The sequence below is a fragment of the Anas acuta genome, chromosome 9 (assembly GCF_963932015.1).
Source record: "Anas acuta chromosome 9, bAnaAcu1.1, whole genome shotgun sequence".
Classification (NCBI taxonomy): Eukaryota; Metazoa; Chordata; class Aves; order Anseriformes; family Anatidae; genus Anas; species Anas acuta.
This window is the reverse complement of record NC_088987.1, coordinates 18,486,011-18,628,416: the sequence shown is the minus strand read 5'-3', so window position 1 is coordinate 18,628,416 and position 142,406 is coordinate 18,486,011. Positions and strand designations below refer to the sequence as shown.

General features: G+C 42.0%; 3 protein-coding genes and 2 long non-coding RNA genes across 16 annotated transcripts; 4 read left to right on the top strand and 1 right to left on the bottom strand.

The window, feature by feature from the left end:
• Positions 1 to 7,911: 7,911 nt before the first annotated feature.
• LOC137861026 (vesicle-associated membrane protein 2-like) lies at positions 7,912 to 55,366 on the top strand. 4 transcript variants are annotated; one of them, XM_068691992.1, is made up of 5 exons: positions 7,912 to 8,109; positions 39,587 to 39,701; positions 42,899 to 43,057; positions 44,235 to 44,286; positions 53,057 to 55,366. In XM_068691992.1, the coding sequence occupies exons 1-5, from the start codon at positions 7,991 to 7,993 to the stop codon at positions 53,107 to 53,109; spliced, it is 498 nt and encodes a 165-aa protein (XP_068548093.1). In that variant the 5' UTR covers positions 7,912 to 7,990; the 3' UTR covers positions 53,110 to 55,366. The 4 variants fall into 4 exon arrangements, with proteins under 4 accessions (XP_068548093.1, XP_068548094.1, XP_068548095.1 ...); XM_068691993.1 differs by having other exon boundaries at positions 7,913 to 8,109; positions 51,827 to 55,366; XM_068691994.1 differs by having other exon boundaries at positions 7,917 to 8,109; positions 46,697 to 55,366.
• Positions 55,367 to 55,734: 368 nt separating this feature from the next.
• LOC137861027 (uncharacterized) lies at positions 55,735 to 61,110 on the top strand. Its single transcript, XR_011099326.1, has 2 exons — positions 55,735 to 56,138; positions 58,730 to 61,110. It is a non-coding gene; the product is annotated as an uncharacterized lncRNA (long non-coding RNA).
• A 7,957-nt stretch (positions 61,111 to 69,067) lies between these two features.
• PER2 (period circadian regulator 2) lies at positions 69,068 to 113,141 on the top strand. 8 transcript variants are annotated; one of them, XM_068692840.1, is made up of 27 exons: positions 69,068 to 69,191; positions 76,073 to 76,124; positions 76,964 to 77,017; positions 78,888 to 78,951; positions 79,484 to 79,575; positions 84,849 to 85,116; positions 85,658 to 85,726; positions 88,722 to 88,876; positions 89,288 to 89,409; positions 91,029 to 91,230; positions 92,711 to 92,762; positions 94,026 to 94,168; positions 94,509 to 94,587; positions 97,182 to 97,288; positions 97,787 to 97,940; positions 98,329 to 98,437; positions 98,822 to 98,953; positions 100,214 to 100,307; positions 100,515 to 100,671; positions 100,754 to 100,872; positions 102,446 to 102,619; positions 102,873 to 103,133; positions 104,561 to 105,411; positions 107,849 to 108,035; positions 108,553 to 108,745; positions 109,590 to 109,740; positions 110,704 to 113,141. In XM_068692840.1, the coding sequence occupies exons 6-27, from the start codon at positions 84,860 to 84,862 to the stop codon at positions 110,851 to 110,853; spliced, it is 3,918 nt and encodes a 1,305-aa protein (XP_068548941.1). In that variant the 5' UTR covers positions 69,068 to 69,191; positions 76,073 to 76,124; positions 76,964 to 77,017; positions 78,888 to 78,951; positions 79,484 to 79,575; positions 84,849 to 84,859; the 3' UTR covers positions 110,854 to 113,141. The 8 variants fall into 8 exon arrangements, with proteins under 8 accessions (XP_068548941.1, XP_068548939.1, XP_068548938.1 ...); XM_068692838.1 differs by having other exon boundaries at positions 78,888 to 79,141; XM_068692837.1 differs by having other exon boundaries at positions 78,888 to 79,141; positions 84,648 to 85,116.
• Positions 113,142 to 119,941: 6,800 nt separating this feature from the next.
• On the top strand, positions 119,942 to 126,064 carry LOC137861428 (uncharacterized). The gene is made up of 4 exons (XR_011099595.1): positions 119,942 to 120,655; positions 122,508 to 122,668; positions 123,186 to 124,081; positions 124,610 to 126,064. It is a non-coding gene; the product is annotated as an uncharacterized lncRNA (long non-coding RNA).
• Positions 126,065 to 126,586: 522 nt separating this feature from the next.
• On the bottom strand, positions 126,587 to 128,368 carry HES6 (hes family bHLH transcription factor 6). Of its 2 annotated transcripts, none has more exons than XM_068692846.1 (4): positions 128,209 to 128,368; positions 128,044 to 128,130; positions 127,868 to 127,943; positions 126,587 to 127,760 (listed from the first exon to the last, which is right to left on the bottom strand). In XM_068692846.1, exons 1-4 carry the CDS (start codon positions 128,302 to 128,304, stop codon positions 127,327 to 127,329), a joined length of 693 nt encoding a protein of 230 aa, XP_068548947.1. In that variant the 5' UTR covers positions 128,305 to 128,368; the 3' UTR covers positions 126,587 to 127,326. The 2 variants fall into 2 exon arrangements, with proteins under 2 accessions (XP_068548947.1, XP_068548946.1); XM_068692845.1 differs by having other exon boundaries at positions 127,868 to 127,949; positions 128,209 to 128,367.
• Between the last annotated feature and the right edge of the window lie 14,038 nt (positions 128,369 to 142,406).

Genomic DNA, 142,406 nt, shown 5'->3' with positions numbered 1-142,406 from the left:
CATAAGCTAGGTGTTGAATGTCTGTAAAAGCTCGGAAATTCTAGAAGGGTGTTTGAACGTGATCTGCAATTTTCTGTGGCCAGGATAGCCTTTAGAAGTCCTCTCCCTGCCCCATCCCCCCCCCCCCCCCCCCATCAAATTATACACTAATGCCAGTTACTTTAAAATAAGTTTAATATTTCAGACTATAAGCAACACTGAAACATACCTGTGCATTACAAACAAACGTAATGCACTCGGTGGTTCTGCATTTAATATTGACTTTCTCTTTTGCAGCTCAATGTGATAATTTTTTTTTTGAAATAAAAAAAAAAGAGAAAGCTCTTTGAAATTGTTCGAAACTGTTCCCTGTTCTTAATAGCTGAGACACTTTTAGCTCCTACTTACAAATCTTTGTTTGCAGAGTTTGTACTAGTTAACTGAGTGAATGACATCTGCTACATATGATAAGTATGAACAAAGTATGGCTGCAGTTGCTGATGCTGCATACAGATTGCGCAGACAGATGGCTCAGCCTGAATGGATCCAAGCTTCAGCGTTTTGGATGTAGTCAGGTATCAACAAGGCACCCCCACCAAGTCTTTAATCAACTCTGTGTATTTGCTCGCCTTTTGCAATCAATGTGTTAGAGCTGTTACGTCCTCCTCTGTCGTAGTGATCGAGCAGGCTGTGGGCAATGAAGCTGCTTTCTGAATGCAGTGTCTCACATTTTCGGCAGACAAGGATTTCACACTTCGGACACATTTTCCCAGAGTGTGGCTGCCTTAAAGAGCATATTTCCTCTCGTGCTGGCTTCGGCTTTTTGGAACCTTTCCTGTGCAAACATCTCCTCTTGTCTTCAAAAATCTGATTCCTTCCCTGAGGGCTAGAACAGTCAGAGGAAAGAAGGGTGGCAAGTTTAACTGATACATTTCCTAGATGAATGAGATCATCAGAAGCAATTAGTGTTGATTTATGAACCCTTCCCGAGGTTCGACAGCATTCAACAAGCAGGTGCAATGTGCGGTCTCCTGCAGAAAACAGGAGTGGGCAGAAAAATAAGCCTGGCTCTGTTGTTGTGATGGTAGTTACAAGCCATTAGTTTTAAAAACAAAAATGCAAAAATGTTAATAATAATAATAATAATAATAATTAAAGCCATAAGTCAACAAGCTAGATAAGACCTTTCTCCACGTTTTTTTAATATGTACCTTTTCTGTGGGTAATCATGACATAAACCTCATGTATTTGCATGAAGATAATTTTTATGCAACTGTGTGCATCTAAACTACAGGCTTCTGGCCCAACAGACTTCATCTGTACTATCATAAAGGTTATTTTTCCATTTGCATGCACAAATAATTACGCTGGCTAGTAAAACAAGCCCTATTTTGTACTGGCTTTGAATAGAGGTGGAGAGGCTGGGGAAAAAAAAAAAAGAAGGCACTCTCAATGTTTTTTTTATATAAAATAGGACTTATAAATCAAGACTAAGCATGTTCCCTTATAAGAGCTCACAAAGCACTACTGAGCCATAGAAATCTGATTTGGCTATACCACTGTGAAAGTTCTGTAGACCCCAATGGCCAGACTCTTCGTAACAGCACTGCCATGTAATGTGTCTGTCTGAACACTTCCCATTAATGTGAGAGTCCAGTGGAAGAAGGATGTTACATTACTGCTTTTTGTAGATCAAACTGGGAAAACCTCTATTTGTCACTTTCAAATAAGGATTGAGGTTTGGACAGCATTGTTTTACTGCTTCAACTGTACTTATCTGCTTGCTTTAGTGAAATTATAGACAACAAAGAAAAGTCACAACTGTAATTCACTAACTTCTTGGATGTTCTTTGTTTCCACTCCAGTTCCCCATGACTGCAGCAAGATAAATTCCAAAGCAGAGCCCTTGTTTTGTATTAGTTGTTCAGCAATTGGATCAATCTGAGAGAAGAATCTGGCTCTCAGGATCATTTCTGGCTACTGTATTTTAATCTTATGTCAAGCTTGTAACCAGCTGCCGTGGCTATCAAGCTTAATGTAGTTAGCTGAGTAATTGCTGAGACTTGCATGCACTTCCTGCTAAGACGGTAATTTCATGATCATTATCAAAGACAGACTCTTTTTAGGAGATCTGTATAGAAAGCAGCTTTTGTAATGGATGAGGAAAGACACATTTTTAGATTTTAGCATGATACATACACTATGTTTACCTTATGTTAAAGAGGAGTGATGTCAATTACAAGTACACAAGAAGAGAATTTCAAATACTATAAGAATGATGAAACAACCTTAAAGCTACCTGATGCACCAAACAGTGAGCTAAAAGTCATTTTTGCCTCTGCTGAATTTGGTGATAAAAGGAATAGTTTTTCATTGCTTGTCTTTTTTTTTCTTTTTTGGTTTCCCTCTGAAAAGTAGCAAGCATAAAGGCACTACTGTAGGGAAAATAAGCAATACGACTCGCTAGCACTAACTTTGTTGAACAGTGAGTTTGGGTGCTGCTATATTGCCACTGTTGCACCCTGGAGCTGGGGATATTGGTGCAACAAAAATCTGGTACTCTCAGAAATGGGGCCCTGGGTTATCCCAAGTGGCAGCTCTCTGAAGTGTGTGGAAAAATAGGGATGCTGCCCCTCCACATTTTTTGTGATGGACGGAAGGATGCTTAAGAAATGATTGCAAGAAAAACATGCAGACACCCAAGGTTGGAGACCTTACTTCTGCCAGTGACTTGCTACTTTTGAGGTCAAATTGTTTAATTAGCCCATAACAGTTACCTTGTTTGTGAAGTTAATGCGGCAGATGTTACAAAGGTGTTCATGGCTTTTTGAGAGGTGCTCTGGAAATGTGTATGAATAAATTGGTTTAAAAATGTATACAAAATATAATCTCATATGTACTTACAGTTTATTCTTAGGAGATCCAGAGAAGAGGCTCAATCCAGAAAATCTTTTCTTAAATAGTCGCTCTCGTTTTTTTCGGCTGTGCTTCCCATCTCCTATGCTTTCTTCTGTAAATTCCTTCTTTCCCTTCTGCCAGCTCATTTTATCTGTTGCAACAACTGCACCTGCTCAGCTGAAAGCAGAAGTCTGAGTAGCTTTTTGAAACAGTCTCTCCCTTACTGTGTTGCACCTGGCAAAGTCTCGATCTGTTTCTCTACAAACCTGTAAGAGTCCTGGTTACGCAGAAGGTTTAGCAGAGATCAGCAAGCAGGTGCTTTCTATCAGATGGAACAAATCTGTGCTTTGAAAAACTCTGCAGACACAGGCGACTCTAAATATTCTTACTCAACCAGTATTCCACCTAATTACGGAAAGTAGGCTTGGACATTAAATATAATACATACTTTCCTCTATGTGCTCTCCTTCATGATTAGGCTCATTGCTGAGAAGCAAGAAAGAAGGAGGCTCATTTGACAGAAGCAAAGAACCAGGAGCCAATGAAACAGTTTTGCGCAGAGAACAGGAGCAAACAAACGAATGTTGCGAGATGGAACAAACGCTGCAAAGCAAAAACCAGAAGCCTGAAAAGATGAAGAACCAACTGGGGATTTTAGTTAAGGCTTGGAAATTGTTTCCTTTTTCTTCTGATGAAGCAGTTGATTAGTCTGCATTTCCGCATTGCATTGCTTTGTCTCCAAGAATTATCCCTTTAGCCTCACTGATCGAATTAGTCTCTCTGCTCTACATTTGATACTTAGTAATTGCATTAACTTTTGGTTGCTTGGCTTGGAGGGTAGTGTACACCCCCTCCTAATGACTAGAAGCTCTTGTCTGTTTCTACCTGTTGTTCAAGATATTTTTAATGAATCATCTTCTAAAACAAGTCACACAAAGTTTGTAGGATCAAAATCTCTGTTTTATAAAAAATAAAAATTGACAGCCAGTTTGAACTTCTCACTTTTCTGACTTAACCCTTTATCTTTCACCCACATTCCCCACTACCCACTGAAAGCAGCCTTTAAAATACAATTCTCCCATAACTAGTCCTTACAATTGGATATACACAGAAAATAAGGTCTTACCATGCCAGTGTTTTACATGATGAGAACCTAAAAGTTTTTCAGTGTTGTATATAGCAAGAATCTATGCTGACATTAACAAGAAAGTATAAATTCCTAGAAGGAACAGAGCAACTCATCTTGCTACCATGCTTGGTAGATAGCCCCAGAGGTTTTTAGCAGTAAGTTGGAATTGTTCCTCCCCCACAAATGGGAGAAAATATTTTTATAAAAAATTAAAAACAGCTTATTTACCTGTACAAGGAAACTATAACAGATTTCTATACTATTGAGGAATGAATAAAAGTTGTGAATGAAAGAAAACGACCCACCTCATGATTAAAAGACTTCAGTTTTTAATATGTGACAAAATAATCTGTGACTTCAAGACCTGTATTAAGCATACCATGGTGTTGAGGTGAAGCCTTGCAGAACAGAGCAATCTTTTGCTAATAAAAAGCAGCAACCAGGGAGGCAGGAATCTATCTTACCTTTAAGAAGTGAGCTTCAAAGGCTTCTCACTGCTGGATCTTTCAGTACTAATTCCTCTTGTCTAAAAGATCAAGAGAAGAAAATGCAACATTGAGAGTACAGATGTAAGTATTTGAAAAGTGGTGACAAAGAATAAAAGATACACAGAAGGGGTCTTTTCTAAAGCCTTTTAGTCAATAATAATAACAAAAAAGGTACTTTGGAACATATATTGTATTTAATTTTACTCCTTTTCAAGATGCAGTTGTTTGGCTGTGTGCCCAGTGCAAGTCTAATGATGTAGGGGAAATTCCTCCTATGCTTCATTTAAATGCGTTGCTGTATCAGAAGATACCCAGAATTTGAATGAATGATTGATTGATTTCATTGTTTTTCCCCCTTGTGAAACTTGACTACCTTTGTTTTCAATATACTGATTAATTGCCCCCAACTTTTATAAGTAGCAACAGCAATTTATATGGCCAATCCTTAAGCAACTTGTTCAGTGGCTCTTTAAAATAGGAATCCTATTTAAATATCTGGGAGAAAATAAGTTTCCTTTGGATGAAATAATTGAAGATCACGAGAGTGGACTGTGTTTTAGGAGCCTCAGTGTTGCATGTGTATGTTGTCTCTTAAAAGCAAGGTCCAGTACCCGCAAGACTTCAGATGTCGAAACTCCCTTGCAGTGATGTTTGCTGTTGACTGCTTTCATTCCTGGACTACTTGCACAGCATGGTGGTACCTCTGTAACTCCTGTAATATAAATAACATTTCATGACCAAATATAAATTCTGGAATTTGTATTTTTCAAAGCAACTTACAAATGAGATTGACAATTTTCCCTTCTCAGGTACGGTAGGCTTAAGATACAGGAAACTATTTCCCAGAAGCGGAACATCTCTGCAGCCATGCCTCCAGTTGCAGCAGCACACAGCAGCTCTGACCCAGCTGATACCCCCTGGGTTAAAAGAACAGAACAAGAGGTAAACTTTGTGGCAGAGACTGTCATGTAAACACACAGGGCAAAGGATTCCAGACAGGAAGAGGGAGGTCAGGAGAGAGGCAGTGATATGATTAGCAGCTTGGGAAAGTCTTCTGTGTCCTCAGGATGCAGCTTCTCTGATCCAGTTCTGTGTCAAGTTAAATTTGCTTGAATTATGATCATGTTCTTTTTGCCACCACAGGGTGTCTCTGCATCTCTTCATACACTAAATGTGTTGGTAGCCTTCAACAGCAACCTGCATTATCTTTCAAGAGAAACGTAGGGCTAAAGGAAAAGTCCCCCAGCTCAGCTGTGGGTTTTCTTCATGATCATGAAGATGCTTGGACTGGAATGGTGATGCCTTCACTAGTCAGTGGGAATTTCTTCTCTGGCAAGTAAAGCCACAGTCCAATGATATAGTTAATTTGTTTTTTTTTTTTGAGGGCTCTCCCCTACTAGATCAAAGCAAGCTGCGGCTGTATGATGGTACACTAATCTAGCCTAAGCTCATTCTCCTGCAGTGTTCATGAAATTTGAGGCATTCTCCCTGTACTCACACGCTTCCTGCTAAAGCAGGCAATCTCTCAGTACTGTTTTATGTTTACTGTTTATGTTACTGTTTTATGTGGGTATTTTCTATCCTCCCTCCATTGGGATAAAGCTGGCATGAAGTCAGCATAAACACTGTACCACGTGCGCTGGATAACTTGACAGAAGTACAATTGTGTCCTCGTACCAGATGTGGATCAACTTCCTTCTAGTATTGAGGCCAGATCAGTAGAAAAATTGAAAAGCACTTGGAATACATGAGCTTGACTACCAACGGTTCACAAATGGCATGATTAAATTTTGCTTACCTAATAGTGTTTTTTTTTTTTCCTGTGGCCTAATTCTCTTTTCCTGGCAAGAAACATCTAAAATCTGAGAATGAAGTAGTCATTTGCATGGTTATTGAGGTGATGATTGTGTATTAGTGTTCCTCACAAATGCATGAACGTCTTTGCTGTCCTAGCAGATGGAAGCGTTGCTCTTTGGGTTTTAGCTGACCTTTCTGACTGCCTCTGGTATATTATTCAAACTGTCTTGGAAGTGATCTTGCACAGCAACCCCTGACCTGAGCACTACTCTGCTGCTGCAACCCTTTTCACATAAAACTACTTGGGGAAGAAGGAATAAGTAGTCCAGGTGAGAGTTTTCTTTGCATTAAAAATGTAAGAGAAGGAATTCCAGAGTTGGAGTGAAACAATTCACCCAGACTTCCAGCCAGCCTGCAAGCCTGAGACTGCTGAAGTTTTAGGAATAAGATATTTGTGTATTTGCAAGGTTTTTGTTTTGTTTTGTTTTTGTTTCCAAGCTTTGGTCTAACATCAATAGTTGCTTGTTCCACTCTCCGTAGATTAGAGACATGAAGTGGTATCGTAGGCCAGGCTGTTGTAAGGGTGAATGCAACAGTGAGCAGAGCAAACCCCCAGTGATGAGGTCAGATGTAGAAAACAAAGGCTCGCAGTGCTGCCCTCAGTGATCCTTATTCACGCCAATAACCTCCGGTACAAGAGGCAGAATCACCCCCAGTGGTGGTAGAAGTGAGGAGTCCTTAATGCCAGGGGAGGGAGGGAGAGGTTCCTGTGCCTGGCTCGCTGAGGTGTGTTCTGCCAACGGGCCCTGAACCGGGGCCTGCGTGGGAGCCGGGCTGTGTTAGCATCTCAGCGTGGACTTAGGAAACAGCCGTGTGTCCTAGTGTCTGGGCTGTTCCTGCTGCTGTAGGTGCTCTCCTATTTCCTCGTTACTTTCCTTCTCTCCTTGAAAACCTTCAGCTGGTTGAGAGCAAGTTCAGGAACTGGGTCTGATGCTTTGCTCCCCACACCAGTGGAGAGCTCTACCTTTGTCTGTTGCCTTGACAAGCAGTCTTTGATTTCCTGCCTACAGAAAACATGGATTTAATTTCACGATGCTGATGTACTTCATCCCCTACAGACACCCCAAGATCTGGGGTCTCGAGTCCTACAGAAGCCCCTCAGAGCGCTAGGAAAGCCCTGCCTGGGCACAGAGCTGTTTTTAAAGGCCTGTGCTGGGTGCCCCAGGCAGCACAGGGCAGTGACTGGAGGAGTCCCCTTCTGAGGGGATGGAGCGAGCCGTCAGTGGGGGCAGCAGGGCGAGGCTCCCCCTAACAACCCAGGTGAACTTTCATCTTTGGGCTCTCTGTCGAGCACGGCGGTGGTTCACGCACCCGGGTCCTGGAGCCAGGCTGGGAGCTGGACAGGGGTTGTGTGGGGCGTGAGGGCCTGGCAGCCGCTCTGCCTGTTCCTGGAGGCGGTCAGTGAGGAAGCACCGAGCTGACACCTCTCCACCAGCAGCCTCTGCTCGTGCCGTGTGTCAGGGGCAGCGGCCACAGCCCTGCCCGCCCCTGCTTGTTCTCAGGCACTGCCCCGTGACGGTGCAGGCGCCACCTCTTTGCTCGCCCTTTCCCCTTTTTCCCCCTTCCCCAGCGAGCTGCGGGGGCCCGGGGCTGCCAGGAGGCGGCGGGGCGGCTCCGTGAGGCGAGGCGCGGCGCGGGCATGCCCAGTAGCGGCGCCTCCCCCGCCCCGCAGCAGCCGCCCCGCGCTGCGAGGAGCCGCCGGCAGCGGGAGCGGAGCCGCGAGGAGCCGGGAGGCAGCGGGGAGGCAGCGGCGGCCATGTGAGTGCGGGACGGGACGGGGCGGGACGAGCGCTCGGTGCCCTCCCGGCTGGTGTCCGCAGCGCCGGGCCGAGCCCCGCAACAGGTGCAGCGCCCGCGGGCAGCGCCCGGCCGGTCCCCGCTGGGGGCTGGGGCAGCCGCCGCCGTTGCTGCCTGATGCCGGCCGCGCCCCGGCTCTGCCCCCTCGGAGGCGCCGCTCCCCACCCGATGGGGCCGGAGCCGCCGAAGTCGGTCGTGCAGGCGGCGAGAAGCGAGCTCGGCTCGGGGAGAGCACGGAGGCGTCGGGCAGCGACGAGCCCGATGTTACCGTGGGCTCGGCTCGACCCCAGCTGCTGCCTTTGTCCGCCGCGGTGCTGCCCGCCCCAGGTCTCGGGCACGGAGCGTTTTTATCCGCCCGGTCTGCAGCGTGCTGGCGGCGGGGAGCTCCTCGGGAGCCCGACGGCAGCGCTCCGGCAGCGCTTTCTGTGTGCCGGCACAACTTGGTGCGGCCGCAGCTGGCTGGCGGCGAGCAGCGGCTGCCGGCACCAGACGCTTTTGTTGGGGTGTGTGAGCTGCTCCCCGGTGATTATTCCGGAGTTCGCTGCTGCAGCGTTACACAAGTGAAGCAGCTTTAAGCCCAGCTGCAGCTCAGGTAACGTTTAGCAGAACCTGCGTGTGGTCCTGCCCTGGCGTGCTGGGGTGGTGGTGAGAGAATTTGTAAGTGGGAGAGGAGGTGCGGTGCCAGGAGGACTTGGCTGTCCTGCGGCAGGGGCCTCGCATCAGGCTGCTGACAAGGGTTAGATGCGAAAGAGAAAGCAGTTCTTGTTTGTTTTGGCAGTACGGGCTTTCAGTTTGATAATTGAGACAAAGCCAAGACAAATAAGCTGCTTGTCATTGGCAGTGTCAGTTGGCTTCTGTTGCATTGCCAGGCATTGTAACGAAAACTTTTTTTGGACATCTGCACAAATATTACGTCCCAATAGCTTCTGAGTTGCTGATGGACAGGAGATAAACGTGTGTTAGCTATGGACTTGTTAGCAGCAGCTACAGATGGAGTTCACTGGACTACAGATGCTAATTGCCCATGGCCACCAAATGCTCTGTAGGGTTATGTCTGCTGCTACACCTGGAGTATTGCACACACGGACACCTTTCTTGCATGTCTGCACAGGCACACACGTGGGCACAATGCCGTGCCTTTGGCTGCTGTGAAGCGGCATCGATACAGAACTCCTCGCTGGGTCCAGCCTGGCGTACTGCGCCCTGAGGCAGCTGGCAGGGAGGAGCACGGGGAACAGGGGCTGTGCAGTGGATCCCAGAGTGCAATCCCGGTTTGTACTGATGTGAGGCTCAGAGCATCTGAACCAGAGGAAGGTTCTTTGTATTTCATGGCTCCCTGTAGGTTTTATTGGTGCTCTTTCATGCAGGTGCTCTGTTGCTCCTTCTGTGGCGTCCTGTAGCAAAGAGCTTCACAAGGAGCTGTGCGGGGTGTGAGAACTGCTGCCTGATGGGTTTGAGCTAGCAGACACCAGACTCGCTCTGACCTCTTACATTGGAAATCAGTGATCAGTGTTCCTTACTCACCACCCTCTCAGTGACTCCTGGCAGTCACTATCACTCCAGCAGGCCTGTGCTGATTTACGCCAGGTGGGAATCTGCCCCTGTGGCCTCTACAGCGAGTACCGGCAGGGCAGGGACACTCAGCTGATGGACATCTCACCTTGATGTGGGCAGAGGGGAAGTTGGGGCATATGAAGGTTTAACAAAAGATGAGAGAGATTAAAGGAATCTAATGCAAGAACAGATAAGAGCTGGACCTTACCAGTGCAGCTGGCTGTTCCTGATGTAAGGGAGAGGACAAAAACTTACTTGGAGGAGATACGAGGAGCAGCAAAGGGAGATGAGGAGGAGAAAATGGAGCCCAGAGCGAAGGTGTGTATAGGCACTGTTTATCTCTGGGAAATAGACTAACAGCAGCAGGTGAAGTACGTGGTTTTATTTCTTTTACAATGGTCACATCTCAATAGGTAATTATATATAATAGAAGCTCATGGCATCGTGTCGTCTGCTGTTTACAGATAGGTCAGTGACCAGACAGCAGGGTGCCTTTGATTACATTAATCCAATATAAATGTGCTCTATTGCAGGGTACAACTTTTGTGAGACACGCAGCAAAGCCAAGCACCTGGCTCTCCCTTGGGGCAGAATTGCGTCACTGTATCTCCTTCCTAGGGCAGCAGTCAGGGCTTTCTAAAATAAAATAAAAAATCCTTCTGGCTGCTTTAGAGCAGCAAGGAGAATATCCTGGAGGGGACAGATGGGATTAAAATGGTTCCACCAATTGTAATGAATATGTTCAGGTTGGATTTCTATTCAGCTTCTCTGAAGGAGTAGCATGGCGAAGGTCTCCTGCTGTTAGGAGAGCAGGACTTAGCCCTCCTTTTGTGGATGTAATTTTATGGAACTCGGCAAAATCGCCCTAGGCTGCCCCTCCTTGGTGCTGATCCACAAAGCCAAACTGATTTAGTACAGTTCTTGTCACAGTCCTCATCCATTCCTTAGGGAGTTCAGTGGCTTGCAAAAGTGGGTACATCAGAGTGTGTCCTAAGAAAGTACAAACAGCATGAAACGGAGGGATGAATTTTGTAAGTGGTGCGGCTGTTCCGTGCTGGTGTTCCCTTAGAAATACTTTCCAAAAGTGCTCCGGAAATCCATGGTGGCAGGAAGGTTTGAGTCCCCTGTGCTCTCAGGGTGTTGCGTCTCGTGGTCGGCTGCCTCGGACTCAGAGAGGCTAGGTTCAGCCTTGGTATGTTGTGGTACTGATTCTTCTGCAGTAAGCCAAAGGGGCTGATGGTTTGAGGGTCTTTTAGTATTGGTTCCTGCAAGTGTAACTACGAAGGAGTGAGTTGTTTTTCTCACTGATAAGGGATGTAATGGAGGCTGTAATGAAGATAGCCGGGCCATGCTCAGTGCGGTGGGGATACTGAGAAGGTCAGAGGATCCCACCTTCAGCATGATTTTATTCTGACCCGTGTTTGCTGGCTCTAAGGCTCACATCTCTGAATGGGAGCCCAGAAATAGGGGCATCGGCAACTGGGGCTGTGACTTTGAGACGTCAACAAAAGTGTGTACCTGCTTTGCCCATTGCTTGCTTCCCTTGACTTCAGCGGCACCATGCAGTCAGGGATCTTCTTCACATGATGCATTAGAAATAAATGCTTCCAGCTCCTGTTAAGCGTTATTCATGGTACACACGCTTGTGCTTTGAAACACGGATGGCCCAAGTAGGTCACAAATCTTCTGGATATTTGGGTGATGAGTGTTTGAAAGGGTGGAGATCAACTCGAATGCTCTCTTGAGGGCCTCAGCAAAGAAAATAATCTCAGGATGGGAGCAATTGGAAACTATCTGTGGCAAGTACAGACAAAGTGAGTGTGTTTCATGGTAAACGTTCTTGAAAAGAGGCTAATGCGGAGCAGGCAAAACCCAAATATATTTAATTCAGTGGTCCATTTCCTGGAGATTTAGCTCTGTCATTCTGCTCTGCGTTGGCCATAGCTTGTCCATGTTGACCTCCAGGAGGTCTGTGTGGATGGTTCCAGCTGTACAGTGACTTGTAGGATACTTGCAGTGGCTGTATTGGAAGCTGATTTGGTCTGCCAAGGGAGAATTTCTCCTTTTTAGATGCAATTTGCGCAATTAAGACCTCAGTGAAAAATGCCCATCTAGGCTGTAGAGCACCAGGCAACTCCCCGTTCATGTGCACACGTACGTACAGGATGCTCCCAGGAGGAACTGGCACAGGTCAGGAAAAGGCAGCGAGGTATTAACTGTGTTTTTTTTTTTCCTTCCTTTCTACTGCCCCTCTGGAAGAACACAGGATGCATTGAGGATTCTCACCGACAGCTTTAGCCAAATGTTTCTGGTGCCCTGGAAGGGGCAGAACAGACTGTCCCAAATAAGTATAAATTGACTGACCTGCTCATCTTAGGCAATTACAACTTTCGGAGAGAATATCCTCTCTCCTACGTCATTCAGTGCTGTCTGCTGTCATTATTCATAGCCATTACCAGCAATTAACTAGGCTGGCATTTTTTAATGATGCAATTGCTTTTTCCCTGTCTGTACTTGAACCCTCTAAACTCTCCTCCATAATTCATTGAGCAACCACCAAGTGATTGCAAGGTGGTGGTGTTTTTTTTTTCTAACCGTTCAGTTATGAAAACCTCGTTTTTTTCTGTGTAAAGTAGTAACTCATCAAAATCGATGTCTGTACATTGGCAAGTGTTTTGTCAGCTGCAATTATATTGTTGCTTCTGTACTAGGTGAAATAATTAAAATGGAAGTTCCTGACCAAATGATCTGAGATAGCTAATCAAGTTTCTTGATGTCTTCAGATGCAAAATTTAATGAGAAATGTGCAGAAAAAGTACAGGTCTTTTATTTCAGACTGAACAAGAAAGAAATTTAATTTACCAAGTGGCAACTCGCATCTGCTGGGCTCAGTATCACAGGGTCAGAAGTGAAGTCTTCTAGAAAAGAGCCTGCTCGGTGCCCGAGCCCCTCTGGGTGCAGACCCTTTCCCTGACCCCCATCCTGGCCGTCCCCTGTCCCAGCCCCAGGCTGTGCAGGAGCTCCGCAGGCAGCACTCCTCACGGCTGTGCAGGCAGCAGGCACCTCTTCTGGGGCTGTCAGCAGCAGGACAGGTGCTCAGCCCAGCATCTCCCCTGTGTCCTCCTTCAGTCCAGATTCCCTGTACCTCTGTTGATAAGGAGTGGGTTTTCCCCATGAGCCCTGTGAGCGGCAGTTGTGAGGCTTCCCCTCCACGCAGGGAGGCTGCCCCTGGGCAGGGGGTTGTCACGGGCCAGTTTCCCTCTTAGACACCGAGGTCCTGAGTCAGGCAACGTGCCACTGTGCTAGACATAATTCCTGGTCCTAGGAAAACTTTCCTAGAAACTATGAAAATCGTTCATTGCCCCTAAGCCCGCTTGTTATCTACTCCTGGAGGCTAATGGTTAGAAATTACATTTGTTCATTTGAATTTGCATGTAAAAATAGCTCCTCCTTATCGTGCTGGGGAGTCTGCCCCGCTCAGGGCCTTCCTTGCAGCATGCAGCTGTAAGACAAAGGGCACTGCTGCTTGAAAGCACAAAGCGTGTCTGCTGTCAGGCACAGACTGTCACCTGCAAGGGTTCCTATCCCATGGGGTAGTGTTTTGCCCATGTTTTGGGGAGTTCAGAGGGAAATTCTGAGACTCATCATTTCTTACAGCTATCTATGATCCTGGAAAACACTGAAAAAATGACAAAACTTCTTTCCCTCTCTCCTCACCTGCTTTACACTGATCTGTGGGAAAGCTTCCTGAGTTTGCCAGTAGCTGCAGGATGGTTCCTCTTCTGTCTGCTTCGTGTGCCTCCAGCAGGATCCATTTCCAGTGTGTACAGAGGGGAGCTGCACCCAGCCACTGTCACCCATGGTGACAACTCGGATTTGGAAAGGGAAAGGGAGGCAAAGAAACAACAAGCTTTGATCAACAGCAGCAGAAGCGAAGTTGTCAGCTACCCATGGAAGGTGTGGGGCACGCTGTGCCATCACTGAGCAGATGAAACGTTTGGCACTTTGAGCAGCTGAACGTCCTCAGTGGGACCAAACCTTCCAAAACAGTGTTTACAAGATATTTAACTTGCCTGTTTGTAAACACGCAGAGATGCCTAAAGAGCCCTTTTACAGGGGGGACTGGTGGATGCTGCTGGCCTCGTTTGCCAGGCCTGGTCCTGGCTGAGTCCTCGTGCTGCAGGGGACAGAGCCAGGTACGAGTGTGGCTTTGTTTGCCTTCCGCCACGAGCACACGGCGTGACAGCAATCCTTCAGAAGACTCTGGGTTTCTGGTTGTCTCCCGTGCTTGTAAAGCAGGCAGAGCTTCGGCGATTGCTCCCAGCCCCTCAGAGCACCTGCAGATCTGAAGGCAGAGCCCCCTGAGCTGGGGGCAGTGCTGTGGATGTGAGCCTTCTGCTGGCTGGGATGCGGGAGAGCTCAGCTCAGAGCGGGCCCTGGCAGGGTGAGTCAGCAGATATCTTCCTGCAAGCACTGACAGGCTGGATATCCCAAGTGCTTAGCAGAGATCCCACCGGTTTAGGAAAGTCTGCTTCTGAAAGGTTTGATTTCTCTCCAGCAAGGAGCGGTACAGTCGTTCCCTGACAGCTTTGATTTTCTCTCCCACACATACATGAAGATCACACGGTGACATTTTTTCAGCAGCTCTGTTTACTAGCTGATATACATACAGAAATATTCCAAGTCACTTAACATTTTGATGCTTTTTTCTTTGTGTTGAACAAATTCTCCTAGGGAGACTTGGAGAAGGGAATGGAGAGGCAGAATATGTCCCACGTCGTGGCATCGTGACACGGAGCTGCACAATTGTCATGTCATTTCCCAGTTGCTTAGTGCACGTTAAACAATATGCCCTGCTGTATTGCATCTCCAGAACAAACACGTGGCTATAGCAGCACAGCTAAAGCGAAGGCCCTTGCAGTAACATGTTGATTGCCCTTGTTCTGCCAACCAGTTTTGGCCAGTTACTTCCACTGGAGAGCGAGTGGATTTCCTTTTAAGTTCTGTGCAGACCGAAACATTTTAGCAGTACGATATGCCCCCAGCAGGAACCGGGGCTGAGAGGTGCTTTTCTTGCTCAACCCCAGCTGGCAGAGCCAGCTATGAACTTTGCAAGGTGATGTTGTTCTTGCTGCTGGCTCCCAAAAAGCTGCTCACTGAGGACCTCCTTCACCGTGGGTTTAGAAGTGAAGCTTCTCCTCAGGCCTGAGCCTCCTCTCCCCACCGTTCTTGTCTCACGAGCAGGCTGGGAGGTGGCACTGGTCGTGCAGAAAGGAGGGGCTTTGGCTCAGGGCGGAACAGAGCAATTACAGCATCAAACAGCATGGGGAGGTGAGGAGGGGCAGGGAAGGAGGAATATTTGTTTAACAGGACAGATGGTGAGTGTGGATGAATCAAGAGGTGGCCTGCATGCTGGGGAAGGGAATGCTGTTCCCAGGGAGAAGAGCAGAGCTCCTCTCTCTCAAACACCCTCAATCCTGTCCATGTACACCAGGTACCAAGATTTTAGAGTAACTTGCTGTAGCCTTGGAGGAATCTCAGTTCTCGCAGCAAGTAAAAGAACTCCAGAAACCCTCAGTGTGATGGCACTGAACGATCACTCCTACTGAGGGCCCTTAGGTGCTGACCAGCAAAGGGAAAAGGAGTCCAAGAAGTCAGATCTGTGTAGGAAGTTAAATCCCAAATCCAAGACTGCTGGCTGTAGATCAGGCTCAGCTAAAGCATTCTGTACAGACTACCTTCGCTCAGAGCTGCTGTAGCAGCACAGCTCAAGGTGAGGGAAAGCATTACAGAAATGTAGAAACAAATGTAGCCCAGCAGGTAACTCCCCTTGAATTGTGTGTTACGTGCTCTGCCGAGTGAACCTGAACCTCAAATACTGTGAAAAATTTTAACAAGTTAACTGGTAACTAGCCAAATGTTCATTTAATTTTAAACTGTGCTTCTTCTATTTTGTGCTTTTTTAAAAACTTTGCTCCACCATGCTGTGATTCTGTGATTCTGAGGTGTTTGATAAATATTTTCTTGATAGCTTAAAAGAAAAAAAAAAAAGTCACTTGTGACTTAGGGTGAAAAATAGTGCGTGTGAGGAAGAGGAGACAAACCTGGGTGTTTGCAGCTCGCTGTGCCAAGCCCACGCTCTGTGTCTTGCCAGCAGCAGCCCCTGGCAGTCCCTGGCAGCCAGGTGTCTCAGGCAGTGACTCACGCTGAACCCAGTTCTCTTGCTGGCAGCGTGCTCCCTTGTTAACCTGTGGATGGGCCATCTCAAAACCTGCCTCCCTGCAGCTTCCCGGGGCTGAATGTGACTTGTCTGCCCGCGTCTCAGACTTCTCCCTTCCTGAGGCTGCTTGATTACAGCATCAAGATTCACCCAGCATCAGCTCCAGCTCCAAGAGGGCTCCTAGCCCAATTCCCCCTGGGAATGTCTCTCTTTTGAGTCTGTTTGGGGGGTGGCAGTGTGTGTTTCTGGGCTCCAGCAGCAGAAAACGTATCAAACAGGCTGTCAGTGATGGCAGCAAACAGGGCTGTAATTCCCTGGTGTTGTCAAATAAGCAAAGGGAATCCCTCTGCTCTGAGCTACAATTTCCTCTAATTTGGTCAGAGCAGAATAGTCTGGGGTTATTGATCTTGGCTGTCTTCTTGAGAGACTGAACTAGGCACAGTTAGCTCCGTTCTTTTGTGTGGGACGAGGCTGATTGCAGGCTGAGGTCAGCAGACAATTCGCTTTGAGCATTTGAGGAATTAAGATGAGGGCCTTGACTCTTTCTTATGCCAAACAGAACTTGAGAATTTCAGGAAAGCCTTTATGTTTTCTGCTCTGCCAAGCTCCGACTTTGCAAATCCTTCTCTCAGGAGCAGTAAGGAAAAATGAGAGCTGTCAGGATGGGGGAGGCTTAGAATCATAGAATCACAGAATATCCTGGGTTGGAAGGGACCCTTAAGGATCATCAAGTCCAACTCTTGACACCGCACAGGTCTACCCAAAAGTTCAGACCATGTGACTAAGTGCACAGTCCAATCTCTTAAATTCAGTCAGGCTCGGTGCAGTGACCACTTCCCTGGGGAGCCTGTTCCAGTGTGCAACCACCCTCTCTGTGAAGAACCCCCTCCTGATGTCAAGCCTAAACTTCCCCTGCCTCAGCTTAACCCCATTCCCGCGGGTCCTGTCGCTGGTGTTAATGGAGAAAAGGTCTCCTGCCTCTCGACACCCCCTTACGAGGAAGTTGTAGACTGCGATGAGGTCTCCCCTCAGCCTCCTCTTCTCCAGGCTGAACAGGCCCAGTGCCCTCAGCCGTTCCTCGTACGTCTTCCCCTCCAGGCCTTTCACCATCTTCGTAGCCCTCCTCTGGACACTCTCCAAGGCTTCTTTTGCTTTACTCACACCTCAAACAGCAGCATCACAGGCGCTTCGGTACGTGCAAAAATACAAGGCACGTGACCTCTGGACAGGCCGAACAGCCCAACACCGTCTCTTAAGCAAGACTTGAATTTTTAAGCAAAGTTTTCTCCTTCTCAAAGTTTTCATCAGCTAGGAGAACTCTAGGATTACTGTTACACATGTGCAAAGGTAGAGTCAGTCATACTGAGCCATCCTTCCTTCAGTCCCAGGTAAAGGACGTTTGGGACAGAAGTTTGGACAGAAGGCTTTGTATTGAACGTGTACTCTGGGATTATGGTGAAGAGAAATAGGATCTCTGCCCTGCTCAAAGTGAAGGAACGTGATAAATCTCCCTGTGTGGTATTTGTGCGGGAAGCCCTACTGAGGCAATGCTATTGCTTCTGCTGCTAACCCATGTCTGTCAACGATCCCTGTAGTAGGGCAGAATCAAGGATCATGTCTTTGGGATGGAGTAGGTGGTTTCAGCTTTCTTTTAACTATGGATACAGAGAGATGGAGTGAAGAAGATACAGGTGTAGACTGGGACGTAGGACAGCACCACCCACTGCTACATGAGGCATCACACTGTCTTCCCGTATGATACAGAGAAGGAAATCAGTGCTGTCTCAGTCCTCCTGTCTTCAAAGTGGAACAAGGGGAAGATGTAGTGGTTGGCTCTCCTTTCCCTTAGAAAAGAAAAATAAAGGAAAAAGACTCAGGGGCTGTGTTCAGCTATCTTTAAGCATGAGACCTCTGCCCAGTTAATGTGGGGGCATTTGGAACTGATAGTTCCTTACAGCTATTGCCAAAAACAAAGCAAGGTTCTTCTGAAGAAAGCTTTACTTTTCCAGAACACAACATATTTTGTATTTCCAAGTACAACAGATATTATGTAGAATTGCTCTTGGGTATATTCAGATGAACTTGGAGATCAGAGACAAATAAGTTGACCTCGCAAGGATTAAGAGAGAGGATGTTAATACTCTAATGGCAATGTGAGATTTCTAGGTGCAAAGATATTCAGAACAGGAACAAACACCTCTGCCTGGCACCATGAAGTGTGTTTGTTTTTTCAAACTGCTGACTTTTTTAGTGACAGCTGCTTTGTGCAAAGGGGTATGGAGGGGACCTGATGTAGATGATTCCATAATGCTGTGCAAGAGCTATTCTACATATGGACGTTGTGATGCAAAGCATGTTTTACTTGACAACTCAGTGTTTTGTTCTGTCTTTAGAAATAAAATCCTGAGAGGCTGGTGCTTTTTGATGTGTGCGTGTTAGATGGGTTGTTTTTTTATAAGCTATTTGTTTTGTTTATTTGTTTGCCAGACTATCTAAAACAGAAGTTGCTTGACAAATTAGAAGCTTGAATTCAGCCTTCTGTTTTGGGGGCCTTGCCTCTAGTCCGTGATATGGCTGATGTCTCAGTTCAGGCAATCTGGATATGGAGAGTACCCTCATCTTTCCAGATGTGGTGTTGGTGCTTATCTTTTTAGGTGTCCTTTGTAGCAAATTTATAGGTATCCTTTATACCAACCTTATAAATATCCTTCATAGCTCACTTGATAACAACAACAACAAAAAAGTAATTAAAAAAAAAAAGCAGTCATGCTATAACATGTGAAGGGAACATAAAAGCTATGGACTGGGGAAAATATCTTCTCTTTCTCTCTTTGAAGAGGAAAAGTAAATTCCCTATGGAAAGATCAAAGCACCTAATGTTAATGGATTGTGACAAGGTTAAAAAATATGAAGAAAATAATAGGTTGAAACATAAAAGAGGGAAATAGATAAGAGTGTTTTTTGTTGGAGATATAGTTAGATGGCTAGCTAAGTACTTGAGATTATGTGTTGTAGCTAAAGAGCTGTTAGTGGGAACAGCAATTTCTTTCCTCGTGCCTGGCACGATCTCCACCTGTGTGGTGCCAAGGTATCCTTTGAACTGTGAGTTCCTCTTCCACGGCACTGCTCTGTGCTAGTGGACGACAGCCTAATGTATCCTGTAACTCAACCAGACCCTCTCAGGTTGATGCAAGACTGATGTAATAACTTGTAAAGTCACTTTAATAGTCCAATAAGGTCCTGCTGGAGTAAAGAAAAATACATAGAGCTTATCAAAGGGGGGAAAAAAAAAGATAGAAACCTGCCTGGTGAGTCAGGAAACGTTCATGGGTGAAGAACACTAGTACAACGTTGGTTCAGGTTCTTGTACTGTATCTAGAAATGAGAAGGTAAGCGGCCTTGACCTGATTATTTGATGTCTCGAGTTCCTGACAATAGGATAAAAAATAAATTTAGAAGCAGTAATTGAAAGACAGCTGCCATTGTGTGAGTTATGCAGTATGTCAAGAACTGTCAGGGTGCTGAGGCCTGGCCAGCTCCAGCTGTAAGGCCCATGCCTCTCCCACAACTTCTGGAAGCCCAGCGCTGCTTCAGTCCTTTCTGTGGCATGAGAACACTGCGTGCTTCACGTTATGCTTGGCATCTGGTTGTATCTTTTTCTTTGAGCGTCTAAAATAGATATTTGGAGTTGTGGAGCTTCACCAAGCTCTGCAGCAATTGCTGTTTGCCACTTACGTTCTGTGCCTACAGAGACGTGTGTATATTAAGGCCTGGCACATCATAGTTAGGACATTCCTTAATTCCTTCAAAATCAATAACACAGGATATTGAATGCTTTTTTTTTTTTTTTTTTTTTTTAACCACCCATTTCAGTGCAGCACCCAAGCCTAGATACTGAAACTTCAGCTGTCAGCCTTTGTTTCACCGTGCTGTACCTCCACGAGGCAGTAACCGCAGTGGGCCCTGCTCACCGCGCCATTGCTGCCAGGTCCAGCTGGCTGACCTGCTCTGCGGGGTAAGGGAGTGCTACTCCCAAAGACCATTCACAAGTACAAAAATGCAGTGTCCCCTTCTCTTCCATTTCCTTCTGCTTCACAAACTTGTGTATTGCTGTTTGTGTTTTTTTTTTTTTTTATAGGTTGTCAGTTATACCACCAATCATTTCCATTTCTGCGTCGATGTGTGAGAGATAACATACAAAACATTGCTACAGTAGGGTGCTGCTAGGAGATGATACTGGCAACACATGCTATTAGCCATATTAATTTATTTCCTTCTAATAGCCGAGAAGAAAACACATGGAATCGGTGAGCAACACAACCTCAGTTTTCATTTGAAAAAGGAAATAAGAGTGATTCATTCTCAAGCCATACGCTCCAAAGGAGGAAGGTTTGAATTATTAACAACATATCTAAACATGATGAGTGCTGACACCTTAATCTCTTTTATTTTTACTGCCATGGATTTTCTTCACATGCGGTGAGAGAATTTACACTATGGGAAGTGTTAATGGTTTCACGCTTCCTACCCATTTTTAGCTGCCTAATTTATGGAAAATCATAACTAGGTGAGTCACTGCTTTCACAGGATTAGTGTGGCTGACACAGAGTTTTGGGTGTTCCTTTAATTTCCATACTTGCTTGAAAGGAACAACAAGCCCACATTAAAACTGTTAGTGTTGGGTATTACAGTGGAGTTCAGAGTCTCTGCTCTGCTCAGTCATGTGCAGATATTGCAAGAGATGCTCCCTGTCCATTTAAGCTAACAACTGGAGGAAAACAAACAAACAACAAAAAAAAATAAAACAAGAAAAGAAAGAATTTATCTGCATTATAGATGGTGTGAGTTGGGTGTGTCTGATTGTTCAGAATTTGTGTCTAATTGGATGGGAGTTAGGTATTTGCAAAGATGCTTACAAATAGAAGCAATACTAGGAACCCCGCTATAAACAACCCTTTATCCTGCAATAGCCATTGCAGAAGCACATTTACTTTCTTCTTGATCTCAGGAGGTTTTGGCTATGCATTCACAAGTTACAAGAAAATAACAGCCAAACCTGAAGATCAGGGCTTGTCCCTGAGAGTGAATAGTAGGGTAAATGAACCATAGGTTGAAATGCGTTTGGGCTGTCTGTGCCATCAGTGTAACAGGAGAAATTCAGCATGTGAAATACTCCAGTACTGAATAAGGTGTAGCTTTCATGGTCAGTGGTCTTTGTAATAACTAGCTCACAAAGGTCTGTTCAGTTTAGAGCGCAGTCTGCAGCAGGTAGTAACAGATTAAACTTTACAAAAATCTTGAATTGATTTTTTTTAAACTGATTTAGTGTTCTATAAACCTCTTAAACTTGTTGCAAAACTCATGTGTTAACTCTTGTAAGTCTTTCACCCAAACAGAATTTCTTAAACATCCACAGTTTTTTCTGCTACTGTTTTTTTTCTGTATAATTCTACCTCCAGAGGCTGTTTGCTTCAGTGCAGATTTCTGATTTAAGGAGCCCATATCTCACTGCACAGCACATACCAGGTAGTAGGACTATCCATCTTTATCTTCAGAGTTTGCCTTGCCGGGAAGCCTGTTGTGTTCAGCTGAACAGTGTGGACCTTGTGCTGGATTAATTTTGAATTACTGTGCTGAAGAAAGTTTAATTTTTAGGTGCTCTCTGTAAATAATAACGAAATGAAGTGTCACTAATTCTCCCTTTTTGTTTTCCACTGGAGACCTTGTGGGGAATGTACCTAGAGAAATGATGTTACAAGTCATTTTTTGCTTAGGGTTCCTTTTCTCTCCCCAGTTTCTTTCTGTTCTGTCAGCATCTTTTTTCTCACATCAATTACTCTGACTTGAGAAATAACAAAGTTCTTCACAACAGTGCTTGAGGACTGCTATGTTTGCTACATGAATTCTGAGGCAGATCTTCAGCTGCTATAAATTGAAGCCACAAACTTTTTTTCAACTAAAGATTATCCTGTCATACATGTATATATGCTATCCATTTGTTTTTCTAGTGTTTTTAAAATGCTTGCAAATTTTTAAAAACAAAAGGAAAGAAGTGGAACGGAGAATAATATGCTTAAGGTTGGCAAACAATAAGTTACTGGTGCTTGTTAAATGCTAAGTTGCAGATACCAAATATAGATCATGTTAATCAACTGCTGTACGTCAGAGTCTCTGAGTACCATCATACTCTTCTGAAAGAGGTGTTAGGAAACAAATCCCAAATGACCCTTAAAATGTGTCACCAAACTGATCGCATGAGAATGGTTAATCAGTAACGTAGGCAAGTAGAATATTCATTATTTGATCATCCATTTTCTTTCAGCCTGAAGTTAAACCTTCTTCAACTGCTGTTTTACAATATGAGTTTATTGTGTAGACAGAAGCCCATTGGAACTGCTGTTTGCTGAAGAAGATTCAAAGTGCTTCGAGTATTGAGCGCTGAATTGTTCTGCCATGCTCCTCTGGGAGGGTTTTTTGTAGTGGAAATGTGTTTGGACTGCATATTATTATTCACTGACCATATATGTAGGTTTTTCAGGCAAAAATATTTGGAATTTCATTCTGAAGTTGACACAAACATTTGTGTTGGATGCTTTTATTTGTACTTTCAAAAAGCTCCATGTTTTTCATATCCTTATTTCATTCAGGGCAGTTGAGTGACAGTGCAAAAGAAAAGAACAAGAACAGCAACGTCCTTTGAGAGATGAACGATTGCCTGCTCATTCGGTTAAGAGCAAGTGTCTTCCTCTACTGGAGAGCCACTGACATCACTGAGGTGTAACGTGTTTGAGTAACAGAAGCAAAAACAGAGGCTGAAAAAGAGGTGTCTGGATGCAAGGCTTTTAAACAGAGCAGACTTTGGCCTGTGCCCCCACGGAAATGTGGCTTGTGTGATTGCATCTGCAATACTCTGCTAAACACGGTGGAGTGGGAAAAACCACACCGATACCAATTCCTAAATATTGCTGGGAAATCAGTGGATAGGAAGAGGTGAGACACAAATTATTGCTGCCAGATGAGGGAAAGTTTTAAGGGAAGCCCGGGAGCTATTTGGTTACTGCAGCCAGCCATGCCCAGGGATAGTCTGGACCTCATCACACCACCAAAAGTCTTCTGCTGCCTGATTCTCCATAGAAGGGGAAGAGGTGGAGGAGAGCTGGTGGATGTGGCTGGAAATGGAAGCACTGCAAGTTGGCTAGTCTTGCAAGGTGGCAAGGGAGGTAAGCTGGAGGTATTTTGGTGACAGGGAAGTGATGTAGCAAGTTTGGATGCGAAGCCAGGCTTTATTGGTTTGGATTCTCATGGAACAGTTTGCAATATAGTTTGCAAAGGCTTTTTCTAATTAATGACATCATAAACAGAAATAAATGGAGTAATTCTGCATATTGCTGGTGTTTTATTCAAGTAGAAGAGATAAGACTCAGTCATGGTAGAAAAAAAAAAACTCACCACAGAAAAGGCAGTAGTATACAAGTCAAGAAGTCTGACATTATACAGTTAGCATTTGCTCTACAAATAAGCCAGTGGATTGAGTATTTGTCCTGCTTTGATGCATTTTGTTTCCAAGCAAACTAATGTACAAAGGATAAAAATAAAGTAAGACATTAGTAATACACTTTTTTTGGCACCAGTTACTGAAATCTATGCTTCACTCTGTGGTGTGTACTGCAGAAATTTCTAAGTGAATCCAATACATATCTTCAAAGTAATAACTGACAAGTTAATAAAAGCAAGAATTAGCAGACTCAGACCTGCTTCTTCTTTACTTTGTTCAACTCAATGCATTCATACAAGGCTAGACATTCTGGAAATTGTCCATGTTTAATGGATATAGTTAGAATAATTTTAATGCCTACTTTATTTGCTGTTTTTTTTTTTTTTTTTTTTTTAACCAAATCAAGCAAATATGTTTTTTCCTCTTGGACATGGACAATTGCCTCCCATCACGGCAGAGGATATCTAAAACAGTAAGATGGAGCTATGCCCTGATATTAGAAGCACCTTGGACATGGCCTGATACAATGTGGGGTTGTGGCAGTAATATTTTACTATAATTGCTTTCCTACGATGACAGAGCACTGCAGTTCTTGTCATTTTTTCAGTATGAGTCGAACCCAATGTATGTGATTCAGGCATATTCATTTGACAGAATGCTCTGAATTTACATGATTAGAAAGCTCTTCAGATTAAATGCAATTCATCAAGGCATTTTTCCCAAGTGAAATACCTGTATCAACTTTTTCTTTACAAAAGTGGGAGGAAAATAATCTTACTAAATTCACAAAAAAATCTATGAACTGTCTGCACGTGCCATCAGGTAGGTAGGTAAATCATGTTTCTAATTAGTTCCAGCTGTAAAGCAGCATGTGCAAGATTGAAGACTGAGTTGAAGTTCTTAGAAAACAAACAAAGAAAAAAAACCTACAAAATAGTACTACAAACTTCTGAAATGATGGATTTTTCAGAATATCATACCCTCAAACCTACTCAATCTCATAAAATGTTAGTCAGAATCTTAATAAGAAAAATGCTTAGATGAAGTGTTAGCAAGTTCTTTACCGTTGCAGTACCCTTCAGGAATATTATAACACAGAATTATGCAGCAGGTTCTCTGAAACCTCACCATAAATAATAGTTATGTGGTCTTAAGACATCAATAACTGCTCTCAAACTGTTCTCTTATGCTAGTTTCAAGCTCCTCACAGAAGTATTTCTGTTAATCCACATACACACAGATGGTGTATTACATATGATGACTGCCTACAGTTATGTGAGTGTAACACAGTTGTTGCAACTAGTAAGAACTTGCATTTATTTTAAAAAGCTGTGTTACTACGCAGTAACTCAGATGTTTTGATATTTTTGAGATCCTGATTCTGCAATAAGCTTACGGAACAGAATTTGATACAGCTTTAACCAGATGAGATCACAGCAGAATGGAAGACTGGTCAAGACTAGACCAGTGCTCCCTTGGTAAAAGAAGTCAGATATACATGTATATATTTTTTCCATCACTTTTCCTTCCCTTTGTGAGTGCAAAGTAAAAATTAAACTTGCTTTAACCACACTTGGTTGGGTGAGTGTTGTTGAGATTATGGTAATTACTGGTTCATTATCAGAAACTGTATCCTGGTCTTCTGACTCATAAAAGACTTCAGAGCCTCTGTTAATGTTTATCAACTTTATATACGAGCAAAATAGAAGAAAAAAGTCAGCAATACCATTGAAGATGAGATTATTATCAAATAACTTTTTTTCTATATTTTTTTTTTTTCTGCAAGCTACAGATTGATTTATGTTACTTGGATGTAGCAGTGTGGTGAGTGGCATAAGCCCAAGGCTTATACTTTATTGTAAATTTGAATTAGCAGTTATTGATAAAAATCTAATTAATTCAAATAGAGTTTGTTTCGTATTTATGTGTGTGTTTCTTTTTTAAATTAACTTCAACTTCTTGTGTACGGTAGCTTTATTTCACATGGTTTACTTTTTTAAGCAATCACAAGTTTGTTTGAATCACAGCAAGGATTGGTTTGCTGACGTTCATGGGTTTATTATTTGGAAGCCAGCCTTCCCTTAAAAATTTGAACTGATAACCCACTAATCTCAAGCCATTATGTTTTTATTTGTAAGCTTGGAGAATAATATATAAAACTTTATCCCTGTTCAAATATTTGCAAGCTTTGGTGGTCACTTCTGTTTGAGGTTTTATTTGAGATGTATACATACATACGTAAGTAGAATTACCTCAGTCTCTCTCAAATAACCTGCATAACAAAGTCCTGCACCAGTAACTTTTATGATTTTGAAATGAATCAATACTTCACAGCTTATTATTCCTTTGACTTCTCAATTTGGAAATGCCTATGAGAAGTTTGAGCATCTTAACAGATTTTTTTTCATGACAATTTTTTTGAAAAATCATTCGCAAGTAATTTTTCTGAGAACTATTATTCACTGAATTACTGACAAGCTGTTAGTTGTTTCTACTTGAAATCTCATGGAAAAACTGAAATGTGGTCTGTTCATTTAGGCTGGACTAATTCTGTAATTTTCTCTTCAGTTTAAACACTACAGAAACAAGCTTCAAAATCTGTTTCCACAATAATGTTGCAGTTTTTTTTATCTTTCTGGTAACATTTCTCTTAGTTAACTCACAGAAATATTCTCAGACAGCAGGCAGTGCAAATTTTCATGTTTTCGTGTGTGTGTGTATTTAGGAACTTGGCCAATTCTAATTAAGACTATGAAACTGAATCAACTCAATTTTCAAGAAAACAGGCAATCAGGGAATCCAGCTTTGATTTGAACAGAATCACGGAATTATAGGGGTTGGAAGGGACCTCAAGAGATCATCGGGTCCAACCCCCTGCCAAAGCAGGTTCCCTACAGCAGGCTGCCCAGGTGGGCGTCCAGACGGGCCTTGAATATCTCCAGAGAAGGAGATCCCACGTCCTCCCTGGGCAGCCTGTCCCAGTGCTCCCTCACCCTCACCATGAAGAACAGGTCCCCTTATGGGTTAAAATGCACTCTGCAAAACTCTCTTAGATGCTTCTCACAGAATCAGTGTGGTTTTTACCAAAGTCAGCACCTGATAGTTCTGGGTGGGCAATAATCCAGACATTAAAAGAAAGGAAGTGTTGAACTTGGGAACTATAGAAGTTGAAAGCGCTTATAGGATTACCAGAGTGCCATGGCTTGGCCACAACAGGTTGGTCTTTTTGGATAAATAAATCTCAATATTTATTTTAGGAATAGGCATGGCTTAAGAGAGATACTTCTCAGAGAGAGGACAAACAGCACTGTCCTGCTGTTCTGAATGTCTTGCTCCTTTAAAACTTTAAATCAGTATCTTGGAAATAGAAAAAGTCCTTTACTCTTGCTTGGCCACCGTATGAAGCGGCCCTGCATCTGCCATGAGCCAGGTATCCTCATATGGCACACTGGCGATGCCTCAATGCTAGTGTTGTGCAAAATGACATCTTGTTTCAAAGGCACAAGTCCTGTGTCATTTTCAGATTAGCAATGACCCAATATCCCAGAGTCTAACAACTTTGAAGAAGTGGAAAGGACAGCTCTGGGCTGCAGATTTCTAAAGGCAAATAGAGGGAGGCTTTTATGCAGAAATCCCACTGGCCCACACTGAATTTTATAGCAGCTGACTGATACATGCATGCACTAAGATCTTTCATATGCACAACTCTTTCCATTCTTCATATTTTAGTCCCTCAGTTGCTTCATGCTGGAGGGGCCTACGCTACAGATATCTTTGGCCAGTCCTTGCTTAGGAGCTCTAACATTGCAAAGCATCTTTGCAAAGACTGATAGCTCTGTCTGGTGCTGTAGGCTTTGCTTGAGTTAGAAATGCTAAATGAACCATCAAAACACCTGATACGAAATCTTTCAGAAAACAAAAAAACAATCAAAAACAGAGAAGGCTGAGGCAGACAAACCTGTTTCATATCTGAAGTAGAAGTCAGTCCTGCCTGGAGATAAGGGAATGGCCAATATGACCCCCTGAGGCCTTTTCTGAATATATTTCCTATTTTCCATTATTCTGTTAGGAGAAAAAAGAAAAAAAAAAAAAAAAAAGTAAAACATCAGTCAAAAGGATGTCTTCTACCAGAAACACTCCCGGTACTGTGAAAATTAGTCGCTTACATTGCTAACTGGCTAACCTTGTGTGGCTATGCCTCGCTTCCCTTTTTCTTAGTTCCCAGAATTTGCACGATCAGTCCAAAGCCTAAGGCTTTCACATTGCATCATAAAAATCTGATTAAAATATTGGCTTTAAGGGAATACCTTATTTGTACAGAATGCTTAGTGCCACATGTCAGTTCCGCATATTCCGGACTTCTTTTTAGGCTTCCACTTCCATCCATGATAATTATAAGCCACGACTCACATTGTTTTAAAACATTTATCATTTATTAAGTTTTGTGGCATTCGGTGACCATGCTGGTTACCTGGCAGCACGGTGTTTTTGGGGCTGTGCGTTTCCAGGTCACTGATCTCCATCATGCACTCAGCCACACGAGTGACTCACTTTCTGCGAGCCCCCTGTTGCTTAGGAGCTGTTCGTAACATGGAAGAGAGTTGGGAAAGTAGTGAGGTAAGAGGAATAGGGCTGGGAGGCAGAGTGTTCCTGGCTGCCTACAAAGGATTTGTGAATGAGAGGTGTTATTTCATCTAGCTGGGGGAGGAATTTGTCTCCTCCCAGATACAAGGTGCACGAAGTTGCACGCTCTGCTCCTCTCTGTTCCCTGCAGCATCCAGGAAAGTTAGTTACGCTTATGCACCCTGATCATATGCATTTATTTACCGCTGTGATACCGCTTTGTCTTTTAATAGCATCTCTTTGTTACCTAGGGAACGGGTTACAGCCCTGTGCATTCGTTCCCCTGCTGCTTCGTGTTTACGTCTGCCATGCACAAGGCTCCCAGTAGCGTCTGAAGTACTGAAACCTGTTGTGCCAGGCCTGCGTTACAGTGCTGACACCAGCATGAGGAAAATAGAAAAGATGCAGGATCTAAGAGAATCCCCCCCCCCCAAAAAAAAGTAATAGCTCTATCAGTGCATTGAATCTCGCTGTAAGTAGGTGAATTTGTAGTGGACAGTTGGGATAGCTGTAGAAAGTTAACTTTTTAACAGAAAGAAACTCCACAAATAGCATTTGCTTCTAAGCTAAAGCCTGGTCTGTGTCCCAGTCATGATTGCAGAAAGGTAATAATTTGCCTTTCAAGGGATGTTACGCAGATGGATAGAGTGAGAGAGCCCAAGTGCTTCAGGGATGCGATTTTTTTTGTTTATAAAAACAGAACTTCAAGTCTAATTGGAAATGGATTGCTTTGTCCTTAATAAGATTGTTACCAATTTCTTCTCACTTGAGTAACATGGACTGTTCAAATTCAAAGGAGTAAGTCCTTGGCTTCTAAAGAATCACGTATTTATATCTGAAGCATTTCTCCTCAATCCTAATGACCCCGTAGTTTTCAAAAGGAGGAGTTAAGGAAAAAGTGGTTACTTGTGAAATACTATAAAAATGATTAACCTCCAAGTCTCAGATGAATGCTAAGCAGAATAGTGGTAGTCGTACAGCAGAAATGAAGACAGTTACCATTTATTTCAGAACCCCAAACTTGCTTATGGTGCAAGTCACAACAGATTTTCAGCAAAGTGTCTATGCACTGAAACAGATAGCAAAGGCAGTCTCTTGAGTGTAACAAGATTAAAAGATAGGACCAAGATAAACTGGCCTTTACTGAATTAGTAGAAGTTCATGGATTTATTTGGAAAAAGAAAAAGGCAAAATTGAACCCCAGTTTGTGGGCTGTAGCTGTTTGAGAATAAACAGCTGTGCACAAATTTGGTATCTCAGCTAACATTGAAAATCAGATGCCACGTGTCAGCCTCAGCTCTGATCCACAGAGTACTCCTGTAAGCTTCTGCAATCACACTAAAAGATCTGGAAATAGGTGATTTAAACATGTGTCTTTGAGTAAAGCAAAGATTGTCAATAAAAACTGTCAGAGAGTTTTTAAGAGAAAGAGGAAAAAGTAAGAAAAAGATAGGAGAATAGTCTAAGGGGAAACTACACAGCTGTCATCCCATCAAGATGGGACCCTGAAGAATTTAGGAGTGATGGCTGCATTGATAGAGACAAATCTTATTTTACATGCCTGAAATGCTCAAAATGTGTTTCAATATGCAGAGTGTAATTTTCTGTTAGGCAGAATTTCACATTAGTGGTTTCATTGTATTCAAAATGTTCTGTGGTGGTGTTTGGTTTTTGGTTGTTGTTTTGTTTTGTTTTTTCTTCATATTTGATTCAATGAGAGTTTGAAATCATAAAATCATAGAATCATTTACGTTGGAAAAGATCTCAAAGATCATCTAGTCCAGCCTTTTGAGAATGAGAAATTTCCATTTATTAATATAGCATATTTGACTGGTTAAAGGGAGGCTAGTTTCTGTAATTGATGGATGTTGAAACTGGGCAGAAAAAACATCCCAGTTGAGTCCTTATGCAATGGGAAGGTGGAGCACCTGTGATTAGGACATGGTCACTTGCAGATGGTAGATATGTTTCACGACAGCTCTCCAAGACCTGAATGTGATGTTCTGTGAGGAGTAAGGATGAAAGCTGAGCTTTCTATGCAGGTACTTCTGCTGTTCTCTCTTAACTCTTGCACACCGTGTGTCTGCTGTTTAGGTAACAAGTAGGTGGGATAAAATGTTCTGTGCAGTAATCTTGGCCAAGTAGTTAGAGAAGATTTAAGCTTAATAAGCCTCCTAGTAATGGAGCATTAATACAAGTAAGGCTGGTAATTACCCTATGAAGTTAAGTTCTGATGAAACTGCTGCTGTATAGAGCTGTATGTAGCAAGACTACAAAAACATTTCACTGCTGATGGAAGTGTGACTTTATCTTTCAGCTGTTTTATGGTTGGTAGGGCTTTTTAATTAAAAAACAACAAAAAAAAGATAATAGTTAATTTCTTTGTAAAAACATAATTAGAATGCAATGAAGAAATTTATAAGCAACTAGAAAGCCCCAAAGCATCCTACATTTTAATTTGGGTCTCTCAAAAGAGAGGCATAAGAAGTATTTTCCATCCAAAAAATATTACTTAAAAGCATGGAAAGTGTGTCACTTGTACCATTTCTTTCTCCTCTGCATTAGAGTTATCTTATAATTGACTGCAACTAGCACAAATTACAGCAGTTTCTTCTGCATCAGTACATGAGTCAGTGAGTAGGGGGTGACTGAGTCAAACTCAGCCCAGATTCTCCCCTCCCACTCCCGGCCCAGCTGCTGCCTGTTTACTCCTTTGGGTTTAGCCCCTGATCCTGATAGCCTACACAGAAAGGCAGAAATAGGAGATGCTCCTACTCCTGAGAACACAGGTGAAGTCTGACCGTGCTGTACCATGTCAGCATGAACTTCAAGTTTATCAGCTTTCTGTTCCAAAATAGGGCTTGGGAATTTGCCTAAAGCTGACCATTTCCACTAAACTGTGTCCTTAGTGATTGTCCCAGAGGCTGTAGGTAGAGCTTTGTAAGTTTGGATTGTCCAGCAGACCAGGTTGTTTAATGTCATTGGCTTGCTCAAATGTGCTCTGACTTTAGAATCCTGAATTTCTAAAGCATTTCTTTAGTGAAGTATTTGGTATTTATGTATCTCCCCTATAGTTTCCAAGGGAAACAGTGTTTCTTCTTTTTCTCCTGATAGGGAGGGTAAAACCACCAGCAATTATACTTTCAGGGTATTTATCACTTTATTCTTGAGTTGTTTCAGCCATAGCCCAGTAAGACACTGAGTGAAGCATCATTCTGTTAGGTTTCATCCTTCCCGCAGCCTAGTGTGCTTTGGGGATTTTCTTCTTTAATCCAGTGTTGTTTCAGTTTGCAACTAGTTTTTCTCTTTCCTTACATTCAGATCAGTAACCTAGCAGGAGGAAAATAAAGGCTTTGTGTTATCCAGGATTTGATTTCTCTCTTGAAGCTTTTCTTTGCGTTTGTTTGTTTGTTTTTTTTGTGTGTGTGTGTGTGTTTTTTTTGTTTTGTCCTCTTTTTGAGGGTTCTGTCTGTTTTTGAATGCCCAGTACAAGCACTCTTCTATTTATAAACTAAAATTCCTAGGGAGAAAAATGCAACTCTTCCTTGATGGTTGGTCTTAGTTTTCTTTTTCCAGGTGTATCAAGTAACATCACCATGCAAGACAGAGCTGTCAGGGATAGAGCAGAAGGCTCCATTGGCTCAAAGGGGACAGGTTAAGAACCAAACACGAGGTGTTGACAGAGCATAAGGAACTTTAACTAGAATCTAGTACTTTTTGTAGCAGCAAGTTCATTTATGTATACCTTGTGAGCAAACAATGAGAGTTTTAACCCTTTTTGAAGGAAAAAAAAAATGGCTAAAGATGCTGTTCAGTGTAGGGAAATTACCTCAAAAGGAGATTGTTTATTTTGGAGTTGTTCAGCTATTTCAGTATATAGATTTACAGCCCTTGTAGCTGTGAAAAAAACCACATACCTAATGTGATCAGAGATTACCCAGATCTGTAACTAGCCTGATGCAGAGGTTTGCTGGGGCAAGGTCCCCACTGATCTGGGCAGGGCAGCAGCGAGGCCGTGCTGGCAGGAGGTGAGCAGGCTCCGTCCTGCAGTGGGGTGCACTGGGGCTGCCCCACAGCTCCCTTGGGTGCCCCATAATACGTGTGAGGCTGGGGGAGCCTGCAGCGCTGCCACTGCTTTTGGAGAGGCAAATGCTAAGGTATAAAAACATAACTAATAGTGGTGCTTAGAAAACCCGTATCACAGTGTGGTTAGAGCCAGGGTCAGCACAGTTCCTAATTGCAGGCTGAGCGCTCTTTTAAGTGGACCAGATGGGCTACAGGTTATAACAGTGCGTGTAGCTGGCTGGCTGCTTCGTTAGTTCCAAATGTTTTTGTTGAAACCTTCTTTTGTCCAGCTAAGGGTGAAGAGAGTGGTCAGCTGGGATCTAAAGACGTGATAGAATTAGTCTGTGTGCAGGTACTTTTGGGGTGGGTGATCACTTAACACTAACATATGTTTGATAGTTGGCATCAGAGTGTTGTTCTGAATTTCAATTCGTGAACCTACAATGTGTCCAACGCCACCCTGAGTCACCTCACCCTTAATCATCCTTCAAGCAAATCCGTCAGACTACTCTGCAAAGCGTGGTCAGTGGTAAACACATGAATCAATATCCCCACACTGTGTTGACTTTATCTTAAGCCACAGCCTTTGCAGAAGATGACAGCAAGGGAAAGAAGAATCTAAACAAATCTGGAGCGCTGATATTTCAGAAGAGGAATCCTGACTTGTGTTGCTTTTGTGACTAACAGAAACCCCGCCTGAGTCACCACAACTGGCTGTTGTGAAGACTGTGATTTAGGGAAATTATGGAAATAATGCTACTCTTTCTGGCAAATTCTTTGTCACAAAAATCATTCAGCTGAACTAATTGGCGTAATTTAGGATTCAGGTGCTTAAGTAAGTAATACTTATTTGGCTTGAACAGAAGATACTGGAGAAGATAAATCAGTCAGTCATTACTAGCATAACAAGTGATGATCAAATTAAAGATGATGTCTTAGGTTCCTCTATTTTTCCTCTGTGTGCATATTTAGCACACCAGATGGTCAATACAGTCATAATAAACTGGTGGGAATATTTAATTAAATGTGTTCCCAGGACATTAAATGTAGGGCATTATTCTTTGGCTGATGAGCAGAGTAAATATTTTGTAATAACGGCGAGTCCTTGTAGAATATTGCTGGTAGTAGATGAAAATCACATTTGGGAACAGAAGCGTGTTCAAAGCAGAACTTTCTTCACAAAATTAAGACATCTCAAAATGCTAATTCCTTTTATATGTGATTTTTTTTTCCTACCACCAATTCACTATTACTCATTACTACCCAATTATTACATTGCATGAGAAATCACTTTAAAATTGATAGAGAATGCAATGAGTTGAAATTAAAGTCTGTAGCCATTTAATTGGCAATAGTCACATTTTTACTGAACACTGAAGGTCTCAGATGGAGCACTGAAAAGCAGAACGAAGAACATAATCTCTGTTACAACTGTGAGTGTTCCCTGGTAGTGAAGGAAGCCTGTTTGGTCTTGTTGGGAGTACATTGTGCTCCCTCTGTGAAACCTCACAGGACAGAAAACTGCTTTCTTTCCATCCCCAGCTATGCAGCTGTCCATCAGCCCAGCAGTGACACTCCCCTGTTAACGGTATAATTATCTTTTCACTCTAACCAGCTTTATAATATCATGACCTTCTTTCCTCCCATAGAGCAGCTTTGTTTGCCTGTGAAAGTGAGATTAGTAGAATGAAAGCAAAGATAAAATTAGCTTGAAGCAGAGAATAGTAACTTGAGAGGGGAAGATCAACTAGAAACCTGAAATACTACAGTTAGTGGGCAACAGAACTGAAAGAAGTCCCTTGTTGAGAGTGCATCTATCTCAGAACTAAGTGGGTTGTGATCTCTAACTGGGGTTTACTTTTGAAGAGTCCTTTTACCTGATAGGCAGAGAACATGATTATCAACCTGTAAGATGGCTGGAAACCTAATCCTGAAGGACGCTTATTTTTCAGTTGTTGGAAGTGTCCTTTATCTTCTGACATCTCCTGACATTAGTGTGTGGTTTTGAAAGAGTTACAGGACCTGCCATCTGACACTATCACATTTTGCTATGGGAAAAGCAAAAAGTTTGGCAGGAGGTATTGGGATAGATAACACTTGATTTCTAGACATACATGATCCCAAACAGGAACATGAGAGCCCATCCACAACTATGCTAGCCCTGTATCATTGTTAAGTTTGTACAGTTAGGCACACAGCGCTGGAAGGCCCAAAACTTCAAGGAGTTTAGATATTAAAGGTGCCAATTCCTTTGAGAAATGGCATGAATTTTACTTTGAATTTTACTCTGTCCTCTTTGGTTAGGCTATGTTTTTTGGGACTGTGTCAAACTGCACTTAGCTAAACTGATTAAAAATCATTTGTGCTGGTGTTGGCTAAACTGACCTGCTGCAGAAATAAGGTCCCATTTGGAAGAATCCAATTATCAGTACACTGGAAACCAGCAAACCCCTCCAGAAAGCAGAAGACTGTTAAGTATTGTCAGTAAAAGTTCTCCCTTGCAAATCAACAATAGAAAAATTGTTTACTGCAAAAAAAATAAAAAATAAAAACTGTATTGCTGCACTGTTGCATTGTTTTGCATTGTTCAAAACTAAGAGCCACCCCCCAGTGCTGCAGAGCTCCTTTATTTCCGTATAAATCCTCCCTGTCTTAAAGCTTTCAGAGGTATCTAAATTCACAGATGAACGCTCTCTGTACCAGGGACAGTTGTGAGCCTTTTTTCTTTTTTTCTTCAGTTACTGTTAAGTCCTGGATCTTCACTGACATGCTTAGTCACTAAAATAGTGTCTGAATTTGCACTTGTAGCTGGTTTTAATTGTTGGTTTAGAGTTAAGTCTCAACAGTGCAATGCTAAGGAAGTGTTCTGATTTTTTTATTATTATTATTTTACTATTAAATACAGTTTGCATGTTTTTTAGTGCCTTTGGAACCACAGACTGTCAAACCTCACTTAAGCAGTCATGCGCAGGTGGATAGATTGATTTTTAAAGGGTCCAAATGCAAGAACAGAGTCTTAAATGTACCAAAGTTTGGCTAGTTACAGGGAGAGGATTTGAGGAAAGAAAAGTCAGACTGGGATTCAGAGAAAATTGCCTCCTCACTTTCACTTTTTACAGGGTTCATGAGCCAAACCTGCTGCTGCATGGTTCCCTGCCCCCTCCCCTGAGCCCTGCCAGCTGATACAGCTGTCTGATAGCATTTGCGTTCCCCTTGCTGTAACCTTTAACTATGCGAGTCTTTCAGTCTTTAAGTCTGAGAGGTTGAAGATGATTCCTGCTCTTAGAAATGTGTTTGTGAGCTTTGGTTAGGAGCCAGTGGCTGAAGAAGAGGGCAGCAGGAGGACAGCAAGGGTGAGGCCTAGGCTGCCAGGCCTTCCTGGGACACAGCACGTCACCTCTCTCCCTCAGTTTCTCAGACGTGTGCAGGAATAATAGCTTTTCCTTAGCTTATCACGATGTTGTTAGGATAAAGACTTTGACGGGACTAGTTCCTACAGCTGAGATTTTAACCAAGAGCAAGTTGCTGAAGACAGCTGTCGAGGTCCTAATGTGAACTACACCAAAGCATCTCTCATGCAGCCATGCTGATGGCTTAGCATCTTCCTGGCATTTGCTTTGTGCATCTCCCTTAGTCTGACCAACAAAATTCTCCTACACAGCTCACAGAGATGATCCAAGATGTAGTATGTGTCAGGCAAATATGCCCAGACGTGAGACACGTGGTCATCCTCAATGGTCTTTCACCGAGTGCTGAAATGGAAAACAGTAATGCCAGATACCCCCAGTTCTCTCTTCATTAGAGCTTCAGCTCCCCTTTCCTGTTAGAGCTAAGTAGTAAACCACTTCCAAAATACACAGGTGAGGTATCTGCTAGTCATGATTTTGACCTAACAGCTTCAGACCCAGCAAGCAACCAAAAGAACTGGGAAGTCTGAGTCAGCTGAGACCATTTTACTGAATCACTAGGACAGCTCCCAAATGTTTCCTCCTAGGTGGCTGTGTACATGCACAGATGCAGCACCTGCTTTCAATCAGTGAGACTGCTCATGTGCTAACTGCCATGCTGGGGAGCAAGGACACAGCTGATGTTGCATAAAGAACGACCTAACTGCTCCAAGCACGCAGGGCTGTCCTCAGGCGTGCTGAACCTGCTGGAGGTCTTTAAAAGATGTTTGGATGTAGAGCTTACTGATATGGTTTGGTGGAGGACCTGTTAGTGTTAGCTCAGAGATTGGACTTGGTGATCTTGGAGGTCTCCTCCAACCTAGATGATTCTGTGGTATTGCTTCTTTGTCACTTGTCGCTCTCCTAGAGTGTAATACAGAGCTCTGCAACAGTGCTTGCTATTTAAGAAGATTTGCTAGGGATTTATACCCCTTTTTCACTGACAGTAATAGAGCATTATTTCTTGCAAAATAAATTTGACCTGTTCCTGACAGTGAGATTCTCAGCATCAGTGATAACTATATTTACTCCCTAAATAACTATATTTACTCCTAAAAAAATTAGTACACAGGTCTGAAGGCTAAGGGCCCAGTGACAGGGTTTTTATATGGATTTTGCATTCTTTTATAGCTCCTAAAATTCAGGCCAAGCCACAAGAAGTAAGACTTTGAAGTACAAGAAGCATCACTACTTTAAAAGAAAGCCTAACATAGCATTAATGTTTTGCATAAATTCATTTGAGTAATGCTTCCGAGAAATTATAAGTTGATGTGACACAGTACAGAGGCAATAATAGCACAATGTAAATGTAGGTTGGACTTTCATTCTACCATTTTTGCACCAGAATATCACAAAGAGCATTGTTGCTTTCCAGTGCCTTAAGTCTTTGCTTCTCTCTGTATTAGAAAATGTAGGTTCAAAGACAAACTCTTAACAAATACCCTGTGGGACTGGAGCCATGGGTAGCTCATAGAAGTACCGTCTTCTGCTGCTTCCGCCCTGCTGGGATCCTTTCTGCAGAGCTCAAACACTGACAGGGCTGAGCCAGAAGCATGGAGACCCTCAGTCCTGCTCTGAAGTACCCTGGGAGGCTGGGAGAAGGAGGTGATGCAGGTACTTTTGTCCCTGTTTCACCTCTTTTGGATGTTATGTGCTGCCTAATCATGTGAGAGGGCTTATGCCTTGTTAACCCGCAAGACCCGCTGGTGGCGTTAGCTGCCTTCCTACAGCATGGCTGGGAACCCGCGCTGGATGCTGTGCCTCCTCTGCTTGCTCACTGCTCTGACCCCCAAAGCCCTGGGTCAGGCAGGCGCTGGTGTTCTGTAAAGAGAGCATGACTCCAGGGACGAAAGGTTGGGGAAGGGTGCATCTGCTCTGTAGGCAGCATCCAGCTCTGGCTGCTCCTGTATTAGATTTTGCGTAATTGACTAAGATGTGGTTGTTAATTACAAGCTTGCTGTACCTTAGCATAAAGATTGTCATCTCTCTCTGGTAGTTAGAGTAGCTACATGTAGCCGGATCGTAAAGGCAGCTGTAAAAGCAACCATTGCTGGTACCATTCCTTGCTTGTGCAGGGAGCAGAGCAACCCCAGGAAAAATAGGTTAAACTAAATGAGATGGCAGCAAGGAGCTGGGAGAGAACAAACTGGGAAGTGTCTACTTTATGCCAAATCATTTTAAGGACAGCCAGGGAAACACACACACAAAAAAAGATGAAAATTGGTCTCCGGGATGCTGGCAGTATGTAACAGAGGTCCTCTCTTGTGCTAACATTTGTAGTAGTGAGAAATGTGACACAGTGCTTCCCCAGAAAAATACCTGCTTATGTTGACTGGGGAAAAGCCTGTCTATTTCTTTGACAGCAAAGAAATTTCACAATTTCAATTTTTAGATCAGTTGTTCTGATCTGAACAGTTCTAGGAATTGCTTTTGAAGTTACTAATTCTCGAGGTGTGATCTTGTTTGGCATTATTTGGGCTCATATATGTTATGGTCAGATTTTGATCCTTTGTGACGACTGTGTAAACTCAGAATAAATTCTGCTGAGATCCCGGCCCACGGTCCTTCAGTGGTGTAATTCTGTTGCAGGTGGCAACAGCATCTGGTCTTTTATGTTTTTAATAGGGGCAGTGAAGTCCTCAAGGCGTAAGCAATTTCTGTACAGCTCAAATTCTTTTCTTTCAACTACAGCTTGGCAATGCCATTCTCACCTGCTGCTTAAAAAAGAAATGTGAGATGCAGCAGTGCTCCAGGTCTGCTAACAGCAGCTTCATCGCTGGGAGTCAGTGTGAGGGTCCCAGTTATCTGTAGGGATCTCAGCCCACAGGCAGTGCTGTCAAACTGAATTTTGCAGCTTTAGGTACCTCTAGGGAACAAACTTTAGGTGCCTCTAGGCACTTTGACTGTGTCTTAATGGGGCCATAATTCCAGCAGCATTAATCAGACCCCAGGGTGTAAAAGAGAATGATTCATAGAGAAACACTGTGTTCTCTCGGTCTGTCGATGTGGGAAGGCATTGGTAATGCAGGAGTGGGATTTCTGATATTTTTCAGTCCACATGCTTAAGGGATTTCCTCTGCAGCTCCAGGAAGGGTTTTATTTCCCTGCAGGAAGAGGTGGCAGGGGTCCCTTGAAAGGAAAGGGAAGGTTTCACACACTGGAAGTGAGGGTGTGAAGAAGGACAGGCTGAGGCTGACGGACCCTGTTCAGGCCAGCAAGGTGACGTGCCTGCACAAGCTTGTGCACTGGCATAGACCTGATCCCCTGTTGCATTTCGAGGGGCTTTCACTCTGTCTTCTGTTATTTTAAAGCAAGCCTGGGGGAAACTGATGTTGATGCTTAAGAGTGGAGCTGATGCTTAGATCAGGGCTCTGCTCAAAGCATTGCTGCAAATATTCATCTTGGGTCCATGGCAGGTGTTGAAGCCTGGCCAGCTGCTCAGAGGGGGCATTTGATGGCCATCAGTGGGGTGTTTAAATATTGCTGAGTGCCTGAGATGACTAACCCCATGCAGTGTGGTTCTTGCCCCCACTTCCTCCTCCATTTCTCTCTCTTCTCCTTTGTTTATCTTTACTTGGTTAGGTTCCAGCCTGACATCAAGGAGCAGGGGAGCCCGTCTTTCAGCATGCTGAAGAGGAAGACAGGCTTGCAGCCCTCGCTCCCATAATATCAACACAAAATGCCTGGACAAAAGTCTGTTTTCTTAGTGGGATATAAGCTCTGCCCTGCTAGCCAGGCCCGTGATCAGATTGGTCCTTGGACTAATTTAGGGTAGATGATCAGAACTGCTTGGTTTTTAAAGAGGCAGCAAGGGAGGGGAGGAGTTTGATATGGACCCAACAAGAAATAGCGTGCAAACTAATTGCAGAGTAGGATGGAGTGGGACATCAGGGCTGTGATCCAGGAATGGAGGGCTGTCAGACAATGGACAACTCCTTTTAAAGGAGATACAAACCTTTGACTTGCTCCAGAAGAGAGTAGTGAACAGGTGAAGATGGATTCGGTCACTTTTTATGTTCTCTCTTTTGGATCTAGGTCTGCTCCAGCTCCTCCTACCCAAGGTGCCACCGGTGCTGGGGCTGTAGGGCCACCTCCTGCCAATGTGGCAAGCAGCAAACGGCTGCAGCAGACACAAGCCCGGGTGGATGAGGTAAGTCGCTCTGCGTGATTTGTTGCTCACAACAAATGGTTGGTGTTGTGATTTCTGTTTCTTTAAGATGCTTGCCTCACTAGTGATCCTGCTTGTCTGAAGATGGTGGGTCTAGGAAATGAGGGTTTCCAAAGGATGGCATTTCTGAGGAGGCAGACAGTGCAGGAGGTATTCTGAGTGTGAACATTCTTGTACTGGTAACACTTCCGCAGCATGAATATGGACATCGGTGCTGATTCAGGAATTCATCACAGATAGTCACATTAGGAGGAGATGTCATAGTGAATCAGCTCTTTTAACGTGTTCCTGCATTCCTAAATTTTGGATACTAATCTCACAGGCTGTTTTATAGAGACAAACCTCTGGCCTCTTGTAGATATATGCAAGCTATGAGTGCTGCACAGGTGAGGGCTGTGTTTATTAGTCAGAGCTGTAACGATTAATCATCAGAATTTATCCCCAAAGAAAGGCACCCACACATGACATCACAACAACATCTTCAACAAGTCCTCACTCCTTCTGAATGGTCCTGGAGGAACATGTGCCTGTTCCAGCATGGATTCTTAAATTCTTGTAGTATACAGAAAATCCCTGACACCTTGGCTGTAATGCCAGCATCCACCTAACTGCCGTGGTAATGGGAGTGACTGAGCATACTGCTGCTCATGGGTGTACCCTGAGTGTAACAGGGGTACAGCAGCAGCTGTAGCATCCTTGCACACTTTCTGTGCACATTTGTGTGCTGGTTACTTAGTACAGAGTTTTGCTAAACCCCTACAAAGACTTAAGTACTTAATTACTGCCCATGTGGAAATGGCCAGGGCCTGTGTGAATCTTTGATTCAAAGTCAGTAAAATAAAAGATAGAAAATAGCTGTTTACCAGCAAAAAGGCTGCTTTTCAAAAGCTCTAGGTATACTGTAAAAGACCTCACAACATCCAACTCAAATGCCTTTCTTAAGATGAATTAAATACATCTGTCAGATTGAGGTTTGTCTCTTTGAGAACTTTTCTTTGCTGAAACCTGAACCAGGGTCTTTCTGGCCTCTCTTTTGTTGATGCTTTGAGCTGATCACAAGAACATCCTCTGTCTGCAGAAATATCTAGGCCTGGTTCTTTCATTATCACTGATTTTCACATCACTGTAACTTCATTGATGTTAATGGAGTGTCTCTTGAAGCAGAGAAAGGAGCATTACACTTCAGCTTTTGTCTTGGGTCAGAATAATGAAATAAACTTCTGGTACTGAACGTATTACTTCATAACGGTGCTGTAATTGTTTATGTGAGCTACAGTAAAAGTATTTGTCCCTAAAAGATGAAAAATAATTGCTCATTATTACTTAAAAGGAGTAATGCAGGTCAGACATGTAGGGCTCTTCAAGCACATCAAAGGAGATGGCTCCAGTGAGCCCCCACTTTCTGTCTGAGATATTCCACAGCCTGGTAATTCTCACTGAAGCCCATGCAAGTTCTTGTGAAGCATGATGGAGTCATTTTGTCAGGAACTCTCACCCAGTAGGAGAGGAGAGTGTGTAGCTCTTGGACTTGAGGATTATGCAGGTGGTAATTAGCATACACATGTTCTTCAGCTCCAGTTTGAGAGGGAGATGGAGGTTGGTATGGGGTAGTTTTGAGTGGCTATCGCATGTCCAGCAGATATTGCTTAATAGGGAATGGACATTTAATCATTAAATCACAGCATGAGACTAGCCAGGGGAGACAAACACTACTGGTCTTTCAGTCCTGTGAAGGCCCTGGGGCTTACAGCACAGAAGGCTCTGTCTGATCTGCTGAGCGTTCCTCTGAGCGTCCCTGCTAGATCTTTCCTGGTCGTTTTTCTTTCATGTCTTGTGGGAAAGCAATCTGTAGGTGGCAGCAAACACCAGGGCAGAGCACCACATTGCTCCGGCTACTCTTCTGCCCCAGCTGCTGTGGTGCACAGCACTTCAGATCCCAAAGCAAAACTCAAAGCTCATGATTTTGCTTAAAAGCAAATTTTTGGCATTATTAAAATGATTTGCAGTCCTCTGAATTCTGCATTTCAGCTGTATTTTGCTGAGTTTTCCCCTGTAATTTCTCTATGCATCCTAGAACTTATTTTCTAAGGCTTGCTTTTAGGCTAGACAAACATTTACTTATTTGACAAAAATGCAGTCTTGGATGAACAAATGTTCACAGCATTCATGTTAAATTCAATAAATAGTTCTGGCCAAAAAAGGAGAGAAGTGGTAGGAAATTTTTACAGTATTTTGTTTCAGCATTTTCAAATAGTTCAAAATTTTTACTATGATACATTGTACGAAGACAAAACTTAACTAAATACCAGCTGAGATTTATTTATTTATTTTTAATCTGATATGAAATTAAATGCCTAGAAGGTTTTGGTTTGAAAAAGTAATGAAGAAAATTTCAGTTGACCAAAACGTTTTATTTTATTTTAAGTTTGGTGGATAAAGGAAACAAATCTGAGACTGGTGTACCATCTAACATTTCTGTTACAATTTATGAGTTTGTACAGGATTTCTCATTAGGATTATTGGCTTTCTGGAAGAGGATCTTTCTCCAGCACAATGTATAAAATATATGCATAAATAGGCCGTACCTTCTGTGTACTGGATGTGCACGTTTTTTTCCATCGATGGGACGTGAGTTCCCTGTTACCCTTCAGGCTGAATTTTGTCTCTTGTCTGAGGAAAAACATCCCTCTCTCAGAATGAGCAGATTTCTTGGTCAGGAAATACATATTGTTCTTCTTAGAATGGCCTTTACCTAGTCAACTTCTCTAGTTCAGATAAGGAAATCATATTAAATGCATAAGGAAAATAATGGCTTGTGTTTAGTGATGACTGGACAATTTTCAACCAAACTGTAGTAGAGGTACTGGTCTCTATCAGTTTTTTTGTACTTATAGCGAAACAGTTCTTTGCATGCTAAAGGAAATCAAAAGCTTTAATTAAACTAATTACTGTATTTCGTAATTTATTTTTTTTTAACCTTTAAGGCCATCTGGGCACAGTTTAGCTGTGTTTATCTTGTTCTCAGTGTGTCTGTTTTCATAGCATGGTGTTAGAGCTCTGTCCAAGTGCTTGCCATCACATGGCAAAATGGCAAAAGACGGGTTTCACTATGATATAATTTGGAGTGTGAATGTATGGGTGACCTTTGGCTTTTCTAACATGGGGCTATACCTTTGCAGGTGGTCGATATCATGAGAATGAACGTGGACAAGGTGCTAGAAAGAGACCAGAAGCTGTCAGAGCTTGACAACCGGGCAGATGCATTGCAAGCAGGTGCCTCACAGTTTGAAACCAGTGCAGCAAAACTGAAGAGAAAATATTGGTGGAAAAATTGCAAGGTAAGGAGTACAAAGATCTCCTGTTAAGAATAGCTTCATGGCAGGCATCATCTATTGGGACTTTGATTCTAGAATGGGATCTCTAAATGGTCTCTTCTTGTCAAGGGGAGAGGATGCCTCGACCTCCAGAATCCAAATAATATGCCAAACAACTTTGATCTTTACCAGATCTATTCTTTAGAGCATTTCTGCAGTATTTACAATCTGGATCCAAATTCCAATGCCTCTGTTAGTGTCTGCAGATAGGGATAGGAGAGATTTCATGGTGATTCACGTGAGTTCCCTGTGTGAACCACAAAACCCAATCAGGCGTAGTGAATACCAGAAGCTGGAGAAAATAAGTGGGAGATGATCAGCTTCTTGTTCTTTAGGATGGTCAACTACAAAAAAAGAAAAAAAAAAGCAGGGGGTGGTCCACAACCTGCTGTGAGAAGTGAGGAAATGCCAGTCTCTTTTAAAGAGGTGCAGATTGTAGAGCAGATCTTTAATCAACCAGCTGACCAGCTGTCTCGTCTGCTGTCCTCAAAGCCTTATCCTTTCCCTTAAGTAGAGGGAATTTCACTCTCCTCTGCTTTTTCAGACCTTCTCCAGGAGCTCTCTTTTTTGGACCCAGAAACTTAAGCTCCCTTTATTCACATAAGACCCCACAACTTTACTTCCTTCTACTCATGCACCACCAACCCATGAACACTATGTCAAAAGTTCAGCTTAATTCCCATTTCCCTTCTAAACCATCTTTGCTACTGACAGTTCATGTCCAGCCACATAAAACCACCTGTTTCCAAAGGAGAATGCAATATGCACTTTTTACCAGTCTGTTGTTACCTGCTTCATCTTTTCAATCCACACTGCTATGAAATGTAAAGCAAGACAGAATATTCTGGGTAAAGGACACATACAAACGCTCCAGAAAGAAGTGGATCTAGGTTAGAAACTCAACTAAGCAGTTTGCCTGGACTTCTAGCAGTTGTTGTGCCGGGGTGCAGGAAGCAGGGCTTTTTGGAGCTACAGACACAGATTTTGAGCTAGGTTTAGTCACACTGAATACAGTGAGTCTTTGCAAGAAGTAAAAGCGCGCAGAAAGGGCCACAAAATAAAAGCAAAAAAACCTCAGTAGTTAATGTTTTTCATGTGAAAACCTGACTTTCTCTTTTTTCTCATAACTTTCTTTTTATAGATGATGATCATCCTTGGTGTAGTATGCGCAGTCATTCTCATTATAATTATAAGTGAGTAATTCATTTTTTCTTTCATTTATGATCTGAGATCTCTGTGACTTACAAAGTGCTAATAAATTAGAAAACAGAACAACAACAACAGAAAGGGATATAAAATGTTTAAATGAATTAATTTGTGAAATTCCCCTTCTAGTGTCATGCTCTTATAGTGAGAATTACTGCAAGCTCCTTGGACACATAGGTGGAATTTGCTGACGTTTAATGCATTTTACATTAGCAAGTTACATAACTTTCCCTAGGATTAAAGACTTTCCCTTTTCATGTTTGTATGCTTTTTTATGCAGCATCAGATATCTTCATTAGAACCAGGGCCACAGTCCTAGCTGCTTCTAGTGAGAACAGTAATCACTGAATTAGCTCATGCCTATGAAGATGAGGGTAAAGGCCCACATGCAAATGGACATTATATTTTTAAAAAAGCATGTAGATGCCTAGTTTCCACCAAATCATCTGGAATTTGAGATACTGGTGCTTCTGAGAAACCCTTTGCATGCTGAACACCTAAATATTGGTAAAAGGTGGCCCAAAGTCTTACTGGTTTCTTGTCTCTAAGATCATCTCATTCTGCCCTCCTGTTACAGGAAGGAGAGCGCGTGAATGAATTATGGCCTTTGTGCTAGTTGGGAGCCAGGGATCTCGTAATGACAGGAACTGAACGTTTCGTTATGTAACCGCTGGGCTAGCAGCAGCTGTTATGTGACATAACTGCATGGAGTCATAGCGTGAGTTGAGTTGGAAAGGGCCTTACAGACCAGCTAGCTCCAGCTCGATGCCAGTAAGATCATAGCCCGACAGGCGTGTGCACGTCCCTAACTCCTCCTGTTTATTCCCCGTGCTACACGCACTCACACAGAGGCATTTAAGTTGGGAGCCCAGTGAAGCTGGAGCGGCTGGAATTCCTCTGTGCTGCTCTTCAGGTGCTCTCCTGTGATCCTTCTCCCGTAACATGGCATTAACTCCTAAAAGGGGGATTTCTGGAGTTATACAATACAGCTAGTAACCCAGAAGCGATTCACCAGGAGGCTACAGCGTGGATGTGAATTAATTCCCAGCTCTCAAATTACACGCCTCATCTTTGGCATGTTTCCATTTTCCTCTGGTACTTCTGTAAAGCAGGCTTACAGGAGCACCTGTAAACACGACTAAATGGATTGAGATGCATGTGGAAGTTTATTAGTCTTACGAACGTTGGCACCAGAGTGACCCAGAATGATTGCAGGGTTTCGTAACTCTGATACGGCAAGAATGGCAAATGGCTAGATATTAATTAACTATATTAACTGGGTACTCCAGGCAAGTGGCTTCAAAGGAAAGACAGGCCTTTGTTCTGCAGCTTAGGGCAGCAGCCTGGGAAGACAGATGTGCAGGCACTGAACTGGCTGCTGTGTACATAGGCGTCATCAAGTATTCTGTGATATCTTAACAAGAAACTGAAAAAGCAGACTTGATGGCTCATAATTTCTCCTTAAATGTTAACTCTGAAATTATATATAAGTAATTCTATTATAAGTAATAACTTTTTTTCCTCATGGTTTTAAATGTTGGATGCCTGCCTTGCTAAGTTTGGAAACAGAAATAGAAGGTTTGACGTGCTTAGGTTGTGTTTTAAGGCATTGAATCACAAACTTGAATGTCACATCATTAAACCCAGGTCATGGCTCACCTTAGTGAGATCTAGTGCAGGTTTGGTGAAATTTAAATGCATATAAGCTCTGGATTTAAAATTATTTTTCAGTCTATTTGATCCTTCTGTAATATTCTCTGAAGCTGGCAGCTTCGGGAAGGACCCTGTGTGTTGAACTCAGTGGTGTACTCATTCACAGATGCTCCCAAGTATACAATTCGGGTTGACATCGAGTGTCCAAATGCTGCCACAGACGAGGTCTGCATGGCCTCCCCAGTGCTATTAATGAATGTGAACAAGATCATACCCTCAGTGCAGGGCTGGCTATAGATATGGATAGATAGGGTAGTTCCTCACAGCAACAAGCTGCCACGGGTGGTGGCATGGCCCAAACCAGGCTGCCTACTGTCCTGGTGCTGGGGCCCTGGAAAGGCAGGCTGGCTGCTCACTGGAGTTATGCCGTGGAGGGCTGCAAGTGTTGCTGAAACTGGGGGTGGCTGCTCACATCAACATCAGGCCTTGCCCTTTGTTTCTGGGGCTGCAGTCTCCCCTGCTTTCCACTCCAGCTCTCCCTCTAAGAGCCTTTTGACGGGGGGCAGCAGCCCTGTTGCAGCAGGGAGGCATGCTGTGTGCTAGACGTGTCGTGCTCTTTCAGCAGGATGTGCTGAAGGTCTCTGCCTTCCCCTGGGAGCACATGCTTCTGTGAGCTAAAGCACAATGGTAACTGTCATAACTGCTGTTGTACATCATATTTTCCCCTTCTGCTTCCTTTCCCAGTTTATTTCTCCACTTGAAAAAGCAAAGGACGATGACTTGGCACAACTTTGTTCATATCAACCAACAGTATCAGTGTTCCTTTGTTGAACTCCGCTTTTTAATTCCCAGTGTCTTGGGATTTTTGCTTGTAATAACTCATAAGCATTCAATGTGGTGTGTTTTGGAATTCTGTTGTTTCCACAAGAAACTGTACCAGCCAAATACTGCCAAGTAGTTCCATACACTGTTTTATCACTGTGTCTTAAAATGTGTACGCACTGACCTTCAGAAACTGTAATATATGAAAAGCATTCCAAACATCTCAGAATCAGAGAAAGCGGCTATGGGGAAGCTCCTGCTTAAAGGGATGCTGTAAGGTGGATTGGACCCAAAACTAAGGTTTCAGCAAACACGAGGGCCAAAACTCTCAGTCTGAGCACCTGAAGTTGGATGGCAAAATCCGCTATCAGATGCAGCTTTTTGAGGCAGTGAGTCTCTACTACACTTTGAAAAGAGTGGTGTCTGCAAGTATTCCTAGGATGTGTGACATCTATACTTAGCCAACCGAACACACAGGTTTTTAGATTAGTTGTGGTATCCATGCCTACACGCATTGCCTGCAGAAAGTAAATAGGACTGCCTTTTATGGATTGAAATTTTCCCTTGTGGGGTGTTGGGTACAACCAAGAAGCCCTCAGTGTGAAAGACAGAAAGAAACCTGTATGACAACCAAAAAATATTAGCTAGCAGAATCCTGGGAAAGCTACATGAAATGCAAAAATAGTAACACAAACACCATACATGACCAAGATGCAGACTCTTGCTAAAAACTCGAGGTGGTGTTTGTCAGACTTCATGGGACTCTCCTGAATGCCAAATCCCAATACTTACTGCCCTAACTTGAAGCACATGGATGACTTTGGTGATGTCTGTGGCTTTCCAGCACAATTGTAGGAAGCTGCCTCTGCACTGTTTTGCAGAAATGGTCCCCACTGTGAGGACAAATTAAAAATCAGGAAGAGAAGGATGTGGTAAACAGAAGGAATAGCAGAGAGAGGGGCCGAGGAAAGGAATGGTGCCTAGCAAAGTTTTCCTGGAGCCCAAGAAGACAGAGAAACACTATTCCAAACAGATGGTGTTAATAGGCTTTTAAAAAAATTAATTTTTGTGTGTGTGTGATTCATAAATTATATCTTCTTTATCAAGTGCTCAGCTGAGATACTTTTCATACTTAAACCAACATTTGATATAATTAAAAGATATATTGCAGTTTGGGGAAAATTCTTGCTATGCTATAGCAACTATGCTATAGTTGTAGGGTTGCTCCTAAATATTCAATTTCCATGTTTGATTTCCTTTTTAAGCACTGAATAGTTTGTTTTGAGAGGGATGTGGTTAGAATTCAGAGACAGTTATACCAGGTTTTAAACATATTTAGCCAAGCTAAAAATGAATTATCAAATTTTGAGCCAGGCAATCCTGACAGGGTTGTTTTAGAATGACTTCTTTGGTACTTCTAAGAATTGCTAGATATTTTTTTTTTAAAGAAGGGTTTTTGGTGATGTTTTTGTGTTTTTGTTTTTGCCTGCAACTTAGGGCATTGAAAATAGTGATATTAGCAAATACTCCTAGTATCTCTCTTGATGTGGTCTTAGATTAAAAAACCAAAAACAAACAAAACAAACAACAACAACACACAGAGAATCAGACCAGTTCATTGCATTGGATCTATTTTCAAACTGTGCTTAAGCAGAATTTTGTGGAGAGAATAAGTAATGCTTAGTTGAATGGTTTCAGCTGCATTACTTTTCCATATATTTATTACTTCATTTTCACATGTACTGTTTCATGTTGTTAACTAGCAGGTGGCCACAGTTGTAATGAAATAGAAGTAACCTTCAAACATTAGTAACTGTCAGAGTTACTAATGTGCTACTGGTATGCCCTGTTCGCTTCAGTTCCTCACCTAAGTAGGTGAACGCTTCTGAAATCCTCATGGATCAGACAGAAAACTTTGCTGTCCTTAAGGGCTTGACTCCATGAAGTGCTACAACTGATTAACTATGTATAATTGAGCCTTTGCTGGAAAAAGAATAAGCCATCCAACTTCAGGACCCTTTTTAAACTACTGAGATATTTGGCTAGCTCTTCAGAAGTTACCTCCTGAGGGTGGGACCTGACCACCCATACCCATGCTGAACATGACTTGATCCTCATGGGACTTTTCTATAGGAATGCTGAAAGGACTCCTGAGCTAAAGATAGCTTTCTCTGGAGATGAGGTCATTAAGGTCATACGCCGATACAGATCCTCAATGTAGAGAGTGGGATTTCCTGCCAGAGTCTGAAGTGGCTACTTAGCTGATGGAAGCAGCAGATACACAGCAAGGAGTTTGAATCCTCTAGCTACAAAGATGCAAAGTTTCCAAATGAAACTATAATGAGAGTGCTGAAAGCATACAGAGCATAGGTGCTCCTAGCTCAAGCAAGTTAGTAATCAAAATGGGAGCTTTAGAGGAGACTGGAGAAGAGAAACTCCTGTTTGTAGCATGTGTACTTGTTCTCCCTCAAAACAGTAACCAACAGGGATGACTCCTAGATGTTGGTAAGAATTTGCAAGGAAGAGTGAAGTCACAAAACCTAGCTTCTAGTGGGTTGTGAAATGTTCATGAAAAGACGATTTTCTCCTCTGTGCTAATAAAATGTGTTAAATTCATGTGTTTAACTCTTTAACTTGGGTGCACTACAGCATGCTTGTATATGTTCAACTCTGCTAGCTGTGCTGCACCGACTGGTGGCAATTGGTAAGATGAGCCATGTAGCATATCTAATTCAGCCCAGGAAGCATGAACAAGTGCGTCCTTCCCTGCTGTACAGCCCCAGAGTCTGCTCCTGCAGAGGGTTAATTATCCTGCGCTGAGAACACGGTAATATAGGACTGCTCAGGGTCACGGATTGTGCAACACCATCACATACACACAGAGTGGTACAGAGGACAATCTATATAAACGCAGTTGGAGATCTTATTTGTGTTTAAGGCAGGATTGATTTGCTTTCCGCTCATTGCCTCTGCACTTAAAATGTGTATGCGTAGCTACAACTGCCTACTTGTAATAGCAAATTTCCGTATAAAGGTTAACTCCTTCTTGTTTATTCAGCACCAGTTAGAATTTCAATTACTGTGCAGAATCTCAGCTACGCCTCTTCATCACCAATTACTGCCCAGGCTTAGGCACAGAGGGGCTCCCTTTTACCTGCTTCGTGGAAAAACCTCAGGAGACTGCAAGGCTGATTAATTTATGACTGCCATCTTGGGGACTGAACTGAAGACTTCTCTGGCTGGGAGCGAGGGGTTTGATAGCTTTAGCCAGGGTTAGACATCATCTGAGACTTGCATATTCTGTCTGTATGAGAAGCACCCCTCCCCTGCTTTCTGGGCTCCAGCTGTACAGCTAGGATGCCAGCATGACATGGCATTCAGGAACAGCACAGCTGAAATGGGATGGTTAGGAGCTGGTCTGGGTTTGTCCCACAGCTGCTGTTCGACTTGACTACACATTAACTCCCAAGGTTTAAGCAGTGTTATTTGCAACCACTCTCCACAGGCTATTAAGGTCCTGCTTGAGCTTTACACCTTCTCCCTTCTAATTTAGCTCATCTTGCAATAACGTAAATAGGGCTCTAAACTTAAGTATCTGGTACATGGAGCTTGCAGGAACAAGTAGTGAGGAAGCCCAAACAGGGACACTTAACCTGCTTTTCACTTGACCACATTATGTAACAGCACAGTCAATCCAACCTAGTCCAACATAATCCAAGATTATTAGAAGGAGGAGGGGAGAATCTGATAAAGATCCTGAATGTAACCAAGCATCTATAGGATAAGAAGTGATTTAGAAATGCAGTCAGTTTGATTTTTAAAGCTGGCACTTCAGTTCCATTGGAACCTGCATGAGGTGAGCCCTGGAGTAGATGAGGCAAGTAAAATACTTGGCTTTTTTCTTTTTAAAGGGTGGTCTGCGGTAAGTGACTAAAACATCTGCAATGCCAGTTATAACTATATGAGGAGTTACTTAGAACAGCCACAGTCTCCTGTGTTTTTGTCTTGGAAGCAAAGGCTTTTGAAATCCCTCCGTTACCGTCATGTTTCTCTCCCTGTTCCTCTGACAGGCCTTCTCATTACTTTCTGAACAGTCAAGCTACTTCTTGTCTGAATACCATGGGTTTTAGCTCTTAAACGCAAGCTCATGACTTGACATCTCTGTTCGAGCATACGTGTAAAACGGTGGTCTGTTTCTCAGAAGTGCATCCGTAACAGCAGACTGAAATTTCAGGAACTTTTGGAAGTTCGGATGGTTACTGAACTCTTCTTCATACTTTTATGGAGTGGTTTTTTTTTCCTCTGTCCCATGGGAGGTTATTGACCCAGTGGAAGTATGTGTAATCTTAGTATTTTTGGATGCTAGTATCTCTACTGCTTGTGTTGATGCTAGATCTTTGCAACAAACAAGAGGGTACTTGGGTGTGACCCAGGTTTTAGATCTTGACCCTGCCCTTTAAACAGGGAAGAGGACTAAATCAGTAGACGTCTAAGACACTGGGCTCACTCCCAATGTACACAGTGAGTACTGGAGAAAGGCCCGAAAGAGGCCAAAGTCTCTTTGGTCTGGCTTCACGTTCTGACCTGAACCTTAGGACTGTAACAGATCTTAACCTTTGGTTCCCATGTGCAGTCAGAAGAGCGAGATGCTCTTCCAGCCAGTTCAGCTCTCCCACCTGATTTAGGTCCCACTTGCTAGAAGTGATCCATTTGTGCATGTGTTCCTTCGTACTAGACAAAGCATAAGAACCCTCAAATTCCTTTCTTTAGATGGAAAAAGCAAGAAGGCTGAAGAACGAAGTTGGAAAAAAATAGACTTCTCTCTAGAGAAATGATTGGCTGAAGGTTTCTCAGATGGTGACATTATTATTTTCAGTAGGGGTACTGGACTGAGATGTATAAACCCATCAGAGCAGAACCTCACATCTTTTTTTCCTCCTTTTCTCCATCAACAATTCTTCTCCATTCCACTTGGAGAAATGAATTTGTTTTCTTCTTCAACTAATTTTCCTTCCTTATGTCATTAATTTATGTTTCCATTGATGTTCTCAGTGGCTGTTTTTCTCCATTGAGACTCAGAAGACTGTCTGCGAACACATGCATGAAAAGAGATCTGAGCCACCCAAGGAGCATACCTTTCTTCCTGATGCACTGACATTTAAAAGCTACATCTTGCAATAAAGCAAAAAACTGTGGCAGTCCGATTACATGCAGTTTGGTGAAGTAAACACTTGATTATCCAACAATGAGTCATTTCTGCAGTAACCCCATTCTGTCATGACTGGATCGCATCTGCTAATTCTCCAAAGCAAAAATCATAACCTGTACTGGTTTAAAACATGAATACATCCTCATGGTTCATACGTAACACTCTATTCAAGCAAAGAAACCATGTGCTATAAGTTTAAAAGGACAAAGTGCTTGTTTTCAAAGAGAAAATGCTATAGAGAACAACAAAGATAATTATGAAAAAGCTGTCCATTATTTAGCTCTTCTCACAGTGGCTGGCTTCTCCGTTATTCTTCAAGTCTTTCTTCATTCTCTTTGAAGGCCTTTGTGTTTTTGGAGTGTAATGTATTTGGAGCATAGCATACTGGGGCTGGGGTTGTTCTGCTGCCCTCTGAATTGACTCCCTGCCTTCTGTCCTGTTGTAATTGTTGGCCTCAATCATAGCTGAGGTAGGCCCGAGTGGAGCACATTCTTCTCCCCAAAATGCCCTGCTGTCCTCAGACAGGCCTCTGCTGACAGGACGAGAACCCTGCAGGCAGAACGCAGTTCCTAGATCATAATTCAGTTCAAAACGACATGATGCTGCAGGGTGCTCCTGGTTGCTAGACAACAGCATTTGTGCTAAACTACTTTAATTGCAACACTGCATTTTTAATGAAATTTATTTAACATTTCTAGTAACAGTAATTTTATCAAATTTGCTGATTCCTCTCTCTTCCATCAAAAAAGGATAGCGTGATAATGACATGGTAGTAAATTGGGAAATGATTTAAGTGAAATATAGCCAACATTCAGTAACTTCCTTTTTTATGAGAGGCTATACTTAGGAGCACCTTTCGTACATTAAAACTAAGTGGTGCTAGTCTGTTGAGGTGTATGTGGACTACTACTTCACATGAGCTATGACTTGTTGACTATAGTTGAATTTACTTTCTCTTTTTTTCCTGAAAGCAGAGGAGACATATGCAGTAAGGGTGATCTATTATTTTTTGCAAAGAGAGCTCTTTGGGATTATACCATCCAAAGTTTCTGTGCAACTCTTGTCTGTTGCAGAAGTGCTCAAGGACTTCAGTCAAGTAAGGGCTCCAGAGTGCTTGGTGCAGTAAAGCTGCATGCTGCATGTCCACTGGGCTTTTTGTTGTACAGGAAGGACTTCAGTATGCCAGCAATGACATCTTTCTGACACTTTCATGAAACTCAAAGGGAAAAAAAAGGACTCAAAATAAAAGTAGAACTGCATTGTAAAGGCCATGGGTATACAGTTTTAGAGTTATTTAAGTATTCTTTGCCTATTACTTAACTTATTAGTAGCTATATGGATACCCAAATAATTAGCTTCCAAACCCAATCATTAATGACAGATTTTTTTTTTTCATTAGAATGCGAAGTTCAACCCATTTGCCATTTGCTTTTTTCCTAGATTAGATATAAAATAAAATGCTAATGTAGCTAAGGCGTGTTCACAGGTCCGCGCAATAAAATGTTACCAATAGCCCACTACTTGCCATGAAAAACATCATTACTTTGTCTTGCAAATGAAAAGTCCTCCCTCCCCCGACCACATACGTGGCAAAATATTAGTCACATTGTGTTTATCAGCACCTGTTTTAGAAATTAGTACCTCCTACTCAAAAGCAGGGCTTAAAAACATCCTTTGTCTGTTGCAAAAATACATTTTGAGGAGGAAACACCAACTGTTGTAGAGGTTACATTTTTGACAACTTTTTTTTTTTTCCTCCCCCATCCCAAAAGAAGCACATATATACGTAGACAGACATTTGCCATTTGGGTGACGCGTTCTCCTTCCAAATATGAACAAGGTAAAGCACAGCCAGTATTTACTGTGAGAAACTTTTACGTAGTTTTGCTACATAAAATGCTCTCTTAGTGGCAATATATGAACTCTTATTATAAACTTGTTTTAGCCATTGCAGGAAACGAGAGTTTGCAGCCAGCTAATTAGTATTTTTCTTAATGACTTCTGCTTGAGTTTTAACACCTTAAAGCAGCCTCTGGTGGTGCTAGCTAAGCAGCTCAGCAGTGTAGCCTTAAAATGGGCAGATGGTTGGGTATTTCACACTCTGGCCTTCTAAGAGCGAAAAGCCAAGTGTGCCCAGTTCTGGAAGCTCCTTCAGCACACACTTAAGCATACAGAGAATTTCTGTTCTCTGGTAGCTCTGAGAAAGGAGTGAAGGAGAGGGAAGAATTGCATTGCTATGTGTCTGTTACCACCACATGAGATGAGAGGGCATACTGCATCAGCCAATACTAATGGGGAGAGACAATGAAAAACCTCGTCTGTTCTTGCTAAATCCAGGCGTGATAAGGAATCTGTGCCATGTTCTACTTTGGGAGAGGAAAAGCCTTTCCTTTATATCATAGAAAAATTAGGTTGGAAAGGACTCCTGGGGTTTATCTAGTCCAATCAAAGCAGGGCCAGCTTTGAGGTTTGATCAAGTTGCCCAGCATTTGTCTTGCTGAGTTTTGAAAGTCTCCAAGGATGGCGATTCCACAATGAATTCTGCCACTTGGTATATTCCTTGCCCCACCGAGTGCATTCCCTTCCTTCTGCATACGTGAAACCCACTCCTCTGACACTAACACTGAGGTTATCGATAGCATTCAAACAGATTCAAGGCATCTGGTAGTCTGACTCTGCACTGTTTGAGGTGAGGGGCAAAACATTGCTGCTAAGTTGCTACAGTGGCACCAAAGAAGAGGGATTTACTGAGATACCAGTTCTCCTCACAAGTCCCCTTAGCGGTGCCAACTCCCATCCACTGCCGCTGGAATGGCAATGCAAAACAAAAACCTTTCTTCTACCTCCTTCCTTTTAGCTCCTCAAGCTTGATGTCCTCTACCAGGAATAACCAGAAATTTGTTTTCAGTCGCCCTTTTGAAAACTGAACTCCAGCCCAAACCTTTAACTGCATCCTTTTAAAGGCCACAGGGTGGTGTTAAGCTATGTAGGAACTCATTCAGAGAGGAGCTGAAAGTCTTTGCTGAGAACAGCACCTCTCACCTTGTAGACCCGACTGTACCGGGCAAGAAATTGTGCTTTGTGCCTCTACAGAAAACACTCCATTTGTGTCTTACTACAGCTACCTGGGGAGGGAAAAAAAATGTTGTGGAGACCAGGAAATTTCTTAAAGTGCTCTACCTGGAGGTCAGTGGAATTCTGTTTATAAATGATGAAATTCCGCATGCATTTTGATGCTAAAATTGTGACAACTTACCAAGTTTGATATTACTGTACTTTCCTGTGGATGGTGATTTTTTTGAAAGTGGTGAATGTATTTTCCAAGAATACTGTATACATTTGTAACATGTATGTTTGTGCCAATAAATCTTGTTTTAAGAGGATGCTTTTTGTATCATTTCTGTTCCGAATGCATACGGTTTAAGCACAGTTGAACATTTTCAGCTTTCATTCCCTCTCTGCATTAAGTGCTAAAGCCTTCTGGAAATTAAGATTTTTTAATTCACTCTGAGTTTTTATATATTCAGTCTAACAGAAAAGAAAACAAAACCTGTTGTATAAATGATAATGAAGCCCATGTTCAAAAAGGGCAAGGGGAAACTGGTATAACCGTTAAAGAATCATGAAGAACAGATTCGTGAATGTGTTCAGTGCATGTGATCTTACTCTTAACTTTCTCAGTGGCGAAATAGGTTTTCCTTTCAATAGAGCACCATTAACTGAGGGAACTCACAGCCAGAAGGTACTGCTCGTTCAGACACTTGGTGTACTTTGGATGCTTCTTTTAAAGGGAGAAAGGATTCTCTGAGGGGGGTACAGACTCTGCTGCAGGATCATCGTCTGCCTTGACTTGAAACAGCTGATGCTTGCCACGAGGGTAATGGCTTAATGGGGCATGGGACCTGTTACCATCCTTATTGCTGATAAGTAATTAAGCTCTTTGAAGGGGCAAGAGTTGGAAGCTGCTTTTTCCCCCCTTCTAGTGATGACACCTACATTTTAAAATATATAAGCATAACGATAAGCCCTAGACAGCTTTGTAGCTTCACCCATACGGGGTATCGTTCTCATTCAACAGGCCTCACTCTCCTGCAAATCACCTCAGTGTATATAGAGGGCATAATATCATCTCCCCATCCAAACCCACCGAAACAGGTAATACCAAGATGTTTCCTCATATGACAGCTCTCTATTAGTAAAGCTATAGATTTTTTCCTTGGTAGCTCTTAAGCAAGCTTGGCGATTAATCGGGGACACTATGAGCCTCCAAGGAGAAGCTAGGAAAAAGCAATTGTTGATTTCTTTCACACAGTCAATATTCTTGTTTATATGAAATAGCAAATAAGGACTGAGGTGAATTAGGTTGAGTGGTGCATATGAACGTGAGACTGAAGAACAAAGGAAACTGATCAAAGCCCAAACAAGGCTTGTGCTAATAATTAAGGAAGCACAATGAGGTAATACTCTATTAGCACTCTTACAGTCTGGTTGGGTAGTTAGCTTAGTTTTGTTGAAAGAAAATATCCAGATTTCCCATTTTCTAACTTACAAGGAACTTCAGTATTAAAAAAAAAAAAAAGGGTAAAACTGTAAAAATGTAATTCTATATAATGTGGAGATTAAGGTGAGGATAGCAGGGCTGGTAAGATAATGAGAAAAATCAAATGCATTTTGCATGCTGCTCAGAGAGCAACTCTATCTAATTAATGGAAGCTCGGGGAGAAAAAAGGACTGTTTCCTGTGGTTTACGAAGTTATGGTTTACGAAGTGCATATGCATTGGAAAGCCAACAGAAGATAGTTCAAGGACAAAACGAACCTTGAAGTGACTGTCCCCGCACCTTGCTTTGTGAGCTGAAATACATGAAGGTAAGTGAATGAACAAGATGCTTTTAAGTCTTCCTGACAGACCTGAAATTTCAAAAAATATCTCACACAACTGAAAAAATGGTCAAATTGCAATCCGAGAATAAAAGCTGATACTCTTGAGACTGTTAGAACACTATGTGAAAGCAAACTAGGCAGTGATGATGACTACAAACAAAAACAAACCACCTCTTTTTGCTTTCTGAGGTCTTTCTAACCTAGGAGAATATAACCTCGTAAAGCCACCTGTGGCTTGGGCAGCTATTATCAGAAGTTCATACTACCTGTAAATATTAAAAATGTGGTAGACACTAAATACATTTTACTGCGGGAATTTCCAGATATCAAAGGCACTCTGTTATTACTGTTTTAAGGCAGCTTTTAGAATGACACTGCAGAAATAACAGCCTTTCCTTCTCCCGTAGCATCTGAACAGTCTAATTATAATTTAACAGCTGTTAGCTGAACCGCTTTACCAAGGCGGGTAAGCCTGGCTTTTCTGCCTTCTGTTGGCCATATTGCAGCTTTACTCCACTGAATGTTGTCAGTGGATTTGAGAATCAAATTTCTAGTGCTTATCTAATAATTGGCAGGTTGTTCTTTTAACTAAAGGATGTACAATACAACACTGTGTTATTTGCGTATTCTCTGGGTTAGCCTTGAAAACATCTGCTCCATAGTCCAGCTTCACCAGGAGCCTGGCAAGACCTCTCAGTCCCAGGCAGTGCGGGGCTATGTGATATAATCTGTAGTAAAAAAAACATGAGCCTTAACTACAGTGCACTGCGAGAGCTGGGCGTATCAAAGGTGTCACCAGCATCACATAGCCTTGTTCTAACCTATAGTTTGTTAAACTTCCTCCCTCATAACCCAAGAAGGCTACAGAGGAGAGAGAACCCCAAATCTTTCCTAGTCCCTGTCAAATGATGGGGAAGGGAGAGAGGGGAGAGAGTTCCTTTTTTTTTTTTTTTTTAAATCTCAGAATCCAGTGATTTTGTTTAATTGCAAGCAAAACACAAGTGCCAGAATCTAATGTAATGAGGGACACTGGGGTTAAAACTGCTTGAGGAGGTGGGAAAGTAAAACAGCTTTATATAGTTTTATAGAAAAAGTAAACCTTGAAATACGGATTTATTACGGTATACATATTGCACCAGTGAAGAGCAATTCCACCTCCTTTCAAGCCGCTATGTAGACACCTACAAATTGTGATGACAAATTTCAATTTCTACTACCAGGAACTGTCTTGACAGTTTTGCCATCTTTCTGTGGGTTTATCAGGCACCGTTTGATAACCGTGTGCACTCTTGGCCCCCTTTAGAACTTCAGATTTGTTCTGAATTTCCTTTCTTAAAAGCTCTGTTGTTCTGGTTACAACTATCTGGGAACAATGTATATTCCTTACTCTTTTCTTCGCTCTTTTCCTTCTATGTGACTATTTCATGTACCATCCCTGCAGTCCATCTCTGCCAGTTCCACTGCTTATGACCAGAGTAGCCGCAGGTGTTCTCGCCCAAGTGAGAGCTCACCAAATGCTTTAGTGCTAGCACAAACATCTCTTCTAAAGAAGCCTGAAACATCCTACAAGCATACTAGGATTTTTCACAACCACATTTTACACTGACACCACTGTTGCCACCACCACTGCCTCCACAGCAGTCATGCTAATCTTCCCCTGTTACAACCTTTGTTTTACTCTATCTCTTACTTCTGTAGTTTAGGAACAAAAAATTATCATTAGTGAAACCATGGTAAGCAATATCCTCAAAGATGAATTTAGTCTAAATCTTCCTGTCTCTACCACCAAAGGTTTCAGGGTCTTCTGTTTCATTCAAAAGTCTCAAAGTCTGAGTGGTTTTTGTGTTTTGTTTTGTTTTTCAGGGGTGTCTACATACAAAAAGCAAAACTCTTGATTACTGCACTCACCATCCTAAGCATTTTTTGACCACTCAGATGTCTGTTCCCTTTGAACACAAATGCCGGTTGAAAATACAAATATTTTTGAGATGCCTAGGTTTGTCAGATAGATGGAAAAAATACAGTAGCAGCCTTTGCTGAGGATGAGAAAGGGCGTCTCTGAGGAGCTGTAGGAAACAGCAGTGTCCTTAAGGTTTGTCTATAACCTAGATGAGGAGCCAACCCACACTTTGCTCTGCAGCCAAGCCTAGAACCTGAATCTCTTTGGAGTAAGAAAGCCAAGCTGGCTCTGTGGAAGCAATGTTGCAGCATCTTTGAGGTGCTCTCCCCATTATGAACTGCCCTTAACTGTATGCAGATTTATCAGCTCTTGTGTAGGATACTGAAGTGCCTTCTTCTGACACGAGTAAGACACCACTGTTTTACAGGCATCCCTGTGTCTGGATTTTACCACAGAATGAACTTTGGGCAGTTAGATCATTACTACATGATGAAGTGCAGTGTGAACTCTTCTTCAGTTGTGTATGGCTGTACAACACACCGCAATCACACCATCGGTACCTAAAACTAGGAGAAGCAAAAAGATACATTATCCTTGTAAAGGGAGCCCTTCAATAAATAACCTAACATGCCTGCTCCTGTTTGACCCAGACGTGAGGAAGGAATCAACCCATCCAAACTAGCTGCTTCTATTCCTGATTTTTTTATTCCTTCGTAGACCATAGCAGAATTTGTGGAGCTTGCAGAACTGATCTCTCCTTTCTGAATGTGCTGGCAAGAGTGGACGACGCATCACTATGTATCTATAATGCCAGAATGAAGGTTATCTTTTAAACTTTGTTTTTCTTTGAAAAGGAAATAATTAAAATCTTCTCTTGCTTTTAAAATGTCCATAATGAAGAAAAAAACAACCAACAAAACAACCAACCTCCCTTTTCACTTGTCTAAGCTGGGTGGAGGTTCAGCTGCCTGCTTGCTGCATTGCCCAGAAGTGCAAGGGAGGCAAGGCTCCCAGGGGCAGCTGGGGAGCCCAAGCTGTGACCCCCCCCCCGGTGCACAGCCTGGGGAATTTCAAAAACCAGCAGCAGCCAATGTGAACAGCAGTGCTCTGCCACGGCATGGGCACTGCCCAGCATCTGCTGGTATTCTAGGGAATTAATTTCATAAATTAAACCAATGCAGATTAACAGTGTTAGACTCACAAATTCAAATTCAAAACAAATTCAGTCACAATTTGTCTCTACAGGGTTAAACAGCACTGCCTGTCCCTTAGGTTTGCCATTCTGCTGTAACAGATACTGATTTTAACAGTTTTCAGATCTCTTTCATCACCTGAGTTACTTCAGCTTGGGCTTCACATTTTCTGAAGTGGTCTCAGACTTACAGCATTTTGGGGATGTGACTTTTGGCATTGTCTCATTCATCCTCTCTGTGCCACCCCACAGTAACCTGTTCTCTTTTCATGATGCTGCATGAAATACCATTCTCCCTTTATCTCGGCTATTACATAACCAGTCAATTAATTTACCTCTTGTGTTTCCCCACTTTCTCTATAGAAAAGGCATTGAGAAGATTTGGGTATAGCCATAATGTGGCACGTTGACTAAATCATCAAAGTCTTTGTACTTGCCTGTTACTTCCAGGGTTGTCTTCTACATGCTGGCTTTTTCAGGTTTAACATTGCTTATGGTGACTCTGATTATATTGCCTCACTTGATTTCAATACATTCTCTCAATTCCTGTTTAAAAAAAAGGTATATAATTTAAATGCACTTTTGTCTTGGAAGGGAACACTCAAAATTTCTCATCCCTTTTGCAAGCACACTGATGTGGAGATACACCTGTTGGTTCCTCCATGGAAGACGGAGCCAATATGAAGCATGTTGCCTGCAGCTGTCTGTACAAAGGCTCCCTGTGCCATGTGCTGTATGGGAATGAGCTCACTAGTTGAATAGAGCTACTGAACCAGTTACGGATGCAGTCTGACAGTCACAGAACAAACATGACTCATTTAAGAACATTCCTTACCTTCCCTTTTAATGAGTGGTTTCACCATAGTCAGTAAAGTAGAACTGAAGGGAGAACAAAGCGTTCTTCAGCCAGCTCCACACCGTGTTCTCCTACGCCACCTGCTCTGCTGCACGAGTGTGTTTGACACGTAAACAGAAGCAACCGTCCCTCCACAATGACAATATCCCTCTGATGTCCCAGACCTGGCAACAAAATCGCCTCTAGCAACAGAAACTAACGTGCTACTGCTAGCAATACTAACACGGTACTAACAGATGAGAAGATTGATGGCAGGGTTTTACAAACGACAAGAAAAGCTTTAAAACTACAAAACATTGGCATGTTGAGGAGAGACCATCATTTTTTCATGATAGTAATAATGGTGTTGGTAAGAGAGCAGGGTTCCGCAGGTAAGGAAACTTGGGTCTAGTTTCTTGTTTTACCAAGCCATCGAGGCTTGGTTATGTGGCTTCATGCTAAAGAGTGCTTGACTTCCATGTTCAGTTCTCCTAAGAAGGGCTAAGAAATGAACCCGTGCTACATCTTCGCTTTCCCACCTTGTGGTATGTCAATAATCACTTGGGTAAAGCTCTTCCGGAGAAAGTAGATAATAGAAATTATAACATCAGTGTAAACTTTGAAAACTTGATCACTATTTGCAACATATTTTTGGTATAATAAAATCTCAACTCCACCAATGATGACGACAACAAACCTCTTGGTTATGCCTGTAGAACTCATCTCCTGTTCATCTCCTGTTGACCCTGAACAGGGTCTCATCTCCTGTTCAGCCGCTGCAGCATGCAAATAGCAGCAAAATTTTCTGACTGTGCAATACATTAGTCCTCATACAAGGTCTTCTGCTATTGTTTCATTTTTATTACAGTGGATGGATCCTACCTAATTAACTTACAGTAGAAACAATGGCATGTATTCACTTCACCAGAAATGGCTCTGTCCAGATGGGCACAGTGCAATTTTCAAGCATGCTGCATTAGTGGTCTCCACGTACAATTTATTTTAGTGTAATCCACTGCGTGGCTGGGGAAAGAGACTGTTTATACAGATTTGGATTCTGTAACTGACATTCATGTTAACTCAATGTGAATCTCAAGATTTGAGGCACAGTTACTTGTAAATGCCTCGTGACATGTTATGGAGTGTTGTGTCTCTGGTTTTGAGCAGTGATCTGTGTTTCTGAGGGACCCAAGTTCAAGCTCTAATGATCAAGTCTGAAGTGAGGTAAAGGCTTCTAGATGGTGGCAAGATGTGCTTTGATTGCATTTTAGAGCTTGAAAAGAGGAGAGATTGTCTCAATGGACAGAGTCAGTATATAACAAAAAAGTTGATTCATTGGCTATTAGGTTCCAGTGAAGTATAAAATCTGTCATTTTAAAAACTCTCATTTTTTTGGTTTGCTTTCTGAAGTGCCTTGAATAGTAGAATGCATGTCCTCAAAACACCTCAAATTCTGCTGGCATTGAGACCCCTCTTATTACTTCCAGAGGCAGAAGCAAGGAGAGGCTTAAATTGGCCTAATTTGTAAATTTTTGATTTGCAGGTAAGAAGAAGAAACTGATTGCATAGTTCTTAAAGTAATTCTGCAATAGGTAATTTTATATTATTTTACATTATTTTTAGCAAGGTATGATTTTTTCACTCTTTGCTTTGTTGCACCCACCCATTTTTTCCTTAAATATATTTCCTTAGCTTTCCTATAGCACAGTGTTTTAGTATGAAGAAAGCCTTTCCCCTAATAAGCAACAATTAGCTAATATTACTTAGGACTACTAATCCCTGCTTTCCTTTTATACCCTTTAACCTCTCTCCTTTAAGGAATGAAAGCTTTTTTTTTTTTTTTTTTTTTTTTTTTTTGATTGAATTAAACTGCTTGTTTAATTTCTTTTATTGTGTGGTTACACAACAGAAGCATTGAATTCCAAAGTTCTGCTACAGCTAACAGAGCATCACATGTTACAAGCAGATTGAATGTCTCATTATGGCAGTAAGTATTATAGTTTTGTGGGTTTTTATGTAAATAAGGCTCCCGTGATCACCCTGCTTTTCTCTGCTTGGTTGCCTCTCTCCATTCACCTAATATTTTTGACTTTATTGGCCAGTGTCTACAAATATGACTAGTGGGAAGAAGTCCCAAAGATATTTGAGCTATATAATTTCCAAGAAATTATATAATTTTCAAGAAATTAGATACCTGGGAAACCAGGTAGATGAGGAGAGTCTCCCTGGAACTGCACTGAGGAAAGTGTTGTAGTAAAGTTCATACCAATTAAACACCAAATGATCCACAAAGATGGGAACAATTTCTGCCCTATTTGTTTCACTTACTGTCTTCTTTTGAGGACATGCTCAAAACTATTTAAACCAAAGGGAGTTATCCTGATAGAGTATGTATTGGTTCTTGGCAACGTGGATCAATGAAAGAGTGTAAAGTGAGCTGTTATTTCTCTTTTAATTTGTGACTTATCAGAATTTTTAATTTGTTTGTAGATGCAACCTGTGAAGCTTTACTTACTGAAGTATCTAGAAGTAACTTGGTCTACAAGGGAGTGCTGCAGTGCCCAAAATGCTTAATATAGCCCCTACTTTGTTTCCCAGTACAACGCCCAGGTATGTCAGGCCTCTCTTCAGGGCTGAACCTCTTCCTGAAGCAAACACAGCCAGTCAGTATGCACACTCCTGAAAACAAAACCAAGCTTCCACTGACTTCAGGAGCAGCAGCACTGAGTTCAAAAAGGCTCACGTGTGAACTAACACTAGAAAACTAATTGAGGAAGAACAGTAATGAGAAACTCAATCTAAAAATGAAGTGTTTTTAATTAAGAGACACTCTTCAGAATTATTCAGAATTATACAGAAATAGGCTCTTTATCATTTAAAATTTGGCTCTTCCTTCCTCACCAACTATAAATCACTAAGCAGTGATTAGCAGACTTAGTAGAAGGAATGCCTGATTGTCAGGCTTTAGTTATGCCTGTGAATGTGATGAGGTCTCACTATAGGTGTGTTGGAGCAGATTCTAGCAGTCTGCAATTTGGCATCCAATTTCTTACAAATGTCTCTCTTATAATCGGTTAATGTTATAATCTGTTTCTTAAAAATGAGAACAAATTGCAGAAGAAGTGTGCCTCTAGAGTCCTGGCAGCTAAGGGCAGCAGTACGACCCCACTGCACAATGAATGCCTGGGAGTTTAGCTGGGAACAAGAAAGTGCCCAGTTCCAATCCTGTGCCAAGACCTTGTCCAATAATTTATGTAATGACTACTTAACAAAAGGTGCATAAATGCTCACCAGAGGGGAAGCCAGTACCCAGATCTTGTCTCTCCAGCTTTATTATGTCTTTAAAGGAAGGTGTGCCTCTCGCCCCATTTTATTAAGAGACTGGTAACACTTCACTCCGCTGGAGTCTGAAAGGAGATGGTAAATGTGATTGAAATCAGTGAACTCTGTGTACCCTTAGACCAAGACCATGACAGGAATCGGTGGCTGCACGGAGTCCAGGGCTAGGTCACGCTGCTGCAGACCAGGCCGTAGGCCCGGCTCTCAGGTGTGTGTGGAGAAATCCAGGCCCCTCAAGGAGATCTGCTATGTGTCGCCATGGTTAACCCAGAAAGTTGTGTGCCTCGGGTAGCAAAAGCTGTGGAAATGCTATTCTGCTGTCTCTACATGTAAAAAGAGCTTTCCCACTCATTTCATCATGTCTGCCAGTCCATGCCGTACATGGACTCTGAAGTGTACCTGCTTATGAAGGAACCAAATACAGTTGCTTAATGGTCAGGAAACTACCACAGAAAGGGATTTGACAGATCAATAAATTAATAAATAAAAACTGTATCACTGAGGGGCCAAGCAAGTAGAAGAATAGGCAAAAGTAAGGGTCAAGACCATATAACCCCATGAGGGGGTGATAGCAAGGCACTAGCAGTGGCAGGGATGGGACAGCACAGCCTGCCTTGATAAAGGTTAAAACCCTTGTAAAAGCTGTCTTTGGCACCTCACTGGGTAGTTTTTAATGGTGAACACCAGCCTGGTGGAGGCTATTGCTTTCAGCACAGAAGAGGGTGTATAAATCCAACACAGGAGGCAGTAATGAGGATGTGTTTTTTCTGTTTAGCATCCCTTACTAGTGCTCTTATGCTAGGGTAATGACTTGCCTAGTGTAATGACCTGCCAATTTCATTTTAAGTGCCCAACTCCCCAATTCCCCATCCCATAGGCTGACACCAATAGGCCCTGGAACCTCCGCTCTGCCCCACAGTGCTGTCATCCATCATGTTTTGATTTGGTTTTAGTGGTCCTGCAGCTGTGATGTGATCCAACCAGAAACTTCTTTCATGGGATTTTTCAGTCAAATCAATTTCCTAATCTGGTTGACAGTACACTTACATAATCTCTACTTTTTAAGTCAGTGGAGGTGGTGTGACTGTTCTTCTTGGTGGCTGTGTAAGGTCTTAGACCAGCTTAGGTAGATTGTGAAACCACGCACTAGCACTCCAAGTTATGCAGGAAGCTTAAAAACCTTTTTCAGCCCTATGGATTCAAGTTCAGGCTTTCGTCAGACTTCTGTGAGGCTGACTGCAGAAAATGAGTTGCTAACACAAACCGAACAGCAGGATACTGGACCTGGGGGTGCCCAGAATTTGCCAGGAATACAGAGCAGTATTTGTTTCTGAATTCACGTAAGGGACATGGGTATTAGCATACATAGCTACAGGGATGAGATACACCCCTGCCCTTTGTATTCTTTCAGTCATTCTAAAACAGAACAATTCAATGCTCCCTTATGTGTCACTTCTCACTCAAAACTTAGAATTGCACTGAGGTTGTCAACAGAAACGGAATAAAAACAACTAGAAAACAGTAAGAAGGGGGACAGAATGAAAAGCTACATTCCCCAGAATTGTTTATGGAAGGATTTCCGCCCAAGGACAGACACACACCTCTGCAAAGGACTTCTGAGCAGCACCACTTATCAGAAGTTTGCTGCTTGAGTTGGAATTCTGTATTGCCTACATTCCTTTACTTTTCAACCAAAGAGTGTCCAAGACTGTACAGATATTGCTGTCTATCTGCTTGTTATACTTTGTTCTTACACTTGGTAATGCTTTTAGAAAAAAATGCCCATATAGTCACTGGTAATGAGGAAAGTGTTTTTTTTTTTTTTTTTTTTTTTTTCGCTTCCCTCATCTTTTGTCTGTACAACGGCAACGGTGACGCCTCTTGCTCATTAGCAAAATGCCTTTCCGGATCTCTGCAAGAATCAATGAAAGTCAGCATCACTGTAAATGATGAGTAATTAGACTTAGGAAATGAAGAATTAGTCGTGAGCTCCAGCTGCAAGATATTGATTTATTTTTTTTTCCTGAACAATATACAGTTCCATCAGTGCTGTGATGTAACATAACAGGTAGCTTTTGCAAGTGGGCAAGCTGAAGCACAAGAAAGCATAGCTACTTGAAAAAGATGAGACTTATTTCCTTAACAGTAACAAAATCAAAGCAAACAGTCCTTAGGTAGTTTTTCAGGAAGTCTGACTCTATTTTTTCCTCCACGTTGAAGGATTTGTTTATTTATTTATTTTTCAAAAATGTTGACACTGTCAATGTGTTGCTGCTTACCAGAACTGACTAAGATACTTTTGTTAAGCAAAAATTCAAAGTTTTTTTTGGTCAGGATGCTGGGAAAATATCCAGCATACTGTGAGGGGAAAAAAAAAAAAAGTACTGATAATACTAAGCAGTACTAGAAACAGAGGGAATTTCACACACAAAAAGTTTTCCTAAATGCATTTTTTTCCCCATGTAAAATCTTTTTAGAAAAGAAGAAAAACAGAAAATGGAAAAATAAAAAGCTCTACCAATTCATGTTTCAGAAAGATACCATGCTGGAGGAGAAAAGAAAAGAAAAAAAAAAAAAAAAAGGCTAGGCAAGGAAAAGATTCAATAGCATCTGCAGACTAAGTATTGGTAGGGCAGTTTGAGCAATGCTAGTTCTACATTTGAAAGAAAACTGCAAGGCCCAAACCTGGCTGCTTCTGGATGGATGCTCCTTAGGAGAGCCTGGTGCCTTTCACTGTGTTTCACATCAGTGGGAAGTTGCCTTGCAAAACTAAATGGGGGAGCCAGGTAGAATTTAAAGCAGGACAGCACCCCACTTCTCCAGACAAAAGCTGCTACGGGTGAATACTAGTGTGAGATGTGGGGTGCCATATGCTGAAACAAACAAATGGACATATGTAAAGGACTTGATTTATATATCAGTGATTTGTTCTCACTGTGTTCCAAGAGTTACAACTGATTACAAAAGAATAAACAAAGCTGAGAAAAAAAGTCACAACCACTTGAATGTTTTTGTAATACATTCTTCTTTGTGCCTTTTTTTTTTTTTTTGTACATGCAAGGAAACGTACTGTACTTATTCTGCTCTTAAAACCCTTATGCAATAGCTATTTAGTAAGCAGAGTTACCTTAAAATCAAAACAAACCACTTTGCTATGAATTTTATCCTGTTGCAATGTACAACCATTTTCTTTCGCTTTGTTTCTTAACATATAAGCTATTGTGTCACCAGTAATATTCACTGGTCTAGAAGACATGTGCCTGACATTTCATACTGGTGTTGCCTGGAATAGCTTGAATCTATGTACACGATTCCAACTTTCAGAAAATTGGAACAGTAGCATTTTTTTGACTGATTCCAGTTGCACAATTGCATTTTGAGTAAGTTTCCCCCATATCTGTAACATTTTCTTTTCTTTTTTTAAGTTATTTTGAAAAGCTATAAATACTAAAAGGTGTCAAGAATAGAACTTTAAACCGATTCCCCGCAAGTGTGGAGCTTAACCAAAATAACTGTTCAGTGTTCCTTTAAAGTAAGCAGAACTGAAGTGATGCATCTGGTTGTTACTAGGCTGGAGAAAGTACTGGCTTTTTCTGGTGAAGGTAACTACTGTTCCCCTGCTAGAACTGGCTCGTTCCACCACAGTGATGGATGTGTCTCCTGTTCTGGCTGTTCTGGGAGCTCATTCAGCTCCAAAGCAGTGCCGCAGTTTGCCTCCAGTTCCCCCTGTGTGCACTCTGACAAGGTGGGGGCAGGAGGCCCTTAAAGTTTATGCTTGGTGGAAGTGCCTTACCTGGAACCTGTGGCTAGAGGTGGAGCCCTCAGCGCCAGCTAGACAGGTAATTTTGGCATGTGATGTGATAAACATTATCCCAAGGAACCCAAGAACATCGTTCTGCATCCCCCCAACCCTAAAGAGGAGAATTTAACCAGATGATGAGGTTCCGGATGTGAAGCACTAAGACCAGTAAGTTGACCAAACTATACAGAGAATATCTAATTAGGATTAGTCTTTAAATTAGACTCCTCAGAGGAGTACAAACTAAAAATGGGATCCCGATAAGCTGCCTGGTGCTTTGCAACAAATCCCGTTGCAGGATCTGGCCTTAATGCTTCCACTCCCCACCCCCTCTCTCCTGCGGGAGTTAAATACTGCTCGGCGCCTTACTCACAAGCTGTTTCTGTAACAGCAGTTGCTTAAATATCCGTGTACCTAATGGACTTATCCTTAACACCGCGGCGAGAGGGCAGCAGCATTAACCTCATTTTGCAGATAAACAGTGGAAGCCCCGATGGCTCCCCTACAGCCCGTGGGGTGACAGCAGCTATGCAGTGGCACACGGCCGGCAGCGTCCCCTGCTCCTCCTGTAGCTCCGAGTGAGGGAGAGGAGGCTGCGAGCGGGGCTGCGCCGCCACAGCTCCTGAGGGAGCGCGGCTCCTTGGGGGACATTTCGGGAGACATTTCAGAGACATTTCAGAGACATTTCAGAGACATTTCTCCTCAGCGGGAGCGATCGGGCGTTGGGGCGGGGAGGTGGGGGCGTCCCCGTCCCTGAGGTGTTAAGGGAGGGGTTGGACGCGGTGCTTGGGGACACGGTGCTTGGGGACACGGTGCTTGGGGACACGGCCAGCGGGCGGCAGCGCCACAGGGGCCGCCTCAGCGCTTCCCGCCGGGCCCGGGCCCGTCACGGAGCCCCCGCCCCCCGCCCCGAGCCCCGCCCCTCCGCGGGCGCGCGCGCGCTGACGTCACGGGCGGCTCCGCGGGGTGGGGGAGGGGCGGCCCCGGCGGCGGCGGCGGCGGCGGCTGGAAACATGGTGCCACACGTGAGGCTTATGTAAAGTGAGCGGCGTGCGGCGCAGCCAATGGGCGAGCAGCGCGCCCCGCCCCCGCCGCGCTCGGCAGCTGGCGTCACGCTGGGGCAGCCAATGGCGGCGCGGCGGGGGCGGGCTCCGGGCGGCCGGTCACGTTTCTGCCTGTATGAAGTCGGGGCCGGGCTGCGCCGCGCTGCGCCGGGCAGGGCTGCGCCGGGACGGGACGGGCCGGGCCGGGGGACGCGCGGTGAGTGCGGGGCTGGAGGGCGCTGCCCCGCGGCTGGGGATGCGGCAGGGAGGGGGTTTGGGCGGCTGCCCCCGGCCCCTCGTTACGTAACGGCCGCCGCGGGGGCGGGACCGGCACCGGCACCGGGGCCCCCCCACACACCCCCTCCTCACAGCCCCTCGGGGATCCCCTCGCTGTGCCCAGGGCTGGGGGCGGCGGGGCCCGGGGGGTGGAGGGGGGGGGACACCGGGAGCCGAGGGGGTGGAGGGGGGGCACTGGGCTCGGGGGGGGGCTCGTCCCGGTCCCGGTCGCGGCGCCGTGCCCGTAGCCACAGGTGGGCGGCGGCAGGGCCCGGCCGTGGCCGTGGGGAGCGCAGGGCGGCGGCGTGCGGCTCCATGTGCGGTTACAAAACGGTTTATGTAAGGCCGGCTCCGTGCCCGCGGGGCGGCGGCGGGAGGCTGGGCGGCACGGCCCGGGGGGGGGCTGGGGGCTGGAGGGGGGCTGGGGGGGGCCCAGGGCACAGCGGGGCCGTCCCGGGGATGGGGGGGTCCCGGGTGGGGTCGGGGCAGTGCGCCCGGGGGTGCTGGGTGTGAGGAGCCCTCGTCCCGCGGTGTTTCCTCGCCCAGCTGTGGGACCCCGGGCTGTGCTGGTGGGTGCATCAGCCAGCCAGGGGCTCCTGCTTGTGCGTTCACAAATAAAGGAGGAAAAGTGGAAATCCTGTGGCGTTCCCACTAGTGGGGCTGTCTGCTCAAGCCAAAAGCAGAGTGGGAAGCTGAGTGAGTCCAGTGAGAAGTGGTTTCAGGTTGCCAGGATTGTTTCGGCCACGGAGTTTCTTTGCAGGTGGCAGCTAACGTTAGTTAGCGCTTCTCAGAGCTACGGCGGGTTGTCAGAGCTGGCCTGTGACTGTTGGCCAGGTAAAATCCAGATTCATTGCTGTGGTGGCAGTGAGGAATACTGAACTAAACGCAAATGATTAGTTTTGATAACACACGTTTTCTCATAAAACCCAGTCATGCCAAGCTGTCAGTTACACACGTGGTGTGTTCTGTAAGTGCCTCTAAGTGTTATTGGATCGCTTGAGGCCATTGAACTTGATAAAACTCAAGCTTTTCGTGCCTTCTGGAGTGCCTCAGTGTCTGCACTTCTCCTTAGCCTTCTTACCCTTGGGCCCAGTGCTGTGTATATGCTGTGCGCAGCGGATCTCAAATACAAACTTTAGGAGCAGGGCCTAGAATTGGGCGCATGTCACTGAGAGTGCCCCCACTGTAGTGCTGTAGCATCAGTTCCCCTCTTGCTTATGCATGTGCGTGTTTGCATGCTCTTCTGGTCTCTGCTGTTTCTTACTGCAGCTTGCTTTGTTTCTGCAAAACGAACAAGTTTTACTGGAGGCCCGGACAGTGTCCTCACTTGATGCAGGCTTTGCTGTTAGCCTTGTGATTAGGGCATGTCCTGAGGTGTGGAGTCCTTCTTCTGGCCTGCTGCTCGTCTGAGCAGGTTGCTTATCTTAGACGCAAAATTAAAAACTAGGACCTGTGGCCTAGGGTGAAAGAAGAAAGTCGTATCCTTCAGTTTTGGTGTGTGTTGGGCTGTTCCAGGTGTTTAATTGAAGGTAGAAGGGAGGACACCCAAGCTGCCAACTACCCAAGTAAAGCAGTGTCCAGCGCCTTGTGGTGAGAGAACCTGCCCTGCCCTGCAACTTGGCTTGCCTTAATCAGGACATAAAGGTGCAAGAAGAAGGATTCTGGCTGCTGTGTACCCAAAGACTAAGTGGTTTTGCCAACACTTTTGTTTATTTGTCAGTTGCTATGACTTGTAAACTTCCTATGTTTGTTTTAACACAAATGCAATCTGTAATCTTCATTTTCACACTTTACTTGTATTCCTTTTATATTTCCACAGGGAGTCATAAAGAGACAGCGTATTGCGGTAGCTCTTAGCGTAATGCCTTTTCCCCGCTTCTTTTCTCAGTCACTAGGATTAAAATACGTAACAGTCTCAGCTTACCAAATAAACTTATTTGAGTCTGTCCCTTGGTAGTACACTTTCATAGTAATAAATTTCCGCTGTGAAAAAACACTTTCTTGTGTGTGCGCTACAGTATGAGATCAGAGTAAGTGGAGTAAAAGTTCTAGACTTTTCTTCTACCTCAGACTTTGTTATGACCAGGAAGTGTTTGCTTTAGATGCAGACTGATAAACCATTTTTTTTCTTCCTGGGTTCTTGCCACGCCTGTATTCTTCTAACACCTTTACAATATTGAAATGCACTTTGCTGTAGAAAAGTTTTCTTTAACCTTTTAAAGTATAGGCACATGGGCAAGGTACAGTGGGATGAGGTGTATTTGGTGTGGTGTAGTAGAAAAGCAAGTAAATTGTCACTAACCAGTAGAGCAAGTAAATTATCACTAGTCTAGATCAGCTATAGTGTTTTATATAGGGTTGCTGTCGTTGGCCTGTGTTAAAAGGGAACGTCATGTTCCTACGGGGGTGTTGTGTAATACTTGGCATGAGTGCACTGTAGCCACTGCATTATATTGATACCGTTACCACATCATAATTACTGGATAATCAGGTGTTTCTGAGAAGGAATTCTAGTGTCCAGTGGTGGTTGCATGGCCTAGAATTCCTGGCTGAGGATGGTGGATTACAGAAACTCCTAGCTGCATTATCCTGCTGCACTCAGACTGTCCGCATCCAGTTATATCCCCGTTGCGCAAGTTGGAAACTTCTTGACTAGTTATTATGTTAACCTCCCTCGTCAAGCACTGAACAGCAAATAGGTCAATTATATCACAAAGAATAACAGATGCTAATTCTGTGATTCTGAAGGGCTTGACTTGTGGTTTTGGTACAGGTGATGTTGGGTGCAGGAAATAGTAATGCTGCTCGCCGATGGTTTGTGTAGTGCGTAAAAGTGCCCACCCCCTCTCCTGCTTCACAGCTGCTTCCTGAGCTGAAATGCTGCAGTTGTGGGGCCAGGATGTCGCTCCCTCCTGTGCTGTTGGTAGTGAGGCAAGCCTTTGGCTTCCTAGTTGTTGCCTAGTCAAGAACGAGTCCACCTTTTGACAAGCAGAGAGAAGCTTTTTTTTTTTTTTTTTTAGCTACAGGTGAAATACTTTCTTCTGTGAAGCATGTTTAGAGGGTGTTGGAGAAGAGAAGGTGGCTGTCAGAAACACACTTCATGGGCTGTTTGTTTTGTGACCTGTTGCTGGGAGATCTTGTGACCCATAGCCACTCTTGCGAAAGACGGAGCGGCAGAAGACCGAAATGAAGGAGGATCAGAGCGTTTGGGTATGCCTGCAGAGGCGGAGGAGAGGCTCCGAAGCTACTCTTTGGAGCACGATCTGTTCCTGCTGGCAGCGAACCAGCAACCCCGTGTGGCAGGGAAGCACCCGAACACATGGGAATCCACATGTCTGAGCACATGGGCGGTGATCTGGTACTCTAGTAAGTGGCTTAGTAGATCACCAGGCAGGCATGCTTGTGCAGCCTGCTTCTGCTCTGCCTGCCAGCAGCGCTAGTGCACAGGCAGATCAGTCTTTTGTGCCTCTGTTTGGTATTTCAAAGGTTATCCTTCAAGTTTAGATATGATCTTTATGTCTAACTGCCTGCGTTAGACCTGTACCAGTCCGGTACAAGGTTCTCTTACGTGGCTGTCTGTGCTTCTTGCCGTGTTCCCAAGGGACAGCAGCAGTGTATCGATCTTCTTGTAAGCTGCACGGGCAGTAGGTTGGGAGCGTGTGTTCCTCACCATGCACACCAGTGAGGTCATGAGATTTTTTTGTGTGAGTGAGAGCCACTGTAAGGCCAAGAAAAGTTTTGTACAGATGTTCTCAGCTGCTGCTTAAATACTGCTGAAATAATATGTGGAAGTCTTGGAGGAGCCTTCTGATTCCTGTGGCTTGTTTTGGTAGTCTGATTTAAATGATTCCACTTCTAGAACATGGTAAGAAATAAGGCTGAATTTACCTCTCTTGAGATAAATAACCATGGAGTATGATCTGCTTTGCTTCATTTTCTACCAGCAGAAAGCAAAGCTTTACTGATAGAGACTTAACATGCTGTATACATGACAAGTAGACTGAGATACACAGAGCAGCCCATTTCTGTGCGCAGGAATATGAGGTTACTGAGCGTGACTGCAGAAGTTGTGGGCAGGACGGTCTGACGCTCATCCTGAAAAGATGAGACGGGGGGAAGAGAGTGTGTTTGTATGCCAAAATGAGGGAGAAAAGTGTTGGGGTTTTGCTTCCAGCTGTTGTTGAGTATATTGTGGTAACTTTTAATGCTTGTTTTTTTTCCTATAGATAGAATTGTTGGAGAGTCCCTTGTGTAGGTGTTGCAAACGAGCATTTTTAACGTAGAGCCAGTGCCATACCATCTTTCCAACATGCTGTCCTTAAATTGTGGAAAACAACACCTGTATTTGGCATTATTTATGCTTAGGGATACAAGATGAAGTGTTCAGGATGTCCAGTACTTGTATTTTTCATTGGTCTTGCTTCCTATTCTCCTTATTCCTTCCCTCTTTTGTATCTTGGTATGACTTTTGTGCTTGACCTTATTTCATGTACTTTTATGTTTCTGCTACTTCGTTTCTTTAATTGTACAAAGAACTTCAGTACATAAAGCACTTCTTTGCTCTCAATTACATCTCTGCCATAGGTTGCTGGGTGATTTGATCTCTTATGTCTCTGTACTAATGTATCCAGTTTGCAGGACAAGTACATCATGTTTGTGAGGTGACTGTGCTTTGTGGGGTGTATTAATGACTTGCCGTAGAGTCTTCCAGAGTGGGACTCCCATTCTGACTGCAGTAAGAGGCATGAGCTGTAGTCATCTCTAAAGAGCAGCACTAACCTGAGCCTTCTGTAAAGGTAATACAGCATGGTGCAGTTCTGCTGTTGTCAGCCCCTGGAGAGGAGTTCTCACCAAACAGGGAGATTGAAATATGGATCTGCTTTAATAGTGAAATATGTAACTGGATGGTGGAGCATGCTAATTTCTCCCTCAGTTCTGTGACAATGCTTTCTCAGATATATCAGATTTGTTATTTTGCCCCTAGAGGAGAAGAGTTGACTTATGCAAACAGAGTTCTTATCAGTTTTCTTGTTTAATAACTTTTCCAGTTCCCCTCAGAAATAGTTTTCTATTTAGAAAGAAAATCAAACATCCTTAAATTTACATTTAATAGAAAGCATTTTAGTTCACCTTTAAAAAGTACACAAAACCTATTGTAGTACTGGAAGGAAGGATGCCTGGAAACTCCCAGGACAGGTAAAGGAGACTGCATTTAGCCTCTTCACGAAATATCCTAGCACAGGCTGCAGCAGTCTTGTCTGTCACGGGTGTGTTCCTGTGTTGGCACCTCTTCTTTCTTCCCAAAAAGTGCCTGCCCTGCTGGCAGTTGAACTTAGCTCTGTGCCAGGGTTTGTTGCTCGTGGTGAGGGAGTAGATGTGAGGAAGTCTGTTTCTGTCTGCTGATCGCTGCAGATCCACAGTGGTGGGGCCGGCAGAGTGTGGTGTGCTTGCCTCAGAGAAGGGTGGTCCCTGCCGGGTGGCTGAGTTGCTGCTCTGGCTGCTTTTGGGGGTTACTTCCGTGACTGGCTTCTTACAGCTCCAGGAGAACAAATGATGAATCAGGAGCCAGCCCAGGTTAGTGAGCACAGCATAGGTGAGATTGTTTGACCTTCCATGAGGTAAACTTGCTAAGGTCAACAATGTCCTGCTATTCATAGTAAGATTGAGTTGACTTTGTCCGGTTACCTCAGGCAAACACTGCTATTAGTTACCCCATGGAGAAAACAGCTTTAAAAATAACAGAACCAATCTTAAACGGATGGAAACAAATTAATAGAGTCGGTTTGGATGCTTCAGGAAGCTAGAGTTATTGATGGTATGATCATAGGTAGGTCCATTTAGGAACCATTTGTGGGGTACTCTGAGGGATTTTTTGTTCTGCTTGGCTCTCTGGGATGCAGCGGAAGACTAGGGGTAATTAAACTAAAAGAAGGTAGATTTAGATCAGGTATTTGGAAGAAGTTCTTTACTATAAGGGCAGTGGAACGCTGGCCCAGGCTGCCCAGAGCAGCTGTGGCTGCCCCACCCCTGGCAGTGCCCAAGGCCAGGCTGGATGGGGCTGGGGGCAGCCTGGGCTGGGGGCAGGGGGCTGGAGCCATGGGTCTTTGAGGTCCCTTCCAACCCAGGTCATTCTGTGATTCATTTTATATGTTTCGGATTTAAGCAACAGAAGCCTATCTCTTTTCTAAGCTGAGAACAGCTTTTGCTTTAAGATTGCATACCTGTACTTTGGAAACCAGTCCTGGTCGTGATGTCAGAACTTTCACTTGGTTGAACTGGTGCTCTGCAGCATTATTTTATCTCCTAAGGCTAGTTTGAGATGGGCATTTTGGTGGTGAAATGTTTCAAAATAGTAGTATGTAGAAGAAACAAATTGAATTCAAATATATGATCCACATCTTATACTAGGTCATACTCATTTTCAGCATGGATGCTCTGAAATGAGTAAGTGGTTGATTTTGAAGTAAACTGTGTTGATATCTGTACTATCTAAGCAACGTTCTAAAAATAAATGGATATTATGGAGATGGAATTCTTTTTTTCCCCTTGTATTTACAACGGGAATAGAATTCAGTGAATTACTCTATGCCTTCCTTGAGGGAAGTTTGGAACATAGGTTATGACAATTTTTATTGATAGGTATCTACTATTTCCAACACTTTCTCTCATTTTGTATTTGTAGTCTTTAACTGCTCTTCATGTGTGGAGTACATACCTTATATGGTTGGGCTCGTATTCCATTATTAAATGGACCTGATTTATGTTTCATAAATAATTTTGTATCTTGCATGTAAAACTTCTAACTTCTTGTTTGTTGTATAGGAATATATTGATGACGCTTCCAGAATTGGAAAGACTGAGTACATTCATCAAGGTGAGTGAGTGTCTTATGATCTCCTCAAGAAGGTGATTTCTAGTTTATTCTAAACTGATTTTTTGTTGTTGCTTTGGATAGCTCCCTTGAGCTGTAGTCTGTCAGAGTGCTGAGAACTGAAAAGATAATCAGGATATTATGTTATTTTTAAGACTTTCACAAATCATTGAACACATAGAAATGATGTGGCTTCTCTAAATTGTTAGGAAACTGAAATTATTTAGTCCACATCTGCATTGTTTGCTGTACAATAGTTATTGATAAATTCCGGTCTCTTGAAGGTGTGTTAAGGAGTCTTAAAAAAAAGTTGTTCATGTTGTTCATATAATTAGAATGATAGTTCAGGAGGAAAAAAAAAAAGAAAATATGAATATAAGATTTGATTTGTAAAGTAGATTATAGCTTCTTATAATGGTTCTGGTATGGTTCTGGTACGGTTCTAGAAATTGAGTGCATGGAATCAGAGCTACTGAGTTGTACATGTTTCTGTTGAATGTGTTAGAAACTAATGACAAAGAAGCTTATTATAACTTGTGGAGTATGTGTGGTAAAATAAGAAAACCCAACAGATCGTCAGCTAATGGAGGAGGCACATTGTCTAATTTTGTTAAATATGATCTGATAATGGGACAGTATTAGCCTAAGGAAGGAGAGGGAAGCAACCATGCTGGGTAATACTGTAATATTCCAAGACAGATGAAACTGAGTATTTTGAGGATTAATACTATACTACCCATTTTTGTTTTAATCATTAGGAAAAAAGTTTTTCTGCTGCTACAAAACTTGAACTTAGTAGGTTCTTAAAGCTAATGATGTTTGTTCTCTTTTCAATACTACAGGTGTGACTTCATGGCTCTTCAGAAAGTCTATTTGATTGGGGTTCTCTAATACAGGTGTGTTCCCTAAAACAGGTTGTTTCTTCTTTTCTAATGTTGAAGTCTTCTATGCTTTGGATAGATACACATCAAAGAAAGTGTTTTCACGGACTCTATAATCTTTTTATATTGATCAATTTAGACTTTCTGTGGAAAAGACCTTCCTCAGATGCCATAGATAGATGAACCGGGCTTACTCAGTCAACTGTGTATTTCTTCTGGATAATAATAAACCAGAAGATTAGATTCAACTGTCTCTAGTTTTACTCAGACTGATGAAAGACCCTGGCTTGAATGACTTGTATTGAGTTTCAGATGAAACTCCTTTTGATGTAGATTTGTCTTAGCTTTGTTAATTTGTAGAGAGGCTTATGATGAGAATTTTAAGTAGTTACAAGACTTTTTTTCTAATACCTTCGTAAATACATTAAGTAGATGAAAACAATATAAGCAATTAAAATGATACATGTTGCTACTGTGAATAGCATACATAGCATACGTATTTTCAAATGTATACTTTAAGCCTCTGTGTAAAAATGTCATGATGGAGCTCGCTAACCTAGAAAAGTGCTGTGTCCCCTCATAAATAGTTGGGCAAATCCTTGTGACTTTTCTGAGTATCTTAGTGATATACCTTAACTTTATAAAGGAAATATGGAATGCAGGGAGGTGAGTCAGTTGTGAGTGAAGTGGAAAAGCTGACTTTCAACACTAGTTAGATCTTTGTTTAAAAGACACTCCACATCTTCAACATCTGCAAAATCTGAAAGTATCTTTGAATAAAGCTATTTCCTAACACTTCTCTTGGCCAGAGATACAAAGCTTATTTAAATTCTGTTTTATCAATTGATGATAAAGGTAAAACACTTAAAGAACTAATGTACGCAGATTTGTGCCATAGTCTGAGACTTGCAGAACACATCAGCATTGTGACATTATGCAGAATGGAACGTTGTGAATAAATTCTTCCTTAAGTCTGGCCAACACAAATGTACTTTTAGCAGTTGCTAGATGTGCTGCATTTTAAATTAACGCATATTAGCATGGCTGTCATCCAAAATGGTTAGTTTTGTAAACAATCAAAAGCTATCTGGACATGGTCCTGGGCAGCCAGCTGTGGGTGGCCCTGCTTTAGCAGGGTGTTGGGCCAGATAAACCCCGCAGGTTTATTCCAACCTCAGCCATTCTGTGAATTGCCGTTTGCTTACTGCCTAAAACTTGAATCATAGAATCATTAAGGTTGGAAGAGACCTCCAAGATCATCTGGTCCAACCATTATAATGCTACCAATGTCACCCACTAAACCAGGTCCAGCCTTTCCTCAAACAACCCCAGTGGGAGTGACACCACCACTTCCCTGGGCAACCCATTTCGATGCCTGACTGCTCTTTCTGAGAAGAAATGTTTCCTCATTTCCAACCTAAACCTTCCTGGTGCAACTTCAGGCTATTCCCTCTAGTCCTATCACTAGCTACCTGTGAGAAGAGGCAGATCCCCAGCTCCCCATGTCTCATAGCAAGCCTACAGAGATGTAGATGAGATTAGATTTATTAGATCAAGTCTTAAAACTGGATATTCTAAATAAACTGAAGCATGTGGACCTCCTGTTGAATATGTTGGGCGTTTTGCTCTTCTCTACTGGAGGATTTAGCCCTTCATTCGTAGTGGTTGTATCAGCTTGTGCAGACCTTATTGTGCATAGTATGACACCATACTGATAGTGGATCAGAAGTTATTGCTGAGAGAAGTTATTTTATCTAGTGTGGAAGGTTCTGCTATTTTAAAAACTTCAAGACCTTATTTTAGACCATGTGTTTAAAACACAAATTTGTATCTGATTCCTCTGCTGGATGACAGTTTCATATTTAACCAACGTTTATCTACATAGGAATGGCATAACTGTGAGCATCTCTCTGGTATCTGTTTGAAGAGGACACTGTTGGGGGGCCCAGGTATTTCTTTTATATTTTATAGTTGTAGAGGTGTCCGGACTCTGTAATGGTCAAAGATTTCCAGTAGAAGAGGATGAGACAAGAATTAAATGCATGTGGGAGACTCTGGACCTAGGCACTTCATGCTTTTGATGCTAGCTGGGAGGGAACTTGATAAACATTTTTACCAGCTTTTCATAGGAAGAAACAGGTAAGGAACATGCATAATTGTTATGATTGATATTAATGGACAGATTTTTTTTGTTTTCCCATAGACCTCATGAAGAAAATACATTGTTCTGTTTGTTTTTACCTTAAACTGTGATTTCAGTCGTACACATATTCATTCAGAACTATTTTTGGATATAAACTGGGAATTGCATTATTGAATTGAAGCAAAAACTATTTTTTTTAGCTAAAGTATGCTTATTCATAAAATCAGGTTTGAGTTGTTTTGTTTGGTTTTCCACTGAGAAAGCAATGTAGATGCAAGTGTCTTTGCTACAGATGCAAGGGCCTGGCCTGATGCCTATGCCGATCTCTTTCTGCATAGATGCTGCTATTACTTCAGGGTCTGGCACTTGGATGACTCTGGATAAAGGCTTTGTCTTGGCCAGTTCTTCTGTTGTAAAGGGAATGGCAGCTGTAAGTGATGGCTAAGTAGGATCACCTGTTTGAAAATGTTTACTTTTGTTTAACTAATGGTCTTGTACTGAGGGTTTTGTTGAACTTCAAGATGGATCTTTATTAACAAATGAAACAAATGCTATGAAGTCAGATTGTGAAGTATTTGCGTTGTTCTAGATGTTAATGGTAATTTGATATATTCATAAATTGATATCAAGTTCTAACTTATACTTCATTCCTTCTTAAAGACTTTTTTATGGTGGCTTGCAGTAGGATGAGGAGTCTATTAAAAAAGCAGGGATGATTTTGGTATCTTTAAGCAGTCCTGCAGGAAATTTTTACACATCTTTTGTTATTTTTAGTATAGTGAAGTCTGAAAATACTGCAATTCCTTTCTTGCTCCATTCTCTGAATGTCCTAGTGAAGATACTTTGTAAATTGTTCTGCTGCTGCAAAAAGTGAAGCTCTTAGTTTTATTGCTGGTGAAGTTGTACAGTGAGACATGTTACTTCTCAGATTGTTTGTTTACAGGTTTTTTTCCTGACACTTTGTTACTACCAAGCACTCAATTATAGTCTAATTGCACAGGGAGAGTGCATTCATTGTAGACATTAATTTCCATTTTTTCTAAAACTGCATAATATGATTAAATCACTGCTAGTTGTTTATCATACAAATAAGGAAACTTTGCCATTTTGCTAAGCAGTCCTCCAGAAGATATGTGGAAAACATTCTCATTGCAAAGGCCTCAAGTAAATACAAGTCCAACCACGAGGAATGACTCCTACTGATCCTAACGCAGTTACTGTCCCCTATCCTTGACATGACTAAATTAAATTCATGATATGTGGTGTGCCTGTTGGTTTGATTTTTTTGAATATTGGTTAAGTTCAGTTTAATGCCAGACTTAGGCAAACTGTCAAAAAGAAAAATTTTTTATTTATCATACAAGCTCTTGGATTGGAAACACTCCTCTTCCTTCTTTCATATGCCCCAACCTCTACACCTTTCCCTATGCACTTACAAATTTTTTTCATTGGGGATTTTCTTAAGGGGTCCTTCATGATGTTGCAGTCGAAGATGACTGGATTTAAATACTGCCTCTCTTGCACAGTTCTGTACTAACTGTGGACCTAGCTAATGTCTGTCTCATTAGGGAGATTGCAGTTGCCAGTGAATGCATCAGGGATTTCCCCAAAAAGCCCTTGGAAGTGTCATACTTTTTGCTTGTTCCTTCCCATTTATTCTTTCTCTGGTCCTTACTCTGTTACATATCTATGGTATGGAGGCTTTTGAGATTTTTTTGAAACAAACTTTCTGCAAGACTGTTTGTTTTAGTGGCAGTAATGTTCCAGTCCTGAATTAAAAATACCAGGAGTTGAGACAACTCTTCTCAAAACATGCTTGTAAAAGGAAGGTCAAGCCTGTCTCTTCATCAATGGGATACTTATTTTTATCATCACTGTCCTTGAGCTCCAAATTGTAGTCAGTGTAACATATCTGTGTTGTTCCTACATAACTACTTACTGTGCACAAACCTGCAAAAGCTCTGGTGGTTAGCTAGCTAGAGACAGATGTCACGCAACATAAGCAGTTCCTCACATAATTGTTTGTCAGGTGTCAAGAGGAAGCAAATTCATGATATTTCCTGTAAACCAATACCTAGTTCTTCTGTTAGTGATTCTCTTAATTTGAACACATTGCTTTAAAGTATATAAATAAATAAGCTCTTGTTCAAGGAGGCATGTGAAATATCTCAAAAGTCACTGCAAAGCTTCTATATATTCTTGAGAGCAATCCTCTCCCACCTGAAGAAGCTCTGTTGAAATTTGCTACAGATACCTGGCAAAGCTTGCTTAGATGTCAGGGAAAGCAGAGAAGAGAATGGATGACATTTGGAGGTAATAAATAAATAAAATAGCTCATCTCAGAATTTCAAACCATAAACCTCAGCATTTGGCCAATGGCACAATTTCATTGACTCTTAAACTTCCAAAGATTAGAGAGAAGACTTTGGGGAAAGAAAGCTTGTTCCTAAAATAAATAAATAAATTGCAGGCAACTCTTGAGACTGAGACTATGGCATCATTTATAATACCCTTTGGCTTCAGAATTCCAGAGAAAAGGTTTCACACACTTACTCATATACTAAATGTTTGCATTTGGAGTAGGAAAGCTGTGCCATAATCATTAATTAGTGCAAATTTTCAGACTTATGCATTACTGTAATATTGGACCATTTACCTGTGAAGTATTTAGGGCTGTGCTAACAGTTTGCCTTCTGGCAGTTCATGGTTATGAATCTATCAGTAGCGATGTATACAGCTTTCTTTAAGGGGTTTAAGTATAGTAGCCCATGCGCTTTTATTAAGAGCAGTTTCTTTCCTACCTCTAAAAAAAAAATACTGTGTGGCGTAGGTTACTAGCCAATAGTGCTGTTTCAGTTACAGCAGTATGGTTTTCTCTTCTATTTTAAGCTCTTTGTGAGTAGTTCTTGGTCAGAAAAATATAAGCAAAGCCCCTGCGTTAGTCAAGAGATACTGTATGAGGAATGCTATATTTCACCTTAAATTCCTGAGTGACACTGGGCTGGTAATGCCTTGGATGTCTTCTCCCAGTCATGGAAAACCATGATGGGAAATCAAAACTACACAGTCTTGATGTGCATAAGGCATTTACTGGAAATGGGCAAAAGGCTGCAGATGGATAGTCAAGCTCACCTTAAACCTTACAGAGAAGGTCAAAGGCCATCCCATTGCTGGCCGAATAGCTTGCTGGAGTACCTCCACTCACTGAATTCTCCACAGAACTTCACAACCTCAGTGCCCCCTGAGAAATATTAATACAGATGACACATAAGTGGCAGCTTAAGGGTGAGAATGGTTTCTTAACAGTGTTTTTTAACCAGGTGGATGCTCATATGTATACAATACTTGCAGTAGTGAGAGCATTTACTAGATGGGAATGGATTAACACTTTATAAAATGCTCCTTATTTGTACAGTAACGTGAGTTTTTTTTCCTTATGTACTCCCTCTTTGGTATTTCCCCAGTGCTGCCTCCTGTATTTACCCTTCCTTCAGTGTTTTCAGTCACTAGCAAAGAAAGCCAGTTGTATAGTTACTTGTGATGCTGCAGATAGTAGCACGGGTACCACTGACTTGTAGCACTTCCAGTCGGGCTCTTTACAAGCATGGATAATAAGAGTGGACTCTAGACAAGGACAGAGCTTAATTAAAATGTGGAGGTAGGTAAGGCAAGTGAAAATGTGAGCTTTTATCTACAGCAGAGGTTAAATTGGAGATGAAATATCTGATCCAGTTAATCATTGGCTACCAGAGTATGTGCCATTGTGAAATAATAGTGGAATTTCATCTAAGTAAATACTGTTACTACATTTTCCAGTTCTGTAATTTCTGAGACAGAAGTGGCTTACTTAATCCAGAAAAAAACTGTTAGAGCACTAAAGCAAAATTTATTGTCTGTGTACTGCTGCTGAGTGCAGCAGCATAACTGGATATTGACATAGTCTGGCTTAGCAGAACTGGAGTGAATAGATGCAGTAGTGAGATGTTGGTATTCTCTTTTATCTGAAGTTTTTTTTACTACCCATAATGGAGATCTAATAAGGTCTTGTTGGAAAAAATATTTATGTGTATAAAGTGTATAGAAAGATACGAAGTATATCACCATTGCTGATAGCTTAAATAAATGTCCCTAAACTATGCTTTGTCTTTGAAATGAAAGTAGATATCTTGCATATTTCTATAGTCAAGGAAGGAGGAGAACAGTAGTATTTTCTCCTGAAAAACTTCAAATAAACATATCTGGAAAAGCAGCAGTTGGGAGGGTAAAAAAAAATAGTTTTGATGCTTACTCAGTGGGAGGGAAGTAGAATCATAGTGTGATTTAAATGAATATTAATTTAGCCTTTAAAATAAAATAACTTTAAAATATTGTGTTTAAAAGCAAGTTGTTGCAGTTAATACTAGCAAAACTTAAGTGCAGGTTTTCTTATTTCCTGTTATTATAGTCATTGGTCATTAAATATTCCAGTGGTTTATTGGTCAACAACTGCAATCTTTAATATTTTAAAGGAAGAAAGGAGGGAACAAAAATGGTTCTGTTCTTTTAAAACAAGCTTTTTTTTTTTTTCTCTGATGCTGAATTACATTATTCAGAGGATCTTAGTTGGTGGTTTTGAAGTATTGTTGTCTGTAGGTTGTTGAACTAGATGAGGATATGAGTCAGATTAAGTACCTCTATTTTGTACATGAAGATGAACTCCTATCTAGTACTTCTCCTTTGGCTCTTAATGGTAGTCTGTTTACTCATTAAATTCCTTCTACACTTCATTTTTGAGCCTGGAATTTGCTTTAAAAGCAGGGATTTTTTGTTTTGCTCTAAGTTTGCATTTCTAAACAATGAAGATTTTTTTTCCAGAATTAGTGGTAGTCAGATAAAATTATTCTCTGGCTTATATGTATCTTAATTTTTGCTCTTGATAAATGTTGATGATTCCCAATGTATGTTCAGTCTGCCTGTGTGAGTGGCTTTTGTACAGACAAAGAATTGAAGAATTGGTCAAAATGGCAGAAGTAATCTTTGCAAAAAAAAAAAAAAAAAAAAAAAAGGCAAATAAAAGAAAAAGATTCCAAACAGTTAGGAATCCCTGATGTCTGAATGGTCTTTTTGTTTACCACAGTAAACTAGAAGCCAGCAAAATGGTTTAAATAAAAATAATAAAATGTTCTTTAATAGCTATTGTCCAAATCCAGGCAGTAAAATTATGAAGAATTAGGTAGGAAAATAGCAAACAGGATATTTGAACTTCTAAGGAGTTCTTCACGTTTATTGCACTTCCTTGTTTTCTGTGAGTTTTCACTAAAAGAAATACTTTTTCTACTAATACTAATGTATGGTGTTAGGTTTGCAATTATATTTAACTTAAACTTCTCATTGTTGAAATGCTGAGTGTGTTAACAGTGAATGTTACTAATTTCATCGCTCAGTAAGAACTAGTTTATCAGCAAAATCAAACAAGAAAACAGTTTTCTGTTTTGTTTTTTTCTTCCTTCCCTTCTTCCTCAGATTTGTGGGTCTGTACTTCCAGGCAGAATTTGTACAGACAGAAAATTCTGAATGTGGCTTGACTTGATCTTGGCAGTGTTTCTAATGAGTGTCCCATGGACAGTATCAAGTTCAGGGGGTTCTACTCTAGCACTGAGGAGCAGAACCCTGAGCAGTAACCTGGTATCAGTGAACGCATTTCTTCATTGTTCTCTTTAAAAGAGCAACAGAAAATGAGTGAGTATTCTGGACTTGCAAGTAGTCATAACCAGATGATTGCTGAAGATTCAGGAATTCAGACAAAGCCTGAACACTCTCATGAAGTTCTTCAGGAAGATATTGAGATGAGTAGTGGATCCAGTGGAAATGACTTCAGTGGAAATGAAACAAATGAAAACTACTCCAGTGGGCATGATTCTCATGGCCATGAATCTGATGAAAATGGGAAAGATTCAGCAATGCTCATGGAATCTTCAGACTGTCATAAAAGGTAGTAGTTGGTATTAAATAAAGTCCACTTGTGTTTGTGGCACTGAAAGCTTTTTCCATTTGAATCTAATTTCCAAGTAATTATTATATAAAGTGTGTTTTCAGATTGAGGCTTAGTGTTCTTTTTCCCCTAGTTAACCTGCGTTTTGTATAATTTAAGTTGTGTAATTCATAAAGAGCAGGTTTCTAGTGTTTTTCAAAGCCAGCTTAACTTGTATGTTTTATCACTGCTTGTTTGCTTGGTTCTATTTATGTTCTTTTGGTAAACCAACTTCAATTATATAGCAGAAAGTGTCAGCCTCTTTTAACAGTCAGGATGCAACTGTGCTATTTTCATCTTATAAAAAGCTTAGTGTACAGAGCAAAACTAGATTAAGAACCTTCTTAAATGTCTAACATGTATAGTTTCCATTTGTTGTTCCAAGCAGAATGTTTTTAATTTTCATGTTCTAGACAGCCAGACATGAATAAGAAAACGTAAAGCTGAAATGAAATAAGTGTTACGTTAAGTTTACTCATATTAATGTCTGTCTTTGTTCTAGCTCAAGCTCAAATGCATTTAGTCTGATGATTGCAAACTCTGAACACAATCAGTCTAGCAGCGGATGCAGGTAAGTAAATATGCATATATTTTCAGTAATTTGCTTGTATGTGAGGCCAAAGACTGAAAACTAAATAGGTTGGGTATTTTTTTTGGCTAAACCTAGAGGAGTACATGTAGGAGATAGTGTGGTCCTGTCTTTGATTCTCTTCCTGTCCATAATCAGCATCATGTCCTCTCAACTACTCAGTTGAATTAGAGCTTTTTGTAGCTGTTCCATGTGAGCTGTGTGATGACTTGAGAGGTTATCTTACTTTTTTTGGATTTGGTAGCCTAACCTCCATTTTTTTTGTGGTTCACTTCAAATACAGTATTTTTTTTGAGACTTTCCTTTAAATTTTCTGCTCTTCAGATTTTAGTCTGAAGCCTTTTCCTGGGAAAAACCTAGTAGTGTTTTAAAATCAGAATTCACCCATTGAGTTGGACGTGTTCTGATGTCCAGCAGCCATATGATCTGCCTCTCCTGTGTTCCATTCGCCAGGATTCAAGCTTCAAGTCTGTAAGGACAGACCAACATCAGCTGCAGGAATACCTCTATATGAACTCTGCTTCTGACCCTGATAGCCTTGAGAAACCTGATGGCATTGAAGGCTCAAATTTGGACACCTCTGAGTGCCCTACTGTACTTGTTTATTTTTTTAATGAAGTCAGCCTCTGATCAGGAGACCAGAACCTGATCCTAGGCAGATCGAGCAATTTCTAGCTCTAGCATGCTGATGTTAAGATCCCTATCTACATGTACCTGCCCGAAAGTGTTTCTACATGATGCAGAGCCTAAAGAAGTGGTAAATTAAAATCACACCTTTGCACCATTTGGTGTGTGATGAACATAGCGTCTGCCTTGCAGACACCAGAAGATCTTGTTCCGTGCTGTATCTTCAAGTGGAAATTGTTCTGGAGTTCACTTTTTGCTCAGTATCAAGGACAGAGTGAACCAAAAGCATTTCTTAATGATCCTTTCCCACTGACTCAGTTTTCTTTACTGCAGGATGTTGGAGGGTTACTTATCTCAGTTTGATACCTTTTTTTTTTTAAACCTTCAGTAATAGCTCCCTGCTCAGAAATAAATGTGAATCCAGATTGTACAGTATTTCCCCAGCTGTCAGGCACAGAGCTGTACAGGGCAGAATTTGATCATCTTCTGGGAATGGAAGACTGACAACCTCAGTTGACTGAGGATACCTAGATACTGGTCTTGAAAGGAATGATTAAAATAATATGAAAAGCGTTAGGGTTAGTCTTTGATTCAGTGAGTACTGAGCTTTGAATTCAGTGTTGGCACCACTCAACTACCTTTTCCTGTCCACATAAAGCAAAATGGAAAGCTCTTGTTTTTGTGCAATTCACTGATTCTTTACTCTGCAAGCCAAGCCTTCTCTGTGGCTTTCTACTGCGCCTAATACAATGTCTCTTCAGGGAAAAAAAAAATACAACTGATTTTTCCAAGGAAGCCAGTCTTCTGTATTTGCGGCTGCTATAGGCTAACTTGGAAAAGTTTCTTTTCCTGCAAAAGATTCTGACCATGTTGATTGAAACGTGCCCAAAGGCTACAAAAAACACAGTATGCTCTGTGATTTCGCCTTCTTTCCCTTTTTCTTCCTCCCTGCTCCCAGTGTAGTGTTCTTCTGTTAACAAGACACTGATTGCATCAGTTGAAACTGTCATGCCACACTGTAGATAAGATTTTAGTGTACAGGGTGAACGTGAAGCTTCCCAGGGGAGTACTACGTTATTTTCTTTTCCCTTGTCTTTGTTTCTCAATGTAAAATGGGCAATGATTCAGTGAATGATATGTTTATCATAGTATGTTATGATGTAAACAAGAGCTATGACTGCATATTCTAGTACAACCTAGCTTTGTCACTTTCTAATCATTTTGGGTGAAATATACCCAACACCTGTCAGATGAGTTGGTCTCCCTGAAGAACTTTTCAAATTTCTCAGAAAAGTATTCAGAAATCCCCTTGAAAAAGTTACCTGGAAGCTGAAGCCACTTCATTGGGCACTTCAGATAGGGCAGCACAGTTGCCAAGATCACTGTTTCTGCAGGGGTCCATAGGGTAACCTTGCAGAGAGTAACAGCCAAGATGATTGTGTAGTAATAGAAAATCTTCCTTTTGATAGGAAAGAATTGCTTTTTAGGAAGATTTAAGGAAAAGTCTAGAATCCTCTAGGTTGTTGTGACTGATTCACTGCTTCCTACCCACCTGACCCACCCATCTTTTGTCGTCTTTCCTGTCCTTTCTCCTCCCTCCTTTTCCATTTTGACTTTTGTCAGCATTTTTAAATGATGAGGAGATCAAGAACTGCAAAGGAAGGCAGTTTTCTGACATTTGCGCTGATTATCACTGTAGTTTGACCTTCTGCACTGAGACAGTACTTCTGAGCATGCACCTAAGAAATGTGAATACAATTTCTGTCTCCAGCTGCCTCCTGATTCTTCACCTTTCATATTTAGTCAAGTTTCTTTATCTTACTTAATGTATTGCCATGCTTAACTGGAATACATTTTTCCAAGCATTTCTCCATTTGTTTTGTTAACTTGATGCTCTCCCACTGCCATTCCCTTTTCAGGGACCTTTCCTATGAGAACCTGCTCGAACAGGAGGTGAAGACTTGAGTGGACCTCCTGCTCTCTACTTTGAAGTCCATGAACATTTCTGAGAGTTTGAATTTGAAAGGAACTCTAAGGGATATACCACTAAAAAGGGGGAGGGAAACTGGTGCAAAAAAAAAGTTCTCTGGTGTTTTTGTGTATAAGTGTGTTTCATAAAAAGATGGTATATCTTAAAAATTCAGGTAGTGATAAATCTATTTTAAGTGATTCTAGCTAATATAAGAATTACTACAAATTCTGAATGTTTACACTACGTAGTGGAAAAGTTAATGTCTAGCTATGCAAAATTAGGCATGTGACAAATGTCAGTGTGTTTGGGTTTCTATGAGGATGGTGTGTCACTTCAAGCACTCCAGTGACTTTTTATTATTTGTCTTTAATGTTACAGTAGCGAGCAGTCCACTAAAGCCAAAACACAAAAGGAGTTGTTGAAAACTTTACAAGAGCTGAAAGCTCACCTTCCTTCAGAAAAGCGAGTTAAAGGCAAATCTAGTATCCTAACAACGTTGAAATATGCCCTTAAAAGCATTAAACAAGTTAAAGGTAATCAAGTATGACACTGCTTAAATAATTATGACCTGGATAAAATTAAACATTTAAATAAGAATTTAATTGTGGTTGTCTGCTTACAGCTAAGTTTGTTTGAAAACTCTTTAAGCAAATATTTGTCTTCTCATTTGTGGACTGTTAACTTGGGTTTCTTTGGGATTTAAAGGTTGCCAGTAGATGAATATATTATGATGCTAACGTGGGTGTTTTAAGGTGGGTAAATGTGTATGGGTTGCTGATAAGGAAACTCCACTGTAGAACAACTAACTTGGAATAGTACCTAGACTTTCCAACTGCTCATTCTGTGCTTATGCCAGAAAACCACTTGTTCCGTTTATTGCTTCCAGGCTATTTATTGATGAGACCTTAAATTCTGACTATAAACTGTTTAATGTTCTCATGTAGCCAATGAGGAGTATTACCAATTGTTGATGATTAATGAATCCCAGCCTTCTGGACTCAATGTGTCATCCTACACGGTGGAAGAAGTTGAAACTATAACCTCAGAATACATCATGAAAAATGCAGTGAGTATGCTGACACAAGCCTGCAGCATGTATGTAAAATGTTTTCTAGAATTGGCATGCCTTCTCCTTACAAGGTTGGAGTTCCTGGCTAGGCCAAAATCTGAAGAAGCTGATTTACCTTCAAGTGTATGTTCAGTAGAAACTTCAGGCCTTCATGTAGACTTCGCCAATAGCAGCTCAATTAAAGCTTTTTTCTTCTGACAGTTAAATGGGAAATAAGTGAAAATTCTTGGTCTTCTGACTCATACCTCGTGCTTAGAGACAATGGCATGATACATCTCAATATCCACGTGATGCAGTGCAGTATAAGATGTGTAAATCATTAGTTGTCATTTTAGAATAGTGGCTAAACTTGGAGGGTATCTCTGTCCAAAGCTTAGTCAAGGCACACGGTGAGTTGTTTCAGCTAATCCTTACAGTAGGGGTTATTTGATGTTTCAACAGTTCTGTTAACGAGACTTAAAAGTGACCAATGCATTTGGACCATTGTGTGTTGTTGTGTTCTCTTCTATGGTATTTGTCTGGTCTTTGCAACTGTTACAGGCTTATTCTATGATCTAGTGATACTGTCTTCTCTTTTTAGATGAGAACAACTATGATGATCAATGTAGTTTTTAGCAGTAATGATAATCACAGTCACAGAATGATTATTTTATTTTCCTTATTCTCAGTGTTCTGTGTTTATTATGGAGTCTTAAACAATAATTACATATAAGTTTATTAGCCTGTCTTCCTCAATTTTTTTCTGAACCCTCTGAACGTATGCAGTTCTGAAATTAATAAAGTAATGGACAGATAGGGGATGTTCCCTAGCTTCATGTAGGTATTTTTTGTTGTACCTATGAATTGCCTGTAAGGTAAAACAAATAGGCAATCTAGAGTATAGCTGAGGACTCCAAATATCATAAACGTTGCTCAATTGATCTAAAACATGAGCTTGTAAAAACCAGTATTCTGACGATAGTTCTTAAGTTTGTATATAGTAATACCGGATTGAGCAATGAAGGTTGTGACGCAGGAAACTCTTCTGTGTTGAGGAAAAAATACATTAAAAAAATGCATGAAATGATGCAAGTGGAATTTGTGAATGGTTGTCTGGGGCTCTTTTTTCACCTGTCTGTTCATTACTTTATCAAATGGCATAGAGCACTTATTTTCATTATGCGGTGAATAAATAAAATAAGGCAAACAACTCTTCTCAAAACAGCTCAATCTCATGGGTGTAAAATATGTCTGACGCTTTCTTGAAACCAAAATGTGTCATTTTAAAGTTGAAAGCTCCTCATTTCTTACTTTGTAAATTCTGCATCGTAAAATATGCTATTGTTGCCTAATACTGGTTTAAGGCATGTAACCTGATAAGTTCCTAGTGTATTAATCTTACTGCATAGTTCAAAAAGTGTGCTGTATACATCTGCTTCACAAGGGCATCAAAATTATTTTACTGCCCCCTAAACAGATGTGATTTAACTCTCTTTATTCTGTTTCCTTAATTTTTACTTTTAACTTATTAATGCTTTTATCTTGGTGTCCTGTTTTATCTTACTGTCTAAACAATATGTTATGGATTGAAGAATGTGTTGTTTTTTCAACTGTCTAAATTTGAGACTTCTTTTTAGGATATGTTTGCTGTAGCTGTTTCTCTGATTACTGGGAAAATTGTCTACATCTCTGATCAAGCTGCTTCTATTCTTCGCTGTAAGAGAGGTTATTTTAAAAATGCCAAATTTGTGGAATTCCTGGCACCTCAGGATGTCAGTGTTTTCTATACTTCTACTACCCCGTACAGATTGCCATCTTGGAATATTTGCAATAGAGCTGGTGAGTGGTCTCCACAGCAGGTATTTCTTTGACCTTCCTTCAGTCATGCAGATGCAAATACCAATTTTTGCAATATCCTTTCATCCTTCTCCATCACTTCATCAGAGTGCAACACACATTACTAGAACATCTCTGAACAGTATGAGGTGTTTAACATGCTTTTTATGAATTGCCAAAGCTTGTCTGTTGGCTAAAAGCTTTTTGGTTGCCACTGTTCATTGGTTCATAGGCTACTTTTATCCAACTGATGATTGAAAGCAAAGAAGGTATGCATGCTGAAAGTGGATTTGTTTTCAAGATTTTCTTGCTATCAAGTGACCACAATTTTTCTTTAAAAAAACATTCTCTTTAGATATAAGGAGCACAATATTTTTGTCTTCTTACTTTTAAAATACGTATGATTTGAGTACTGTACACCTTGGTTACTGTATAGGAAGAGGTACTTCAGCTAACGTCACTGCAGTAACCAAGTGTAGTTGTGTATCTGTTCTTTTAGCCTTAGGAAAAAGGATGTCAGGCATGCTGATGGTGAAGGATTAGACCTCTTAGGGCACTTGATATTTGTGTGAGGGTTGTTTTACTTGTGCAGTGACAGCTGTTGGGAATTGAGAAATAGCTGCCAAATATTTTTAAGCAAACACTTGAAATTCAAAGTCTGCTCTGAATATTTGAAATTCCAATCCCTCTATAATAAATATATGAAGTTAAGACAGAGTGAACCATATTCAACATGAAAAACAATTAACAGTAATTGTGAAGCTGCTAGTCCAACATCTGTCAAAAAAGGTTCAGTTGTGAACTTTGACCATGTGATCCTCCTTGTGCATGTTACTCAGTTATGCAATCTGTTTTTCCTGAAACATTTTTCTCTAGTTTTATTATGTTTATAAGAGATTCATATTTCAAAAATGCAGTAGGTAGAACTACCTACTTTATTTCACGTATTGGCAGCCTTAGCTAGTGTTTAGAAGTGTTGCATATTGAGGCCTTTGAAAGATCAGAGCTTGGCTACTCTTGAAAAGGAGGGAAATAAGCTTCATAGGGGAGGGGAGGAAGGTTTTGCTTAAAATAAATAAAATAAAGTTTGGGTTTTGCTGGGGAGTGTGGGCTAGGCAGAGGGAGTTTGGCAGAAGTATTTGATCCTTTAGCTGTCCTTTCTAGGAAAGAGGTCTGGTTTTGGGAGGTCCTGGAGAATGAAACTTCTTTGATCAATGGTGTAAGTTAGTGAAAAAGCTGACAAACAGTTCAAACTGGAGAGCTGTTTAGATATGTTTTTGGCAGAAGACTTAAGAAGCAAGCAGCTGTGATTCACACACCAGCCTAAGAAAAGCATAAAGTAAATTAAAAAAAAAAAAGGCTTTGGGGAACTTAAAATTTTTGATGGATTCAAACCATATTACTTTTAATCCTGTTGGGAAGAATTATTGTTTTAAATGTTGTAACTTCATAGTAATTTGTTATAAATATTTAATGTTTCTAGAGTCTTCCACCCAGGATTGCATGGAAGAGAAATCTTTTTTCTGTCGCATCAGGTAAAGCAGTACTATGATGAGACTTGGTGTTATGCTATGAAATTGCACTACAGAAGTATTCAACTCTTATAAGAATCATATGTTATGCAAGTTTTGTATTTTTGCATAGTGTGAACATAAGGTAAAACACATGCTTGTCCTCTAGTCATTTAACTTCCAGAAGCTACTCAGGAAACTGCAAAGTGGTTGCAGGAAGTTGCATCTTAGAAGTTAATCAGTCTGAATATTGACCTTTGCACTGTGAATGGAGCCGATACGATATCTCTCACAGCTGCAGAAAGTCTTTACTTCAAGTTAATTAAACTATTCTGTTTAGCATGTGCCACAGATCCTCATTCATTCTAAAAGACTAACGGCAGATCTTGAATTCATACCGTATGTCCAGTATAGGTAGATGTATGAGAGTAACTTGGTTTCTCTTTTTTGCTGTCACTAGATGCTGTATAGTTCTTTTTGTTTTCCTTCGTGCTGCCTGTTGCTTCTCTGGTAGCATTTCTGGAATGAAATTGTGGGTCCTATAAGTTACTTCTGGAGTAAATAAATGCTTATAATTAAGATATGAGCATAGTTTTAAACAAATTAGAATGTTCTACTGCAGAGAGTTGGATTGGATGTATTGTAAAGGTACTGCTGGTGTGATTATAGACTTCTTTTCTTCTAATTCACATTGATTCCAAAAGCTTTAGCTTTGTAAAGCTGTGCTGTTATAACCTTATTACTTCACGTGTGTGTGTATATATATGTCACTGTGAATGGTTGTTTTTGCTGTTACGCTTTGTATTCTTATTAAGTTAGCAACTGTTGTTATAGGTAAGAATTTATGAGACTTATTTAAAATCAAAATACATATTGAGTAAAAGAAGGTATCTCTTAACTGAGATAATACAGCAGTCTTCATAAAATAAAACTATAAAGCCATTCCTTTGGAGGGTAAAATGGGGATTAATATCAGATTAGGATTAGTGGATCAATAAAACAACTTTATCATTAAGAAGTCGTTTTTCTCTTCATCAAACTTCCACGTGTAGGTCTTACTTCCATCAGGACTATTCAGGACTAAAGAGGACTATTCTTTATTGTAGTTGGTATGCAAAGGGTGCCATCAGAATTAGGTTCTGTTCTACTGAAAACTAAGGAAGCTAAATTTTTGGGTGCTGTTTTAGGAGCTATCATGCAGTCTTTTTGTCTTTAAGAAAATTACAGTAAATAAAAATTGTTTAGTGTGAGATGAATCTGTTGAAATCAACTCTGTTTAATTATTAGTGCAGGGAAGGAGCGTGAAAATGAGATCTGCTATCACCCGTTTCGGATGACTCCTTACCTTATCAAAGTACAAGATCCGGAAGTAGCGGAAGACCAGCTTTGCTGTGTGTTGCTTGCAGAAAAAGTGCATTCTGGTTATGAAGGTAATCCTTCCAGCAGACAGAGTAATTTGGTTTCATGAAATTAAGAACTGTTCTGTTTTACTATAGGAATTTCTGTGCAGTTCAGCAGTTTAATACAACTGAATTTCAGTTTAAGAAAGCTAACTTGCATGAGTACTGTCAGTGACCTCAAGTTTTATTGAAGTGGAAGGTAGCTGGTTTGGTTCTCTGCCCTTGCTGATAGTCTGTTAGCTAGCAAGCTGCTTTCCTACGTGCTCTTATGCAAACATTTAGACTTCACTCAGTATTTAATAGAAACTTGCAGCTTAAACTACTATATGTATGCCAAAAATACTTTTTAATCTGCTTTTTCTTCTTTCAGCACCCAGAATTCCTCCTGACAAAAGAATTTTTACAACTACACACACACCAACCTGTTTGTTCCAGGATGTAGATGAGAGGTAAATTACTAAATACTGTTTTTCACACGTTTACACAGTCTGTCCAGTAACTTTTCAGGTATTTCTAGGGTTTAATAACTGGGTTAAAATTTTGTGTAACTACCAATAAGTTGTTTAACTCAAGAAGGGTCTTTTCATTAAGACCACGCTGTAATGCATTTTCACACTTGAAGTTTAAAACTGTCTGCCTGCTAACAAGTTGTTCTTTTTATTTTACGTCTATCTGGGGTAAATCTGGACATAAATTCAGTCAGTGAAACCCACTGCCAGGACTACTCCTGTGCCAGCAAGCATGACCCATCTGAGACTTCTTTTTTTAAGTCTGATCGAATTATTAGCAAACAATATTCTGCTGTTACTTTCTGTTGGCTGAGGTACAATTAGAGAAGAGTCTTTTAAAAATAACATTAGATCATGTAAAAAGACATTCAGTGTTCAGAGATGAAATTGTTCAGATTCTGCTGGCTGAAGGTTTCATGTTGCATTGACAGTCATGGAAGCTGGTTAGAGTTAGTGCATATGAAACTACCCATGTTTCAGAGCAGAGACACATAAGATGCCTGTGATGTTAAGGCATACAAAGAGGTTCAGGAACGAAGGTGCAAACTAGGCTTTCCCTGAGTCTTTAGGACTGCTTTTGCCTATGACCTGTCAGAGGATGTTTAGGTGATGGAAATTTGAGCTTTATGAAAAGGACAGAAGATACTCCTTCAAGAAGAGTTGGGGACATAGGCTGAATAGGAGTTATTATCATAAAGCTCTTAAGGACAGGGTTGTACTTTGAAATATCATAATACTTTGAAGGACACAAGAGAATTAGCTTGTTACTGAGCTGAAAACAGGTTTCCTTTTCCTGCTTTTTTTCTTTTCCTTGTTTTATGTCAGATTTTACTCGTGATGGTTTATATTACATGATGTGTAGGATTTTTTTTATCCTTAGTGAAAATTAAGTTGGCTACAATAATAGTATCTGAGATAAATCCATCATTCCTAGAAGCTACTGGATCATTCTTTAGCTTCCTCTTCATCTGACAAAAAAGCCCAGCTCAATCTCTAATTATAGGTCTTACAGTCTAGATCCTTGACTCTTCTACTGACCTTCATGTTGGTCTAAAAACATGTAGTTCCTTTGCATTGAAGTTACTGAATTTGCTTCTTCCTTTATAACTGCAATAAATAAGTTTAAAATTGGATATCCTAAGGGAGTAAGTGCTCTGTTCCAGCACAGGTTTTCATAAAACAGGTAGCAAAGAATAGGAACAGAGCAAAGAAGAAAGAACAACAACAAAAACACGTTTACTTCTTTTTACAACTTTATTTGAGGAAGTTCTTTCTAACTGAAGTAATTCTGAGTTGATAGATATTTTCAACTCCTTTAGCCATATAACTTTTTTTTGCTGCTTTGACCTTGGCAGTGTTCTTAATTGTCAGAATGGTATTATTTAGTATGAGTTGTCGTGCCAGTTCCAGTTTTTTGAAGTTGTTGCTTTAAATCGTTAATAAGCTCTTAAGTCTTACTACTGAAGCAATTAGTTAACTAACAAGGCATAAGTTGCTCTCCTTGTTTTTCTCTGAATATCTCAGCCTCTTTACCGGAAGGGTATGTCATCTCTTCTGTGGAACTGATCTAATTTCAGTGGGTTTGAAAGTGCAGTGTCGAAGGCATTTGTTCCATAGTGTTTGTGAGTTCCAATACAACACAGTTTTGTGTCTGTTGTGCGCTAGGGTTAAGTTCCTCATTAAAAGCATTCAGATAGCTGAGCATCGTACTTCTCCCTAGGCCTTCATCAGCAACTGGGGCAGGGGAAGGATATACGTCACTTTGAGTTCACAAAGTGACTTGGTGTGTGGCAGCTTCTTAAACGTTACTTGATGTAATTTATATTTACCAAAGCATATTTTTGGAGGATAGCTTTCAGGATAAGGTACAAAATGACATTTGTGAACTTCCATTCTTGTTCCTTAACGCTTTAAATGATCACTTAAGGTGATTTCATCACATAAACTAGTTCCTCATGTCATTAGAAGATGTTACTGTGCAGGAATTCAGGAATATTACTTTTAATTTTTTATTCTGATTAATAAGCTTGCTTCTTTGCAGCTCCTTTGAGTTAAACTCTTAACCTGCCTGTGAGAAAGTTTTCTTGATCCCTAGTCAGCTACTGGTTGCTAGTTCAGCTACAGAAATCCTGTGTGAACCTTAGCATTGGCTTGCAGCCCGTAGATCAGGGCTCTTTGCTTTCGTGAGAGTTTTATAAGATTAAACTTTATTAATGCTTTTTTAAATTCAGGGTAAGTACGCATCCTGTAGAGCCTGGGCAGCATAAGAAAATACAGGAGAACTGCTGTAGCAGATTTCTAAACACTTTGGTCAGTAACACTACAAAACACCAAAACAAAAATCAATGCCTTGCTCAAAGAGAGTTACTGCTATTAAGCTGGTACTGGTATGGCACCCCAGATTTAAAATTATTCACACTTTTTCTAGGAAAAAGCAAGTAAAACTTACATTTGTTTTAAGTGCTTCCATTTGAAGTATACTTTTATTCTGCTTGATTTAATTAAAAAAATATTCTTTGTTTTTCTTTCCCCAGAGCGGTACCTCTGTTGGGATACCTACCTCAGGACTTAATAGGAACACCAGTCTTGGTGCATCTTCACCCAAATGACAGGCCCTTAATGCTAGCAATTCACAAGAAAAGTATGTTGTCTCTTTACTGTGGCAAAAATACCTTTCTTTTTATTCCTAAAAGTAAATAGTAACAGCTACAGAGACCTCAGCAAGTAGGAGGTGAAAAAAATTTCTGTAAGTAATTAAATATGCAAGTAATTAAATACTGAAGTATTCCTTTACTCTACAACTTGATTCTTAATGTAAATTGATGAAAGTGAGAAGTCCATTCAATTTCATGTTTGGTGAAAATGAGTTGAAGCATGTCTGCTGTAAACAAATTGACCATACATGATTATTTCATACATAAAGAAAACTGTGCTGCAAATGCAATGATAGAATTTGTCATATTTTAAATTGTAGTCTGTCTTCTCTTGTAAATAGTCAAAGAGAAGAAAGACATTCAGGGCAAGTTAATTTGTTAATGTATGGAAACGTACAGCTGTCTCTTCAATCATTGTGACAACTCTGAATTGTTAAGTAGAACAGTGTAAATATTAAACTGACTTTTTAAATCATTCATTGCAGTTCTTCAGTACGGAGGACAGCCTTTTGACTATTCACCAATCAGGTTTTGCACTAGAAATGGAGATTATATAACCATGGACACTAGCTGGTCCAGTTTCATCAATCCTTGGAGTCGAAAAGTTTCGTTTATCATTGGAAGACACAAAGTTAGGACGTAAGTCAATAAACAGTTATTTTTAAATTTTCTTTTTCATTGGAATCATATGGTGATTCCTAAAAAGATTTAAGGGACTAACAGGGTGAGTGGGCAGGAATAATACAAATTATTCACTCCTTATGTTTGGGTTTGGTGATATAGTAACTGCTTTAAGTGAAGGAAATTTGACATGCTTCAAGCTTTGTCAGTACTGTCAAGAGTTGCTTAAGGAGAGTGAGTAAAGATATGTCTTGTGAGATTGAAATATCATAGATATAATATATAGAGATCCTTAAATAGTGATGGTAAGTGATCCTTATATAGGGATGGTAAATTAAAGATGTGCTCTGAAACTGGAAAAAGTACTTGAGTTTGTAACGGACTGGCCAATGTTTGGTTTATGCAGGGGTCCCTTAAATGAAGATGTCTTTGCTGCTCCCAACTATACAGAGGACAGAATCCTTCACCCTAGTGTTCAGGAAATCACAGAGCAAATATATCGGCTGCTATTGCAGGTACAGCATCTGCTTTAATGACACACTTTTAATTTCCCACTGAAGAAAGGGCATTTACCTTCATGTGAATTTGGTATAGCTATCTTCTACTATACTGGGATTTCTGTCTGCAATCCTGGAAATTATTTATACTCATGATTACCAGATATGACTTAACTGAAGTGTGTTAAAGCTCCTGTTGGTGTTTTATGGATTTCATGCAGCTACATGTATGGAGTCCTCACACAGAAAACAAACAAAATTACCCCCACAAAACTCCCCACCCCCCAAAAATTGTTTTTCATCTCACATGGAATTATTGGTAACAGTTCTGTGTTGAAAGCTGCTGTGCAGATATATGTGTGTGTGTGTATATATACATGCATATACTGTTGTTTTTAACAGCCTGTACACAACAGCGGATCCAGTGGCTATGGAAGCCTAGGTAGCAATGGCTCACATGAACACTTAATGAGTGTGGCATCCTCCAGTGACAGCACAGGAAATAATAATGAAGACACTCAAAAGGATAAAACAGTAGGTTTTTACTTTTTTATTCAAGTATGAGATACAAAACTTCTAAGCTTTTTCCATATTAAACATTTCTGGTATAGATAGTGTCAACTGTATTTCAGTACCCTGTAGATATGAAAGTAAGTGTGTATAAAAAAATTTAAACCTGGGTGGTGTGTTAACATATTCTGATACCTATTTTATGTTATATGCTTGTTTCTGGGAAAAGCAGCTGTGGATATTTAAAAACAATTTCTTTTGGGAGGTGCAAGTCTGTACCTCTTGTTTTCACAAGAGAAACTACGAAGATAAAATGCAATAGTAATGGTTTTATGCTGCAAAAACGTTGAATAATATAGAATTAGAAATTATTTTTTGCTTAACATTTAGCTTTCCAGGTCATTGTTTCATCCGGTTGACAGTGAGATGTAACTTCTACAAATTTCGTTAGTCTGAACAAAACAGCATAGTTAAACTTGTGCCTACATTTATCAGAGCTATTCCATGGGCAAAGTAAACCCTGAATGTGGATGCAGTCAAAGGAACTGCACTATCGTCTACAGTCTTTCTGGCGTTTCTATTAGTCTTCCCAAATGCTGTTTGATTTCTGAAAGCTCATTGTCTCCTTTACTTAATTACATTGTTCATAGTCTGAATCTCCTGAACTTGATTTATGTTTCTGTGATTAGGCATGGCAGACTGCTGTGCTTTCCAAGGTGGTCGCTTTTGCTGGCTTTCAGTTCTTAAACACTAGCATCTTGAGTAGGTGAAGCTTCTGGAAATCTTGTTTCACAGATGAATTACTACATTTCAGAGCTTTGTAGAAAAAGAGGCCGCCTATTTTGAGGGGAATAGATACTTACCTCTCCTTCACCATTTCTACAGATTGTTATGATTACTATAGTATAATGTTGTAACATCCTGTCAGTGCCTGATGAAACTTCTAGCGCAAGAAGTTCAGTCTTTGCATCAATATTTTATTTACCAGTGATACTGTTTTCTTCTGAAGTCTTACTTGTACCATTTCTTTATATTGTCCTATCAAAATCATTCAACCATATTAAACAAAATATGGAGTAATTGTATATGAGGAACTATTTTACATTTCTGCTCTCTAGTTCCTAAAATTCTGCTTCTGCACAATAAAATCCTGTACATCAGGATTTCTCCCATGATCAGACTAACTGTAAAGTAGAAGTTAACTAAGGTTAGATTTAGCCTTACTGAGGAATTGCTATACATGAAACAATTTCATACTAACTGTTTTTAATGACCTGCTTTCAGATTGGTCAAGATGCCAGGAAGGTCAAAAATAAAGGACAACGTATTTTCACTGACAATAAAGCAAAACTGGAGCATAAGAGAGAGCCTTTTGCAGGTAAGACGCTAGAACTAAGTGTTAGTTTATTGCAATGGCTTGTGATGTAATGCAGGGGCTTTTCTAATCAGATTTAACTGATAAAAGTGCTGGGTTTATTTCCAGCACTTTTTTTTTATTTGGATGTATTTCTTACTGTTTTACTGATATTTTAGGGGAAACTCCAAAGACTAATGCTGTGATTGCATAATAACAATCTCTTAACAGAAAAACAAAGTGGTCCTGGTGCTCAGGTGAAAGATGCAATAGGAAAGGATACTGCGGTCACAGCTGCTCCTAAAAATGTGGCTACTGAAGAATTGGCTTGGAAAGAACAACCTGTGTATTCTTATCAACAGATTAGCTGTTTGGACAGTGTCATCAGGTAAGGAACTACTGTGTAAATTACCATTGATCTGTAGACTTAAGACTTGCATATCTAATATTGCTAAATCCTTTTATTTTAGATACTTGGAGAGTTGTAATGTGCCTGGTACAGCAAAAAGAAAATGTGAACCTTCTTCAAGTGTGAATTCTGGTGTTCATGAACAAAAAGCAGCTGTTAATGCTATACAACCCTTGGGAGGTATCTCTACATTACAACTTCAATTTTTTTTTAGCAGCTAGTTGGATGTTACTTGTCAAAATAATGACAGGTGTAGCTTAGGGATGATCTCAGCCATTTTCTTAACCTTACATGTTGATAAACTAACTTAACATTAACATTTTCACTAGAATTAAAATAATCGAATATCATGTCTGATTGTAGATGTAGCAAGCTTGTTTATACTGTACAAAACACAGCAGGATTTGCAGTTTTAGGGCTTGAAGCATTACCACATGTGAAAACTTCATTTCACAGTCAGTACTTCTAGGAACAACCAGCTGAAGATCCTGTCTGCTGATTATTGGCAGCAAAAATTCCATTTTTAAATGTGCATATTTCACTTCTGTTTCTTCTCTGTGGGAATTTTTAAAAAGGGATAAAATGGGTAGAATGCTATTCTCAGTGCTGTGTGAGGTGTAAGAACTCATTCGAAAGGAATTGTCCAGCCATGGAATAACAATGGGGATTACTGAAGATAGGTACCTACAAAGTCTGCTGGGAAAAAAACACAACAGTAAGTTGTTAGGACTTAGTTGTAACATTTGATATGGTCCATGTGTGGATGGGGAGCTAAAGTGGAAAAGGCAACTGGTTGGTTAGTACAAGAGTTGTGAGATTAGTAGAGAGCTACACATAAACAAGGTACCTGCTGATTTAGCCTCATTATATGAGGCTGAAAGGGAGTGACCAGAAGAGTTTTATAAAAATTGGTCTTGGGAATTATTTTATCAATATTTTCTTTTGATAAGCTTGAAGAAAAAATCTAACGTAGTTTTTAGAATACAACTGGAAGATATAATCAGCATACAGAGGAGCAAAGTATCCTTTAGAAGGAGTTGGAGGACCTTGAAGTAGAGAGGAAGAAGTAGTGGAACTCGCATCATGCAGTTAAGAACACAGTTTATGCTGTCATCTGGAGTCTTTGCAGTCCTAGCTGGTAGGAAAGGATGTAGGTTCGCTAGCTTCTTGGTGTGCTGATGATTGCAATGACCAAGTCACTAGCATGCTCTAGTCAGGAAAAAGGCAAACTTTAGGTCTTACAGTGTAAGTTACGCTCAGTATTTGTACTAAAGAAGGAATGTTTTGATGCTGGTTAGAGGCATTGGTATGATGTGCTGGATTACTGCTTATAGTTTTCAGGTGAGAAAACTTAAGTAGGCAGATGTTCATAGCAAAGCTTAGCATCTGCCAGCTAATTACCAGGTAATGAGAGATTAGTATATGACAAGATGGGAGCTGGGAGGGACTTAATCTTAGGCTGGAGGAGACTTGAAACTTCTAAAGTCATACCATCAGAGATGGATAAAGCCCAGGAAAGATCAAGAAGTCCTTCACTGACAAGATGTGGTTTGTCTGCATGAAAGTAGAGGATTGGATTTGGTTGCTCAGAAATCATCCTATTTCTAAAACATTCTTTTTGGATTCTGTGAAATAAATAAAATGCTCATTTTGTGTTTCAGCAAGCACAGTTCAGTCTCAGCTGTTCTGCAGCTGTAGCGACATATTACTTATCTGCAATGTATAACATACATATTTTTTTCTTTTTAAATAGGCCCTACTGTGTTGAAGGCATCTGGCAAATCAAGTAGTCCCCCAGTAGTTGGTGCTCACTTAACTTCTTTGGCTTTACCTGGCAAGCCTGAAAGCGTTGTATCACTCACAAGTCAGTGCAGCTACAGTAGCACCATTGTTCATGTTGGAGACAAGAAAACACAACCTGAATTAGGTATGATTTCTGCTAATATGTCATCTCCAAAAAGGTGATTGCTAGTAAGTTTAAACTTCAAACATTGGAACACGTAGAACCTACTTGTGACTTATATTTTCTTATATCTAAGATGTTCTTAGAGAAATTGAATAAATAGGAACAGAATTTGTATCTTAAACTTACTGAGAAATTAGTACAGATTATAATAGCTTAAAGTGAATTTCCAGAGCTGTTCTTTATCATGATTGTTTTTTCCCTTCTGTTTCTGTAGAAATGATAGAAGATGGTCCGAGTGGAGCAGAACTCTTAGATAGCCAACTTACTGCACCTCCATCCAGCTCTGTGCATGTAAATCAGGAAAAGGAGTCATTTAAAAAACTGGGACTTACAAAGGAAGTCCTTGCAGTGCATACACAAAAAGAAGAGCAGAGCTTTTTGAATAAGTTCAAAGAAGTAAAGAGATTTAATATTTTTCAGTCCCACTGCAATTACTATTTACAAGATAAACCCAAAGGACGGCCTGCTGAACGTGGTATGGCAATACTTCTCACGATTAAAAAGTAGCCTTCATGTAGGCGGTGAATCCTGTTGAGATGATGCTTGCATTTTTAGCTCTGTTGTGGAACCACAGGGAACAGCGACAGTTCCATACTGTGTTTAAGTCCATAGAGAAATTCTGGTTACAGTCTTGCTTTGAAGATTATATTAAAAGCTATATTCTGCTCTTAACTTATGCTTCAGTAACTAATGTTTTAGTTATCTATCCATTGCATTATTACTGTTATGCGTTTACTTTCAAGAGACAAGAAATGCACACTTCAGAATGTTTTCCTTCCTGTGTTTGTGTTTGCTTTCTCTATTCTCTTGCTGCTCTTTTCCTTCTACCTTTTTATTTTTTTTTTTTTTTTCAGCCTCTTTGGTTTACATCCAGTTTCTCCTGTTGCAATACCATGTCACTAGTGAAACAGTAATGGCTTGGTTGCTATTAAGTTAATAATGTGACCAGTGGCAGACGGAAATGGAACAGACAAGCTGTAATAGTGAGACTGGTTTTTGTTAGGTCTAGGGACTCAGGATGGCATTTTTAGAAGAGCTTGGTATTGACCTGACTTTGTTTCCGTTTCAGTCCTGACCTGGAACTAAAGTCAGATACTGCTGAGCATCTGTTTTTGTTTCCTTTTCTCCCCCATGATTCTTATCTTTGTTTTGATTTAAATAGTTATGCAAGTCCTTGACATAGGAAGCCTTCTCTGGAAAAACTTAGTATAGTGTTCTTTATTCTTGCTAAACTTTCAGATGGTCTAAGTAAGCTTTAGAAAAACTTAAAGCTTGTGCAGCTTTTAGATATTTAAATATTTAGATGTAGAAGATATTTTATGGATTTCCTCATCTCTGTAATGAGAGAACTGACAGCCTTCACCTAGGGAAGAGTGATTGGTGCAGACTTGTAAAATAAGGTTGGTTCCATGCTTTTCTTCCTAAGGTTTGTAAAGGTAGCATGTTCTTTCCCCTTAGAAAATTATTATCTATGGGTACTTTCTCTTCTGTACTGCTTTTTCTTCATGTTCTTAGTTACAGACCTGTGTGACCTTAACTATCTAGAAGTGCTTTCAGTTCTCTTCTACTGCTTTCATTGTAGTTGCTGAAGTGATCGGAGTGGCCCCTTTGTACTGATTGGGTGACACATTTGAGCCTCAACTGATGCACTGCTATTCTTTTTCTTTTTTTTTGTATTTCCCCCATGGTGTGTCAGCATGATTTACCTTGCCCAGTGTGCTCAGCTCTTGTGCTAGAGGCAAAAGAGTGAGCCTGATCTGTTCCCAGATCCTTCCATTTGGGTAAACTAAGTCCAGAACTACAAAGAACTACAATTTTGAGCAACTTCTTGGGATGCCAAACCACAGAGAATCTTTAAAATTTCCAGAGGGACCCATCCTGATGCAGGCTTTTTTCCTTCAGGTGGCCGTGGACAAAGAAATGGCACTTCTGGAATGGATCAGCCTTGGAAGAAAAGCGGAAAAAACAGGAAGTCAAAACGCATTAAACCACAGGAATCTTCAGACAGTACAACTTCTGGAACTAAATTTCCCCATCGGTTTCCTCTTCAAGGCTTAAATACTACTGCTTGGTCACCATCAGACACTTCACAAGCAAGCTATTCAGCGATGTCTTTTCCCACCGTTATGCCTGCATATCCCCTTCCCGTTTTTCCAGCAACAGGGACTGTGCCACCAGCTCCTGAGACTTCGCTCTCTGGTTTTAATCAGTTGCCAGACTCTGGAAATACTTGCCCTATGCAACCATCCCAGTTCTCTGCCCCCCTCATGACACCCGTTGTAGCTCTTGTGCTCCCCAACTACGTCTACCCAGAGATGAACAGTAGCTTACCTCAAACGCTTTACCACAGTCAAGCCAACTTTCCTACCCCATCTCCTTTCTCCTCACAGACAGTATTTCCAGCACAGACACCATTCAGTACTCCCAGCCCTTTCCCGCAGCAGGCGTTTTTTCCAACACAACCATTCCATTACAATGCACCAGCAGAAAGTGAAAAGGTACCTGCCACAGAGACACGAAATGAGCCATCCCGTTCCTGCACTCCACAGTCAGTGGGTGCTCAAGACCAGGCTTCTCCACCTTTATTCCAGTCAAGGTGTAGTTCTCCTCTGAATCTTCTGCAATTAGAGGAAACCACAAAAACTGTGGAAAGTGGAGCTCCTGCGGGTTTTCATGGAGCTTTAAATGAGGAAGGAGCCATAGGCAGCAAAATCGTGACAACTGATAACTGCAGTGGAAAGGGATCCCTACCAGTAAGTATGCTGATGGGCTTATGGTGGGTTTTGTTTTTTTTCTTTCCAAGTCTTTGTACTCTGAACATATCTGAGATTGTTAATATATACGGATGCCTAAAAATGATTCTTTTCCCCCCTTTATTTCCTTGTCTCTGGTACATTGTTTTGAAAACTTTGTGGTCCTTATTTTTTAATGATAGTAATCACTCTATAATCCCCAGAGATGGACTCACAATTGTAGTTTGCAAGCTTGAATTTCAGCAGATTGAATTAAAAGTGAGATCTAATCATTATTCTAATGTTAACCTTTAAAAATTAAAATAATGTTGTTCTCCTAAAGTTACACAAGAAACTTGGAAATGAATTCTAAAATAGTTGTGAAAATAGTTGTGTTACTTTTTTAATCTGAATTCAAATATGCCTATTGGAAGTAATTTGAAATATATTTCAAATCATTTGTGCACTTTATTTTTTTAGTGTTTAACAAAGTTGTGGGCTAGTGAATTTATGTGAAGCGGGGAAATTATCTGTAACTGTGGTTTTGAAAGAAGCTAATGTAAACAAAGAGGCGATTTTATTTACAAACTAGCCAAAGTAATGAATGAATGAATTGTTTGCAGATATTAGCAATTCCTTTGTTTTACCTAAGGTTCTAAAGCTGTACTAAGCCATATGGTAACTTCACCTTTTTTCCTGTCTCGTTTAAATTTGATGGATCAGCTTACCATAGTACTCCATCTGAGGTTTCCATATGACTGTCTGTAAAGGTTTCCACAATGGTGATGATGTAGACTAATTAATTAGTGTTGTCTAAAGATTCCATAGGGTATCTTTTTAATGAAGTCACTGGGATGCAACCAAAACCTTTTAGAGTGACTGCTTCTTCCCTTACGCTTTTCTGCTTGTGGCTTACAGCTGTTCACTGCATGTGATAACGTAGTTAAAGTGTAGAACTTGGTTTGCTGCTGATAAAGGAAAGGAGGCATTGGATGGTTTTCTTTATAGGCATGCCTGAGATCTCAACTACAGCAAGTAGTCAGTCAAAAGTATAATTGGTGTTGATGCTAACAGCTGATTAGATGACGTAGACTACACAGCAAAGTCATAAACACGTACCTACACTAGAAGTTGTAAATGAAGAAGAAGGAAAAACTTATGTGCTTCTTCCCCCCACTGAAGAACATTCAGGTCTTCCATTTAGATGTTTGTGTTTAACTTCTGTGCTTGGTTTCTAGATTATTTATTTTACCTAATATTCTTGATACTGACTCTTAATGGGGATGAATGGAGGGAGAACAGAGAGATGGAGTCTATATGTTTTTGTAGTGGAACTTCCAAACTTGATTGACAGAGCATAAAAACTTACTACATTCTGTTATTGAGTGCTTGCTAGATCATGATCTTGAGAACAAATATTTTTTTAAATGAAAACAATGTTTTGTATCACACTGGTCATGCAAATGCCATTTTCTGATTCTCAGTGATATGTGCATCCAGTGCCTTTTTGTGGACTAAAGTATTCTGTGTGCTACGTGACATCTCTGAAAGCTTAGAGATAAGCACCTTCTGACTTGTGCTTTGGTAAAGAAGTGCATCTGTGACTGTCTGTAACTTACAGCATGCTCTCAGATGCCACTACTAGATTAAAAGAAGCTTGATAACAAAATATTAATTCTGGTGGCACGTTCTTTTGACTACTCACAAGGCTAGTTCCTATTCTTTAGAAACCTGAAAGGCGTTACTTTCTTAATCTCCTTATCATTTGAACATGAGGGCGAGACAGACATTTGTTCAGGAAAGCATTAAGGATATAGCTGAAGCTAGTTCCCACTGCTGGTATGTATTTTTGCTGAATTCTTTGTCAACATTAACTTTGAATATTCCATATAAGTGGGGTAAGTGGGGCAGTGCTGTAACTGCTTGCTTAAAAAACAAAATAATCAACATCAGTATAGTTGATGCTCTTTCCCTTAAACATACAAATTGTCTTTTGCTTTTGTCAGCTTGCATCTGGGAACAACTACCTTTTCATCATGTATTGAGAGTGATAAGTGAGGGACTGTTCACGCAAATATGAGGTAGACTATAGTAGGAGCAACCAACTGTTAGTACGTCTTAGTGGATTTGGCTAAGTTTTGAGAAGTCCAGGACAGTAGGGGCTGTCAAAACTGAGTAGCAGATGCCTTCCTTATTAAACAGTGAGTTTTCCTTTTTTAAAGAGAAATTGTATTTCAATATCTATCTTCTGGAAGGGACCATATGTCAGCCAACCAATCCCCTTCATTATTCCTCAGTTGGTCTTGGCATATGTTACTGATTGTTGTCTGTCTTTGAATAACTAAACATATGAGATTATAATGTGAAGTATAAATGTATAAACGTAAGCAATTAGCAATGAAATAGCCTTCATTTTCTTTATTTTCTGTGTTTGTTTCTCTTGCTTTCCTATCACCAGGCTGAATCTCCAATGGATGCTCAAAATAGTGATGCACTCTCCATGTCCAGTGTCCTGCTTGACATTTTACTTCAAGAAGATGCATGTTCAGGCACTGGCTCAGCTTCGTCAGGGAGCGGTGTATCTGCAGCTGCTGAATCTCTAGGGTCTGGTTCTAATGGCTGTGACATGTCAGGGAGCAGAACAGGTAACCCTGGCAGCGAATACTCCCGGCATTTTAGAAGAGTTGGGGCATGATGCACTACAAGCATAATGTGAACATTGAGTGCTTTATGGGAAAAATCTTTCTTGTCTTTAATCCTCATGGTACAATTTATTCTAGATTTCTTTTATCACATCACATGGTAGTTTTTCTACTATGCTTGGTTTACAGTATAAAACTTCTGAACTTTTTTTTGTATGTAAAATAGCCAGTAAAATTCTGCATAGGTATGATGGAATAATGAAGGGAAAACGTATTCCTTGGCGTCTCACTTCAGACTTCTTTCGTTTATTTTTCTATTGCGATTTAATAGAGATTTAGCTTGAAAATTCATGTTTTAAAAACAAAGCAGTTGCCTAAGGGGGAAGGGGAGTTTTGTCTGTTTAAAAACAGTTGTTGTATTTAGACTTTTAGTTCTTTTTAGCCTTCTCTAGTTTGGAAAATATTCAAACAATCCATGTATTTGAAAACTTATAACGAAGCTTTAAAATTATTTTTAAAGGTAGTAGTGAAACTAGTCATACCAGCAAATACTTCGGGAGTATTGACTCTTCAGAAAATCATCATAAAACAAAAATGAAGGCAGAAATGGAAGAAAGTGAGCACTTCATTAAGTATGTCCTTCAGGATCCTATATGGCTTTTGATGGCGAACACAGATGACACTGTTATGATGACTTACCAGATACCTTCTCGGTAATTCTCATGCTGTAGTACCTCATGAAATGCTTATGTGTACAAGATATGAATTACTGTCTCAAAAGAAGAGAATTTGTTTTAATGTTTAGCTTGGTGTCAAGAAGAATTCTTGCTTCCTTTGTATCTTCTGCATGCTACACAATACATCCTAAAAAAGAATTATTTGATTAGGCCTATATAGAGGTGCATATATATTAGGCCTATATTGAGAAGCCAACTGGTTTTTAGGTGTGCCGTAAGGAAAAGAATTAACACTGGGTTTCTTGGAATCTTCCTGTACTCATCTCTTACAGATGTGTACACCTTGTAAATGTTGGGTGTGGGGTGTCTCCTGTTTTTAAGTTTCTTAGTCAAGGTGGGGTGTGGAGGAGCTTTGTCAGCTGACATAGAGCTACGTTTTCTAAATCTCTTCCTCTGTCCTGTACTGAAATCCATTCTTGATGGCCTTCTTAAACATACCTTATTTCTTTGGTTCTGGTGTTTCATACATGTATTTAGTGTCTGTTTTGGGTTGTCATCCTAGTGAAGGGGAACTTGGAACATACTGCAGCAGGGGGAAACTCTAGTTCTTTGTTCCACTGGTGATGCGGCCTGGATAGTTCTAAGGAAACTATTTTAACTGGGATTTGGAAAGATAATGAGCCAGCAGAGATATGTTAAAGTTGTCTGCAAGTGTAGAAGGCTGAAATAATCACATTTAATTTTCTTCCAATATAAGATCTGTAAGCTTAACATTCCATAACAAAAATAGTCTTTAAAAATGTTAGTATTTGTTTAACCTTATGTAGGCATAAAGCCCAGAAACTGTTCAAGCTCAATTTCTAAATATATTTTATTTCAGAGATTTGGAAACAGTCTTAAAAGAAGATAAGCAGAAATTAAAGCAAATGCAGAAACTACAGCCAAAATTTACAGAAGAACAGAAAAGAGAGCTCATTGAAGTTCATCCGTGGATCCAACAAGGTGGACTGCCAAAAACTGTTGCTAATTCTGTAAGTTTAAATGAGTTGGTTACTTTTGCGTGTATAACAACACTTAAATTATTAGCTGCCTGTGTTAGTTTTCCATTCTGGCTGCTGCAAAAGCTTGGTCAGTTATGCTGGGAAAAAGTTTATTTCAGGCTTGATTTAATTTATCACAGGTCTTTTTCCAATGGGAAAGTTAAAGTAGTGGTGAATGCAGTGTAAGAGATGTCCTTGCTATTTCTAGCTTTCTTGTATCTAATTGCAATTTTGTATGTAATAAAACTTCTGGCTGCACTGATTTTAAAAAAGAAAAATCTCATATGACTTGAAAAACTTCAATCTTGTGTATAGAAACTTAGGCTTTCTTTTTTCTAACTTTAACTTTCTTTAAAGTATGCAGAGGAACAGGGCATTCCCATTCACTTTTGTATTAAATTTTTCCTGCAGGATCAACTCTTGATTGTATAAGTTGATTAATAGCTTGGAAAACAAAATGGCATCCTTTCAGTTGTACTGCCTATCTGTGAATTTCACTGTATGTATAAATGACTGACTGCATTCTGCGTCCCTAAGCTGAGCATCACTTGTAGCTTTTTTTCCCTGATCAGCTATCAAATGGAGAGGCTCTCTTTATTTATAGTCATTTCAAAAGTCAGTAACAGAACTGCAGTGAAGTCCTAGCAGTGCAACTGATGTGAACAAATTATTGCAGTGTTGGCAATCAAATGTAGGAGAATGTGATTTGTAGTGCACATAAAATGTCAGCATTGTAAATGATCTGTGCATAACTGCTTACAGTAGAGCTCTCAAGTATCTATATTATTTACTACAAGTTGTAAAATGATTGTGTAGGAAAAGTTGGGAATGGAATACACTGGGTGTAGCACAGATTGAAAGGTTCCCTTGGAATCAGGGTTCACATACAGATGGACTAGTGTTTAGAAAAGCTTTTTTTTCCTTTGACTTATTAATGTTTATATTTTTTTCTAGGAATGTATTTTTTGTGAGGACAATATACAGAGCAACTTTTATACATCATATGATGAAGAAATCCATGAAATGGACCTTAATGAAATGATTGAAGACAGTGGGGAAAACAACTTGGTTTCTCTGAGTCAAGTCAGTGAAGAACAAACATAGCCTTTGAGCCTGTTGCTTTTAAAGCTGCTTCAAAATTATGGTGATGATCCGTAAAAGTTTTAATCTTGTTTCCAGCAAGATGAATCTGGTTCGTAAAACAAATGTGTTTTTCTTGCTCTAAGAGTCATTTGTGAAAGAATCTCTTTTTAAATGGTGGCAATCTCTTCCCAGTAAGGACATTGTTGAAGATGGTATAGCTTTTCTTTAAAAAAGACTCATATTTTGCACTTACATGCCTCAAGTATTTCTTTATAAAAGCTTTCATTGATGCCTACTGAGTGGGTCAATGAGTACTGAAAATCCCGTTGCGAACATAACAGTTCTTCAAATCTCCTTTGGATAATGATTCAGCATTATACATTGTTCTAGGCATTTTACTTAGTGGCTCTTTAGCATTGCTCTTAATATCTGAAGTGGTCCAGCATAGTAGAAGAAATAACCTGCCAGAAAATCAATTCACACTTGCCCTTTGTGTACCAGTCAATTCATCTTCTTTGTTTCTTGTAGTTTTGACTATAGTAACACTTTTTGTCTCAGAGGAATGTTAAACTACTTTTGTAAAATGATCTTTGGTTAAAATATTTACATGGATATGTAAGAAAGTATGGGTGAGTGCTGACTACTCTGTAGCCTTTTGTTAAATGGACGCTGCGATCCTATGAACTGATTGTTATCCTGAAGCATCATTTCTGAGAACTTATACATGGGAAATCTTTAAGCATAAAGATTTAAAAACTGTAACCCCAGAGGTTAATTGCCTATGCTCCTGGGACTGTTAGACAAAGCTTGGTATAACTTTTTACCTTCCTTTTGATTTGTTCCTTCAGGAAGTTGGCCATTGCTTTTTTTTTTCTGTTTGGCTAAACAAACATACATCAAACTTGCACATGGCAAGGAAGGATTAGCCATTTATCATAATTGGAAGATGTTTTTTATAATAAGATTGTGAGAATACCATTGACTTTCATTACATTTGAACTGCATAATCTAAAACTTGGTGTGACTGGAATCCTTTTCTGTAAAGGATTTAATTTTAATGCCTCTGAGACTGTATCAACTTGAATATATGCGCTTTATGTTATTGCACTGTTTGTACATGTTGAATGTGGGAAGAGAAAAAGTAACTTAATATTGGTTAGTTAAAGGACATTTAGTTGCACCACTGCTAGATGCCAGCTTGTAGGTCTTGGAGGTGAAAGACAAAGAGAAATTCAATTAACTTTTGATGTTTGTCTTAAAATATTTTTCATGGAATGTGTTTCATATTTTTTTTGTTTTCATTAGCATAACATTTCACCAAAACTTAAGGTTATTTTCATTCTACAAAAAGTCCGCTTTTTATACAAAGAGGACCTGAAGGTCGATCTGACGCCACCAAAAACATGAAGAAGCAACTGGTATTTGCTTAGTGGAAGAAATGTGTAAGGGAATTGGTTATTAATTGGACAGTGTCATAAAGAAATTTTCAAAGGAGGCAGGTTCTTCAGTTAGCAAAGAGTGTGAACTTGTGAAACAAGTAGAATTACAACTTAAAGTATCTAAATGTAGTGTGAAACACTACCCAGTATGATCTGATTCCTGTCTTTAATAGTTCAGCAAGGTCAAACTTTATTATTTGTAAATATAAACTAAATGAGAAACTTTGAAAAATGTTGTAGTTCAAGTCCATTGTATTAAATGTTTTAATCATAAATGGGACAGTGCAGCTATACCAGCATATTACATATTCCTTTTTTTGTTACAAGTAAACACAATTTTAATTGGACCAGGGTTTGGGAAAAATAAAAGCTTTATATAAAGGAGCGCATCATAATTCAATTTTTTTCAGGGACTTCTCAACCACTTTGTGAACTTTGCTTTAGCATGCTTATTTTTTTTCCTGGTTGTGTTTTTTTGTTGTTTTGTTACTTCTTTTGTTCTCATTTCTTTTTGTCAATGACCATCTTGTAACCATAACTTAGTGAAAGGAAGAGAGAAGTATATTTAGAGCATTTTGTGGATGTGCTTACTTACGGACTTAATCTTGCATCCTTAAAGTGTTTGCATTTACAGGGTGGTATTAAATATTTTCCTGTAACTTTAAATCTACATGCCTCCATTTATAGATAAGATTCTGAAGCTGTAATTTTTCCAAACTGTTGTAAGATGATTTACTTGTGATGACACTTTGTCAACATGTCAACAATGTTTTCTGTACACTGTGCAATATATTTTGGTTTTGCCACTTGTGACTAATTTTTATGACTTTGCTTTTTAGAAAACTGGTAAATAAAACAGATATATTTTTAGTTGCCTTTCTGTTTCTTGAGCCTTCTACTCCATGTAAGAAGCAAAAATACATACATTGCAGCAAGTACATGAAGTGGCATTTCAAAGAAGAATTTGTAAGCTGTGAAGATAGTTGGTGGCTCACTATCCTGAAAGAAAACTGTTGCCAGCTTGCCTGACTCACAAGTTCAGTTATGAATTGCAAGTCTTTATGTTGAATAGTCATGCTGAAAATGTGCACACATTTAGTACCTCGAAGTGGATATGCAGCTGGGTTTTCTGTGTGATGTTCAAAACCAGTAGACGGCATGCTGTCCTTTCTTGCTTTGTTTAATGTCATCTTTAAATCCCTTTTCTTCTGCAGCCATCTCTAGCTTTAGAGGTAGAGAATTTGTTATGCCCCATAAATTTGATTTGTACAATGATTATTAGTCTTAAGTGGTGGTATAAGACTGAAGATTGTTTGAACTTTTATGCTGGATTTTACCCCTTTTACTGTTTTTTTTTTACTGTTTTATACTCTGGTGGGTTGAGAACGTGGAGAGGTGTGAATACGTGTATTCTCATAGCTATGATGTAGTTCAGCATGTGAGGAATATAAATTCGGACCACTGCCCTCCTCCAGTTTAGGAAGAACCCACGTTATCAGAACTCCATTGTGTATGTTTTTTCCTGACTCTATTTTGGGATACTTTTTTTTAACAGAAAAGCTGGTACAATTCCTAGTGTAGTCATGAGGGAGACATGTGCTGCAAAAGTCATGGTGTTTACTTGCAAAAAAAATAGTGCACTGTGCAGGTGAATTGCATGCACACCAAGGGTACAATTGTTGTGTGGTGTGCACTGTTGCCTGAATTTACGATGTTCTAAGGTACACTTGCTGAACCTATCACTCAAATCCCTTTGAAGTCTTCTGAATTGACCCTAAATACATGAGCAGTTCTGTGTACATGAAATCTGAAATCCGTTTTTGTCATGATAGCACCTTGGTTCCTTGCTTAATGAAACACACAGATAAGAAAGATACCAATAAAGCATTTTACAGAACTACAAATTTGAGAGTTATGCCCAAATATGGGGATCTCTGCAACTCAGTAGAGATGGTGTTATGCTGGTTTTTGGATGTAAGTTGTGATAATGGATCTATAACTGTTGGAGAGCGATGGTGCTGCTGCAGTAAATTACCAGGTAATGTTTCACAGTTACAAGCACACACAAACAGAAGCAGGAGTATTTTTCTTTGTGTTTTTTTTTTTCGTCTTAAATCATAAGTGTAATAACAGTACGAGTTAAATGTGGCTTTAGGCATTTGCATTGTCGGCACTCAGAGATAACAGCTTGCTTTACGGGGCAGGGCTGTTGGGAGCAGTCTTTGTCAGAGTTTTTACCATCTCTGTAGCCCCTAGGCGTCACTGGTGTCCTTTGATTAAATCTGGCTATTTTGCTGCCACTGTACTTCCTTTATTCAGCTTCCTGTATTCTCGGGCTATTGAGTTTGCTGTTACATCATTTGATAAGAGATCTGTGGCTAGAATTCCAGATAATGTGGTGGGAAAACTCATAATGAAGAGTTGTTGGCCCAATGATAATCAACACAAATAGGAAACAAATATAAACTTTCTGCTTGGGAGAGGGAGAGAGGCTGCTGAAAAGCATCGGATTTTAGTCCACTTAAAGCTGGCATGAATTTGGAGAACAAGTGTTTTGCTTTACTCGAGCATCAAGATCCTCGATTTTTCTTTCCTTGTGTTCCCAGGAAGGGTGGAAAGAAACCAATGCATTGATAAATCTGACTCAAACATGATGAAATGAGCTGCATACTTCTGGCAGAGCGACAAACTGATGACTTAAAAGGAAAACAAAGTTTTTAAGAGTAATTTCCAGAAATTCCAGTGTTTACTTGATTACAAAGGCTTGTGAGCTTGAGAAACATTAGATGTGTTGATCAGGGCAGTGAGCAGCTCACCATCCCCTTTCTGTTAGAGGCTGTGGAAGAGGACAGTGTTCAGGGGATGGTACAGAATGTTTTTAGCTTGGTCAGTTTGCTTTACTAGTTAACATTTTTCTTTTTTGGAAAGACTTATGTCAGGCTTCCGAAGTGTGAAAAGTATAAGTCCAGGAAGAAACTGAAATGCTGGAGTTTTGATCATGGGTACTTGTCTTGGCATCTGCTGAAAAGTTCAAAAGTACATTAGGTTGAAGTGTGCATGATGGGGTTTCATTCTACAACAGCAAAAAAGCTTCTATGGCAACACATGAACACTGTTTTAACCTTAATGAACAACATGGAAGTATGAGAGCACCTGCCATTTGTTACTAAAGAAAATGCTTTTTAGCCAAAAATAAAAAATTCCCAGTGAAGGACAATGAATGTCTCAAGGTGCTATAAATAGTTCAGGTGGCAGGCCCTTTGCTGTTTATATTAGTTACAGGACACAAGTTTACACTTGTTTTCGTTTTTTTTTTGTGGTATTTTTTAACTGGACTGTTTTCAACACTGGATTAATCAAAATGAGTGGGTGCTGTGGTAAAACGTGTGTTTCCTGTGGTGCACACGATGATTTCTGTGTAATACAGAATTAGGAAGTTAGCAAGGAGGATCTCAAGCACCTGCTGCCACTGGGGTAGCTGTCTTTGGTGGGGATGGCATTACACCAGCCCTAGCTGGCCATGCTGCTTTGCACTTCATGTGTTTTAACTAGACCAAACAAGAATAAATCTGAAGATGTAGTAGAGTTTCCTGGTGTGTTAAGATTTGTCAAGGCATACTGTATTAATACACGCATACAGGATATAGCGAACTTATTACCCTCTTTTAATTGTCAAATGGTCTAAAAGCCATTTCTTTGTATTACTGTTGCACTGTTTAAAAAAAAACAAAAACACATATTGATGTACTTTTAAATGAATTTGACCATTGCTTGTACAAGGTAAGGTTTGCTGTTGTTCCCTTCTGCTGTCACTAGCTGACTCACTTTTGCGTTTCCTGTGTGTTGGCTTTTTTAAATTGTTTTGTGTTTTTGTGTTCTTGTTTTTGTTTTTCCCATCCCTAGGGGAAACAAAAGAAAAGCAAACCTAGAAACCAGAGAACCCAGCAACCTAATTATAAAAGCCCTTATAACAAGTTGGCTGGATAAATTTAACAAATGCATTTCTCCAGGTGGCTTTAATTTTCAGTTTTTTTAGGTGTATTTTGTTTGCTCCCCAAACTTTTGTGTTGTTGCTTTTCCTGACTGGGATAATGGCATTCCAGCTCTTGCTGCTGCTGCCAGGATTGTATCTTGTCTGTGTTGTGTCCCTTGGAAGCCAGGCGAAGTACTCTTGCCATAGCCGGGAACTAACTAGCATTGTTATGTGACAACAGGAAACTGAATATGGTGGGAGAAAGCTTTGTAGTGCGAGAGTACTTGTAGAAATAAAATTTGAGGCCTGGCAGCTGAAACGGAACCAGTGCTGCTGTGCTCTCAGTACAGTGAAAAGGCGAAGTCACAACATGTAGCACGTTAATGTTTAGCCCTGTGAATAAGTTGAAACTGAATCTCATTTTTGTTACTGTTCTTTGCTACGGAAGGAGAAAACAAATTTCAAGCCAGGCAGTACTGCAAGAACCGGCAGAAAGGCTGGGCAGTCTGCATTTGCCTCTTCTCTCATTTGGACAATCTCAAGCGCTGGAGTGGCTCAGTTCTGTGGAGTCCTGGCAAGACCTGCTCAGTTCCTCCAGCTGCCCAGGTAAGAATTGTGTCTGTAGCACGGCCTGTAGGCAGGCACTTTATACTAAGGCTTTGCTCTGCACCATGTCTGGTCTGTGTGCTCTGACTTGTGCTCCTGCAGACTGCATCTCTTCAACCATCAAATGTTTGTTTTACTGGGAGCTTATGCAAATCTATTGGAGCACTTAAAGACTGAAGGTAATACATAAATTGGTCTGAGTGTTCCTGTGCTTGTGCTGATGCATTTCTCCTACTCTCCTTAACTTTCAGTTTGAATTTTGAATCCTGACACATCTTCCCATATTCTGGAAAAAAAAAATGGTTTTCCGTGGCTCAGTTGCATTTCTAGATTTAGTAAAAGCAGAGGCTTACAATGAAAATATTTAATTAAATTGCAGAGCAAGTTTGTGCTAAGCAATCAGGAGCAGCAAAGTCTTGTGATAGCTGTAGTGCCAGAGGTACAGTATATTTAGAGTCCTAAAATGCTGTTTCTGCAGCTATACAGAATTCTGAGAAACAAAATAACATCTTATGTATTGTCATTGCAAGAATAAAATGCAACTCACTGTGCCAACCAGTATATTTTCATATAATTGCTTTTAAGTCAAATTTAAAATCAATTTTACAATCTTGGATTGTGCAATGTAATAACTACTTACTAGAATTGTTTCTCTTTGGGATAAATGATGTTTTAATTTACTTCCTGTAGACTTTTTTTTTTTAAAGCAGTGGAGTTAAAGAAAAGTATGTGGCTGCCGCAGGGCATGAAAACAGAAAGAATGACCTGAAATCACTCTGGCTGCATGATTTTCTCCAGACTGGCATGGAAGTCTTGGTTAACAACCCTAGCCCTGAGCTCCCAAAGCCCCGGGGCTGCTCCATCCATGCCTTCAGGCTCTTGTACAGAGACTCAGTTGCCAGAGTGGAGCCAAAAGCAGCGGCTTCAAGAATTGCAATTTGGGTATGGGAAACTAAAACAAAGTTTGGCACGGTGCAAAAGGAAGTGACAATGTGAAGAATGTGGTGATCAGGAATTTAATTCCGGTGTCTGTATGCTGTTGTATTTACCAGCCCCTCATTTTTTTATTTCTGAAGTGCTGCTGTGAGGCTGTGACTACTGAAGACTCTCCCAGCTGCTCTGGGCAGGCTCTTTGGGCCAGGAGAATGGGGAGGGCTGTCCAGGAGTGCTTTCTGCTAGGGTCTGCTCACTAGAAGATGTGTACCTCTTCCGAAACGCCACCTCCCTGCTTGCTGCTTCACTGGGAGGCTTTTGTGTGCTGTTGGTTGTCTTGAAGTTCCCTTCTGCCTGATCTCCTTTCAGAGAAAAATTCAAGTATACATGTATAAGAAAAATCCTAATATCTATGTATAAAATATCTCTATGTTAGAAGTATGTTAAAATTGGTAGCTGACATAATCACTTGACGACAACAACAAAGGAGTCCCACAATATAAAGAACTAAAATCTTTCTTCCATTGTCTTCATTTGTGTACAAATGAAGAGATGATTACCAAAAAGGTAATTACCAAACTGCTTTGAATGGACCTTCTTAAAGCGTTGGATCTAGTTAGGCAGTGTATTTAAAGCTCTTTACTGGTAATCAACCTTGTGTTACCTGAGCACTGAAACTAAGTGAAATCAATATAAAGGCCTGACTATTAAAACAACATTGTGTTATCAGTCCTACCAGTCCACTTAAAATCTTTTCTTGTTATGTACTTTGCCATTGTGAGGCAATGCTTAAATCTTTAAATTTAAAGAACAGAGTTTTCAGGACTTGTGGTTTGGGTTCTCAGGGAAAATGCTGGCTGAGAAGGGGGATAATCAAGCTAACAGGACAGCAAAATAAGGTTGTCTATATCCTAATCTGTAAAAACATTTATCACCTTCCATCAATTTCACAGCTGAATGATATAGATTGGACCACAGTACATACTGTAAATGTTTGTTGTTTTTTTTTTTTTTTTACAGGTTTCACTTACTGACAGAATTAGTTTGAAGTGATACAGGACTGCCTCTGTCACCTAATTTAGTGCTCATAGGCTTGTGAAGTTTATGGCGTTAACGTTTACTCGTTACACTGATAAGTGGCTTTACAGATGGAGTCTTTCTGAATGTATTTGACAGGATCAGAGGGTCCCAAATGCTCTGGAAGCTGGTGAGCATTAATGCTACCCATGGCGCCATTCAAGAGGACAAATTAAAGTGATGCAAAGGAAGGTTGGGATATCTTGGCCAGCATAATGTAAGTGGTCGATGTGTCTGAATGGGTTGGCAGTAAATTAGGTCCAAAAAGCATAGCACTGTGTCCTAATGTGTTGTAAATACCATCTCTATTTATAGACTCAAGTTCTTATCACCTGGTTGACTTGCCCAGTCTAACTTGCTTATTCAACTATTTCTGAAGAGGGCTTTAAAAACTTTGGGATGTTAAAAACTTTCGGATATAAAACATGTTTTTGGCTTGAGAGGGGCATGTAGGGGAAAGACATGTATTATTTGTTCTCCAGGTGTATGGGTGCTTACAGCCTTCCCTGACTTCATGGCATCATCAGCGCATGTAATAGTTACTTGAAGCTGATTGCCAAGGCTTACTGTGAGTAAACTGCTTTATTAAATGTATCCACAACTTTTCAAGCATTGTGTATGTCATACCTCTAAGGCTCTTAGATAAGATGAGGATTGAACTGTGACACTTGGGCTATATATAGAACCTGACAGTTTGTTGCTCTGGAAACATTTGGGTTGCTGCACTCTGGTTTGTGACTTTCAAGAAAGAATTGAAGGAAGAGGATAATGACAGAGGTCCAAAGGGCACTGCCTCTTCTTTGAAATCACTTACCACCTTTTTAAAAATAGTTTTATCAACAGCAAAACACCATTTATCTTTCTTCAGGAGAGACATAACGATTATTTGTCAGAATTTGAGGAAAAAGATGGAGATGAATGTCTCTGACATTGTGGATACTTGGACCTTAAAAATCAGTTAAATTGAATGGAGACAGGGAGTGTTTAAAATGCAGACACAAAAGGTAGACAAAGGGGTTAAATCTGAGCACCTCCATGGGCTATGACCATAACAAATGAGCAGGTAGCCAAAACAGGGAAGGTTGAAATTGCACAATTGTCTAGACAAAAGGAAGGGGGGGGGGGGGGGTGGACGTGCAGAAAGGGGGAGAAGGGATGGGAAGAAAGGTGAGGATTAGAGCACTTGGCAAAAGAAGCTACAGCACCAAGCCCCAACCCCCAAGAAGGGCTGTGTCCACCTGGGTTCTCTGGTAAACTAAATTCCCAAATGCCAGAATGGTCAGAGTCCGAGTACAGATCGGAACTCAGAAATAACATTTAAAAACTAAGTTAAATCAAAGTTTTGTCTCCAGATACTTCAGATTTTGGGGGTCTTGAGAACCAAAACCTAAATAGATATTTGGGCCATTTGATGAATCCATCTGTAGTTTTTATTTAGATCAATGTATAAAATAACTCTGTCTAGACAGTTTCTTAATACTGATGTTCCTTAACAACAAGAACAGTAAGTACAAAACGTGTGAAGTGTTTGTTTCAAGGGAAGGACAGGGGAAGTAGAAGCACTTCCGTTCTTGATGTTCGTGTTTGTTTCTTGCTGCTCAGATGCCATGGTTACAAGTACTACAGAAAACAAACCAGTGGCACCAGGTAGGCTCCCCTGCATTGCTCCAGCAATACTGATTCCTCTGCCAGTTTGTGGGATTCCAATAGGAAACCAACGGAGGCTGAACACTGAACATCTTCTTCAGCTACAGAAGGGACCAGATGGCCAGATCTTCCGGTTTGGGCCAGAGGGGTGAGTCTTCCCCATTACAGTGTAAGGTTCTGCTGCATTTCTGGAGGAAATGTACTCAGAGGAACACTGGGATCCACACCTAACTCCTTTAGTTCTTGCTTGGCCAAGCATTGCTGGTTTCTTGCAGCAAGGATCTATTTCTTGCTGACGATTCAATGTGGTGACTGTGTTTGCTGTATTGTGAAGGTAACTTGCTGGAGGATTGATTACTAGACCAAAGAGCCCACCTGTTTGTGTACAGGAGACTTAGAAGTACTTGGAGTAGCATCTAGTTTATTCAAGGAAAGAGATAATAATTGAGAACCCTCTTATAATTGCCAGCACTCTGGGAACCCATTTTTCCAAAGTAGGCAGACCCCAAATTTCCCAGTTTGCTTCAAAGTATGCTGTTTGTGAGTAGAAGAGGAAAAAACATAAAACAACCAAAGCAAACCAACAAGACCTTTCATGCTTGACTGCATGTAACTGTTCTTTCTTGATCTACCTATTTTACACTACACTGATTCTCTTTATGTTTGTTTGCATATTTCATTTCCCATATGGTCTATGCCATTTACATCTATTAATTTTACATGCATGTGTGCTGCTGACTCAGTGTGGTCATTGCCAGGCTGGCCAAGGATAACTTCTCTGAAGTGTGCAGAGATGGATAGGACTTAATAAACCTGTTTGGGTGAGCAAATAAAGCAAGAAGATCGAGCATGTACCTTTGTCATTTGACCGAGGTATATCAATGCTTATGCTAAACACTGTATGCTAACACTTTATGCCAAACTGTAGTAGTTCACCCAATACCAGTGAGTCTCCTATTTCAGTCATAGGAGAACTTGGAATATGAATTTTAAGGGGTATTTCAATTGAGTTGGCCAGTTCAGCTCAAGACACACAAAGGTGTCTTCATTACAGAAAGCAGGTAGTAAACACCAGCTAGTGCTTGCTGACCCAAAGGAGGCAAATTGGCTAGGACTTGCATCACTGAGGCCTGAAAAAAAACATTTTGGTGCTGTGAACAACCCCTCTGCCTTGGTGGAAAAGTTACGGGGCTGACAATGTCTCAGGAGTTTGTTTTCCCTTTTCCATCTGTGGAATGCCAATTGTGAAGACTTGCAGGGTGACAGTAGAAGGGATATGGTAGTGACCCTCTGCAGCCTGTGTTGGTTCTGGCAACATCAGTGTAGTGAGAATGAAATGCTAAAGTTTTGCTAGTGTGCCTCTCATTCATGGATAGTCCAAATGGACAAATACAATGAATACAAAGAAGGCCACTAGATGCAGTCCTTTCTGAAGCACATAACAGAGCAGATACGCGAACTCCAAGCGATGCCCAGTAACTTCCTTTTCTTCTTAATGAGCACATCTTTTAAGGATATTTTTAAGGTTTGTGTCTTTGGTGATTTTAAATTCAGCTGCTTTGCTTTGTACCTAAATGGTTTATGCTTTTGCAGAGTTCAACTGAGGGTAATTCACTCTGGGCAATTCCTGAAGCTGTCTGCAAAAGTGTGCTTCAGGGTGCCCTAGGTCTGCACTTTCCCAGATGGAAAAAAAAACAACAAAGCCAACACTAAAATGTTCTCACTGTACTTTCACTCTAATTTTAGTCTGAGATCAATGTAAAAACTAAAAGACTACAAAGTGAAGTAGTTTTATACTTAAGAAATCTAAGGCCAGAAGGGATCATCTAGTCTAATTGCCAGTATGTTGTAGTTTTACTAAGTCCTTTGTGTTTAAAAAAAAAAAAAAAAAATGTTTCTGGAAGAATACTGTCTCATCTGACCTGCTGACATAGTGAAAAAGGGAATTTGTGGCTTTTCCAGTGTCTGACTTCAATCTTTTACTTTCTCATTTCAAACAGTTTGAATCCCCTATCTAGCACTTGGCATTTAAGACTCTACTTTGTTGGATTAAAAGGCCTTTTGAACCCATGACTTACTCAGCTGGAAGGAGTGCAGTGTAACACAACGTATGCAGTGTGACCAATCAGATCACCATCAATCATCATCTTGTTTAACTAAAGTAAGCTTAAAATTTCCTACTGTAATGTGTATTTTCATGCTTGAATGTTTTCTGCACCAGATTTGATGTATTTTAACTTTCTTAAAATGCAGAAATAAGGATTACAGTTGCTGAAAACAATAATGAAAAACAACAAAGAAATGCTTATATTCCTTATGCAGCTAAAAATCCCATGGAAGGAAACAGACTGGCTTTTTTCCCCCTTTTTCCTTCTCTTAGCTCATGTAAGCCTTACAGGATTAAGGCACACTATTTAGTGACCCTATCCATTTAGGTTACTGTGGGCTCAGGGTATCTGTATGAGAGTGCATAAAAAAAGAGCTTTGAACCAGGGATCTCATGCAACAAAATGAAATAAGTCTTAGGAAGCAGAAGAAGGATAGGCTTTTGGCTCAGCCAGCTGGGTTGGTGGATTGTTTGATCCTGCGTGACCTTGTTCAAACCTTTGCATCCATCTGTGGATGCAAACAAGAGGATGTTCTCCTGGGTCTTATCCATACCATCTCGTGTGTTTCAGTGGTGCCAAGCTGTGGCTGGTGGGGGAAGCTCAGCAGGGGACATGCTGTTTGGCCTGGTCATCCTCTTCAGTGGAGAGAAGGACGAACTGCTCAGGCAAAAGTCTTGGTGTGCTCCAAAAGCTAAAGGCTTGATTTGTAAAACCTAAGGATCTGCACCCACATCCTCGTGGGGAGGAGAAGTAGGGCTGGAGACCTGCTTCTGTGTGCGCTCATGTGCAGGTTGCTGATGTTTGGAGGTGGGTCCAGAAACTGAATCCTAAGACTGAGCTCCAACAGCTGGAGATGTCAAGATTGGATGGCCCCTTGGGATGTTACCTGTGGAGAGCTTACCGTAACGTGGCAAAGCTCTGGATGCCAGGGATAACGTTGGTTAATCCCAGCACATATCTCAGAAATAAATCCCCCTTTTCTGTGATTTGTTTCAATAGCACTTTGCTTAATTACAGCACCTTGGATGGTAATAGCCATAAGCTGCCAGTGTTGCAGGCAGGAATGAATTGTCTGCCTAGCAGAAATTTCCCTCTGTAGATGTCTGCATGGAAGTTGGCCTCCTCCCCTAGCCCTGCTGCTGAGTTCTGGAGTGATTTTTTTAATTTTCTTCTGTTTTCTGTATCTGTTTTTTGTCATCTTGTCTGTTTCAGCCTTCTATTTGAATAGAGGCTAAAAGATTTACTTATTTGGAGGTGAAAGACTCTGCAGAGAACTACATGATATTTGCTAGTGGGTGACAAAAGAAGATGACATTTGGTTTGGAGAACCTGAAAGCCTGATCTTGCTCCTGGCTGGAGGCTCTGACAAAGCTCTGTTCTGTGTTGCCAGCAGCTCAGGAGAAGATTTGAACAGAAGTCCTCCCAGCTGACCTGGTGTAGGACGGAGTGCTTCTCTCCTGCAGCAGGTGTGGGTGACTGACATGCAAAGAGAGGGGAGGATGAGTCCTTTCAATTATTCTTCAACTGCATATCAAACGAAAGTCCCTCTGTTTGTGTGCTGTTCTTCTCTCCTTTTACAATGCAGCGCACTGTCAGATCAGTCAGTCTGTTCATATTACTTTGGAATGGAAAAGAGTAAAGGCAGTCCTTTCTGTAAAGAAGGGCTTTGAAAGGGTTCGCTCTTTTTTCATCAGAGCCGCTGGAAACCTTCCTTTCCCTCCCTCTTCCCCAGTCCAGCCCCTACAAAGCTCACCTCTTCCTGCCTTTGTCGGGGAAGTGTCAGATCTGACACCTTTGCAGTAAGGTACAGAAATGCAAATGGAGAAATCCAGCGGCACCTAATCAGAGGATGTAAACATTCTGTGAACCTAATTTGTGGATTTAAAAAAAAAAAAAAGTCTTATTGCTAACACATTCTGGAAATGCTTTTGATGCTTTCTAAAAAACTGTAATAGCGGCACTTTGACCTGGCTTTTTCTTTTCAACCACCACAGGCCTGAGAAAGTCCTGCTGCCCTCCTGCCCTGGCTCTCCCTGACCATCGTGGCCTTTGGAAAGCAGCTGATGCGGCTGGCCAGGAGGCTGCAGCCAGCCCGGAGCTCCTCTGTGTTTCCTTCTGCAGTACCACAGGTAGCAGGGGCTGCCTGGTTCTCCAGTCCTGTTGTGGTGTAAGTGTGCAGGGAGCATTTAGGGCCCCACCAGTGGCTTCCCTCTGGGAAGGACAACAGCACTTTGGGTTTTGAAAGGGAACAGGTAAATGGGTAAGGCTGGCTTCAACTAGGAAGGGTCCTCACCGGTCTGCAAAGCTGCTTACCAGTGGTAACTCTGCTGCCAGCCCCCCAAATCCACTGCTGAACCAAAGCTAGCGCTTTTATGTTGACTCTCAGCTGTGTTTCTGTCACCAAAGTGTCAGGATTTGCACTTGCTCTCACCGCAGCGTTGCAGAAGAGCCCTAACCCGGCCGCCTTTCATCTCATGGAAATGAAGCTGAGCCTCGCTGTCTCTACTGTGCCCGCAGCAGCTGCAGCCAGCCCTGGAGCAGCCCTGGATGTCAAACCTTAGGTTTCAAACCTTCAGTGAGCTCAGGCGAGTGGCTGCAGCCCTGTGCTTGCAGTTCTGCAGGAACACAGGCTGGGCTGTGTGTGGCCATTACCTCTGGTCCTGTGCTCCACCACGAGCTGCCCAGCTCCGCAGGCTGCCTGGCCCTGTGTGTTACAGGCAGGGGCTGTGGCTCTGCCTCCCCTGTGAGGGCACCTGACAGGAGGGCTGTTTTCTAGGTACTGAAAGGGACTGTCATGGCATAGCAGGGTCACGTAGCACAATACATACCATGTTACTGAGGGGGGTATCATTACCTGGGCTAGTTGAGCAGAAGCAAAAAATGAAGTATCAAACACTAACAGCTTGGGGAAGCAGCTTTGCTCAAAAAAAAAAAAAAGTGACATTGCACTGGAGCTAGAGAGGTGCAGGGTGAGTCCAAGAGGTCAGCTTGAGTGTAGGGTGTTACTTTTAGTGCAAGTGTCCCAGGTTCCTCCTTCATTTACACTTCAAAATGCTGACCTCCCTTCCTCCCTAAAGCAGAAAGGTCATTACAGCAGCTCTCCTGTTAAGCTGGTTTTTGCCCTCACAGTTCAAAGGGAAATTGGGGAAAAGCAGGGAGGCTTTTGTGCTAAACCAATCTGATGGCAATCTTTGAATAAGAACCCCCCACCTCAGGTAACTTTAAATAAATTACAAAGGAGGCCTACTGATATCTTAGTTTCCATTTTTATTATTCCAGAGGGTTATTAACAAAAGAAAGTTACAGGTCCAGTCCCCTGGTAGTTAGGTTGCTTCCTTTTTTGCTTGTTCTGTGTTTGGGAACTTCCATGTATTAAATAACTTCACAATTGTTTTTGTTTCTTTCTTTACAATGGCAGCTCTCAAAGGTAATCCCACAGCATAAGTAACTCGGTATCTCCCAGAAGTAGGAACATGAGGTATGACAAACCTCATGTACAGGAGGGCTGAAGTTCAGCCCCCTTAAATTTTTTTTTTTCTCTTCAGAAATACTTTAAGTCCACTGCATGCTCTGCATTTAAGAACAAAAACACAAGACAAAACTCCACCAGGAGAAGCTTTGTCCAGTGCCTCTGAAGGTGGACTGCAGCTGTATGACCACCACCCCCTGCAGGGAGATGAGGTTTGAGCCTGGTGTCCACATGAACTGCTTGCCCAGCAGCCTGGGGCATGAGATAACCCTACACCAGTACTACACAGCCCACTGCAGTAAGGTAAGTGTCTGCTACTATTAAACAAAAGAAACATTTGAATTCCAATACTTGAGCTAACAATGCTTAGTACGTGAATTAAGTGCTTAGTTACCAGCATTGTTTCAAGACATATACATAGTGTTGTTAGTAGTTAACAATAGGGCACTGTACTCAGGTTTGTGAACTAGTTAAAGTGTATCATACTGCAAAACACATGAAATCAGTTGTGAATTTAGTTTTTTATTAAAGATTAAAATAAAAAAACATTTGACACCCTAATATACATAAAGTCACAATAAACTCAGATGTGCTAAAAGCAAAATGTGCATAAAGACACTCATTTCTAAAAGGCACCCTGCCACCAATATTTTAGATGTTCATCTAACTCCAACAGGTTTCTAGTTCTCTCTTCCTTCACTGAAGGTGAGACTCCAGACTGCTACCACGTACAGATGCTAACCACACCAACCCCTTTCAGGGATCTTTGCTATCACTAGAACACTTAAAACTGTGCATGCAGACTGAACTTCTCATGGATTTAACCATTAAGCTTTAAAATGCACAAGGGCTTTTTCTTAAGAGAAAAAGGTAGTGAGATTTGGGCCACTTATAAGGGCCAAAAGCATGAGACAGGGTTATGAGATAACTGGTGTGCATCCACCAAAGAGCTTTGCTACTAAAAAACCAGCCCCCTCCTCCCCCAGCCCATCCCCGACCTCTCATAAAAAAACAACCCCCGAGTTACAAAACACCACACACACACGCAACATACACACAGCTGAAATGTTAACGTGTTTTGCTATTAGCCTGTCAGGGGGGTGACAGTGTCAGAGTGCCATCTACGCAGCCCCAGGACGCGGCAGTGCCAGGCGTGCAGGTCCGACAGCCACAGGGGCGTGCAGTGCCCGGCCGCTCTCCTCGCCGGGCAGCTCCGCGTCGACTCCTGGGCGCACCGCTCCATTACCAGGGTCTCCACATGGATTTGGGTAAGCTGGGCGATGGCACACTGCGTGTCCGGGAGGCATCCAGTCCGTCGGTGGAGGTCTGGCCCAGCTCGGCCTCTGCTTCATCAGAGTCGGAGCAGGTCTCCTCGCTGGGGGCCGGCGAGGGCGCTGAGGCAGGGAGCACCAGGCCCGGGGAGGCCTCGTCTGCTGGTCCCCTCGCCTCGCTGCCGGGCCAGGGGCCGAGCGAGGGCTCGGCCACAACGTCCGCGATCAAGTCCTGGAAGCCGCCCTCGTTGAGGGGCATGGACTCCAGCAGGTGGTTGAGCAGCTCGGCCGCCGTGGTGGCGTCGATGCCGGGGCAGCTGGAGACGAAGGTGTGCACCTCGTGCATGCACTGGATGTACCCGGCGGCGAAGCGCTCGCTGGCCTCGCGCTGCAGCCGCCCGCCCTCTGCGGCCCGGGGAGGGGGAGACAGAGACAGAGAGGGGCCGGCGTGAGGCGCTGCCCGGCCCCGGCCCCGCCGCCCCCCCCCGCTGCCCCCCGGCCCCGCCACTCACCCAGCGAGCGGCGCTCCAGCACGGCCTGCACCCGCCGCACCGTCAGCTCCAGCACCTCCGCGTTCTCCAGCTTCGCCTGCAGCTGCCCCGGGGCGCCCAGGCCGTCAGCACGGCCCCGGCCCCCGCCAGCACCCCCCGGTCCCCTCCTCCTCCTCCTCCTCCTCCCCCCGCCTCACCTCGGCGTCCGCCAGCAGCAGCCGCAGCTCCCGCAGGCTCTCGTTGATCCGCGCCCGGCGCTTCTTCTCCACCAGCGGCTTCCTCGTCTGCGGGAACACGGCGCCGTCAGCCGCCCGCCGCCTCCCCCCGGCTCCTCCTCGCCTCCCCGCGGCCCCTCCGCTCACCCTCCTGTCGGCCCGGGCCCCCCCCGTGCCGGTGCCGCCGTCCCCGTCCCCGTCGCCGTCCCCCCGCGACGGGCGGCCCCTGCCCGCGGGCGCCATGGCGGCCCCGGCCCCTGCCCCCGCTGCGCCCCGCTCCGGCCCCCGCCCCGCGCCGCGCCGCCCGCCTTATAGCCGCTCATTTGCATCTCAATGAGCCCATTGGCTGCGGCGCGCACGGAGCCGCCCGAGCGTGGGGCGAACGGGCCAATAGGAGCGGGACGCTTTGTCTGCGGCGCGGCGGGGCGGGGCGCGGCGGGGCGGGGGGAGCGGGCGGGGGCGCCCTTGGGTGCCGCGGGGGGGGGCGAGGGGCGCGAAGGCAGCGGGGGCGGCTCGCTGGTGTCTCTATTTGTTTTTAAATATTTGCGTTTTATTATCATTATTATTTAGGATTTTTAATTATTATTATTATCGGGGGCTTTATGATTTGGAAGTTTTTCGTTCTTTGTTTTTTATTATTATTATTATTTATATTATTTGGGGTATTTTTTAATTATTTGGGATTTTCGTTTATTTATTTATTTATTTAAATTCGTATTTATTTATTTATTTTTAATTGTTTGGGGGGCGCTGGGGCACGCCGGTCCCCTCCGGGGAGCACAGCCCGCGGGCAGCGCCGCCTGGGGCCGGGGGCTGGCAGCGGGGACCCCCCCCCCCCGGCCCTCCCCCGGCCCCCCGAGCCCCGCCGTGCTCCAGGCCTCGGGCGGCTTTGTGCGGTAACTTGACGCTGCTGACAGTTGGCAGCTGCAGTTCCCCCGACAGACGGCAGCGAATAAAAGCATCGGGGCTCGTCCCCGAGGGCAGCGACAGGTGTTCGCCCCCGCTCCTTTGTTCCCCTCCTTTTATTCCCCTCGCTAATGCGTGCCCCGTCCTCCCCGCCCGAGGGGGGGGCGAGAGCATCCCCTGCTCGGCTGGGCAGCGCCGAGCCCCCCGCAGCCCGGCTCCCTGGACGTGCTCGGCATAACTCTGCCCTGCTCCGTGCTGAGCTCCGGGGGCGGCCCCAGCGGGCTGAGCCTGCTCCTGGGGCCGGGGAGCTGCTGCTGCTGCTGCTCCCCGAGTGCCACGAGAGAAGCTGCGTGTGGGTGGGCTGCGCGCCCCCGGGGGAGGGGGTAGCCAGAGCATCCCCGGGGTGTACGAACCCCACGCCATGGCCTTGCTCTGTGGTCTGTGTCTGCAATCATGGTCCTGAGCTTCTCAGTGTTTCTGGTGAGCTGGTGTGTGCTCCCCACCTGGCACAGGCCTGTGCCACCTGTGGGTGCCTGTCCCGCTGGGTAACACCGCTCTCAGTCAGCTCCGCCGTGCCCTCGTGCTGCTTTCTGTCTCTGAGGCACTGCGTGAATGCTGCCTGCAGCAGGCTGGTCCCTGCTCGGTAAAGGGAACCCGGGATAGAGATGTTTGGTGCCGTCCCTCACGGCCACAGAGAGGAGCACGTCAGAGATAAAGCTGGCACATGGCACGTCTCGGCTGGAGACCTGAGCTTCAGCCGCTCTGTGCCACAGCCGGCAGATCTCATTGTCGGAAAGGTACTTGTGTTACGTTGCTCTCTCCTGTCACTGTATGCTAACGCGGTGGTGACTTGGGTTTTGGCAAAGAGCTCGCTCTCCAGGTGACACATCTCATTGCACTAGGCAGGAACAAAATTGGACGGTATCTGGGAAGGCCTGGCTAAATCCATCCTGCCAGATCCAACGAGCTCGGTGCACCACCTAGCACAAGGCTGAACTGGGCTGATCCTTTTTGTTGATACGATTAATGCAGACTAAGCACAGGTGTTGCTTAGGCCGGGCCAGGTGCACGGCAGTTTGGTCTTCAAACAAGTAGAGACACCTGTGCCTGCAATTTGTGTCCGGTCTATTCGTAACTGGCCTAGCGTAAGAAAAAAAGGCAGATGTGTGGATGCAAACTACAGTGGAGTGATGGGTGTCAATTTGGACAGAACTGTCTTTATTCTGAGCCAAAACTGGGCATGTAACATCAGCAGACACACATAAAAACATACAAAAACACAGGCACGCTTTTATAAAGCGTGTAGTAACACACTGAATGTATATAGTTGTGTGGTAACAGCTGAACTCCAAAAGAGTCTGTGAGCTTGTTTTCCCTTCAAAGAAAACTCAGTATGTCCTAGTACATGTAATCAGAGACACACACAGTGGGTTTTATGCTGTTGTGAATTCTGCTGACTTACACAAGCAACGTTGTGCTGTTGTGGCTGAAGACTCAGTCCCCAGATCTGTCAGGTCTCTTAATCACAGTTATTTGTATCAGGTATGATTCAGAGCTAGCTTAGAGATGCTGTGCTGTCTAACTAGGGAAATAGGAATTGAAGGAGCTCCTGAATTCACCTGGAGATTTGTCTCACCTGTTTGTAATTTTAGGATCTAGCCTGAAGTGCACTGAAGACGGTGGCCTGCTAGCAGAGCTTGGCCAAGAATGGCTGGAGACCATATAACTTCCTATTTGTTTTCTGACTTGGTGGCTACTGATGGCCACACATTTTACACATGGCCAGCTCTTGCTGTGGAACATGTCTGTTTGTATTTTCCTTTGAAAAGCTGCAGGTCAGATGAGTTGACAAGCGCTGGAGCCATTTGTGCTGTACATTAAAAATGTATGTGCCACAAATATCAGGGCACTACAAGACCTGCCATTTTGAGGAAGAAGTCACTGTGGGCTATCTGCTCTAGCCCACAGGGGTAATATGACATTTTTGTGCCACTTGGAATGAGCTCCATCACATCAGGTGAAGTGATTCATGATAACCTCATGCATTTTAATGTAAATGTCAACTGCAATCTAGTAAAAGAAAATGTACCTTAGATACCTTGTCTAATACCTCAGTGCTTGCCTGTGCATTGTGGTGCCTGAAAGAGATTTCAGAAGCCCCTCGACATAGCCAAGCAGTTCTTTATGGGTTAAAGCCATACTGCTGTCTGCTGATGGTGAGGCATGTGTGGTTTCTCCTGCGTGGAGGGTGAGAGTTTAACTTTGCTAAAGTGGGATCTATGTCCTGCCAGAGGCTGCACCTCCCACACTTGATGTAAATTACAGTTTAGCCAAAGAGAAGCACATTTATGTAGAGATAAATGGGATCAGAGCTTTGCAGAATGTGTTTTCCTGCAAGTCTGTATGTAGAGCACTAAAATGCAGCATATAATAACAGTTCTTAATTCCTCGCAGATCATATGCGGTCACTAATGTAGCTGTGGCGGCAGTGGCAAAGACAATCCTGCAGCCTCGGCTGTTCGCTGTGTGTTTTAGAGACCCAGGGGTAAGTGGTAAATCCTTGTGGGCTGGGAGAGTCTGCCATGTAATGTCTTGCACACTTGAGCTATCAGTTGCATTTAAAAGCTCTCCAGCTCCCCAAAGAAAATCCACAGAGATATAATGCAACTCGAGAAGTTCTGATGACTCTGTCAGCAAATGTGCTACCATCCATATTCTAGGGCTCGAGACCGACATGATCTGAACTTTGAGTAGGTCATCCAGGCTCTCTGTGCATAGTATAATCAGAGCACAGGATAAAGACATGATGAGCATGGACAGGATCCTTTGGAAATGCTTGAGTAGTTTCTTTCATAAATGGTGTAACATCTGTTGTTGTTGGAGGTAAAAAAAAAAAAAAAAAAGTTCTAGTCAAAGAGACACGTCATCCTTATAAATATTAATGGTGCATATAAATGGTGGTGGGTGTAAACTGTGGTGGATGTTAGGTTAATGAGTGAATTGCTCCTTAGGCATCAGTTTGCTGTCATCCGAATTACTTTTACAAATACAAACTGTTTAGGTGGCAGAACAAGAAAAGAGCTCATCTCCCTCCTCATCTCCCCAGAGTCCCTTCACAAATGAAATGCGTACATTTAATTAGTCTCCTGCCTAGTCTCTGATGAAAACTAGTCCATTCCGCAGAGCCAAGGACCAGGGGAGCATGCTGGATCTGGAAGAGCTACAGGTTATAGGTAATAAATGAAGTTAATGAGGAAAGCTGTACAGAGAGGATTGCAGCATTCCCTATCAAATTGATGGTAGTTCCCTCTACTGCTATTGATTTCTCTACTATTAAAAAGAGATGTTTAACCCTAAGAGGAAAATCTGCTTAAATATCAGTCTTTGCTGAGCTTCTCTTGGACTCAAATCTGTTTGCCACTGCAAATCACGTTTGCTGCCTTGAGCACTGAGGATCTGTTGCCCCTTTGAAAAACCCTAAGGCTTTTCCTATCCCTTGTTGTTTATCATCAGACTTGGCACAATGCTCACGTTCCTCTCTGGGGCACAGAAGAAAGGCTCATGCCAGCAACAACGTTAATGCATAACATTCAAAAGGGGCTTATGTCCACTCACAAAAGAGCTCCAAGATTACATTCACTCCCTGTGAAAACTGGGAATCCCCTTTGACTGTGAGGATGTGCCCTGGTTTCTGCCACTGCAAAGGTATTTCTGATGCTCAGATGCAACACATGGACAGGGGCTGTAGTGAGGACAAGTGAGGAGCCTCTTTCTGCTGGCTTGGGTTGGTGCTGGGCAGTGAGGCTCCACTGACAAAAGCCTTGTGTGCCAGTGGGCTCTGGTGGGACCAGGAGAAAGGGTGCCTGCCCATTCTTTGGTGTCTGGCTTGTTTAGGTAATGGCTTCCCATGCCAGTGAATTATTTTTCTGTGGTAGTGTTGTCTTCTTGCCCACAAATAGGCACAACTTTGTTTTCATTAAATGGTAACCATTCCCAAGACCTCAAGTTCATCATTATTTTGCCTCAGCTGTATCTTGGTTGTATCTTTAAGTCCATTGGGACAGGACTCTGTTTCTACCAAGAGACTTTCCATCTCAGGTTATCCTTGAGCATTAAGCACTAGTTTGTTGGTGACAGCTCACCTTCACCAGTTCTTTTCAGATATTTGATAGTCCTAAATACAGATCTGGCTTTGAAAGATTTTAGCAGACATTTTTATTATGTTGACATTCTTTCTCCTCAACCTATTGGGCTCCAGTAGAGAGAAGTCTAAGATACAACACTGCAAACTGCTTGAACCTGTACCACTGAGACTGCGGTCTGTTGTCAGTGACAATGGCAGGATCCCATGTCGTTTGAGATTAGAAAGGCCATTGCTTAATCTATCTAATTGTATTTGTGGAAGTTACTTCAGGGAAGTGAGAATAAATTGTCTAAAGTAAGTATGGAGTGCTTTTAGTCAGGTTAAAAAAAAAATAAATCTGCCTGCAGTGTTTGAGGGAGCAGTTCTGTGGTACTTCTGGGGAAGCCTCTTGTATTTGATTTCTCTAGTATTTCTGGTATTTGAAAGTTATCCTAATTAGGGAGCTTACTTCATCATGCAAGTTAGTCTATCGTTGTAACAATGATATTTACATCACCAGTTCTCCTTTGTAAGATATCTTCATCAGTTCCTAAATGACTTTCAGGTATTCTGGTTAATTTACTTTTTCTTCAGACAAGGTATTGAAGCCCTTAAACACAATCCTAAGACTGAAAGCTTTTTTAAATATGTGCCCTTCAGAACATTGTTTCTGACATGCAGTGCATGGCCAGGATTACTCCCAGTCTGTACCTCTGGCAATGACACTCCAAGTTTGTTGACAGGACACAGGTTTTATATTTATCAGATTAACACCTACATAATCAGGCTCTGAACTTTGCCCCTGTGTGTTTTGTGAAATGCTCTAGAAAATGTCTCCTTTCATAGTCTCTTGCAGATGTGCATTCACATTGCATATAACACATCTGTTTAGCAAGAATAGCATATATTTTATGGTCAATTTTGATAAACACGGTCTTTTCTAAGCCAAAATGAGAAATATTTTAGAATCAGAGACCAATACCCTTTACCTGAGAGTCCTGGTACCCGTTTTGGTAGCTCATGTTTTGTATAAATCCTGTTTTTGACTCTATGGCAAGAGATGCCTCAAATTGTGTAGATGTGTTTCCTGGAAGTGCCTGTGGACAGCCTGGAACATGCCCACAGTAAGAGAGATTTGTGGCCTATGGCTTGTAGTCAGCCACAGGGATCCCAGCAAGCACTTTTGAAAATTGTGCTACCTAAACTGTCTGTGGATAAAAATAATGCAATGAAATGTAGGAGATTAGGCACTTCAAAAGCTGCTTGTACCTGATTAAGTATTTGGCAAGTAACAGTAACTTGAAAGAGAAACATGTTGGGAAGCAAGAATTCTGGGATTTTGGCTGGTGAATCCCTGTGCTCATTTGTGTCACGAGAAGCATATGCTGGAGAAGGTGCAGAAGCTGGTAGTCCGTAAAATACCAGGTAGTCTGTAAAATACTACTGGCTTAGTGGGGGAGATGTATGTGGAAGGTCTGAAAGGTGGGACAGGGAGTCATGGGAGTATCCGTGATGGGCTTCCGATCTTTGAAGCAAGCAACTTGTGATTATTAGGCTGTATAGTCAGGCAAATACAAGCATTTGTGGGTATATACCACAAAATTTGTCAGGGATGTGGTCTCAGGCCATAGCAGGGAAATCCCTAAAGTCTGGCTTCAGAGACACTTCCAGTTCCTGCTTTGCTAGCCATCTTCTCTGATGCCTCCTTCAGCTTTGCTCTGGGAGGCTTTCTGGCCCAGGTTTGCTAGACTCCAGGGTCTGAGAAGAATTCAACTTGTCAGTCTCATGCCTTCACGCTGGAATCAAACCATTCACCTGCAAGATACAAGCTCGAGCAGTTGGCCAACAACAAATCCACAACTGCCCGGTCTTGGCTTAGAGCTGCTGTGGAGCCCGCTTCCTGTCACTGACACCTACACGTAGAGACAAGCCCAGAAGGAGAAACAAGCCTGATTCCTTGAAGAGCTCATCTGGAGGGTCAGGAAGGACAGAGTGGATGGCTTTGGTGCAAACTCTGAGGTAGGCCAAAGCTGAGTGGAGCCAACCCTCAGGCTTGACCCCAGATGTGAATGTAAACAGATCCCCTAGGGACTTTCATCATGGAAACCATGGGCAAAAGTGCAAGTCCCTACCTGTTGGTGCTTGAAATGCAAACGGCACAGATTGAGCCTGCTTCCTGCAGCTGCCTAGAAAGAGCTTGGGCCTCACCTTGACAAGAAAGGAGAGCTCAGCCCAGGGCATGGCAGGGACCTGCAGCGCAGGGGGTGAAGCACGAGACCACTGCAGGGCACCGCCAGCCATGGGTGGCCAACTGGGAAGGTTGGACCAAGGTTTGCAGAGTCAAACGTGGTCAACAGGTCATAGCCTCCTCTGAGGGACAGTGCTCACGGGTGCTGCTCTTTGTGGAGCAAGGAGGGCCACTCAGACCTGGCACTGCACTCTGCAAGGTGAGGGCCCTCCTGTAGCAGCAGGGCATGTGCTTGTTGCTCCACTGCCAGCCCTGCTGCTGCCAAGACTGGTGAGGAGCAGTATGCCCAGCAGGGCTGGGGATGACTGTGGTAGTTGTAGATGAGTACTGTTTCCACCTGGGGCTGTGATTCCAGCCTTCGTTCTGGGCATGTCACCTCATCTTGAACTGCCTCAGTTTGTCACATTTCTTCCTTCCATCTTTCCCAAACAGCTTTACACCCTCTGGAGCTGGGTCAGATGGACGTATGCTCATGTTTTTCAGAGGCATTTTCTCAATCAACGTGTTACTTACATACTCCTTAGTATTCACTATGCTGCTAAAAGTGTGTGGTGTTTTTAAATGAAACTCTTCTGGTGGTCAATGTATTTCAAAGAACAGGCAAGAGAAACTTCCCCAAGTTCCCTTTGGCTGTCGTGTGGGTTGTGTTCAGTGGGTACCATGAGTGCATGCTGTTCCTTCAGCACCTCCCTGCACACAGTCATCTCGCCAAAAACCCTTTGTGTTTTCTTGGATTTTCTCTTCTAGGAAAAGTTAGTCTGACTATTTTGATTTTAAATAGTCGTTTATGTCTTATGGGTTTATAAAGAAGAGAAGAGCTGAGCTCCAAGGAGGAACTTGGAAGGAGGAGGAATATGACCTGTAGGCTAGTGGTTAAGAGAGGGGATCTGGTCTCAACACCAAGGCCTGCTTTTATTCATTTTGTGTTTCCTAGGAAAAAGTTTATGATGTTTGTATTCAGGCCTGAATGGGGAGGGTGCTTGACTGATTTACTCCAGTGACGTCTGCCTCTTTGTTGTATCAATAAAGTTATTTACCCAGATTTCATGTGAAGGAGGAAGTGATCTTGAAAGTTTCTGGTCTAAATAAAAGTTTCCTCTTCCTTTTTTAAACTGAGCCACTACCTGAGGGTCCCCAAGGCTAGAGGGGCTCCATCATGGTGTGCTGGAAGTGTCTGGGGCAGGCAGGAGAAGCACCATTTGGTACTTGTAGCAGATTGCTGTCCCGGCACAGCACTGCAAACAGGGATGGCATCCCGCACTTGCCTACTTTGTGTTTGAGCAGGGTAACTCTCAGCGATAATATTACGCTTTAGTACAGATCATTAGAAGTTTTTCTCCCTCTAGACTGTCCGGTATTTCACTTCAACACTTCTTCTGTCATCCTGCTGGATAAAAGTCACCCATGTAAGACTACCCAGTGCCAGACTGCTCCAGAAATGCTGACTGCCAGCCTACACACAGGGCTCTGGGTTTGTGCCCATGGCAAGGGCAGTAATGTCCAGTTCTGGGGCCCCAGGGTGAAAACGATTGTGAGAATATGGAGGGGACCCAGCAGGGAACTACCACTGTGGTGAGGACCTGGAGGTATGTGGAGAGGTTGAGGGAGGTGGGCTTGTTCCGTCTGGTCAGGAGGCTGAGGGCAATCTAGCAGCGTCCTACAGTGACTGGAAGAGCAGTTACAAAGCTGCGGGAGCCAGGCTTATCTCATTAGTGGCAGATAGTGAAACATGGGGCGGTGGCTGCACATCACAGCTGGGAAGGTTCAGATTAGATATTAGGAAATTGCCTCTCACAAGGGAGAGCGGTCCAGCACTGGAAGAGGATTTCCAGGGAGATCAGGGAATCTCCATCCTTTGTCATTTTTGAGGCTTAGTTAGACAAAGTGACACCATTTCTGATCAACCGTTGGCAATGGCCCTATTTCAAGGAGGTCCCTTACAGCCATCACTTCCATGACTCTATTAATGCTGGTAGGACTACCAGTGTGTTGTCAGGGTTTTCAAGAAGAGCTTCTCGATATAAATATCTGTTTTGATTTTTTTTATTTAACGCAGTAACCCAGGTCTGGATGGAAGCTGTCTGCTCCAGCTTACTAGAGTAGTATTATTTCAGTACGATTTTTTTTCTTTTCCTTTTTATTTTATTTATTTTTTTAATTATTATTTTTTATTTATTTTATTTATTTTTTTAATAAAGGGAAAGGTGTAGAAAGCAGTCATTTTTGCCCCCTGGCCAGGAGATGAGCGTGAGTGGAGGGGGCTGTTCTAGCAGCCCCAGGTGGCTGGAATTTTGTTGGAACTCACTTTTAGTTTTGCAATAGAAGCAAGGGAAAGGTTGCTGTGGAAGCAGAAGGATTCTTGTTCTGGGTGTGCAGCACTGTGTGCAGTAACAAGCTGCCTGTTTAGTACTTGTGCAATACAAGTAGCCATCAAAAGAGATGAAGCTATCTTTTAATGTCATCTGTAGTGTACTGTGTGCCTCCAGGAGAAAGTCTCCTTTCACACTTGCCATCTGGCAAGCTTTTCTGGGAACGATGAAGCTTGGTTCCCCATGGCTTTGTGTCATCTGGTTGGATCCTCTCTCCTTCATATCCGTGCATTCTTCCTCTTCAGCCAAGCAAAAGGTGAATTCCTCTTGCAGGATTGCTCACCTCAGCCCAGGTGCCCATATTCACTAATTTACAAGGACTTGTTTTTTTTTTTTTTTTTTTTTTTTGTTTGTTTTTTGTTTTGTTTTGTTTTGTTTTGTTTTGTTGTTGTTTTTTTCCGATGATCCTTGATCCTTTGTTAAATTTAGCTAGGGATTATGAACATCCCTGGGAAGGAATGACAGGCTGAGGAAGAGACTGAGGTTTGTAGTGAGTTTTTTTTCTCTTTAGGATAGAAGGCAAGAGAAGAGAGTCCAGGGAACCAAGACATTTACCTTTGTCCTCTTATCTGCAGATCTTGAATTTAATCATCACAAATATGTCATCATTGCTGAGATCTTAATTAAGTTCAACATTTTACTGTCAGCATAATTGCGTTAACCATCTTCATTTCTTCGTATGTCTCGAAATGAAGTCTTTTACAGACTCTCTGCCAAGTTAATCAATTTTAATGGAGTAGGAATCAAGCTTTTAAAATGCACCTCGAACACTAAATACACTAGGTTCCCATAGCCTGCCTTGTTTTCAGATATGAATAAGATCAACTGAAGAAGCCAGGCGTGAACATGTTGTGTGTTTGAGCCCTCCTGAGCAGATAGTTGCACTGAGCAGCAGTGTCCCCTGGCTGCACTGCAAGCAGCGGGGGGTGCTCCAGCTTTTCCTGCAAGGCCTGTAAAACGTCCACATTTTGCTCTTAAAATCCAGGCTGCCAGAAGAGGCTTGTCCTCCAGCGATTGCATTCCTTGAGCCTAAATGAGTTTTCACAGTGTAGCCTTGTCTTCTGGGAGTAAAAGTGGCACCTCTCCCTGCAGGGTGCCGGTAAGGATGTCGCAGGGAGCTGCCACAAGGGAGCTGCCCCAGCAGCCGTCTTGCCCATCAGCTGTTCGTGAGCTAGTCCAGGATGCGATTTGTCTGTCCAGACAGACAACTGCCCTTGCCAGGGTAAGCTGTATCTCAGCAGGGGGCTTTTCTGGCAAATGCTGTACAGCTCTAATTAGCCCTTGGTTGGTTCCAGTGTTTGTTTGTTTGTTTTACTTACACTGAGACGTCTTACTTGTAAGATATAAGAAACATGTTCAGCCAGAGTCCTGAGCTGCCTCTTTTGGTTATTACCAGTGTTGTTACTGATAGAGCCTTCCTGTAAAGAAATGAGGAATAAGCCTCACCTTCCCCAGTCATGTCTATTCCCTTTCAAAATCCTTCAGGAAGAAAACTGGGTTTGTAACGTGACTCCTGCTCCCCCCCTTTGCCACAGAGTGGAGTACTGACAGCAGAGCTAGTGCATCAAACATACCAAGGAGCTGAGGGGCAGGAGCGAAAATTAACTTGTTTGGTTTGCCTCGCTGCTTGCTGGGTTTGCAAATAGCACGTGTGCTGCTTGTCTGCTGCTGGACCTGAGACAACTGAACAATGATGGTGGTAAGAGAGCTGAAGGAACTGAGGGTGTCTGAGAATCACCATGCTGCCAGGTCCATGGGGCACAGGTGAGGGGAAGAGGGATCTCTGCTGGGTGGCATCCTCTAGAGCCTGTGGGGCTAAGCCTGGTGCATGGAGTTTAGACTGAAGGTCTAACCCTGTGCTCGCTGCAGCATGTGGGGAGGCGAGGTGTAGAGGAGTCAGTGCTCCAGCATCCCGCCTTGCTTTGTGTGCCGCAAAGGGCCCAGGAACAGGAGGACTTGCACTGCCTGCCCACAAGATCTCAGAAATGAATTTCTTGTTGCAGGAGCTGACACGAGGAAAAGAAGAGCAGAGGTTACCTGCCTCTTCCAGAGATGCACAGTGGATCTTAAGGTTGTGCTGCATCCAGGACGGGAGATCTGCAGGTCTCTTGTGAGCCACGTGGTCCTGTTAGCCATGTCCTGCATCTTTCGGGAGTTCTCTGGAGACCACACCAAGTAGGTGAACTTGAGAAGAATGCTGTGAATTCATTGCTACTCTTATCATCTGATTGAGTGATCCTTTTTGCAAGCGTACCAACGATACTTGTGAAACCTGATCCTGTATGGGGGCTCCTGTACTGTTGGATTGTTTTGTTAGAGCACTAAAATTGGATGCCTCATCTTCTGTCTCGCGGCAGCCGTCTCGTTTGTTGAATGATTTGTCAGCTGCTGTCTGACGTCCATCCTGCCATTCCTTTCCATCTTCCAAGAGAGCCATTGCATTACAGCAGCAGTCACACCTCTGTGTGTACTGTGTCATTGATAAATTCCAGTCTGGCTCGAGCAGAAGGCATGGTCCTGAGACAGCCCTTCCGAAGGGCTGCCGCGATCTCTCCCTGCCGGCTGGCTCACGGATATGTTCTGTATTAACGCTCCTTGATCTGTCTGCTGGTTTTGACACCGTGATGTCCTTGTGGAATGCTCTGAGCAGATGGTGCATCTGTCTGGGGCTGCTTCAGGTTCAGATCATATCTTACAGAGAGCTGCTAATTTGCCAGTAACACATTCCAGTCCTTCCAGCGGGTTTCTGTCTGCTGCGTGGCTCTGTGAGGGACCCTCCCATTTTAGTGCCTATTGATTTATTTTGTCTAAGCCGATTCAGCACATGCTCACTTCTGTCTGACTTTGGGCATTCCCTATATTCCCTGGTCGTTTCCCCAGCCTGTCACTCCTGCAAAGTGAGGGCATATTTCCAGCTTTTTTTGAGGATATGTCAGTGCAAATAGTGCTGGTCTTGGTGGCCTTAGGGGATCCAAGGAATTTCCAGCCTGTCTTAGGAGGAGGAGTGTCTGAGTGTCCTCCTTGTGTCTATTGCTCCAGATGTGCACAGCTGGCTACTAATATCTCTGCTACTGGATATTCCAGCTGTTGCCTCACCGTGCTGTGCGTGGAGATGAGTGACCTGGCAGCCCCCTGAGCCTGGGTACAACTCTGCGCAGGGGTGGTGTGAGGGTGCTGCCAGGGACAGGTGGGGATGGAATCAGCTGTGTCACTTCTGCTTGCTGCCTACTCCATGTTAACAGTCCTATAGGAAACCCCGGGTGCTGCCCAGCCACACAGAGCTGTCCCCACATCTCAAAGGGACCAGAGCTAGTTTGGAGCTGGGCCAGGACTCAGGTGTCCCTTGAGCCGGGCTGCTTGTGCTGTGTAATTTTGTTAGCAGGCCTGTTCCCTTGTGCACAGCAGCCTTGTCAGCCTGGCTCCCCAGGTGATGTTTTGTGGTGTTTGCCTGACAGCTCTGAGTGAGCGAGCTGCAGTACAGGCTCGTTTTGGCAGGCATCCCCTTCTTGCTATCAGCACCTTTCTTTCCAAGAGCCTCAGCACCATATGGAGTGGTGCTGTCAGCCTGTGACCGAACCCATTGCTGTGCCAGGCCCTGCCTCTGGGATGTTAGCCCATAGGCTCACTTTCTAAGGCATGCCAGAAGTCCCAAATACTCAGGCTATGTGGTTACTCACTTATCACCTGCTCGTGAATATGGTGTGGGATAATTTTTGGCTCTTCATAGTATTTCAGTGCTGTTTTCTCCTTTGCTGTGCACTTTAGTGGTGTGATACTACAAGGACTGATGGAGAACTCTACACCTTTGGGCCACTGCTGGGCATTAGATATGTGTAAGAGCTGTTGTCAAAGAAAACAGGTCTTTAATTTCAGCTAGAGGTGATTGGCTGTCTTTTGTTTTTGAAAGACACAGCGAGATATGGGCCCTTTTCTAAACACAGCAAACAGAAGCTCCCGGGGCTTGAATAGGCCTATTATATATACCGTACCTTTGTTCTTTGGTTTGCAAACATTGCTGTCTAAATAAATCCATGGACTGGAAAAGTGAGGTGGAGAAATGCCATGACTTCCCCCAAAGTCACACAGTAGACAACTGGCAGGCATAGTAATGGCCCAGCCCTTCTGTTGCTCTGCTCTCTAAGAGTGCCTTGCTGCTGTACTTTTCCTTTTTCTGTCGATGTGTTGCTTGGGGACATGCTTTAGCGGTAGACTTGACAATGTGAGGCTAACGGGTGGACTTGATGATCTCAGAGGTCTTTTCCAACCTAAATGATTCTGTGATCCTATGATTTTCCTTCTTGAGACTTGTCCCATGCTATTTCTTTAAGTATCCCCATCCTTTGTTCTTTCTTCCTTCCATCCTATGGGGAAGAGGTGGAGGAGAGAAAGATTTGTAAGGAGAGTGTTGCTGAGCTCTGCCTGGAAGAGAAGGCTCCACAACTCACTGCACTCACTGATAGCACCCTGCTCAAAGACTCCAGCAGCCTGGCCAGCCTTTACCAAGAATAAACTCGGTTGTTGCATTTTGACCACCTGCACTACTTACTCCGTGCTAAAAATTCACCTTCTCCCCCCAAATGACAAATGCTGCCGGTCATTATGCCTTGAATTCATGCTATGCAAACTCCTGTGACTGAGAGCAGCTATTTCCGAATGAAACTCAAGAGGTTTGTTCTTTATTGGCTACACATTGTACCTG

What these genes read in the sequence shown, in the direction of transcription:
- LOC137861026 (XM_068691992.1), top strand. Translation starts at nt 7,991, where the DNA reads ATGCCCAGTAGCGGCGCCTCCCCCGCCCCGCAGCAGCCGCCCCGCGCT. An exon ending in GGGGAGGCAGCGGCGGCCAT is followed by an intron (nt 8,110 to 39,586) that starts GTGAGTGCGGGA and finishes TTTTGGATCTAG; the next exon opens with GTCTGCTCCAGCTCCTCCTA. An exon ending in ATTGGTGGAAAAATTGCAAG is followed by an intron (nt 43,058 to 44,234) that starts GTAAGGAGTACA and finishes TTCTTTTTATAG; the next exon opens with ATGATGATCATCCTTGGTGT.
- PER2 (XM_068692842.1), top strand. Translation starts at nt 84,860, where the DNA reads ATGAGTGAGTATTCTGGACTTGCAAGTAGTCATAACCAGATGATTGCT. An exon ending in GCTAGCAATTCACAAGAAAA is followed by an intron (nt 97,289 to 97,786) that starts GTATGTTGTCTC and finishes CATTCATTGCAG; the next exon opens with TTCTTCAGTACGGAGGACAG. An exon ending in TGTTTGGACAGTGTCATCAG is followed by an intron (nt 100,672 to 100,753) that starts GTAAGGAACTAC and finishes CTTTTATTTTAG; the next exon opens with ATACTTGGAGAGTTGTAATG.
- HES6 (XM_068692845.1), bottom strand. Translation starts at nt 128,304, where the DNA reads ATGGCGCCCGCGGGCAGGGGCCGCCCGTCGCGGGGGGACGGCGACGGG. An exon ending in TGCTGCTGGCGGACGCCGAG is followed by an intron (nt 127,950 to 128,043) that starts GTGAGGCGGGGG and finishes GCCCCGGGGCAG; the next exon opens with CTGCAGGCGAAGCTGGAGAA. An exon ending in GCTGGAGCGCCGCTCGCTGG is followed by an intron (nt 127,761 to 127,867) that starts GTGAGTGGCGGG and finishes CCCGGGCCGCAG; the next exon opens with AGGGCGGGCGGCTGCAGCGC.